Source organism: Bradysia coprophila, unplaced genomic scaffold (genome assembly GCF_014529535.1).
Source record: "Bradysia coprophila strain Holo2 unplaced genomic scaffold, BU_Bcop_v1 contig_232, whole genome shotgun sequence".
Taxonomy (NCBI): domain Eukaryota; kingdom Metazoa; phylum Arthropoda; class Insecta; order Diptera; family Sciaridae; genus Bradysia; species Bradysia coprophila.
In genome coordinates this window covers 8725126-8846162 of record NW_023503493.1, presented here as the reverse complement: position 1 = coordinate 8846162, position 121037 = coordinate 8725126, and the positions used below count along the sequence as shown (strand labels likewise).

The 121037-nt window shown below is 38.2% G+C and overlaps 14 protein-coding genes across 20 annotated transcripts; 7 read left to right on the top strand and 7 right to left on the bottom strand.

Moving 5' to 3' along the window:
• The first annotated feature begins 5464 nt into the window (after positions 1–5464).
• Positions 5465–9968, top strand: LOC119076433. The gene is made up of 11 exons (XM_037183182.1): positions 5465–5571; positions 5637–5756; positions 5845–6059; positions 6131–6314; positions 7016–7123; positions 7192–7313; positions 7500–7659; positions 7724–7766; positions 7898–7969; positions 8033–9584; positions 9654–9968. Exons 1-11 carry the CDS (start codon positions 5515–5517, stop codon positions 9784–9786), a joined length of 2766 nt encoding a protein of 921 aa, XP_037039077.1. The 5' UTR covers positions 5465–5514; the 3' UTR covers positions 9787–9968.
• Positions 9969–18062: 8094 nt separating this feature from the next.
• Positions 18063–24684, top strand: LOC119077203. Its single transcript, XM_037184385.1, has 2 exons — positions 18063–20336; positions 20488–24684. Exons 1-2 carry the CDS (start codon positions 18063–18065, stop codon positions 24682–24684), a joined length of 6471 nt encoding a protein of 2156 aa, XP_037040280.1.
• Positions 24685–26255: 1571 nt separating this feature from the next.
• Positions 26256–26927, bottom strand: LOC119077202 (probable prolyl 4-hydroxylase 8). Its single transcript, XM_037184384.1, has one exon. The coding sequence runs from the start codon at positions 26925–26927 to the stop codon at positions 26256–26258; it is 672 nt and encodes a 223-aa protein (XP_037040279.1).
• Positions 26928–33185: 6258 nt separating this feature from the next.
• On the top strand, positions 33186–35691 carry LOC119076430. The gene is made up of 5 exons (XM_037183177.1): positions 33186–33418; positions 34076–34365; positions 34428–34978; positions 35047–35347; positions 35410–35691. Exons 2-5 carry the CDS (start codon positions 34077–34079, stop codon positions 35454–35456), a joined length of 1188 nt encoding a protein of 395 aa, XP_037039072.1. The 5' UTR covers positions 33186–33418; position 34076; the 3' UTR covers positions 35457–35691.
• A 1818-nt stretch (positions 35692–37509) lies between these two features.
• On the top strand, positions 37510–44820 carry LOC119076428 (transcription initiation factor TFIID subunit 3-like). 4 transcript variants are annotated; one of them, XM_037183175.1, is made up of 8 exons: positions 37511–38202; positions 38277–38519; positions 38585–38708; positions 38770–41265; positions 41335–41495; positions 41617–41912; positions 44011–44111; positions 44349–44820. In XM_037183175.1, the coding sequence occupies exons 1-8, from the start codon at positions 38031–38033 to the stop codon at positions 44482–44484; spliced, it is 3729 nt and encodes a 1242-aa protein (XP_037039070.1). In that variant the 5' UTR covers positions 37511–38030; the 3' UTR covers positions 44485–44820. The 4 variants fall into 4 exon arrangements, with proteins under 4 accessions (XP_037039071.1, XP_037039070.1, XP_037039069.1 ...); XM_037183174.1 differs by lacking the exon at positions 41617–41912 and adding an exon at positions 42416–42798 and having other exon boundaries at positions 37512–38202; positions 38773–41265; XM_037183173.1 differs by lacking the exon at positions 41617–41912 and adding an exon at positions 42416–42798 and having other exon boundaries at positions 37512–38202.
• A 3559-nt stretch (positions 44821–48379) lies between these two features.
• LOC119076432 (peroxynitrite isomerase THAP4-like) lies at positions 48380–61478 on the top strand. 2 transcript variants are annotated; one of them, XM_037183181.1, is made up of 4 exons: positions 48380–48436; positions 60657–60960; positions 61032–61135; positions 61198–61478. In XM_037183181.1, the coding sequence occupies exons 2-4, from the start codon at positions 60690–60692 to the stop codon at positions 61315–61317; spliced, it is 495 nt and encodes a 164-aa protein (XP_037039076.1). In that variant the 5' UTR covers positions 48380–48436; positions 60657–60689; the 3' UTR covers positions 61318–61478. The 2 variants fall into 2 exon arrangements, with proteins under 2 accessions (XP_037039076.1, XP_037039075.1); XM_037183180.1 differs by lacking the exon at positions 48380–48436 and adding an exon at positions 60444–60551 and having other exon boundaries at positions 61198–61477.
• On the top strand, positions 49881–55538 carry LOC119077200 (transcription initiation factor TFIID subunit 3-like). The gene is made up of 8 exons (XM_037184381.1): positions 49881–50067; positions 50142–50384; positions 50450–50546; positions 50608–52881; positions 52949–53109; positions 53887–54161; positions 54895–54995; positions 55229–55538. The coding sequence occupies exons 1-8, from the start codon at positions 49896–49898 to the stop codon at positions 55362–55364; spliced, it is 3459 nt and encodes a 1152-aa protein (XP_037040276.1). The 5' UTR covers positions 49881–49895; the 3' UTR covers positions 55365–55538.
• Positions 61479–61828: 350 nt separating the features above from the next.
• Positions 61829–63653, bottom strand: LOC119076431 (serine--pyruvate aminotransferase, mitochondrial). Its single transcript, XM_037183179.1, has 6 exons — positions 62896–63653; positions 62716–62828; positions 62518–62656; positions 62210–62458; positions 62078–62145; positions 61829–62013 (listed from the first exon to the last, which is right to left on the bottom strand). The coding sequence occupies exons 1-6, from the start codon at positions 63402–63404 to the stop codon at positions 61916–61918; spliced, it is 1176 nt and encodes a 391-aa protein (XP_037039074.1). The 5' UTR covers positions 63405–63653; the 3' UTR covers positions 61829–61915.
• Positions 63654–67503: 3850 nt separating this feature from the next.
• Positions 67504–79649, bottom strand: LOC119076427 (tyrosine-protein phosphatase 69D). Its single transcript, XM_037183172.1, has 10 exons — positions 79345–79649; positions 77336–77444; positions 75173–77266; positions 75072–75100; positions 74741–74981; positions 73777–74674; positions 73554–73706; positions 72879–73477; positions 72677–72812; positions 67504–70373 (listed from the first exon to the last, which is right to left on the bottom strand). Exons 1-10 carry the CDS (start codon positions 79427–79429, stop codon positions 70290–70292), a joined length of 4428 nt encoding a protein of 1475 aa, XP_037039067.1. The 5' UTR covers positions 79430–79649; the 3' UTR covers positions 67504–70289.
• An 858-nt stretch (positions 79650–80507) lies between these two features.
• LOC119076426 (serine protease inhibitor 27A) lies at positions 80508–87785 on the top strand. Its single transcript, XM_037183171.1, has 7 exons — positions 80508–80736; positions 83379–83578; positions 83640–83828; positions 86521–86946; positions 87010–87195; positions 87263–87432; positions 87506–87785. Exons 1-7 carry the CDS (start codon positions 80712–80714, stop codon positions 87630–87632), a joined length of 1323 nt encoding a protein of 440 aa, XP_037039066.1. The 5' UTR covers positions 80508–80711; the 3' UTR covers positions 87633–87785.
• Positions 87786–88220: 435 nt separating this feature from the next.
• On the bottom strand, positions 88221–89506 carry LOC119076425 (UPF0193 protein EVG1 homolog). Its single transcript, XM_037183170.1, has 5 exons — positions 89206–89506; positions 88887–89109; positions 88646–88815; positions 88473–88575; positions 88221–88353 (listed from the first exon to the last, which is right to left on the bottom strand). Exons 1-5 carry the CDS (start codon positions 89306–89308, stop codon positions 88287–88289), a joined length of 666 nt encoding a protein of 221 aa, XP_037039065.1. The 5' UTR covers positions 89309–89506; the 3' UTR covers positions 88221–88286.
• Positions 89507–94784: 5278 nt separating this feature from the next.
• Positions 94785–102833, bottom strand: LOC119076424. Of its 3 annotated transcripts, none has more exons than XM_037183167.1 (4): positions 102014–102833; positions 96851–97100; positions 96635–96779; positions 94785–96571 (listed from the first exon to the last, which is right to left on the bottom strand). In XM_037183167.1, the coding sequence occupies exons 1-4, from the start codon at positions 102042–102044 to the stop codon at positions 94895–94897; spliced, it is 2103 nt and encodes a 700-aa protein (XP_037039062.1). In that variant the 5' UTR covers positions 102045–102833; the 3' UTR covers positions 94785–94894. The 3 variants fall into 3 exon arrangements, with proteins under 3 accessions (XP_037039062.1, XP_037039063.1, XP_037039064.1); XM_037183168.1 differs by having other exon boundaries at positions 102523–102833; XM_037183169.1 differs by lacking the exon at positions 102014–102833 and adding an exon at positions 101080–101096.
• A 2326-nt stretch (positions 102834–105159) lies between these two features.
• LOC119076423 (serine protease inhibitor 77Ba-like) lies at positions 105160–110946 on the bottom strand. Its single transcript, XM_037183165.1, has 7 exons — positions 110444–110946; positions 106690–106948; positions 106435–106631; positions 106097–106373; positions 105823–106018; positions 105442–105747; positions 105160–105377 (listed from the first exon to the last, which is right to left on the bottom strand). The coding sequence occupies exons 2-7, from the start codon at positions 106933–106935 to the stop codon at positions 105241–105243; spliced, it is 1359 nt and encodes a 452-aa protein (XP_037039060.1). The 5' UTR covers positions 106936–106948; positions 110444–110946; the 3' UTR covers positions 105160–105240.
• A 3590-nt stretch (positions 110947–114536) lies between these two features.
• Positions 114537–120830, bottom strand: LOC119076422 (alpha-soluble NSF attachment protein). The gene is made up of 6 exons (XM_037183164.1): positions 120590–120830; positions 120015–120201; positions 119798–119929; positions 119581–119727; positions 119264–119437; positions 114537–118515 (listed from the first exon to the last, which is right to left on the bottom strand). Exons 1-6 carry the CDS (start codon positions 120679–120681, stop codon positions 118366–118368), a joined length of 882 nt encoding a protein of 293 aa, XP_037039059.1. The 5' UTR covers positions 120682–120830; the 3' UTR covers positions 114537–118365.
• Between the last annotated feature and the right edge of the window lie 207 nt (positions 120831–121037).

Here is a 121037-nt window from a genome sequence, read left to right as displayed (position 1 = left end):
CTGCAATTTATTGTATTGAAATGTTTGAATTTTATTTTTATATTCAGTCCCGTACGAAGTATGCATTGGGTAATTTTATATGTTTTCTGTTAGTAGCTTATCAAATTCAGATGTTAACTCCAATTAAGAAATCTATCTGTCCATTAAGGGTTTAGGTGGGAAATCTCATGTTGGGTCTTTAACAATCTGTGTCCTGAATGTTCTTTTTTTGCACATAAATCGAGAAACATACTTTTTAACCGATTTTCATTTTTTTTTCACATACGGTGTGAATAACCTCATTTTCTTCCACTTAAAATGCCATGAGAAAATGGCGTTTTGTCGACGGTCTGTCCTATGATAGTCCTTATTTGACTATCAACTTTGTTTTTGTTTTGAAAAATTGTTTTTTTCTAGCGGACAAAAACGGTTAAACCTCGCTCCGCTCTGGTCGCAAAACTTACTTGTTGTAATTCTCTTCCCACTGTAAACAAATAACTATTTATTATCATTTGAACTGTAAATGACGACTCAAATGCATACGAATGGCACCAGGTCGCTCGAGAAATATGTTTGGCACTAGATGAAGTCGTACGGGAGTGATCACAACAATTTGCTACGATCCCCACTGGTTTATTTGTAAATGAGTTTTTTTTAAATGAATTTAACTATTTCCGACTATTACCATGTCTTGCTTGAGGCCGTTTATTCAAATGAATCAATAAAAAATTATAATTGCTCCAATGTTCTCCACTGATGAGTGCATTGGAAATAATTCGGTTAAAGGGGATCAATATATGATGCAATGAAACAGTTCAAACATTTTCACTAGAAATTAAACAAAATGAAACATTACATATAGTAGGGTGAAATGAAATGATTTTTATGTGGAAGGCTGAAAAGAACAGTTGGGCTTTATTTTGAAGCTCATTATACCGTTCAAAGTTATGCATTTTGGGTATTTTGACATGTTTGCATCAAAGTAGTGATCAAAATAGTAGTAGATACGTTACGCTTCACCTACGGTTGATCTACGACATATAAGATCAAAAAGTATGTACCACCCCACAGCATTGCGCAAAGTGTTGTTTCGCATTGAAACACTTTCATAAAAAATCATTTACTGCTTTGCGCACGTAAAAAATCCACTTTCTAGTATCTAAGGTGCTTCAGCTGCTGTTCCTCTCCATTTTTCTGATTCGTCTCATTTCGTATGCTATTTCTAATTACAAATACGAGAAATCAGAGAAACCAAGAAGAACAAATTAGATACGAAAGTGGGATTTTTCGACGTGTGCAGAACAGTATCAAATTCCAATTCCTCCTTGTTCCAATATACAATAAAATATTGATATTGTACGTGTACAACTTTCAATTGTTTGAATGAATAAATCATTACAAATAGAATGAATTGAGAATTTCAGTTTTTTTTTCAGTTTTTGTAACGAACTGATACACTTGCGGAATTTTGAAAATCGACACATTTTCTGTTTCGTGGTTTACTGGTTTTTTGTGCATTTCGCATGTATTTTTATGTGGAGACATCAGAAACTCAAGTAAAACACAGAAAGAGAAAATGTGTCAGTTTTCAAAATTCCGTGTGTGTGCCAATTAAAAATTATGAAAATTTCCGATGTTTAATTGGATGGTACCATCGTGTACCATTGGGTAATGCGCACTGTCAATACATACGGTTCGCTTAAGTTTTGCTTTTAATTAACATTCAGTAACATCGCATCTCACATTTTCATCCCATAAAATTGTGTGTGCTTAACAAAGTGGCAGGACGTACCATGTATGATGTTTGCCATTATCCCATTTTGTTCTATACGATGTTAATCATCATATTCCCTGCTTTTAAGTTTATTCTTTTCGATTGATTTTTTTGTTAAAATTTTAATTGAATTGAAAGCGATTCATGTGCACTTTCACGTAATTTTGCTAACATCAGAATTATCCGAAAAGGCACTGAGTTGGTATTACATAGTTTAGTAACATTTTGCATCCAAGTTTTTTTTAGCCGAGGTTTTATAATTCTATATACCAAAGTGAATTTGTTTACCAAATTTACTGAAATTTACCATAGATTCCAAGGTTTACCGAAAATTTACCAAACCTATTTTTTGGTAAATTTAAATAAATTCGGTAAATGATATAGTCAATGAAAGAATTGTATTTTCCCTGGTATTTCTTCACATTTACCCATCGTAGTCATTTACCCACAGCCACAAAATCGTAGGAAATCTCAAGAATCAGCACATACAGCGAAAGGCTTATCCTCACTTAGTGCAGATAATTTGGACCTGCAGTTGCCGATGTAGTTGTTTAAGTTGTACCTAATAATCTTTTCGACATTCCTCCATTCTACCTTTGTTCTATTTCATTCCAATAAATATGAAAATATAGCTCAGCTGTGCTATAACACAAACAAATATTTTTTAACTGCATTATGTACATCACAATCCCTTTCATTCAACTTGTCTCATTCTTAATGCTTTAACGTTTATTAGACTGACGTTTCAAAAAGTCCAGAAAATACACCGACGTAATTATGAGATCCAATTCGAATCCAAATAGAATGATTTGAATTCGAATTGGATATCATATGTACGTCGGTCTATTTCCACATCTGTTACCACTACAACATAATAACGATATGTTACACATTTCTTTGTAAGGTATGGTAACATCGATGTCTCGCATGTTGAATGAGTTCAATTGAAATTGTCCGATGAAATAATCCCACGGTTCCACGGCTGTAAATGACCATTACACAACTAGGGATACAAAGTTGAAATGACGAGTTTATGTGTGGTTTCGCCGATCCGACGTCAACAATCACACGGCCATATGACTTTTCATTTTTATTCCGAGAATCACACGAACTACAAAACAAGAAATTTTTATGACCCTGGGGTTATAAAATGTGAAAATCTATTACACCACTGTAGTATGCGTAAGTTTTACATTATGAGTGTGGGTGGATTGGAATAATGGATTTACGCTTCATTCATAAATGTAGTTTTATCAAATCTGTTACTTGGTTACTTCAGTTGATCCAACGCACTTCAAAAACAGACAACAGAACAGAATTTGAATAATAGGCTCCCACGCCACAGTAGTCGAAAGTTCTCATATAAATTTGTTGTTGCATTGGTATAATACCACTGCGTTACCGACAAAACAAGGGTCCACAAATGATAGTTAATAAAATCTGTTCCTTTGCCTGTTCTTGGAGTGCAGTGCGTTGGTTGTTCTAACCTGAGCCCAATTCAAATGTTTATGTTGTTTTATTCGACAGTTTCACTGTTCTTAGAACTGGTTTAAGCAAAAGGAAAATCCATTTTCCTGCTACTATATACGCTACTCTGTTGCGTTGTCGTAAATGGTTGTGTTCCATCAAACCACATTCTGGAAAATACTCCCGCGGTGACATGTATTTGATTTGGTGATATTTCAAAACGGTATGCTAAAAACGATTTTTTTTTATTCGTTTGTAATTTCGTTTTCCTATGTTCCGTTTATTTTGGATGCACCACGTTCTAGAACATCGCTATTGTTCAAGTTTGATTATTTGCGGTTTTTTCTTTTGATTTGTGTGAATACATTTTTGAATGGCATATATCATTTTGATTGTTGCTCAGAAAGCCGTTGGTTATTACGAGGCTTTCGAGTAATAATTGAATACAGATATGCCATCGGAGCAACGCTATGTATATCGGAAAAGCTTGGTTAAGATTTAGATTTTCATTTTACTACCAAAAGGTTCCACAGAGCAGAGGCAGACGGTAAATATACAAAAAAGATCGAAAAACTGGGCTGTAATAGTATTTTACATGCTTTTGTTTTCCCTAGGGTCGAAAGTGGCTTATTACACACCTAGGAAAACAAGAAATTTGGTTTAGGTTTCACACGAAAACTCTACTTTTCAACTTTTTATAAATAACTATTGACAACGGTTAAGACAAACAACAGTTCTTATATCTAGCTTATTTGTGAGGGTGGTCGTTCTACCTAAGCTCTTTTTAAAATATAATTCGTAAGTATATAGTATATAGATACCATCACCTGCACCATTTCCATGATTTAATTTGTTTTCGAGACTCTGTGATTGACTGATGAGAATATATGAGAATATAAATCAGTAAATGTGTCTACCACCTTATCCGAGTTTAGACTGGAAAGTGCTAGTAGGACGGAATCTAGAAGGGCCTTATTCAATGGAAAAATACTTATTTATTTAAATTGGGAAGAAAATACTTTCTTCTTAAGGGGAACACAAAGTTTTCCATCCGTTTTCCATATGTACGAAAATAAAACAAAAGTGACAGTTTGGTGGAGAAAAACTCTATTTACTTCACTGTCAAAAGAAAGGATGAGGAATCAGACATTTTCTCCCCCTAACTGTTATACGACAAAGCGTCAACCATACATCATTTTCTCACTGTCTTTTGAGTGGAGAAAATAAGGCCAATCATACTGCAAAAATAAAATAATTATTTTCATCCGTCCGATGTGAATAAACTTATTATCTACACTCAAATGCGGTGTGAAGATGTCAGTTTGTTGACTGTATATCTAATGACAGTTCGGGTGAGAAAATTTTTATTTACATGCTTTAGGTTTTCCTAGGGTCAAAAGTCGTTTATTACACACCTGGGGAAAATAAGAAAATTGGTTTAGATTACAAAAGCGTGCAAAATCCATTAATACTCGGGATAAAAGTTAAAAGTCTCGTTTTCGTGTGTTTATAGCTTCGCCTCAGATCAACAAACTTTACAGTGTAAAGTTTACACGAAAACTCTACTTTTCAACTTTTTATCCCTTGTTATGTAAGTAACTATTTCTCACAACAAGAGCTTTTCTCCGTACACTGGCGCTTTCTTCTGATTTTGAAAAACAGTGTAGAAAATTGATGTGTTTCTTTCGAGGATATCGGTTATTTACGCCATATGCACGGATGAAATAGTTATTTTCCTAACGCATGCTAAAATGATTTTTTTTAGCGAATGAGAGGTTTCCAGCTGGAGGCGGAGGCGAGTGCTGGAATTAAATTCGCTAAAAAAGCCTTTTACCATATAAGTAAGGAAGAACGTTTTTCCTAAACGAAGCACGAAACATGCGATAGCGATGAAATCGCGATATTTCAACACTACCCTAGTAAAAATCAAAAGTCTCAAAAGTTCGAAAAGCGTATTCTCATGGCCTCAATTCTATTGTCTTGTGAGACCATGAGAATACGTTTTTCGAACTTTTGAGACTTTCATTTTTACCCGGGTAGTTAGGAAAAAGAGATTTATTGCACTTAAGTGAAACGACTAATCCAGGGATCAGTAAACGAGACTACCAATAATATAACCTGGTGTTGAATCATCATTTCATATGCGTAACGACAGAGATCATTGAACGCACTTTTTATTATGTTGTGTCGTTGTCGTACCTAATGCAATTTATGCCAACCCTAGCGTTCGTGTTCAAACGGTTCATACAGTTACCGTTTAATTGTTTGTGCGTGCAGTCGATGTGTAAACAACCATGGAAGTTGCAAAACTTACTGACGATTTAGACAAACTATTGTCGAAGGAAGCGATCGTAAGTAATTTGATCGACAGAATTACACTCACACATCATTGTAACAATTGATTATAATTCGGTAGCGTGATTCCGACGTTTTCGATTTCGTAAAATCGCTTGTTGTTCTGAGCAAAGAAGTGAAAAGTGAAGAAGGCTTTCGTACGTTTGGTCCGATTGTCAAGCAATGGATGAGAGCATATAAGGTTCGATTAGAATGTTTTTGTGTTGCTATCCTCGAATCATCTAGCTGCATTCACAGTCATTGTTTCAATGTTTACGATCATGTTTCAGCCAATTTTCAGTGACAAAAAAATGGACGACTCCGCTAAGATGTACATTCGAAAATCGAGCAAAGTACTGACATACGTTTTCTTGAGCCTCATGCAAGCTTTCGACAAATACGAATCCACTCACAGTTTGGAATTCTATTGTCAATGGAAGCACATAATGTCCCAAATGAATCCGCAGAAACTTGCTAACTATGTTTGCCTTTACGGTCAACAATTGTAAGTAAAAGTTGTAAATTATCTGATACCAATTGAAGCTAAAGAAATAACAAATTTCGGTTCTAATGCAGCAAGGGTTTGATCGAAAATCTGCGAACAGCAACAAATCGTTGCGATCAATTGTCGATTTTGGTAGTTTTGTTACTGTATACTGAACAGCTATCGTCCGATCAACTGAACGAATTAAAAGAGAATTTCAATAGTTACATATTGGAGAAGCTGGCCGCTTTAAACAACCATCCCGACGTATTAATGGTGAGTGGAGTATACTTTTCGAATTAAAGCGCGAGAGTTAGTGGAATTAAGTTAAATTAATGCGGAAATCTTATTCAAACTTTCTGATAATATTAATGCGGAGATTACGTGTCGCGCCAAAACAACGTATCGCATTTGGGTCTTTGTTTTTAAAGAGCTTTCGAAAGCTTTAAGCTTCCGTTGTATTCCACTGAAATATTCCACTGTTTTAATGCAATCCAAAAGAAATTCAAAGCTTTCGAAAGCCCTTAAAAGTGTTTTTACACATGCAATGTGATCCGTCATTTTGCGTTAACACGGCCAATTAACATGCCGTAAGTAATTAAATGAACGTTTCGCACAACCAAGTGAGTCATGTCATGGCAGCCAGATTTTTAAATGTCGACAAGAGGATTTTAACCGAATGTTAAATGTAAATGTTTGTGGATCGGGTGGAACAAGCTTCAACACTCTGTGACTGTGTTATAACGAGTGCACATTCATACAAATGCCAATGATCAAATTATGACAAATTATGAAAATGTAAAAATCACTTTATCACACAGGTGATATCGAGGAATTTACGTCATTAGTGGCAGTAAGATATAGTACATTAGGATCAGCGAAAAAATTTGTTTATGGCGGATTTCATCCTTGTGTGTGGACATCTTCATTTTTCCAAATTCATTTCAAACTGACTTACCAAAATCTATTAATTGCAGAATCAACATTCCTTCTTACACGACATTGATGCAATGGGCCATTGTATCATATCATTGAAGCCAACGAAAATAATTTGTGACGAAATTTCGTTGAATCTTAACACTTCGGTAGGGGGAAAACAGCAAGACAATATTAACGTTCGTTGTTTAAGCACAAAAATATTTCTTTTTTATAGATTCAAGCTCTCTGGATTGATTTCAACATGAGAGAAAACAGCATCGTATTAGTTGCTGTGTCGCCAATAGAAAATGTTTTGACTTTTTTGGCTACAGTGACGCGTCCAAAGTTGACAGAACGGTAGGTTACTACAGGAAATAGAACTAGGTTAAAGGGACCATCCATAAATTCCGTTCTCTTTAAAGAGGAACGTACGATGAGAGTGAGAAATGCGTAGGATAAGACCTTTACAGGAAAAGTGCAAAAAATGCGAACGGAATTTATGAATGGTCCGTAGGGCCGAACTGTAAAAAAAAACATTTTCAGGCTTTCGGAGGAACATGAACTGAAAATACGTGGATCATGGAGTGTCATGAATGGACCCGGTGTCACCTTTCTGAGACAGACTACGATGATCGTTTATCTTCCCATTCACGATCGAAATGCCGTCTGGAAGACTAAAGTGAAAAGCATATTCCGTTTTGTGGTAAAATCCAAAAGCTTTTTCCCATGAAAATGAGACCGTTTTCTGACATAAAATTTACTTCCAGTCTGGCACACCGATTTACAACAGTCAATCGATATCGTCACAAGGTAATTACTCTCTGGTTATTCAAAATTAAGTGTTCGCTTTGTAGGTCATACATGGTGTGTACCCATGTTCGACTGTTCAGTGAAATGATTTACGTTCGAATAGCACCAAAAATTCGTTTTCTTTTTCTCAGAATCAATGGCGATTGACCGACGATTATTGCAATTCGAAGCTGGCGGTGTTCAAGGAGCTGATGGTGTTCAAGGTATATGAGTCGATATTTTGGATTTCCATTTTGCCTTACAGATGATTTTCGAACATTTTTTAGATCGACACTATGTAATGTCGCAAAACAATGAATCATTCACTTCATTTTCCATGTCTGGTTCGCAATTCCGACCAAAGTCAATCGCTCCAATTGCTCGCAAGCAATTAGATGCTGATGAAATCAGTTTTTTTGGAGACGATCGAGCCAATGTTCCAGCCACGAAGGATTCAGTTGATATTGCAGTCAGCGAGAAATCACCAACTGATCGTGGTACACTTGCTGATCTATCATTCGAACAGGAAGCATTCATCGATCCTAGTCATGAGCCACCTTACGATCCACTCAACGATACACGTCATGATCCACTCGACCATCCAATAGATGAGCCGCTCGAAGACCACCTCAGTGACCATAGTTCAGGGATTTCTTTCGGTGATGACATGTCAGTTTTGGAAGACGGTCAATCTGAAATTGGAATGAGCGGTCCATCGGAAAGTGGAAGTTTAAGCAGTTGTCATGAAAGCTTCCCCTCCGTAGATTCGTCTCTTTCTGAGATAGATAAACAAGTGAAAAGATTCATTGCGGGAACGCAAGATCAATCGGGACAACAGACGTCACAGCCACGAATACAGCACCCCGATGAAAATGTTTCAATTGCGAAGATAACAGATTCGGTTCGCGATATAATTGGATCCATTGCTGCAACATCGATAGATGAATCCAATGGAGAACAAACTAAGTCACCAAAGAACAGTCCATCTCCATACAAGAGAAATTCGTTTAAAAGTCTTCCAACACAGTCAGCATCCTTTTTGTCACCGGTAGAAACAGAAGATGCAAAGAACGGTGATATTCAGTTCCAAAACGGGTCAGTACATGCCTCTCTGTCAAACTTCGATTCCCTGAAAGAAATGCTCCGCAATGAAAAAACGAACGAACCACTTGGAGGTGACTCCTACATGGCAGATGGCAATAATCGTAGAGATGAACCGGTCAATCTACAACCGAACCCATACCTGATACCGAATGAAGCAGACACAGAATTAGTATTCGACGATGAAGGAATGGTTTCCGACAGACGTGGATGCGTATTCGTTAATAGTGACGAAATCGAAGAAGCCCTGTACGTCTACATGGAAAACAATGGATTGGAATATTTGAAAAGCGAAGCCTTCAAAGCTGCTGATGCCGTGCGACGTCAGAGAACGGAAAGAGAATTTCGAGCGATTCACAAAATGATCGACAATAAATTCGAAGAAGATGCGTACTCACCGAATGGATCGCTTACGGACCCCTTGCGTGGCACTGCCAAACGTAAATTGTGGAACAGTTTAAATGATGAATCGACTTCAATGTGTTCAAGTCAAAGCGATGCTTTCGAACAACCGACGAAGAGACGTAAGAGTTCGGAAGAGTCGTTTGGTAATGAACCGAACGCTGGTGTTACGAAAGTTGCGACGGACGAGGAACCAAACGTTGATAATCAAAAATTGCAAGGTGTTTCGTGTGCACTGACTCAACTGAATGGTTTGATTGGCCATTTGAAAGATTTCTTCGAGACTCGCGAAACTTGTGAATTTCATCGAGTGAAATTGTTGCATTTGATTACAGAGTAAGATGAACACTCGACGTCCAATGATTTTTGATTTAATTTACTTGTTCCTTCAATCTATTTCCTCAGGTTGCAAGCCAACAACATTGCGGCATTGAGGAGCAAAGAGAAATTTTCGGATACAGTAACTAACGTTCGAACCATGTGCAGACAGGCTAGAGAGTGTGCTGCCATGATCGTTAATAAAACGTACAAGCAATGAACAATGAGCATCGACAGGGATGAGACTTAATTTTTTGTAATTTTCCGTTTCGGTTTTTGGATAATTCTTTTGTTTTTCCATTTTATTGCCGTTTTTTCGATTTTATTTTAAATTTTGCTCTTTGTTATCATGTGAAAATTACGGAGAAAATAATAAATCGAACGTTGTGAAAACGTTAGACACATAAAATTTGAAATTTTTGATGATTTGAACTTTGAAATTTAGAGACAAATTATAGCAGACGTTAGTGGAATTTAGACATTCACTTGCCTCAGCTGTTTTTCAGTTGGTCCACTCAATATTTTTTCTGTGATGTTCATTGGAATTTTTCGCTCAAATATTCGAATATTTTAACGCAGACCACGGTCCACCAATTCGATGAAAATATTGGTAAATTGATTTGTTTTCAACGCTCAATCAACTAACACCGTTCGTTGTTTACCATATACTATCCACACTGTGGAAAAATCGTATAAAACTATAAGAGTGGATGAGTGGAACAGCTGAAAAACACGTTTAAATTTCACTGATGCCCCCTGTATCTGGCTTCATAAACACAATAACGGATTTGGGACAATGCGCATGCGTTAAGTACTATTGAACTATCCATTCCACTCAACAAAAAGTACTCCGTGAGAGAGCAGTGAGAGAGCAAGCTGTCAAATAAACAAAGAAAAAACTGAAAAAATGCAATTTTGTCTCTCACACGGAGTACTTTTTTGGTAAGAGAAATTTTCGCCTGCGACGCCCCCTTTTTAAATAAGTAATTTTTAAGAAACTTTAATTTTGTATTATTTGTAGAAATCAAATTTTTTCAAAATTCTTCGGTTTCTACGAATTTCTACAAATTCTGAAATTTTAGAAATTGTAGAAAATTTTAGAAAAAGTTTTCTAGAATAGGCACTGGTCTGAACAGTGTAACGAACACACATCAAACGAAGTTCAACAAGTCCAATATTTCCGCTAAGCTTTCTAACATTACAAATTACAGTAAATGAATCCTATGGCAGTGGAATGCTGATAAAACTCTCCGGGGAGACCATTAAATAACAGTTAGAAAAACATCAGGATGATTTTATATTCAGACTAGCCGCAGATTGAGGCTCAGTTGCTTGTATTATGACTGCTGAGTGCAGCGAGGAAGTTGAAAACGTCAAAAGTGATCAACTCAGAGTTGTTGTTGGGCAGCACCACGGGTGTGACATCTCTTTGTTAAAACATAAAGTACATTCTTCGAGAGAATCTTTCCCCTGAAGTTAGCTAACAGTGGAATAGTCAAAATGTCATTCATAATTGTGTGCGTGTGACGCGTGTGACAATCAATCACAACAAAAATTTTGTTTTACTTATAATCGTTCGATCGGAAAATAATATTCCGCAAGCCAGTTGTTTGTGTTTAATTAATTATAATAATTATACGAAAACGAGACTGCTTCCCGAATGGTATGGTTAGAACAAATTTAGATAAAACGGATCAGCTATTGGGTTCGAAGTTCTGAGGTATTTTTCATTTACTGAAACTGTTTACATTTGAACCGCAGATCGAATGGTTTTTTCTGTTATAGTTGACCAATTGATTCATCCTAAGAACATTTTGCTATAAAAGACTACACACTCAATGTCCATCATTTATTTCGGTCGTCGCTGTCGACTAGAGAAGATCAATTCAGATGTTAAATGTGGACCGATCCGATAGTTTGTTTGCATTTAGTCATTCGATAAAATAAGAGACTGTGGTCTTCAATTCATTTTTTTTATTTATAATCTCTTCACGTTAAGAACAAATCTCAATAACAGCTGTAAAACATGTTTGCCGCTTAAGAATCATTGTTCAATAAATTTTTTTTTGCGTACTTTCCAATTCCTTTCTTTTTGATTCGGTGTTCGAAGGCCAGCTTCTGAATTAAATTTGGGTTTTCGGGTAAAGTAGTAATTTTGCCACACAGAAATTGGTTGATATTGGTACAAAATGATAGAATGGTACGATCGACAGCAAGATTTTTTACTTTTCGCTCGATAGCATCGATGTGGTCTGCACAACCGATGACATTTATGTTGGCTGACTCAACGCTGAGAAGAAGCTTTTGTTTCACGGAATCTTCCGAGCAAATTTCAGCGATTGTCTTGTTGATAGTGCTCAGAAGATTTTCAATACTGTTGAGTGTTGTTTTCGGATCCATCAAATTAAAGTTTTCGGTACAGTCGTTGCAGTGGCTTGTCTTAAACAGATTTTGGAAGACCCAATTGGCATCATTAGAAATAATTTCTGTTTGATTCAGTTCCACATTTGGTTGACGCAATTCAAAATTACGATTGGTTGCTACACCATCGTCAGGTTCATCATCAGAATGAAAGATCGACTGGCTATCATCATCGTCGGTTTCCGGGTCGAAAACAATCATCGAATCGTACTCAAGTGAACTCAAATTATCACAACCACGACTTGTCAGCTTAGCTTCAGGGTAGGATGCTTCGTTTTGATTATTTGACTGTTGTTGGCATACAGATATGAACTCGTGTATGTTCGTGAGCATTGAAGTTGAGTTATCAGGCTGGCAGTTCGCTCTTAAAGAATTCGTTCCGGTTATATTATTTATCAGCATTGTCGCGTAGCCAGTTCGATACTGGCTGGCTGTCGTTTTGTTGCTTTGATTGCAAGACTTGACGCATCCAAAAAAATTTTCGAGTCCGTCTTGAGTAGTGTCCCTTAAGGAAAGAAATATTTGTCAATTTTCATCACTTGCTGTTAAAAACAGAAAAATCATAAATCTGTTTGTTGAAAAAATAATAAAATTCCATTTATAAGAAGGCTGTTCGGTCGATCGCAGTTGAACGTCGTCGAGCGCCGTCGACTGCTGTCGAGCGCCGTCGACTGCGGTCGAGCGCCGTCGACTGCGGTCGAGCGCCGTCGACTGCTGTCGAGCGCCGTCGACTGCTGTCGAGCGCCGTCGACTGCTGTCGAGCGCCGTCGACTGCTGTCGAGCGCCGTCGACTGCTGTCGAGCGCCGTCGACTGCTGTCGAGCGCCGTCGACTGCTGTCGAGCGCCGTCGACTGCTGTCGAGCGCCGTCGACTGCTGTCGAGCGCCGTCGACTGCTGTCGAGCGCCGTCGACTGTTGTCGAGCGCCGTCGACTGCTGTCGAGCGCCGTCGACTGCTGTCGAGCGCCGTCGACTGCTGTCGAGCGCCGTCAACTGTTGTCAAACGCGGTCAAAAACAATTCGACCCAAAAATTCAGGTAATGTTATAAAGGCAAACCTGACCGATTTGACCTGAACCTGAAAATCGAATTATGGAATCAGCTCAATACAGGCTAAATCTGAAATAGGTAAGGTCAGGTCAGTACAAATTTGAAATGAAAATCAGGTCAGATGGGTCACATCAAATTCAGGTCAAACCAGCTTTTAGATTTTCAGGTCAGGTCAAAAGCCGACATATTCCGAGCCTTTGTCGAATCGCGCGTGCAAATAATGTTTTTTTCCCGGTATCCAAATTCCATCTCCCGATTTTCCTCGGTATCCACTAAAATTCGACCAAGTCTCCCGGTAATAATATAGTAATTTTCCTGTAAAAATGTTGGGATTTCCTGGTTATTTTCAACATAGAGGTAAAGAGGTAAATCCTCTTTAAGATTCGTGAACACATATGAGATCATTTCATGATAATTTTTCCCGATTTCAGATCCTTCCCATATTTCTGGTAATTTTCCGATTTCTGGTCATTTCCTAAATTCTGGACATTTCCTGAATTCTGGTCATTTCCAGATTTCTGGTCATTTCCCGATTTCTGATCCCGATTTTTTTTTCTATTTCTTCCCGCTGGATTGGGTAGATTTCCCGGTATACGGTTTTTCGGCAAAAAAAATCCCGGTGTCCTAGATACCAAGGATACACATTATTTGCACACTCGAGTCGAATTGTTTTAAATTGAACTGAAACCTATTGTCGATATTTGTAATTGCTGAGGAGATTACAACATGGATTATCACATGAATTATACCTTATGTTAACTTTCTCGATTTTCGCGTTAAAACATGTTGTTGCCACCGCCTGATAGCCTCGCAGTGTGGATTCGAATTTCTTCAGGACGGATGATCGGTTATTCCTAGCGCCAGTAATCTTATCGACGTAGAACATATTTTCCAGCATCACCAAGGCGTACTCCCAATATTCGAAATGTAGTGACTTCGCCGTAACAGCACTTTTGAGTGAATCTGCTGGGTGACTGTCTGAGCCATTAACACTGTCAAACAGGTCGTTCATGAAGAAGAGCAAACGTGCTGTACTGGTGCAATGTTCCGGCATTGTTGCTTGTTCTATGCATCGAAGCATTTCCGATCCACACGCGTTGCTAAAAACTTGCGTTGCAACCGCCACTTTCATCTTTAACTTGTTTGGTTTTAAATGTTCGGGAGTAAGTTTTGTCAACACGCGATGTGGAGATTCGAAGTCGATTCTGTACAATTCGCTGATATCATTCCAAGTGGCGATCTGTAACGACCCGTCATATTCTTCGAAGCCAGGTTGCCATCTTTCTGTTATAAAGTGTGCCAAGTTTTTGGTCTGCAAATTATTTCTGATCACTTTTATGAGATGGGGTGGATCGAAGGTGTGCGTGATTTGATGTCCGTTAATTTTGTATTGTAGAACGTCTCCCGTTTGTTTTTTTTGGAGAGCATTCGGGTACACCAATGCGTTGACTGCATACGCGTTCGTGCTGCATGTGTCGCAAACCGACAAAATTGGAACCAGACCTTTTGAAAAAATGATAGTCGTGGTCAGGAACAGACATTGTGCAGTGCACTTGAAAGATATCGGTAATTCAGAGATTCTTTTGAAAATGAAGCTACCAAAATCGGACGAATTTTACAGCGGACTTACTTCGATGTGCCTGGATAGATATTAGTCTCTAGAAGATAAAGCCATCGTCAGAAACATTTTTTGAAACTTGTGTGGGTATTAGCCACTGGCTAGTGAGAGGCAATCAAAAACCGAAGACATGCATTTTTCTTATAGAGTTATCCCTAGATTCCAGATACACGAGATCAAAAAATATTCTTTCTTCACCATATGTGGCTACTTACTTACGATTTCGATATCAGAGAGAACACAAACATGTAAAAAGAGAAAATTAAAAAATTGCATGTTTTTAGGCACCAAAACTTCGTAGCTGGAAATTGCGTCCGATTTTGGTAGGTAAGTTTTCAAAACAGTCCCTCATTGCAATTTCAAAACAGCGTAAACAGCTTCAGAAGATTCAATTTTGCTAGGTGGTTATGTTACCGTTGCTGTCTTTAGATTATGAACATCATCTATAAATTTACCTGTGATTAAGACTCTTTGAACCATCAGTTTGATGAGTTCAACCAATACGAACGATTTCAATCCGCCCGTATAAAAATATCCAACTGACTGCTTATAAGGTACTTCAATTCCTCGTACCATGAATGTCAGGGCATGCGTTGCAAAGGTTGGTTCTTTCGGTTTTAGAATTTCAGCGAAGCCTTCTATTATGTCCTGAGATTGGCAGTAGTCCAAATGTTCACTTAACGCAACTTCATCCCATCCAAACGTACATAATTTTTTGTTTTCAGGCCAGTCTTTAACGACCACTTTGATTGCCTCTAGAACTTTTTCATCGACACCGGCTTTGAATACGAGCTGTGCACTGTACCGGCCTATTGTTCTTTTCGTTGGTAAACAACACCACTTTTCGTTGAACCGATAGGCTTTCGGCCCTTGTTTATACATTGCCAGGCAGAGGCTTTTCTGTTTCGGTGTATATCGTCTGGCGTGCTTAGAACGTTCACAGTTCTTCAACTGCATGGTAACGAACTCCAACAATTGTTCATTGAATTTGGTCCTCAAGTAATCGAGGACTTTTGAGTCGTTCAACTTATTGGCTTTGACTTTCTGCTGAAGCTCCTTTGCTCGTCTCTTGTAATAACCTAACGTATTCGATTGACGCGATACATTCTGGAATAAGAAACAAAAGATCTGCGTAACATAGTGAATTGGTCCAGCACACCGACATTTATGTTTTCAGGGATTTTAATTTTCAATTTCCGATTTTAAGGAAAAACGTTTTGTCAAGAAGTTTAATCTCGAGTTGAACTCTTTACTCAAGAGAACACACTTTCCCAAAATTTTTATTCTTTATACTCTCGAATTCTATTTTCTAGCTACTTCTTTCAGTCTGTCAGAGAGTTTATTACACAATCAAAATAATCATCACCCATTTCTTCCTCATTTTCAAGCTAGGCTTGAATATGAGATTTGTCATTACGAATTTCAATAAGTTTTCTAACAGCTAATTCCATGGTGCAGAACTTACATTTTCTCTCTTCAGAATGTTACGTATGTGAAACTTACAGTAGTTCAAGGAAACGTAGTAAAAGCTCAAAGAAACACAGTAGAAGTTCAAAGAAACGCAACGCTTTTCCTTGAAATATCTGCATGCAGCTATGTCGTTACATCAAGTCACCCTTAGGGCATCAGGTAAAATTTGTAAGTCATTCAGAAATGCTTTGATCTGTTCCTTGTAGTTACTCGATTCAATTGCCAGAAACACAACGAAAACATATAGGACGAACACATTTATTAGACAAAAAACAAACAACACAGAACATGTAAATGACGTCCAATATATCCCACAAACCGTGCATAATGATAGTTTGGAGCGCGCTTTACGACCACTTCTTTTGTCCGAGCGAACAGCAATATCTTCCTCGGAACTAATGGCTTCCACATCAACATCACTGTCGTGTTCCGTCCCATCAACAACTTCATCATTCGACTGATTACCCTAGGATATTAAAACACTTTTAGTTGATCAGATATGAGGCAATGAGGCATGAGCTTTAGGCTTTGGGAAACGTACGTCTGTTGCAGATTGTAACGAGTGTTTCGACATTTGGAGCTGAAACTAAATAGAGATCATATAAGTCATCTGAAAATAGGGAGACTCGTTGGTAACTTACACCGTCATCGTCCGGCAAAAAGAGGCTCGGCATAGCATCATGCTTGACTACAATTTGCCCTTTTCCATTTATTTGAAGATCCGATTCCTTGAAGTGCTTTCTACATATTTTGTAGAACGAACCCGATAGTTTGTTTTCATTGAGGCGTTCGATTAAATGATGGGACTTTGTAGCAGTGACCCATTTTCGCGCTGCCAATTGGTTCTTCGGGAAGCTGTGTAAACCGTTTTTTGCGATAGTTTCGCATCCCCGCACGCTACACTCGAGAACCATTCTTGAAAATTCGAAAATACCAGATCTTTTCAGTTGAAATTTAGCGAAATGATTTTAATATCAAAAGTACCTGTTGATGTCGTTGCAAACACGTTTAAAGAATTCAAAATTATAAACTGATATCGAATGACAGTTGTTCGCATTGAAGTTGGCTCTGTGTTTTCACAATACGCTTATATGTGTATGTGTATATAGAATCAATCGAAATGAAAAGACAATGGGCTGACAGACCCGTGGGCAGCACTGATTTATCTGACAGTTGGGCTAAGTGTTGACACATGCGACGGAAGAGGACATTTTGGTTTTATTCATTATTCTAAGTTGATTGAAAACGGATTCAATTGGAAGTAAAACGAATCCAATTTGATAGTTTTAAGTTTCATATTAATTGCGGTTGAATTTCATTTAATTTTTTCGTAACGAAGTTTATTGTGTGTCCAGCAATTGAATTTTCTGGGGGATGTGCCAAGAAGGTAAATAGTTCAGTTTGGTTGCGCGATGTTTTTTCTCTGTGCCTTATCGTGCACCGGTATCGGTTGAACTTTAATTATTTGGTTGTTCGATTTAGGCATCACGTTCCTGTGAATTAAATTGGATTTTTTGTCACAGCGAGGGAAAAGTGGTCGGCAAGAATCCGAATTGTAAGAATTTCCTTTAGATCATGAATTTGCAATTTGCTAATGTTAAGGTTAGGTTACAGGCTGCGCACACACAAATACAAGCTTCGAAATAGCGAACCGTAGATCTAGGAGAGAGGGTTACTAAGTGTAAGAAATCATGTTATCAATTTGTATCAACTTCGGTCTTACATTGAAAATTGTTTATTTTTTAGAAATTTTGAAGTAGTGCATAACCGAGTAATAAACGGTTCAATCGCAATCCATCGCTGGTTTTATTGATTGGATCTCAACCTCGTAACCGTCTGTCAAAATACAAATCCTATCTCCGATCCTCAACAAGCTTCAAAATTTACTTATCTTTTGGAAGTAAATCGCAACGACCTCAGCAAGCAAGTTACTGGAAACAATGTCGACGAAAAAGGGCGCCGTTCCAAAGAAATTGTCGAAGTCCAACAGTGCGTCGTTATCGACAAATAAACCGAGCTCACCGCATATGTGTAAGACATGTCGTGTTAGCGACAGGCAAGACAAAGTTTGTTGCGACTTATGTCGATCGTGGCAACATCTCAAGTGTGCTGATGTTACTGCCGAAGTTAAGAAACGTCATTGGGCTTGTGTCGCATGCACATCTAAGAAAAAGGTACAACCACCCAAGGCTACGCAAAGTGAAATCGAAAATCCGGTATCCGAAGTCGTTGTGATAGACGACAGTATGCGATCACAAAGCGTTCAGGAAAAAATCGATACGGCTAAGACTGGTGAACAAGTTATTATTGATCCTGTGAATGACGGCCAACCAGTGAAAGACATGAAAGAGACGCCGAATGTCGAGGAAAAAATCATCGCGCCTTCCAAATCCTCGAAAGCAAATTCGATTTCATCAGTGGTGAGTCGACGAACTGCACTAGCGTTACAACGACTGGAAGAGGAGAAGCTGTTACGCGAGCAAAGAGAAAGCGATTATTTGAACCAAAAGTATTCTTTGCTGGAAGATGACATTGGAGATGAGGCAAGTGTGCCTGATTCTGAATTGGAACGAGAGAAAGCCAATCGAGTGCAGCAATGGTCTGAAAAATTGCCGACGGTAAAGACATCTGAAGCTGAACAGACTCCAATTGAAAACGTTTTCTCCAATATGGAGTTGCTAGATAAGGATCAGTCATCACCATTGTCGAAGACACGGTCTGAACATCAAAAATCTCATGTCGGCATTAAAAGGCCGAAAGTTTCTAAGACGTCCCTACCAGCTTGGTTACTCGCACCGTCGAATTTACAGTCCAACTTCCAAAGAAATTTTTCGAATTTTCCGTGGTCAACGTCGAGCTTCCGTCAAATTGCAACCGATACAACAAAACAGAATGTTTCGAACAACATACTACCTGGAATTTCAACACCTGTAAGCAATCCATTGACTGGCCATGCAGTAGGCCCGAATAATCCAGCAGGAACGTCATCACAAATTACTACTGTAACAGTGACTTCAGACAACCAACAGTTTTATTTCGGCTTACGACCATCAACAGCAACCAATGCTATAAGTCCGAATCCGATGGGACAAACGACAGTTACGGCGTCAACTGCATTCAGCTCTGGCAACATTCAATTTCCACCAATTCCAAATTCAGCTGGAAACCATCAACCTCATCAGTCGAGTGGACATTCGTCATCAGATGGACAAGGAATGAATAATAGTCAAGGAGCTGGCGTAACTACCAATTATGACCACGGATCGTCAAGTACATACAGTGTTACCAACCCGATAACGAGCAGTCGAGTGTCTTCACAAGGAGTAAATGTTAACGATAATGTACCACCTCGACCTCATACCACTCCATTCTTATTTGGACCAACAAGTTTTCAAAATCAATCGATTCCAGTCAATACTGGCGTAAATCAAACCAGTGGTATCGGAAATGCTACTCCAACTGGGACTGTGGCAGCTACTGCAGCTAACAATACGATTCCAACACAAGGTCCTCGGTTAACTACAGAACAAATAGCCACAAGACATGTCATTAAGAAGTTACCGACATTTTATGGTGAAGCAAAACATTGGCAAGCGTTTATCAGCGCATATGAATACTCCACTGCTGCGTGTGGGTTCAGCCTTGTGGAAAACTTAGGTAGATTACAAGAGAGTTTACAAGGTGACGCCAGAGAAGCAGTTGGAGGCAGTCTGTTTCATCCGGATTCCGTGCCAAGAGCCATTAGCACGCTTAAATTGATATATGGTCGTCCAGAAGCAATAATCGAGAGCTTGATCGAAGAAGTCAACAAGGAATCTTCACCAAGGGACAACGACCTATTTTCACTGATAAAGTTTGCCATTTCGGTACAAAATTTAAGTGCATCGATTAGAGAGACTGGAGCTTTCGAACACCTTCAAAATCCGACGTTAATGAATGCCATAACAGACAAGCTAACTACTCAAGTGCAGATGAATTGGGCTTATTACAAGCATGCAGTCGGGGTAGTTGATCTATCTACTCTTGGAGATTGGTTATACAATTTGGCAAGTGTCGTTAGTGGAGTAGTACGAAAACCTGCTACTAAAAGTGGAAAAAAGGAGAAAAGCAATAATGGCAAGTCGACGCATTATCTGAACACTCAAGTCGAAAAGAATTCAAAATCTCAAGACACGAAGGAAGCCGGCAAGAAATATAAATGTCCGGCGTGCAAGGCAGAATCCTGTTCGAAGATTTCTACTTGTTCTAAATTCAAAAGTTTGTCTCGAGCGGAGAGATGGTCATTTTTTGAAGGACAACAAATTGTGTTCAAAATGTTTGGGTGGCCACTCATTTTACCGATGTCGATCGAATTTGAATTGCAAGGCGGATGGATGCACCAAAAAACACCACACGCTGCTACACGATTACGGAAAAGCTGCTGAAGCTCCAAAAAACGAAAGTAAATCACCGACAGCTGGAGCAAATCCAGCATCCGCAAGTTCAGCTCCGACGTCTGTATGTAACTCACAGAGATCTATCAACAATCGTACAGACATATTTCGAATAGTCCCAGTTGTGCTCAGTCACAAGGATAAGATCATCCGTGATTTTGCTTATCTGGACGAAGGATCCAACTTGACTTTAATGGAAGATGAGCTAGCAAATGAGCTTGAGTTGGTTGGTACACCACAAACCGTTTGTATTGATTGGGCGTTTGGACAGTCACATGAGTCAGAAGAATCAAGAATCGTATCGATGAAGGTATCAGGATTCTATCATCAAGCACCAAATTATAAGTTGAGCAATGTTCGCACCGTCAAGGATCTACATCTACCATCGCAATCTATAACTTCAGCTTGGCTTGAGCGATATCCACATTTCAAGAACGTACCCATTACCACTTATGAAACGGTAAAACCACGAATGTTGATAGGATTGCAATACTCAAGACTCACGGTGTCATTAGAAACGATTGAAGGCGCTTGGGATGAACCGATAGTTTGTCGAACTCGTCTTGGCTGGGTAGTACAAGGCCCTACATACCATGGTGACCCACAGCATCACACGAAGTTTAGTTTGAATTTATGTCAATGTCAATCGAAAGATCATCAGCTCCACAAATTGGTGAAGGAGTACTTCTCTATTGAAAATTTTGGAGTGAAGATGGACAACAAATTTCTCGAGTCGAGAGAAGTACAGCGGGCCAGAGACATTTTGGAAAAGACTACGGTGAAGAAAAACGGTCGATACGAGTCAGGCTTATTATGGAAATATGACCAGGTTGATATGCCGAACAGTTACGATATGGCCTTGAAACGCCTGCAATGTCTCGAATCAAAAATGATGAAGAACCCACAGCTGGCGGAAAATTTGTGTAATCAGATCAGCGGATTTCTTGAGAAGGGCTACATCAGAAAGTTGTCGGACGATGAACTTCAAATCAAACCGGATCGAGAATGGTACCTTCCCATATTTCCCGTTTTTAACCCGAAAAAACCGGAAAAAGTAAGAATCGTTTGGGATGCCGCAGCGAAGGTGAAAAATGTTTCGCTTAACTCATTGCTGCTAACAGGGCCAGACCTGTTAGTCCCACTTGTGGACATACTTCGAAGATTCCGGGAAAGATTAGTGGCAGTTCTTGGTGACATAGGCGAGATGTATCATCAGATCCAGATTATCGAGCAAGATCAAGGTGTACAACGTTTTCTATGGCGAAACGGAGATAGCACAAAAAAGCCCGAAGTATACGTAATGTTAGTGTCTACCTTTGGAGCTGCTTGCGCACCGTGTACAGCGCAGTTTGTAAAAAACAAAAATGCAAACGAATATCAGCAACAGTTTCCAGCAGCAGTGGCTGTTATCACTCAAAACACTTACGTAGATGATCTTCTAGATTGCTGTCACAGCGTTGAGGACGCTATAAAGTTAGCAAAGGACGTAAAACACATAAATCTACAGGGCGGATTTGAAACAAAAAATTTTCTATCCAATTCGAAGGAGGTGCTGAAAAGTATCGGCGAACGTAACGTTCAATCATCAAACAAGAATTTGAATATCAACACCGATTTGACTCTTGGAACTGAGAGAGTCCTTGGAATGTTTTGGAACGCGGATACCGACAGCTTTACGTATTCGTTAAAGTATACTAAAGTCAACCAAAATATTCTTAATGGTTCGCACTGTCCGACGAAGCGGGAACTTCTACGTGTGTTAATGTCAATTTTTGACCCACTTGGATTGCTTGCCAATTTTTTGATTTATCCAAAGCTGCTACTACAGGAGACATGGCGAAGCAACATCGAATGGGATGAACAAATTCCCGAAAGTCTTCAAACGAAATGGGTGAAATGGATTTCAGTGCTACCGGAGGTAGAAAACCTTCGAATTCCACGTCTTTATTCACCGAAACTGTCACCCGGAACCGCAAGTTCGATTCAATTACATGTTTTCGTGGATGGCAGTGCCGAAGCATTTTCAACTGCCGCGTATTTACGTATTCAAGATGATGATGGGATCGACTGTAGCTTAGTGGGTGCGAAAACGAAAGTTGCACCGAACAAACCGATGACAATCCCAAGACTGGAGTTACAAGCGGGGGTGCTCGGTACGCGCTTGGCCAGAAGCATAAAGCAAAGTCAACGGCTGCAAATCGAAAAGGTGATTTATTGGTCAGATTCCAAAACAGTAATGGGATGGATTTATTCGGATACTCGACGTTATCATCAGTTTGTGGCATTTCGGATTGGGGAAATTCTTGAAACAACTGACAAAGCAGAATGGCGATGGGTTCCGACGGAGCACAATGTAGCCGACGAGGCCACGAAATCAAAGGAAATTCAAAAATTGAATTCACAATCTCGATGGTTTAAAGGTCCAGATTTTTTGTACGATGAAGAAAGTACTTGGTTCACAGAAGATAATCAAGAAGATCATCATACACGGGAAGAATTGAGACTCAGTATCGTCATGGCCTGCCGACAGGGACAGGAGCGTTGCATTATCGATGTTAAAAGATTTTCCCAATGGAAGAGATTGGTTAACGCAATGGCCTACATATATCGATTCATTCATAACCTCAAGTCAGTAGAAAGACGATCGGGACCGTTGCTGCAAGAAGAAATCGTTTGCGCCGAAAATCAGTTGTATCGAATCGCTCAACAAGATTATTATTTGGACGAAATAGCGCTACTGGAAAAAAATGCAAAACTCCCACCAAAGGACCAAAAGTATTTTGAAAAGTCAAGCCCATTATACAAGTCTTCGCCGTATTTGGACGACCACGGAGTTCTGAGGGTCAGGGGAAGACTGGATGCTGCTAAATGTTTAAATTTGGAAACGAAACGTCCCATAATATTGCCGAGACGTCACTACATCACCAAACTTATTTGTGCCCACTTTCATCGACGATATCTGCATTTGAATCACGAAACGGCAATTAATGAAATCAGACAAAAGTACGATATCAAGGCTCTTCGAGTTGTGATGAAAGAAATTCGATTTTCGTGTCAGAAGTGCAAAAATGACTCTGCAGTACCGATGATTCCAGAGATGGCCGAGTTACCTTTCGCCAGACTTGCAGCCTTCGAACGTCCATTCACATACGTTGGCATAGACTATTTCGGTCCATATTCAGTCAAAATAACAAGAAACATCAGTGCATCGAGATGGGGTGTAATATACTCATGCCTCACAGCTCGAGCTATTCATCTAGAAGTAGCTCACTCATTGAATACAAGTTCCTGTATAATGGCTTTTGAACGTTTCTGCACCGATCGCGGACATCCCCGTGAAGTGTTCAGCGATAATGGATTAAATTTCCATGGAATGGAGAACGAATTGAAGGAAGAATTTAAAAAGCTAAACCAAGATGAGATTCAGCAAATGTTCACAACCTCTGAAATGAAATGGTCATTTAATCCACCGGAATCGCCACATATGGGTGGCGCATGGGAGAGGCTCATTCAAACCGTAAAAAAATCGTTCAAGAAAATCGTGACGACTAGAAAACCAACCGATGAAACGCTGCCTACGTTGTTTGCTCAGGTCGAGAACATCGTCAATTCGAGGCCGCTCACATATATTCCACTCGATTCTGCAGATGATGAAGCATTGACTCCAAACCACTTCTTGTTCGGCTCGTCAAATGGCCGAAAACCTATCGTCAGAACATCACCGAAAGATCTCGGAAAAGAAGACTGGAAAAATATCGAGGAACAAACCAACCAGTTTTGGAGACGATTCGTATTGGAATATATGCCAACTCTAACTAAGCGCACCAAGTGGTACAAAAATTCGAAACCAATTCAAGTCGGTGATGTCGTTCTCATTATTGATGAGAAAAATCCAAGAAATACGTGGCCTAAGGGGATCGTCGAACGGACTATTCGTGGAAGAGGTGGCAAATGTCGACAAGCCATAGTGCGAGCGGTACTGGAGTCAAAGAATGGCCCTGTACACAGAGAATACCGACGATCGGTTCACAAATTGGCTGTTCTGGATGTTAAAGTGCCTGCCAGTGAAGAAGTTAACCGACAACCAGAGGAGTCGATTAACGGAGGGGAGCCTGTTGGGCAGCACTGATTTATCTGACAGTTGGGCTAAGTGTTGACACATGCGACGGAAGAGGACATTTTGGTTTTATTCATTATTCTAAGTTGATTGAAAACGGATTCAATTGGAAGTAAAACGAATCCAATTTGATAGTTTTAAGTTTCATATTAATTGCGGTTGAATTTCATTTAATTTTTTCGTAACGAAGTTTATTGTGTGTCCAGCAATTGAATTTTCTGGGGGATGTGCCAAGAAGGTAAATAGTTCAGTTTGGTTGCGCGATGTTTTTTCTCTGTGCCTCATCGTGCACCGGTATCGGTTGAACTTTAATTATTTGGTTGTTCGATTTAGGCATCACGTTCCTGTGAATTAAATTGGATTTTTTGTCACAGCGAGGGAAAAGTGGTCGGCAAGAATCCGAATTGTAAGAATTTCCTTTAGATCATGAATTTGCAATTTGCTAATGTTAAGGTTAGGTTACAGGCTGCGCACACACAAATACAAGCTTCGAAATAGCGAACCGTAGATCTAGGAGAGAGGGTTACTAAGTGTAAGAAATCATGTTATCAATTTGTATCAACTTCGGTCTTACATTGAAAATTGTTTATTTTTTAGAAATTTTGAAGTAGTGCATAACCGAGTAATAAACGGTTCAATCGCAATCCATCGCTGGTTTTATTGATTGGATCTCAACCTCGTAACCGTCTGTCAAAATACAAATCCTATCTCCGATCCTCAACAGTTGTCTTATGCTGAAAACAAACGAGGCATTCAAAACATGTTTTGGTCCTTGTTTTCATGGCGAAATTGACGCAACTGTCAAATAAAGTTAGAAATTTCTCTATCGAAAATTACGATTGCTGCATTTGTCAATGAAAACTAGGACCAAAACACGTTTTCAATGTCTCGTTTGTTTTCAGCATTAACCTGTTCTTTCAGAACCTTGGAAATCGAAGCTATACATACTTATAAAATGAAACATCAGATGTCACTACAGCTACGGTGGGGCTGAACTACTTCTTTTTAAAATTTGTGAACTACTTGGCTTTTGGAAATCATAAAAGGGATACGCTGTCAATATAGTGAGGTAATGCCATATATAACCAAATCAGATGTGCGGTGGCACGAAAGTTCGATACAAACGCCATCTCATCCACCTTTTTGTATTTCACAAAAATATTTTCGCTATCTCACAACAGATGGCCCGACTTTCTATTCCATTTTTTGCTTTCAACGAAGGGATGAGTTGGCGTTTGTATCGAACTTTCGTGCCACCGCACATCTGATTCGGTTATATATGGCATTACCTCCTCACTATATTTACCTTGTACCTACAAATGCTCAGAATTTCGGTTGAGACTCAATATCGTTTTAGAAATTTTGTGAATTTTGGTAGAGATAGTTGATAATAGATGGCGTGACATCTCGCCGGGTAGCAACGCCATCTGTTATGATCTCTCTGTATCGCCTATATTTTACGGTTGTCAAACAATAATCAAAATTCCGAATTTCATTCCAATTTATTCAATCCACAACATAACCAACCTTACAAATTTAATCAACAATACAGACTATTTGCCTATCCCTTTCGACGCATTCCACTAATTCGTCATCGTATAAAGAACGTCCGTGCGTATCGTGTACTTTCTGCCACCCTTCACCAACGAACCTTCATGCAAAATGTTATGCTCGAACACCAATATCATTCCAGTTTTCGGCACAACCGGAACGGATTTGGTAGCGCGGTCACCACGACGCGGCAGAAACGTCGTTTCACCACCTTCGAAATTTTCATTCAAGTAAATTTGCAAAGTAATGAGCGTCCTGGCTGAATTGTCCGGACGACCATACGAAGCATCAGAGTGCGGCTGAAATTGATCGCCTTCATCATATCGTAAGAATCGCAATCGCTCATTGATTTCCAGCAAACTTTCGTCCGCAAATGTAGCAGGAAGATGAGACGAAATGCGTTGCAACAGACAGGCCACAAATTCAGTATCGTCTATCATAACTCGTGATCCGTCTCTGTAGCCTTTCATCAGGACCTGTCGACCACCACCGATATGAACCAATGCCTCTGAATAACCCGCTGCTTCGGATGTTTTGATCAAATTTTCACATTCTTCGGGTGTGAAGACGTTGTGCAATAGATAAGCCAATTTTCCCGGCTCCGAAATATGCGTAAGGTCGAGCTCTTCTTTGGTTATTTGCGACGAATCGAATGTTGGATTTAGTATTGATGTTAGCGAAACTGGTGGTACTATGGCGTTCATTTCTTTTAAATCACTTTTCGTGCAATTCCTTCCAAAGATTGACAAATCACTGTACACTTTCACGCTGTCTGTGCAGTCGATGATAAGCTGTATTGTAATGTGACGCAATTCTTTTTATACTCCAAGCACTCAGGCTAAATACAATGACTAATGCCGTAAACATTGTTTCAAGTTTTTTGTTTATAAACAACATCACATCAAACACGTCACTTGATAATGACATAAGAATTCTCCAAAACTTCGGCACCAGTGGCACACCAGTATATATCTGTCAACATCGTTCACTTTGCTTCTCGATGCGATTCATGCGATTTGAATCATTTTATCTGAAAAAATTTTACAACACCTTACAAAACCGTCAAAACCGTCTTTCAGAACACTAACGGACCCTTCAGAAAAAATCTCCAACATCCGTAGTTGCTCGGAATAGAATGTCTTATCACGTTTTTCCTCCATACTGGATTGTTCGAGATGAACGCCACTTCAAAATACTACGAGGACTACGAGTCACTACGGTCACTACCCAAGTTTAGCGTTGGTAACATTGGTAACGTTGCATTGTGGCGGTACACAGACTTTGATGTGTTCAAGGCAAGGCTGTATACTTTGGGGAGGTCACGCACAAGGCTGTATACTTTGGGGAGGTCACGCAGACCGCCAATTTATTAGATACGCGGGAACACACCACTTCTGATGATTTTACATGTAAAAAATTTCACCCCCAAAGTATACAGCCTTGGTCACGCAGACCGCCATTTTATTACATACGCGGGAACACACCACTTCTGATGACTTTACATATACAAAAAATTCACCACATCATCAAGACGACGAGAATCATCAGAGTAGGTGAATTTTTGTATGAAATCGGCCATTTTATCATCAACTGTGGTGTGTAACCCGCGTATCTGTATCTGCGTCACCTTCCCAAAGTATACAGCCTTGGATGTGTTAAGATTCAGGGCGAGTCTTTCAAATAGAATCAATTCTACAATATAATACAACTTTTATCCATACTGTTCAGAAAAGAGATCTTTACAGACGTATTGAGCCAGAATTCTGAAGACATTTCAAAAAAGTAACTGGCCAGTGCAGTGATAGCGTATTATGGCGTATATTTTTGTTATTTTTTAGTAGGGAGCTTCAGGAATGGACCATGAAAACACCCCTTAGATCATTATTTTAATATTTTCGTAATTTATGATAATTCCTTCAACTTGAAGTGGACTGTAGAATCTCCAGTGAACTTCAAGTTGAAAGAGTAGATCATTGTCAAATAGCGGTTTTTTCACAGACACTTGTAAAAGTTTGTGTAAAATAAACGTCATTTCATCCAGCTAACCTAAAAAAATTAAAAATTTCATATGAATTTTTCAAACTTTGATGAAATTTGACATCTCAAATGACATTGACAAATGATCTATTGTGATAAATTACGAAAATAAAGTGTTATGATGAAAGAGAAGAAGATATTTTGACAAGTACCCCAAGGCAAGTTATAATAACTAGTTTTCGGTTTTCTCGCTCTGATCATAACACTCTATACAGAGAAATGTTAAGTTGGTACACATGCGGCGAGATAGAAGGAACATGTGAATGTCATCTGGTACCTATAGGAGAGAATGTGTGGGAATAGATGAAATAGATTGGTAAATTGTTATCGTCCTTACCGCAAAAATCAGCGATGGCACTGCCTTCGAGTCGGTCTTTTGAGATACGAAATTCAAAAATCAAAATCATTTGTTAGCAAATTAAATTTTCGATCACATTGTCCATGAAAATGTTGTTCGATGAAGTGATAGAAGTGACCGACTTGCTGACTACGTCAATCATTGGTAGTCCTGTGAAATAGTGCTCAAATCCACAATCTATTTCATACGGATTATCTACCATTTTCTCCCAGGTACCAGGTGTCATTCACGTGTTCCTTCTATCTCGCCGCATGAATACCAACTTAACATTTCTCTGCGAAAATATTAAAGGAATTGTCGAAAATTTGGTAGAAGGATGTCTATGGAAGTACCAACCGACAAAATGCAGTACGAAAACATGCAAATAAACACATTTTATTTTTCTTATAATTCGCTAATACGTCATGTGAATTTTGTAATTATGATTTTCGTTAGAAGCAAAACCTCCTTAGAATTTTCGGCTAATTCACGCCGTAAGTGCGGTACAAATTCAAAATGGAAAGTGCGGAGGTCTTTCTAACGTAGCGTTATTTTCATACAAGGAAGCGTTGAAATGTATTTTTCGGTTCACTTTTTCATCGAATCGTTCAATTAAAATTCATATTTAAGGCACCCTTACGGCGTGAATACGTTTATATAGAGACAAATATTTTCTGCACACTATAAACAAGTTGCGTCGTATAAATTGGTTCTGTTTTATTCACAAACGGCATCAACGCGGAAGAGGAATCACCGATATAATTAAATTTCTTCTTTTTTTCATGCATCAGAGCCTAATAATTGGGAATAAATTCCCAAAAAATCGAAATTTTCTTTTCTTAGCAATTTATAATTAAATGCTCGTAAAACATCAAGAAACGATCAAAAACGTTTAAAGACTATGAATAGAATAATCTTTTTAGACCCGTACGAAGTACTGTGGTCTTATAGGTTTACGCATACGTTTGTAACACGTCGAATTGGACTCCCTGAGTAAGGGGAAACCTATTGTGGTTGTCTAGAGATGCCAAATCCGCGAAAAAAACATAGCTAACGCCGACCCGTACGAAACACCTATTCGTATCAAAAGCCTTTAATGTGAAACTCTTCATTTCTCTTACTTCATTTTCTTCTCTGCTGAAAAACTGTTCTTCCTTTTAAATCACTTACATTATCCACTCTTTGCATTGTTATCATATACAATTAAATAGCCGGAGGCAATATAGACAGCCCCGTACGAAGTCAAATTTCATAAATTCCTATTTAAACAGCTATATACCGCTATATTTACCTATATTTCACTGTAAATAAACATTTCGCAGAGGAATATGCTATTATATAGCTCTATATGCCTGTATATAGCTCAATATAGCTGTATATAGGTATATATAGATGTCCATATTTGGAATCCCTGAAACCCCTCACACTTAACACATTATTTCCATGTTAACAGAAACTCTCTAAGCATCATTTTTCGCACTTTATATCGTTTTACTAAAATCCAATATGGCCGCCGGCAGCCATTTTGTTAGGAGACCGGAAATAGTACCGACGCTTTACATTCGTTAATACCTTTCAAACAAAAAAAAATTCATGAAATTCGGTCAAAATTTATTCGAGATATTGTCAAAATACACCACGTTCACTGTACTTCCGAGTAGCCAGATAAGAGCTCACTCCAAGAGACCTAGCTCACGCTCCGGAGAACATAATTTCATAAAAATTTTTAGTCTGTCTGTCCGTCTGTCTGTCTGCACGATAACTTGAGTAAAACGCATCCGATTTTGAAAGTTCTTTTTTTTCCCGTTTGGTAATGTCAAAAGACAGGCTAAGTTCGAAGATGAGTGATTTTGGATCGACCCCTCCCAGCTGTGGCCCAATAAGTGCTTTACGGTTTTTCGAAGATATCTCCGGACATTTAAACGTTAAACTTGTAAGTGATACGTCAAACTAGGTCCCACCTTTTTGGGCGGGTCGGGTCCCTTGACTGATAATTTTCCCAAAATAATGTTGTCTTTTGCTGGTTGGTAATGTTGGTAAACTTCATAGTCAATCAGATTAGACTTTTATAGATATCTTAATTTATTTTCATTGATTTTTTCATCTGGTTAAGAATGGACAATTTCTGTAGTCCAAGCAAATGACAATATTTTGACCTTAAACAATTTGTTTGAAGTTTGAACCATCACATCATACTTAGGATCTAAAAAATCTCAAATTACTCATAAATTTATTTCTTTTGTAATAAGCAAAATATCACGACTCGCTGTCTAATTTTGCAATAAATAACCACAACTCGTGTGAATTACAACCCTCGCTTCGCTCGGGCTGCAAACTTCACACTCGTCTGAGTTGTCTAATGTTCGATTTGCTTTGGCCGCAAACTTGTCGCTCGTCCGAGCTGTCTAACAATACGATACCGCAACTAGTGTGAATTACGACCCTCTCTTCGCTCGGGCCGCTAACATCACACTCGTCAGAGTTGTCTAATATTACATTTGCTCTGATCGCAAACTTGCTCGTCCGAGCTGTCTAATGTGACAATAAGATACCGCGACTCGTGTGAATTACGACCCTCGCTTCGCTCGGGCCGCAAACATCACACTCGTCAGAGTTGTTTAATATTAGGTTTGTTCTGATCCCAAACTTGCTCGTCCGAGTTGTCTAATGTGACAATAAGATACCGCGACTCGTGTGAATTACGACCCTCGCTTCGATCGGGCCGCAAACATCACACTCGTCGGAGTTGTCTAATGTTAGATTTGCTTGACTTTTTTCATTTTTCATTTTGGGTGCCGCTTGTTAATTATCAAATATAAAATTTCAATTGTCAATTATCAAATACCAATTATCGAATATCATTTATAATGTTCATTTAATACATTGCATTTCTACTTTCTGGGACAACTTCCGAAGCGGTGATCCCATATATCTCATCGTCGAACTTTACCTTACAAATGTCAAATGTATAATTTTAAGAACCTAAATTGTTCACTATTTTCTGCCAGTCAAGGAAATAACACATTAGATTATCAATTATCAACAGTGAAGGGAATTATCAATTATATCAATTATCAGTGGTGTATTATCAATTATCAACAGAGTAAAATCCTGTTTTTCTGGAATAATTTCCAGGGCTTTATCCCGGCATGGCTCATCTTCGAACTTAACCTCAGGAATTTCATTCCTCGTCGATTAAAAAAAAAATCATCAAAATCGGTTATGAATTACTCAAGTTATCGTGATGACAAAGAAAAATAGGTTACAAACAATTACGTTTTTGATAACATTTCATACATTGTGTGGTAACAAACATTTTAGGGTATTTTCTGGCGTAAGACCCTTGACTTTCAGTCAAGGGAATAAAAGGTATTTACAATACCGATCGACAAAAAAAAGTTTATGGAAATCGGATGACCGACTCGTGAGTTAGACCCCTTGGTGTGGAACAGGCACAGGGCGGCAAGCAGTTTTTGCTTGTAGGTCGGCCACATTTGAACATATTTCGTCTGTTTTAGCTTTATTAGATAGGTATTGACCGTACCAATCAGGGAAAATTTTTTTTATGAAATTATGTTCTCCGGAGCGTGAACTAGGTCTCTTGGAGTGAGCTCTTATCTGGCTACTCGGAAGTACAATGAACGTGGTGTATTTTGACAATATCTCGAATAAATTTTGACCGAATTTCATGAATTTTTTTTTGTTTGAAAGGTATTAACGAATGTAAAGCGTCGGTACTATTTCCGGTCTCCTAACAAAATGGCTGCCGGCGGCCATATTGGATTTTAGTAAAACGATATAAAGTGCGAAAAATGATACTTAGAGAGTTTCTGTTAACATGGAAATAATGTGTTAAGTGTGAGGGGTTTCAGGGATTCCATATACGGACATCTATATATACCTATATACAGCTATATTGAGCTATATACAGACATATAGAGCTATATAATAGCATATATTTATCTGTGAAATGTTTATTTATAGTGAAATATAGTTAAATATAGCGGTATATAGCTGTTTAAATATAGCTGTTTAAATAGGAATTTATGAAATTTGTCTTCGTACGGGGCTGTCTATATTGCCTCCGGCAATTTAGTTGTATATGATAACAAGGCAAAGAGTGGATAATGTAAGTGATTTTAAAGGGAGAATAGTTTTTCAGCAGAGAAGAAAATGAAGTAAGAGAAATGAAGAGTTTCACATTAAAGGCTTTTGATACGAATAGGTGTTTCGTACGGATCGGCGTTAGCTATGTTTTTTAGGAATTTTTGGGCTAAACTAAAAAAGACCGTACTTGGTAACTGCCTAGATCTCAGCTTTCCAAGGAACTGTAGTTCGGTAAATTTTTTCATGTGAAACATTCAACACACAAAACTTCTTTTCAGGCCTTGATGAGAGATTTCTATTTTCACTTAAAATTATAATTATTACAAATCGACAAAAAACTAGGAAATTGAGTAATTTCTCCATACATAATGGGAATTCCACCACAAACTGCAAGTTTTACATCGACTTATGTATGAAAATCTCAAACTCCCTAATATATATTGCTCGCGCATACTCCTTAGATGTGTGTCACATCCTGAGTAGTGTAGCAAAACCAAATTTTACAACCATAAACAAAATAGTAAAATTTGTAAATAGCAAAACCACCGTGAAGATGTGTTACATTCTAACGAAAACACACCATTGAAAAAGGCTGATAAATATGACTGATGAAACAAAATCAAAAACCACGTCGTTGTAGTCATATTAACATATGAACATTAAATACAAATCACAGCTTGTAGTGCCAGTCTAGAAACGAATAACTATAATCAGGTAAATACATTTGATTTATACCGAAACATATGATTAACCCAAACCACCATCGTCCAAAGAAAGGGAAAATTGAAACTCCATTTCTATGGAAATCATTTTTAGAGTAAAACTCCATAAATGAGAAGATCGTTTTCTTCTGGAGGATTCGTTTTACTAAAACGACAGCAAATCTCAGTGGATATAATGAGTTTATCAACCTCGAAAAATCAATAACGATTTCTTGAACAGTTTGCAATATGCACGCACACAGTGTCTTCCTACTATGAGGTTTCCCTATGTTTTGTCTGATTTTTTTAAACTTAATCTGAAGAAGCAAACACGTTGTATGTAATATAGTATTAGACAGTATCACATGGCGTGTCTTTGTACTTCATAAGTACTAACTCTCAAGTATATTTGGGACATACTGAAGCTGCTGAAGAAAATTTCGAGCACAAACCTAACTCGCAGCAAGTATAGGGCCACATTATCTTAAATGCTTCTGAAATTATATGGTCAATTTCATGACCTCAGTCATGGACCTGTTCTGTGATGAGCGAAATTTTGTTTTGAAATAGCTCCGAATGTTGGACTCCTCTTAGAGCAACCTTCATGGAACTTTATCTCATCTACTATAGTGAACCGAATTAAAAAAAAATCGAAATTTTTGTGTTGCAGGATGCCTGTGCTTGGATATAGGAGATATAGTGGTGGCGTGGCACTAATTGGTGCTACTCCCAATCTATCACAGTTAACGGCTGAAATTAGTGCAAAATTAGTAAAAGTCCAAATATCGTCATCGTACGATAGTATCTTTGGACGGCTTTGTCTAAGTTCATACCGAAACAGTTATGATGGCATTAAGATCTGTTTGCAATTACAATTAAAACTAACGAAAGAAGGAAAGAATGAGCGCAACGAAATCGACATGTTTGAGCATTTTCCCATCGAGACAATGTTAACGTCCTGTAAGTTCAGTTTGTCCTAATGCACACACATTTTATTAATCGTCAATTTTACGAACCCTAAGCTGGTGAATTCAGAGGACATCAAAAACTAGATTTCATATTAAACTTTCCAAAAGACCGAATTTTTCCTCACCCATTTTACTGCTCATCTGGAAGTCTTTCGTACAAACTGGTTGCACTAATGTCACAAGATGATAAGATCACCTGGGAAACAATTGCCAGTAAATTTTTGTTGGACTTCAAGGGACATTATAATTTAAGTAGCATGGAAGTACAACCGTCGGTTGATTGTAAAGAATTTCTGGATGGAAAAATTACGTCGATCTTTACGCTTAGTAAGCCCGTTTTGCTTGTTGGACGTGATACGGTATTAAATGCTACGTTGCAACTCGAAGGATTATTTGAATACCAAGTGGATGTAACCGTAACATTACTACGAAAGAAACAAATCGGCGAGATTGTCGATACTGAGATCATTTCACAGCAAAGACAACAGACCACGGTCCATGAACATAGTGTCGTCTTGGAGTGGAAGTTGGATGTTCCACTTACTGCAACAGTTACTTATGCGAATGAACTTAGTCCCATGTATTCGGTGAGATATTTTTTGAAGGTTAGTGGACAGGAACGTTTGCAACAAAGTAGCACGTTGACTTATCCTTTACATTTCTAATCTTCCAGTACAAAGCTTCATTTAAACAACTGACTGGCTGTCATGGAAGCACATTTGGTGATGGTGATAGTATTGTGGAAGTGAAAGTAGCAACCGCATTCGATAACAGTTCTGATCCAAGTAAAATTAGCGAACACCTCAAACGATTAACACTGGAGAGTAGATGCTCGTCTGCAACATCGATACTTACTTTACCACCGGCATACTCAGATCTTTCATCGAGTACGTCTGCAGCGTCGATACCTACTTTACCTCCGGCATACTCTGACCTTTCGTCTTGTATGGGATCGATATTGTCTTTGGAAACCCGTAAGTTACGCCGTTTTGATTCAATTTGATCAATATTGCTGATGAAAAATGTAACTAATTAGAGCCTCCCGACTATGATGAACTGGACGAAGCCGAGACACCGGTTTAGGAGTAATAAGCGTAAATAGAATGAACCTTATCAGCGACCATTTAACGATACCTGTGTCATTTTAATGCACTAAAAATTCTTCATAAATCAAACCAAAAATCAGAAATACGTGTTCAACACCACAACAAGGACCAAGCGATGGCTGGCTTTGCTGTGATGCCTTATTACGAAACATTTTACAAATATCTTTGTACTTATCTTCTTGCGAATAAATGTTTTTTCTATGATAAAATAATAACCATCGACATTACGCGTGGACATTACCTTGGAGTGTTTTTTTTTTTAACGAGTTAAGTATAGTTTCCACTTAAAAAGAGCACTCCGTTTAGCCTCCGTCTACATGACAGTTGTAAAATAGAACAAAGGAACTGTCACGTAAACGGAGTAAAAAATTGAAATAAATTCAATTTCCACTCCGTTTGCGTGACAGTTCTTTTGTTCTATTTTACAACTGTCATGTAGACGGAGGCTAAACGGAGTGCTCTTTTTAAGTGGAAACTATACTTTATACTCGACACTCGAGAGTTGGCAAGATGGCATTTTGACGTTTTATCATCTACCCTTGTGGCCTGTACACGGCAAAACCTATTCGTGCAATATTTAGTAATCCTGACTCGTATGTCAAACTGTTACTTCATTGGTTTTTTTATAAGAGCGAGTAATCTATCCCGCAGCAGAAGCAGAAACTGATGAAATTCAATAGATCGTTGTCGTGTGCATTTGTGTCGACTGGGAAGTGCATTCGATTTGTTAAATGTCAATATTTCATCCAGCTAACCTAAAAAAATATAAAAATTTCCAGATAGATGACGATTGTGACATACAAGGGATATGTCGAAAGACAGCTGGTTTTTTGATAGAGAATTCAATACAATTTCTCTCGACAAAAAAAATCGACATATTCCTTCTATCCGTCGAAACGACCCAGTCGTCATATTAGCAACTCTCTGCATGTTGTAGAAAGACTAGGCTAAAAGAATTGTGTTGGTTATTCAGTGTTACCAACACAGGATCTCTTGCCCCACGAATATTCAACTTTTTCGCATATATCACTTCTTCATTTCATATATGACTTTTTTGAAATTTAATAACATTACAGTATTATCGGAAATATTACAATAAGGATACGATAAAACTGTAATATTATTCAAAATTAATTGTTTCAAGACAAGTTTTGTGTACAGTTCACGTTTTCAATTTAGGTTATGACAAAAATTTTCAAATGTCAATAATGACAACGTCAAAAATGTCAATGTCAAAACTGTCACTTCACGACAAAAAGTTTCGATGTGGTTTGACTCTTGTGCTTAGTTTCCTCTTACCAAAAAAGTACTCCGTGTGAGAGACAAAATTTTTTTTTTTCAATTTTTCCTTTGTTTATTTGACAGCTCGCTCTCTTACGGCTCTCTCACGGAGTACTTTTTGTTGAGTGGAGTGGACACTTTAGTAGAGAGAAAATGTATTGAATTCTCTCCCAAAAAAACCACCTCCTTCCATCCGTCGAAAAGACGTCACAGTCGTCATATTAGTATCCTTTCGCATTACAATTTCGACATGCAACTAACTCAAAATCAGTGTTCAACACAGATTCTGTTGTGAGCACAGAACCGATTAAAGTTACGTTGACTCGAACATGATGTAAATTAATGAATTAATGAAAGTCAATTTGGTTCTATTCAAATCAACTCCGACGCAAATTTTTGTGCTCTGTCTTTGTTTCTCAACCAGTTCAAAAATACAAACGATATATAATATAAAAGACATAGAAATGATAACAGGTGGCACTGCGCTGATCCCACGGGTTGAATGACATTATTAATGTTCATGCATCCAATACGTCCAATGGTGTAATAATTTCACGTAGTATTTCGACATATTCACTTGGCTGTTGTCTTTCAAAAAATTCAAAACCAAATGAAAAAAGTACAGTCCTGTATATGGATATATGTCAGCACTGAACTTTTAAGTGAACGCAACAACTGTCATAAATTATGTCTACAAAAAAAGTGAACAGAACCGCATGTTCGGAGAGAGAGGCCGGAGAGAACCGAGAGGACACCATTTTACATTTCTGGGATAAAATTGGAAAATCCAGATCATACGGACTGTTCTGTTCGTATCAACGATTTTTTTAAAAATAAAATCAGATTTTACTAAATTTAATTGGAGAACTAGATGCGTTTAACGAACGAGTATTATCCCAAATGGGTTGGTAATTTACGTGGTTACAGCCAATGTCTACACTGAAATTCAACTTGACCAAATAAAAAATCAAAATATGCGTACCACTGCCAGTTCTGCAGCAACGTACCCTGAAAATTGTTAATAATTAGGATAATTAGTCGTCAATGGGATAGAATATACACTATTGGTCGCTTTGTGATTCAGTGTTAATTGTGATCTCGTGAGTTTATCGAAATAGAGTTTTGTTATCGGAATCCTCTAATAAATTTGCTAATTGTTTTTTTTTTTAATTGTACGTTTGTTTTGAAGTGCGGAAACATCGGTTTTCCTTTTTTCGAAATTAAATTTTGTTTTCTTTTTAATCGAAAAATTTGAAAAAGTGCAACGAAAATGTCCGATTACAACGCGTACACACAGCAAATACTGAAGGTGACCGTGGCCCAATTATGCCAAACAATTGGCTGGAATTCGATTTCCAATACGCCCTTGGAGCTAATGAGCGACATATTGAATAAATACATCAAAGAGATAGCCACCCAGACGCATCGTTACTCGGAGTTGTGTAAGAATATTTGCTTAGAATGTAAACCTAACCCATTGTAGCACTCGATTCAAAACAAAAATAAATTATTTCAGATGGACGAACCGAACCCAATCTGGACGATGTTGCGCTGGCCTTCAAGGACATGAACGTCAACATTGCCGATTTGGAAGAGTATGTCAACAACGTGGATCCAGTACCGTGTGCCATTGATGTACCGAAATATCCGGCACAGAAAGAGAACCATTTGAATTTTCTCAAACCGGGCAGTAAAGAGGTGGTCACTCGACCTGTTCATATCCATGAGTATTTGCCGCCGATGCATGCCGAACGAGAAGGTTGTACATTTTTGTCGCCATTCTAGTTCTCTGTGTAACATTCGTCTTTTCCAATTCATTTTAAGATGAGGAAAAGCCGCCCGAAGTATTGGACACAAGCGCCGAACAAACCGTTGAGGTCGTTTCCATGCCGGGTGATGACAATGAATTCTCGCGAAAAAACGATTCGTTCGATCAGAAACCAATCAGGTAAGTCACTTGCATACATTGAATGTTTTACTGGACCTTATTACAATTCAATTTCACTTAGCAGACCAACGGAAGCGGAGACCCGTTACACCAGAGAAATAACGAGCGTTATGATGACTACATCTGGATTCATATCAGAGGCTCGGATGGGAAAGCTTCCAGATGCCAAGGCACCGATAATACATGTAGCAGATGTGGAAAAACCTCCAGCGAAAGAACCACCGTCGGCAGCTGTCGGCTCTTTGTTGTCGAATTCAGTGAACGGTGTTAAGGCCGAAAAGGTGAAGGGCGAAAAAATCAAATCGGAAAAGATAAAGAAGAAGAAGACATTGCCAGCGGCCGTACTGCAGGAGAAGAAACGCAAAAAGGAAAAATCGTTGAAAGACGGACTGCATGGACATCAATTGTCACCGATGGGTCCACCGCCAGCAAAGCAAATGCCTGCAAACGTCGCCCCAATTTACCTGCCAAATGATACGCCAATGTCCGTAGTGGCCGAACAGCAGAAAATCGGTAAGAAAGCGTTTCTGCCGAAGATACCGAGAAAGCACAAGGTCAAAGATCCGAACAAACCAGCCAAATCCGTTCTTGATGGAAAAGTGAAAAAGCCCAAAAAGCCACCAAAGAACAAGCACTTGGTCCACGCTTTAGACGAACTGTTCAAAGTGAATCAGCCAACGTTTCTGTCAGCTATACATCCCACTCTACCAATGGATACAAAACACGAACGAACTGATGCATCCATCGATCTCATCGACCAATCAAACGTACTACCAAATCCAGCATCAATGCAGCCAATGCCGGATCAATTACCACCATTCCATCCAAATGCGGCCCAGCCATCGTCGAACTTTATGTTCGAAGGAAAATTGTCCACCGAACCGGACAAACGTAAGCTGAACATTATCAAGCGAATCTCGTCCAAAAACAAAGAGGATGCAGTCAAGCAAGGCCTACCACTACCACCACACATAAATCTGCCGGAAACATCAATATTTCCCGTGGATGATACCGGCATGATGGCGTCACCAACATCATCAATGCATTCACCGACATTGCCCGGTCACCTGCAAGTGCCCGCAAAGAAAACACCGAAGAAATCGCCAACCATGTCCGCAAAAAAACTGATGAAACAGTTTGGTCATGACATGCCATTGAACATGACACTGCCAAAACCCGGCGAAAATATGGATTTCCCGATGGGACTGACACCGAAACAGCTAAAGGCAGCTGCCAAGAAGCAAATGAAAGCACTGAAAGAACCGAAGGAGAAAAAAGTTCGTGTGAAAAAGGAGAAGCTGAAGGCAAAGGACAAGAAATTAAAAGACCAATCATGGCCAATGGCTGCCACCGACTTATCAATGAGTGGACCGTCGCCGATCATTCCACCACCACAGGCAATGCCGCCACGGAAAACCGATCCCATACCGCCAATACTACAAAACTTATACGACCAACACATTACGCAACAGTTTGCCAATCACTTGCGTGGCAATTTGGGTAACATGGCCAATCTGCGTGGAGCAGAGTTTATGCAAAACTTTCCCATGTATCCGTGGTCGGGACCTGGTCTCATTCCTGGCAATCCATTGTTCCCGAATTTTCCATTGCAACCGCGACAACGATTACCATTTCCGTTGCCCAATTTTGAGATGTTCGGCTCGTTTCCTCGCTTAAAACGACCGCACATTGAAAAAGCCGAGCCCGAACCGATGGCCATGCCAATCAACTACGAAATGGCGCAATGCAATGTGGCTCCATTAGTGCCTGCCTCATTGAAATTGGAAGATCTTTCATCGCCTCCGCAAGCAGCGACAAATAGTTATTTGCCATCGTCCAAGTCGTCTCTCCCCTCGTCAACATCCATTTCACTTGTGCCAAGCAGCCACACCAAATCGAAACCGCTAACACCAGAACCGAAGATTGATAATCAAACCATCGATTTAACGGACGATCCATACGATGACCAGGCATCGCCAATTCCGAAACGCATGGAATCACCACTGAGAATAGCATCACCACACACAGACCATCAAATGGGCTACATTCCGCCGCACAAACAACGACGGTTATCTTCATCGCCACGGCATCCGTCTAGCTCATTGAACATGGACGATACACAGTCGATGACCGATAGCAATGTTGAAGATGCAGATAATGGGAACAGTTCTGCTCGAGAAAAATCATCGAAAGGCGAGAAGCGAAAGGACAAAGAGCACAAAAAGGATAAGAAGGACAAAGAAGGCAAAATCAAGAAGAAGAAAGACAAAAAGGACAAAACGAAGAGCAAAGAGAAAAGTGAAAAACGAAAAGACAAGGAGGACAAGCACAAGGACAAGGAATTGAAATTGAAGACGAAAAAGGATAAGAAGGAGAAGCGAAAGGAAAAGGAACTGGCTCGTGTTCTTTGTGGCATGGCAAACACACCACCAATGCACGATCTGGGTGTATCGTCGCCCGGATCGGGTAGAGATTCAGATAGTTCGATTGTGCCGAAACTTACACTAAAACTGGGAACATCACCGAGACCTGACACACCCGATTCGCATCGAAAAATGTAAGTTATCAATCTCATAGAAATGACCACACGTTTAACTCACACAAAAAAAAATGTTTCCTTTTGCAGCACAATCAAACCGATTCGTCGGGAGCATACATCGGAAATGGACATAGATGACAATTCATCGGTGCAACAGGACTCGGATCGAAGTCGTGAAGCATCACCGGAATTGGCACGGTTCAGCGCTCTAGTCACACGTCCACCGAAGCAAAAAACGCCCGTTCAGAGTAAGTAGAATTGTTTGACTTTTGAAATCATTCGGAACACCTCCGTCGCATTTCAAAAGGGAAAAAGTTTTTTTTTTCGTTTTGGTTGAAACATGAAAAATATATCGCCTTGTTCGATCAGATGACTCACGTCCCTATACCCCAACATATCCACGTACTAAGCGTGATAGTTTCGCTTACGAATCCGACGAGGAGTCAGCCATTATTCTCAAGGAAGATCTTAGCGTAATGCCATCACAGCATCTTCCTTCGCCGGTGTACTTGTCACGACCGAAAACACCACAGTTACAACAATCACCTGTACCTATGCCACCGCATACGTTCGTAACGGTTGTTGCTCCGACTGTCCAATTTCCAACTGATACAGTCGTGACACCATCGACCACTCAAACACAAAATCGTCAATCGTCGTACATTGTGAGTACATGCTAAGAAAATCAAAATCAAAACTTAACAATCGGAGAAGCGCATTTGTTCATTCGAAATTAATTCCTGAGACGTCACCAAGAAAAGTAAAACATTTTTTGTGGCCATGTTTATGTTCCATTAACAAGTCAAGTCTTGCTTGTGGTGTTAGAGTATCCTCTCCAATATTGATCATCCACCCAATATCACATCGTTGCCAATGGATAGCCATTCAATCATCTAATACCTTTTCGTTCACAAAATACATTTATCTGTGTCCCGACTAATCACAACCAGCAAAAAATATTTATTCATTATGCATCATACCCTCGTATATTACGATAAACTCTGCTGTAATTGTTGTCAGGGGAGGGGAACAGTTTTCCGTTAGATTTTGATCGAAACATGTCCGAAAAAGAGTTCGAATCGTTGAATGTGTACGTCATCTGATTAGAGTGAAGCGGTCAAATCTCTCTAGCCCTCCTTCTAAAACAGACAAAAAACCAATTTTTTAGAAAAAAAAGATGAAGAAAAGTCAGACCTACATACTGCTGATCATCACACTGAATCGCCTGGAACATTACCCACGGATCCAGTCAAACAACCAATCACCACACCACAGCCAGCACCGACTCGTGGACGACCCAAAGGCAGTACAAATGCGGCAATTGCAGCAGCAGCTGCAGCTGCAGCAGCAGCAGCCATAGCTGCAGCCGGATCCAATGCTCAGATACAGCCGACAAATGCAACACCATTGGAAGCAGCCTGTTCATCGTTGAAACATCAACGTAAAATGAATCCACCGAAAATGAAAGACGAGAAATCGTCATCGAAAAGCTGTTCATCAAAGAGTTCTAAATCGCCAAACGACAAAATTGGCCCAGCGTTGAACGTTCGGGTAAGGAGAGAGAGTTGACTTTAGAGAAAAGAAAAGAAAAAGAAAACGCTGCCGGAGGAAATTATTCTTTTTACTGGTTTTCCTTTTCATATTTTAGTTCTGAGTGTTATTCATACGTAGTTTGCTCGTCTACTTCTTCATTTCAGTTAATTCCAAGGACATTTGACTTTAGTTTCTTTAGTTCATTCATGACTTCCATCAGACTATCGATTTAGCTTGTAATTCATTTCCTGTAGCAGTAGTTTGCATGCTTTTATTGTCGTAATTCGCTTACAACACCTAACCGCTTACATTTACAGTATCTCCTTCGAAACTGGTTTAGGATTGAGTTATTTCTTAGAAAATTGATTCCGTAGATCCAATGTCATTTAAGTAAAGGTTACACCTTAATGCTTTTACTTTAGCTGGTTGTTTTGATGGGTTCATTATATCTCTATGTGTAAACGAACATAGATGATGACACCAGAGCAAACGACAACCTGGAATCGTAACTCATTAGTGTAGCCTTCATGTTGATTCCATTTGTATTACTAAGTACCAACTGTAGTTAACGGTGATGGACATTTTGTACGCCAGAGTTGAAAATACCAGAAATAAGAAGTGTTGTATGTTTCTCAAAAATTCCTTTCACACGCTGATGTTGTTACTATCAACCCTTTCAACACATAACAAAAAATTCTTTCAATTTAACTCCCATCCATGCTGAGAATTCTAATCAGTGTTTCTACCTTCCCTTCCAAATGAACTAAATTTTTGGATCTTACTCATTTTTGACTACATGGATGGATGGATGGAGTGAGATTTATTTCACTTATCGGAACTATTTTTGGCCAAGACATTCTTCATATCGACTTTTCAGCGTGAAGCCATGATGTAAAATGTGGGAGGCGAAAAGAAGGATGTGGCCAAACATAAGTCGCTGGGTCTTACGATTCTTTGATGAGAATATTTTTTAGAAAGTTCCCTGCTACAATCCAATAAAAGTTTACACGACGAGAGATAAAAAGTTTGAAAAATTCGCTTCCATGGCGAAGGCCGACTGCAATAAACGTGACTCGGAAAAATGTAAATAATCGCCATCACTCCATTTTATTTACATTCAATCCCATCCTTATCACACTGTAGTAAAGCTTAAATTAACATTAATCTCCGTCTCCGCGGCGTCAAACCAATCTAACGCAAACATTTTAACAATTTTTTTGAATTTCACAGGACTCCGACGGAAACCAGGTGTGGATATGTCCTGCCTGTGGCCGCGTAGATGATGGAACACCAATGATCGGCTGCGATGGGTGTGATGCGTGGTACCATTGGTAAGTAGAGATAGAGCTATACGAAATAATCAGTCAATGAAAATGCACTCAGCAAACGCTACGTCGAACAGTGATCGAGTCAATTTTTCCGATATCAAATAATATTGCCACAAGAATTGGCTAGCGCATCATTCGCAACGATTCACTGTTCCGTGTAACATTTGGTGTGAGGCTGCTAATAATTTCAAAAACAAAATTCCCAAGTGACAAAACTGACAATCATTTTATCGCATGTAGGGTTTGCGTCGGTATTCAAGTTCCTCCAGATGCAAATGAAGATTGGTACTGTCGCGTGTGCATCGCAAAGAAACAGGAGTGGCAAGGCGGTGATAAGAAGAAGAAGCGCAAGAAGAAGGACAAAAAGGACCATTAACATTGGCTTAAAGGCCAACACCATCAGTTGGCCAATGTGATAGGGAAGAACCCCACTGATAGAACCGCCGTCGCATTGGCGTCGAGTGAGTCTACAGTGAAAAGTGAATTATCGAAAAGTGAAATAGGGCAAACAGATCGAGACCGCTCGGTACATGGAAAAGAGATCGTTGTGAGAAAACGTGGACGACCACGTAAAATACCTGCATAGAAACATTGTAAATAATCGAATGTGTACATAGAATCAATTCCATCAAATGTGTATATAATCAACAGATCAATTAACATTTTTGTACATTCAATATAAATGAAGTGAATTCATACGAATAAACTACGCAATACAATTTTGATTTTCATTGGCTTACGCTGACATTCGTCTCACTGAACAAAATCTGGAGGACCCCCTCTGAAGCCGCCATTTTGTGATGAACGTCAGTTTTCATCAGGCAAATCACACAGCTTTTGAAACCACTTAATTCATCATTCGCTACGGAAGACAGTAAGTTGGGCTGACCCTGGACTGATAAAATAAGCAGATTGTTTTCCTAAGTTCTAGTTGTTGAAGAGATCAAACGAATCGGTTTTTCATGAATTTAAGTGGAAAAAGTGTTTCAGTTCTTTGGAGCTATCTCACTGCAAGATGTTCAAGAATTCCACCAATTTATGGAGATTTCGAGAGTTTATTCAAAGTTCCAGCTGCAGAGCTCTGAGATTCAGAAGTATTAGACCAGGAACTGATAAAATAAGCAGATTTTTTTCCTAAGTTCTAGTTGTTTCTGATCTCTTCAAACGAATCGGTTTTTCATGAATTTAAGTGGAAAAAGTGTTTCAGTTCTTTGGAGCTATCTCCCTGCAAGATGTTCAAGAATTCCACCAATTTATGGAGATTTCGAGAGTTTATTCAAAGTTCCAGCTGCAGAGCTCTGAGATTCAGAAGTATTAGTAACAGGCCATTCGAAATTTTCTTGTTAGATACAATAGACACTTTGTCACACCTTCATACAAGAAGTTCTGGAAGGTAGATCATAATTTCCAACTTATCATTTATACGTCATTTGCGCAAATCTAAATATATCTGTGAGCCTTATGTACTTCAAGCATAAGTGGTACGCATAATAGAGTTCTGAAACTGGACAGTGTATCAAACAACTTTTGGTACAGTCAACGTATTGTCTAGCACCGAAGCTGACTTTGACGTCACTCAAATAGAGGACTGAACCGATCAAAGCTGGCCATTCTTTTTCATACAATGGCTATCAAAAATTTTTAAAAAAATTGTCAACAGGTGTGTTTTTGGCCTTCTAATTGAGTGATGTCAAAGTCAGCTTCGGTGCTTGACAGTGCTTTGGTACAGTAAAAAAAATGGAAAATTTTTTCATTCAAAACGTACTCTTTGGCTGTTATTTTGTCCATTTTGTCACTCCACTCAATAAAAAGTACTCCGTGAGAGAGCCGTGAGAGAGTAAGCTGTCAAATAAACAAGGAAAAAATTGAAAAAAATTCAATTTTGTCTCTCACACGGAGTACTTTTTTGGTAAGAGGAAACTAAGCATTACAGTAGGATATTCATTCAAGAGAACAAGAAATATTATTACTTTCTTCGGTATAAAGTCAAGTATAGGTTTCTTCCATCGTACGGTAAAAACGAATTTTGACAGGCCGAAAACAACCGACCGTCATCCACAGAAGCAAACATAACCGCAACTTAAACAAATTTGTTCGTTAAAACTTCAAAGTGGGGTTGTGTTGGCTTCTCTGTGGATGACGATTGACATTTTGAACGGCCTTGGAAGAGACCTATGCAACCAGCCGCTAGTCAATGAAATAAACTTCGAATACATTTATCCACACGTACTGAAATTTTTGGCACATGGCCCAAACATTTTGTTTCAAAATTTCATTTTACCGGCTCGCTGTATGTATGTATAATGTATACCCGCCTTAACTCGGCAGCGTGCGTGTGTATTTGTCAGAATCGAGATAATACTATTGCTCAAATTTGTCTGGATTCCTTCAGAATCGGAATTTGTAGAAATTATAGAAATTTATAGAAATATTGCTTGAGAATTCTAATTTTTTTAAGAATAACTAAAAAAAACCTAAAAATATGATCAGGGCCTCAATTCTGACCAAAGTATATAAACAATGAAGGTAATGCAAATCCGCAGTTACACAAGGATCCAAACTTTCAGGTGAATTTTAGCTCCGTCATGTTACACACGTATTGAATTCGTTTGCGTCAAGTTGCATCTAGTGGTGAATCTGGAACGATTTAGCGGCGTTATGTTGCACACATATAAAATTCGTTTGCGTCAAGTTGTATTTAGTGGTGAATTGGAAGTATTTAGGGTCGTCATGTTGCACAAGTCTAAGTTAGACAGGTTAGACAACATACGAAAATGAATTCACGTGAAAGTTTGGATGGTTTGGATCCATAATTTCTCTGATCCGTTGAGTGTCTGCATTACCTTCAGTGTTTATATACTTTGATTCTGATCTGATCTGAAATCTGAAAATTGCGAATCTGAACTTTTCAGATCAGATCAAGCTTGAATGTAATCTGATCTGATCTAAAAAATTCAGATTGGCATTTTCAGATTTCAGATCAGATCAGAAGACCTGACATGTTTAACGAAATGTGAAAGAGGTAGGCCTATACCAAAAAAAGCCGACTCGCACGCTTTTCTTTTTCACAACCGTTTCAATTATTTGTTGATTTCACAATAGGACATGTTTTGTTGCAAGGCTGTATACTTTGGGGAGGTCACGCAGATACGCGGGTTACACACCACGTTTCATACGAAAAATTCACCACGCCATACAAATTTAATTTTGGTGAATTTGTTTGTATGGAAAAGTTGTGTTCCCGCGCAGCTAATAAAATGGCGATCTGTGTTACCTCCCCTAAGTATACAGCCTTGGTTTTTTGTTGACAGTTTCTTCACTTGTCAGCAATTTTCCTTAACTGAATATAGCGCTTTGATAGATTTCAGTATAAAACTTCAAGAAACGACCGTGTTAAGCTATGAAAATAAAGATGTCACTTTTGTAGTTTTCAGTATAAACTAGTACTGCGTGCCCTGCTATTGTAATAATTGCAAATCGTAGTTCACTTTATGTTTTATTGATTCGTAGACAAGACATTAAATTCGTTTTATGCAATTCAGTGATGAAGCTGTGTGCTTTGTTATATGAACGTAATTTATCACACTAGTGCGATAATGGATTTGCAAGGGACTTTATCACACTAGTGCATTAAAAGCAACGTGTTTCTGCCGTCGACTTTAAGAATTAGTACGCTGACAGTTCTTATACACTCAGGTGTCAAGTTACGAATATTTGAAGTTACGAGCGCATGATAATCAAGGCCCAGGCACCGATTCTCGTAAATTTAAGAATTTGTAAGTTGACAGTTGTCACCATAAAGCTAAGCTAGAGTAGTCCATACGATTCGTAACTTTTAAGGTGAAAACTGTCATTTTACGAATTCTTGAATTCTCGAGAATCGCCGCCCAGATAAGTTGTAGTAGATTGACTTCAGGATGACGGTCGAAGGTTGTTGATGTACGTTTCCTACTTTATCTGCTAACTGAAAACTAGTGGTCTGAATCATTATAAGAGTTAAGAGCAGAATTAATCTCGTCAAAAATGAATGGAAAACGCGAGTTTTTTTATATTTTGTTTGGACCCAAGTCTCTGCAGAGTACGCGTATTTCGTCGTGCCCGGAGATTACGATAAGATACTTAGGTAATTTATTTGAATTTAGGGATTTCTCACAATAATTTTTTCTTAGACTAACAGGTGTCTATAAGTGTCATCAAATGTTATTTGTTTTAGACTAAACAAAGTAATAAGAACTTGTTATTATACGATCCGAGTGAATTCCGCAGAAAAATCAAAACTGAAACAACTTTTGAGAATCGTTGAACCATTCATTCCTTTTTCATCCAATGTAAGTCTTGATTGTTATGTTCTCGTAGATGTACCAGAAGTTTCAAAGTTTCTCAATGTTTTCAAATTTCTTTTTTTCCGGTACCTTCTCATCTAACACGCAGATTTTTGGTATAATTTCTAAAATTCAAATCAGAATGACCACCGAAATTCCCGAAATCCTTTGTCCAATAGCTTGGATAGTTGGCGTATGGCAAAGTAAAAATGGTGACGGCCCCTATCCAACCATTTCCGATTTTTCCTACAACGACAAAATCGAATTTCGACTTTGCGGCAAACAACCACTGTTCGCCTACACTGCATCGACGCATTCTGAGCGCGGCAATCCCATGCATCTGGAAAGTGGATTCCTACGTGCACATGCCGGTAACGTTCATGGTGGCGCACAATTTTGGTACATTTTACTCTAATGTGTTAGCGACGGTTCGGTGTTATAACGCTTTTGTATTCCTCAATTGAAATCGTTTAAATCGACTATAATTGGATGAATGCACGGTGCTAAAGGGCCACAAGTCTTATGCGTAAGATTTTGCTGAGTTTTTTCATAATATTTTTTTGATGATTTTGTATGACCCCTTTCAGGTTGAGCGAACATTTCGGCTTGTCAATGAGAATACGTTGGAACAAGAACTGAGTATAGCCACATTGAATACACCGGAACCGGATTCTACAAAACATTTGAAAGCATTTTACACTCGTCAACAGCAATTAGTTATTAGTAATTAGATTGAAAGGAAATGAGTGAGAATAGAGATTAGAGACTAAGCGAAATAGACTGCACCATGTCTTAGTTGAGTTGGTGATATAATTTTAGAATTGTGGAGGTATGTTCAGTGCCGCCTTTTCCATATGGGCCAAATGGGAAAATTCCCGTGGCGCCTGAAGTGGAGCAGAAGAAAATGGCGCCCGAGGTCCTTTAAAAATTTAGCTTTACTAAATTGGCGCCTATTTTTCCAAATGGCTATGTTGAACCGACACGTTAACGAATTCAAGAAAAATTAAGAAAAAGAAAACTTGGATTTCACTTTAAACGGCACAACCGACGACACAACATTTTGTAGAAGAAGCACGATGGCACCGAAGCTGACCTTGACATCACTCAATTAGAAGGTCAAAAACACACCTGTTGACTATTGTACCATTCAAAATGGTGTTACTGATTAAGATAGTATGAATGAAAGAGAGAGAGAGAGAGAGAGAACGAAGAGAACCGAGAGGACCCCGAAATTGTTAATTAGTCGTCGATGGGTAAGAATATGCAATGGAAAAAACCACTATCGCTCGCTTTGTGATTCAGTGTTAATTGTGATCTCGTGACGAGCGGAACGCAGTTGTTTATCACAATAGAGTTTTGTTCTCGGTGAACTTGATTTGAAGTGCAGAAACATCGGTTTCCTTTTTTAAATTAAATTCAATTTTGTTTTCTTTTTAATCGAAAAATTTGAAAAAGTCCAGCAAAAATGTCTGATTACAGCGCGTACACCCAGCAAATATTGAAGGTGACTGTGGCCCAATTATGCCAAACAATTGGCTTTAATTCGATTTCCAATACGCCCTTGGAGGCAATGAGCGACATATTGAATAAATACATCAAAGAGATAGCCACCCAGACGCATCGTTACTCGGAGTTGTGTAAGAATATTTGCTTAGAATGTAAACCTAACCCATTGTAGCACTCGATTCAAAACAAAAATAAATTATTTCAGATGGACGAACCGAGCCCAATCTGGACGATGTTGCGTTGGCCTTCAAGGACATGAACGTGAACATTGCCGATTTGGAAGAGTATGTCAACAACGTGGATCCAGTACCGTGTGCCATTGATGTACCGAAATATCCGGCACAGAAAGAGAACCATTTTAATTTTCTCAAGCCGGGCAGTAAAGAGGTGGTCACTCGACCTGTTCATATTCATGAGTATTTGCCGCCGATGCATGCCGAACGAGAAGGTTGTACATTGTTGCCGTAATTCTAGTTCTCTGTGTAACATTCGTCTTTTCCAATTCATTTTAAGATGAGGAAAAGCCGCCCGAAGTATTGGACACAAGCGCAGAACAAACCGTTGAGGTCGTTTCTATGCATGGTGATCAGTTCGATCAGAAACCAATCAGGTAAGTCACTTGCATACATTGAATGTTTTACTGGACCTTATTTCAATTCAATTTCACTTAGCAGACCAACGGAAGCGGATACCCGTTACACCAGAGAAATAACAAGCGTTATGATGACTACATCTGGATTCATATCAGAGGCTCGGATGGGAAAGCTTCCTGATGCCAAAGTGCCGATAATACATGTAGCAGATGTGGAAAAACCTCCAGCGAAAGAACCACCGTCGGCAGCTGTCGGCTCTTTGTTGTCGAATTCAGTGAACGGTGTTAAGGCCGAAAAGGTAAAGGGCGAAAAAATCAAATCGGAAAAGATAAAGAAGAAGAAGACATTGCCAGCGGCCGTACTGCAGGAGAAGAAACGCAAAAAGGAAAAATCGTTGAAAGATGGACTGCATGGACATCAATTGTCACCGATGGGTCCACCGCCAGCAAAGCAAATGCCTGCAATCGTCGCCCCAATTTGCCTTCCAAATGGTACGCCAATGTCCGTAGTGGCCGAACAGCAGAAAATCGGTAAGATAGCGTCTCTGCCGAAAATACCGAGAAAGCACACGGTCAAAGATCCGAACAAACCACACAAGTCCATTCTTGATGGAAAAGTGAAAAAGATTAAAACGGCAACAAAGCACAAGCACTTGGTCCACGCTTTAGACGAACTGTTCAAAGTGAATCAGCCAACGTTTCCGTCAGCTATACATCCCACTCTACCAATGGATACAAAACACGAACGAACTGATGCATCCATCGATCTCATCGACCAATCAAACGTACTACCAAATCCAGAATCAATGCAGCCAATGCCGGATCAATTACCACCATTCCATCCAAATGTGGCCCAGCCATCGTCGAACTTTATGTTTGAAGGAAAATTGTCCACCGAACCGGACAAACGTAAGCTGAACATTATCAAGCGCATCTCGTCCAAAAACAAAGAGGATGCAGTCAAGCAAGGCCTACCACTACCACCGCACATAAATCTGCCGGAATCATCAATATTTCCCGTGGATGATACCGACATGATGGCGTCATCAATGCATTCACCGAAACAGCTAGAGGCAGCTGCCAAAAAGCAAATGAAAGCACTGAAAGAACCGAAAGAGGAAGAAGTTCGTGTGAAAAAGGAGAAGCTGAAGGCAGAGGACAAAAAATTGAAAGAGCAACCATGGCCAATGACTGCAACAGACTTATCAATGGGTGGACCGTCTCCGATCATTCCACCACCACCACAGGCAATGCCACCTCAGAAAACCGATCCCATACCGCCAATGCTATACGATCAAAACGTTACGCAACAGTTTGCTAATCATTCGCGTGGCAATTTGGGTAACATGGCCAATCTGCGTGGAGCAGAGTTTATGCAAAACTTTCCAATGAATTCGTGGTCGGGTCCTGGTTTTATTCCCGGCAATCCATTGTTCCCGAATTTTCCATTGCAAACGCGACAACGGTTACCATTTCCGTTGCCCAATTTTGAGATGTTCGGCTCGTTTCCTCGCAAAAAACGACCGCACATTGAAAAAGCCGTGCCCGAACCGATGGCCATGCCAATCAACTACGAAATGGCGCAATGTAATGTGCCTGCCTCATTGAAATTGGAAGATCTTTCATCGCCTCCGCTAGCAGCGACAAATAGTTATTTGCCATCGACCAAACCGTCTCTAGCCTCGTCAACATCCATTTCACTGGTGCCAAGCAGTCACACCAAATCGAAACCGCTAACACTACAACCGAAGATCGATAATGAAACCATCAATATAGCGGACGATCCATACGATGACCAGGCATCGCCAATTCCGAAACGCATGGAATCACCACTGAGAATAGCATCACCACACACAGACCATCAAATGGGTTACATTCCGCCGCACAAACAACGACGGTTGAACATGGACAATACACAGTCGATGACCGATAGCAATGTTGAGGATGCAGATAATGAAAACAGTTCTGCTCGAGAAAAGTCATCGAAAGGCGAGAAGCGAAAGGACAAAGAGCACAAAAAGGATAAGAAGGACAAAGAAGGCAAAATCAAGAAGAAGAAAGACAAAAAGGACAAAACGAAGAGCAAAGGCAAAAGTGAAAAACGAAAAGACAAGGAGAACAAGCACAAGGACAAGGAATTGAAATTGAAGACGAAAAAGGATAAGAAGGAGAAGCGAAAGGAAAAGGAACTGGCTCGTGTTCTTTGTGGCATGGCAAATACACCACCAATGCGCGATCTGGGTCTATCGTCTGGCGGATCGGGTAGAGATTCAGATAGTTCGATTGTGCCGAAACTTACACTAAAACTGGGAACATCACCGAGACCTGACACACCCGATTCGCATCGAAAAATGTAAGTTATCAATCTCATAGAAATGACCACACGTTTAACTCACAAAAAAAAATGTTTTCTTTTGCAGCACAATCAAACCGATTCGTTGGGAGCATACATCGGAAATGGACATAGATGACAATTCATCGGTGCAACAGGACTCGGATAGAAGTCGTGAAGCATCACCGGAATTGACACGGTTCAGCGCTCTAGTCACACGTACACCGAAGCAAGAAACGCCCGTTCAGAGTAAGTACAATTGTTTGACTTTTGAAATCATTCGGAACACTTCCGTCGCATTTCAAAGGGAAAAAAGTTTTTTCTTTCGTTTTGGTTGAAACATGAAAAATATATCGCCTTGTTCGATCAGATGACTCACGTCCCTATACCCCAACATATCCACGTACTAAGGGTGATAGTTTCGCTTACGAATCCGACGAGGAGTCAGCCAATATTCTCAAGGAAGATCATAGCGTAATGCCATCACAGCATCTTCCTTCGCCGGTGTACTTGTCACGACCGAAAACGCCACAGTTACAACAATCACCTGTACCTATACAGTCGTGACACCATCGACCACTCAAACACAAAATCGTCTATCGTCGTGCATTGTGAGTACAAACATACCAAGAAAATCAAAATTAAAACCAGTCAAGTCTTGCTTGTGGTGTTAGAGTATCCTCTCCAATATTGATCGTCCACCCAATATCACATCGTTGCCAATGGATAGCCGTTCAATCATCTAATACTTTTTCGTTCACAAAGTACATTTATCTGTGTCCCGACTAATCACAACCAACAAAAATATTTAATCATTGCATCATACCAGGGCGTTCCTCGTAAATAAACTCTGCTGTAATTGTTGATCGGGGAACAGTTTTCCGTTAGATTTTGATCGAAAAATGTGCAGAAAAAAGTCCGAATCGTAGAATGTGGAAAACCTCTGTGTAAGTCATCTGAGTAGAGTGAAGCAGTCAAATCTCTCTAGCCCTCCTTCTAAAACAGAAAAAAAAAATTTTTTTTTAGAAAAAAAAGATGAAGAAAAGTCAGACCTACATCCTGCTGATCATCACACTGAATCGCCTGGAACATTACCCACGGATCCAATCACACAACTGCCAGCATCGAAACGTGGACGACCCAAAGGCAGTACAAATGCTGCAATTGCCTGTTCATCGTTGAAACATCAACGTAAAATGAATCCAACAAAAAGGAAAAACGAGAAATCGTCATCGAAAAGCTGTTCATCGAAGAGTTCTAAATCGCCAAACGACAAAATTGGCCCAGCGTTGTACTTTTGGGTAAGGAGAGAGTTGACTTTAGAGAAAAGAAAACGAAAACGCTGCCGGAGGAAATTGTTCTTTTTACTGGTTTTCCTTTCCTTTTCCTGTTTTAGTTCTGAGTGTTATTCATACGTAGTTTGTTCGTCTACTTTTTCATTTCAGTTAATTCCAAGGACATTTGACTTTAGTTTCTTTAGTTCATTCATGACTTCCATCTATCGTCTTAGCTTGTAATTCATTTCCTGTAGCAATAGTTTGCATGCTTTTATCGTCGTAATTCGCTTAAAACACCTAACCGCTTACATTTACAGTTTCTCCTTCGAAACTGGTATAGGATTGAGTTAATTCTTAGAAAATTGATTCCGTAAATCCAATGACATTCAAAGTAGAAGCTACACATTTATGCTTTTACTTTAGCTGGTCGTTTTGATGTGTTCTGCATACCTCTCTGTTTAAACGAAACGAACATAAATGATGAAATCAGAGCAAACAACCAGCTGAAATCGTAACTCAAAAGTGTAACCTTCAAGTTTATTCCAATTGTTTCCATGACGAATGCCGAATGCAATAAACGTGACTTGGAAAGTACAGTTTCGAACACATGTAAATGATCGCCATCACTCCCTTTTATTTACATTCAATCCCATCCTTATCACACTGTAGTAAAGCATAAATTAACATTAATCTCCGTCTCCGCGGCGTCAAACCAATCTAACGCAAACATTTTAACAATTTTTTTTCAATTTCACAGGACTCAGACGGAAACCAGGTGTGGATATGTCCTGCCTGTGGTCGGGTAGATGATGGAACACCAATGATCGGCTGCGATGGATGTGATGCGTGGTTACATTGGTGAGTAGAGATAGATTCATACATACGGAAAAAGCAGCCAATGCAAATGCTACGTCGAACAGTGATCGAGTCAATTTTTCCGATATCGAATAAAATTACCTCAAAAATTGGCTAGGGAGTCAGTTTTATCGCAACGATTCACTGTTCCGTGTAACATTTGGTGTGAGGCTGCTAATAATTTCAAAAACAAAATTCCCAAGTGACAAAACTGACAATTATTTTATCCCATGTAGGGTTTGCGTCGGTATTCAAGTTCCTCCAGATGCAAACGAAGATTGGTACTGTCGCGTGTGCATCGCAAAGAAACAGGAGTGGCAAGGCGGTGATAAGAAGAAGAAGCTTAAGAAGAAGGACAAAATGGACCATTAACATTGGCTTAAAGGCCAACACTGTCGGAAATCGAACAAGGAGTGTTTTCACTCTACGAACTAAATTAATCAAAGTGTTCAATTAAATTAAAATAGATTTAGTTACCCTTGACTTGGGGTATAAATACAAGTAAATTGTAAGAATAAGATCAGAGCAAAATAAACATTCATACGAGCAACATCTCTATAGTGTTTCACGTTCTCAAAATATAGGAATTCGTCGGTTCAACACAGCCACAATTTCTAATAGAACTTTGTCCCAAGCAAAGCCACCAAAATCGAAATTGGACTTCATAAGGAGTTGAAGGTCTCAGTTTCAACAAACACCATCAGTTGGCCAATATTATAGGGAAGAACCTCACTGATAGAACTGCCGACGCATTGGCGTCGAGTGAGTCTACAGTGAAAAGTGAAATAGGACAAACAGATCGAGACCGCTCGGTACATGGAAAAGAGATCGTTGTGAGGAAACGTGGACGTCCACGTAAAATACCTGCACAGAAACATTGTAAATAATCATCGAATGTATAGGTATATAGAATCAATTCCATCAAATGTGTATATAATCAACAGATCAATTAACATTTTAGTACATTCAATATAAATGAAGAGAATTTATATGAATAAACTACGCAATACAATTTTGATTTTCATTGGCTTACGCTGGCATTCGTCTCACTGAAGCCCGCGTTTTACTTTTATGATAAACATCAGTTCAGGTAAATCGCCAAACCACTTCATCACATCACTGCTACTAGCATGAACAATGAATTGACAAGTGTCAAATTTGGAGGCTTTAGTGATACGAGCTACCGCTGAGTTTTGATTGTATTGAACGTTTTAACTCATACAACGAAAGCAAGTCATGTATCTGTACAACAGAAACGGAGTGCCTACAGCCTTCGAATATTTTGTATGTTCATGCTAGAAGCAGGGCTGTGACTTAAAATGTAATTCGCTGCGGAAGACAATAAGCTGCGCCTGCGAATGACGATCGACCCTGGACTGATAAAAAAAACGGATTTTTTCAGAAGTTTTAATAGTTTCTAGTCTCTACAAATGAATCGGGTTTTCATGAATTTAAGTCGAAAAAGTGTTTCCGTTCTTTGGAGTTATCTCACTGTTGCTGTATTTATTCAAGGCCTATTTTCTAGAACTTAAATTTTTGTTTCGATAGTTTCAAGAGTTTGGAATGTTCAAGAATTCCTTAAAAAAACCACCAATTTATAGAGATTTCGAGAGTCCATTTAAAGTTCCAGCTACAGATCATTGAGATTCAGAAGTATTATTACGGGGCCATTCGAATTTTTCTTGATAGATACAATAGACAGTTTGTCACATCTTCCCACAAGAAGTTCTGGAAGGTTATCCAATTATGTCTACGGGCCTTCTGCACTTCAAGCATAAATGGTACGCATAATAGAGTACTGAAACTGGACAGTGTATCAAACAACTTTTGGCACAGTAAAAAAATTGGAAACACTTTTCATTCAAAAAGTACTCTTTGATTGATATTTTTTCCAGTTTCAGTACTCTATTAAACGTACCAGGTATGCTTGAAGTGCGTTGCTGAAACACGAATAATGAACAATGTAGTGCTAGTCCTGCCTGTATTGCTGTGGCGAAAAACCTGACTTTTTTGTTAGATTAAAAAAGCTTCTACAAACCTAGTGCTTTCTACAAACTCTAATGAAAATTAGATTGCACTGAAACGGAAAGCTCGCGATATTCATTCAAGAGAACAAGAAATATTTCACTTTCTTCAGTCTAAAGTCAAGTATACAACCAGCCGCTAGTCGGTGAAATAAAGCCCAATTCAGGTTCGTCCGTTTACTTCATCCGTGTACTTGACAGATGTGTTCAAACAATAGAATGTAGGCGGAGTTTACGTAAACGGATGAACATCTGTTGTAAACGGATGAACATCTGTTGTAAACGGATGAACATCTGTTGTAAACGGATGAATTTTTTTTTAGACTGAAAGCACATTTAACGTTACGAAAATTTGAATTGACAGTTGCTACCTTAAGAGCCCGTACAGAAATTCTATTTTTTCGTCGCTCAGTAAACGCGCTGAGTTAATGAAAGTGAATTTTGACAATTGTCGTTGCAACATACACAAAATTTAATCAATTGATTTTCATTATTTAAACACATAATGACTAACAAATTATTATTATTCATTAACACGAAAATCGAAAACCTTTTTACATCAAAAATGTTAAGTTTCACTGACAAGATAATTCTTCACGGACAAAATCTAACAGACCTCCCACGCCAAAAATGAGCTCCTTAATTCAGGAGTAACGAGGAAATTTCTTAAAAATCAAGAGGATTCAGGAGGTTTTCATAGTCATAAAATAAGGAGATTCGTGACTGTTATCAAAGAAATGAACGCCAATGCACAAAATATTTAAGGCTCAATTGTGAAAAAATCGAATGACTTGTGTTCACTTTATTCGTAGTTGTCTTCGTCCGAGCTTCATGTATCCACAGCCCGTTGCCAAATCGAAACGTGAAAACGTGATTTAATTTGCGAATCTTTGTAAAATATGAGATTGATATGCGATTCTCTCGGGTAATACAGTCTTACATATAGTGTTAGATCTAACCGAGGGGGAAATCAAGGTTCTGAAAGAACAGGTTAAGACACACCTGAGTTGATCACGAAGGCAGTGACACACAAGTTTTGACAAATAGAGACTATTTATTGAACATACTCATAACAGATTGTTTGAAGTGTCAACTTGAAGAAAAAAAAAAGGTTTTTATCAAGTTGACATTTCCAAAGTATATAAACATACTGAAGGTAATGCAAATGCTCAGCGGATCACAAATTATACGGAACCCAAGTTTCGGGTGAATATAAGATTTGTTATGTTGCTTGCGTGATGGTTGGCGTGTTAATGTTGGTAGAAATGTGTTGCTCTGCATACAATTTTTTGTGTTGAGTATAAATGTGCAACCTAACAAAGTGAATTTAACTAGTGGCCAACATTGTAAAAATTATATTCACCCGAAAGTAGGGTTCCGTGAGTTTTTGTGGATTTGCATTACCTTCAGTATGTTTATATACTTTGGACATTTCAAGCAATCTGTAATGAGTATGTTCAATAAATAGCATCTATTTGTCAAAATTTGTGTGTCAGCTGCCCTCGTAGGCAAGGTTCTGAAAGAACAGGTTAAGACACCCACGAGGGCGGATGACACACAAATTTTGACAAATAGATGCTATTTATTGAACATACTCATTACAGATTGTTTGAAATGTCAACTTGATAAAAACCATTTTTTTTCTTCAAGTTGACACTTCAAACAATCTGTTATGAGTATGTTAAATAAATAGTCTCTATTTGTCAAAACTTGTGTGTCACCGCCTTCGTGATCAACTCAGATGTGTCTTAACCTGTTCTTTCAGAACCTTGCTCGTGGGTGTCTTAACATGTTCTTTCAGAACCTTGGGGGAAATCACCCTTTAATTTACACGCGATTTACATGATTTACACGTTAATATAAATCACTTGATTTCACTGCAATTACCTGGTAGTTTCTCTTAATTTGAACGTGTTTTATTTTCTCCTTGTTGGTCTGAACATAATCGACATGATAATTATGAAAAATCCTTGATAAATGTTGAGAAATGCAGTGATTTGCAATAGACATGTTGCATAATCGTGAAATCACATCGAACCATTTTTAAATGAAATTTAATGTTAAAATAAACATAATTTACCACTACACCTTATCAAAATATTCTTTAGGTTTTTTTTTAATTATTGAAGAACATTTATTTCAGAGGAAAGTACGATACATACACTAGCACACTCGCAAAGCTGCGCTTACGTCATTAGTTGTTCGTCTATTAACGTACCAACATAAAAAAACGAAAATATTAACAAATACTTATTCGAATGTAAACAACTACTCGCAAATGAGAATGATGACGTAGACGAGTTAGGAAAATTTAAATTGCTGATTTAAAATACTAATTCACTCAAAAGATGTGTAAGATTGTGTATTTAAGGGTTTTGAAACCCGAATGACAATAATAAAATATTTCCAGAAGACCACGCAAGTTGTCTATTCGTGTAAATCACGTAAATCATGTAAATCGTTTGCAAGTCGTGTGTAAATCAAAAGAGTGATTTCCCCCTCGGATCTAACACTTATAAGCTGAAAGATCACTTCCCACTTAGAAGAATCAATCATGCTACTCTGTATAACTACACATTGAAGAGTCCAGCGGTTGAACTCCTTGCATTTAATAATTCTTTAGCCTTGATAGAACTATTCATATCACAATGATTCTCTGTAGGTCTAGCTCATACAACGTGTTCTACTGTTCTTAATCAATAATTGGTACCTGTTTGGTACAAGTGAGTATAATATAAAGTAATAAGTGAGCGAAGCGAGCGAAAATTTTACATTTAAAACGGTTGTATTCACTAACGTTCTAGTTCCAGCCAATAAATGTGCATAAGCTTGTGTCGATAATGAGGTAATTTTCATATGTTCATTCGTTTTTTTGTCGAAAAAGTAGGAAAATAGGAGAATTTACTAAAAATAGGGAGGATTAAGGAGGGTTCATCAAAAATAAGGAGAATAAGGAAAATAAGGAGAAGTGGGAGGTCTGATCTAAACTTACAATTAACTTTGACAGTATTAACTAAGCGACAAAAGCTAACGTCAGTGAATGAAATACAATTCTTGTACGAGCTCTAAAGCTAACACTAACAGTAGTCCATACGATTTGTAACTTTTAAGGTGACAACTGTCAATTTACGAATTCTTGAATTCTCGAGAATTGGTGCCCAGATAAGTTGTTTTGACTCCAGGATGACATTTCATGAATAAATACAAGAGCAGGGTCAATCTCGTCAAGATGGAATGGAAAACGCGAGTTCTTTTTAATATTTTTTAAGGACCCAAGAATCTGTGGAGTACGCGTTTTTTGCCATGCCCGGAGAGTACGATAAGATACTTAGGTAATTTATATAAATTTGAGTATTTTTAACAAATTTTTTCTTAGACTAAAAGTTGTCTATATGTGTCATCAAATGTTATTCCTCTTAGACTAAGCAAAGTAATAAGAACTTGTTATTACGATCCGAGTGAATTTAGCAGTCAAACATCAAAACAGAAACAATTATTTAGAATCGTTGAACCATTCATTCCTTTTTCATCCAATGTAAGTCTTGGTTGTTATATGTTCTCGTAGATGTACCAGAAGTTTCAAAGTTTCTCAATGTTTTCAAATTTCTTGTTTTCCGGTACTTTCTCATCTAACACGCAGATCGTTGGTATAATTTCAAAAAATAAAGTCACAATGACCAGCGAAATTCCCGAAATCCTTCGTCCAATCGCTTGGATAGCTGGCGTATGGCAAAGTAAAAATGGTGCCGGCCACTATCCAACCATTTCCGATTTTTCCTACAACGACAAAATCGAATTTCGACTTTGCGGCAAACAACCACTATTCGCCTACACTGGATCATCGTCGCATCCCGAGCGCGGCAATCCCATGCATCTAGAAAGTGGATTCCTACGTGCACATGCCGGTACAACAGCGGTATCGTTTATGGTGGCCCACAATTTTGGTAGACTTTACTCTAATGTTTGTACCGTTAGCGACGGTTCGTTGTTATAACGTTTTTGTATTCTTCTATAGGGCTGACCACAGTTGAAGAGGGCTCTTGGGATCGATCGTCGATATCGTTGAAGTCGACTAGCATTGGAAGAATGAACGGGGCTAAGGAACCACAAGTCTTAGGCGTAAGACTTTGCTGAAATTTTTAAAAAATTTCTTTTCGATGATTTTGTATGACCTCTTTCAGGTTGAGCGAACATTTAGGCTTGTCGATGAGAATACGTTGGAACAAGAACTGAGTATGGCCACATCGAATACACCGGATTCTACCAAACATTTGAAAGCAACTTACACTCGTCAACAGTAATTAGTTCTCTGGATTGAAAGGAAATGAGTTGGAATAGAGATTAGAGACTAAGCGAAATAGGCTGCGTTATGTCTTAGTTGAGTTGGTGATATAATTTTAGAATTGTGGAAGTATGTTCAACCGTTTAAAGAATTAAAGAAAAATTAAGAAAAAGAAAACTTGGATTTCACTTTAAGCGGCACAACCGAGGACACAAAATTTTGTAGAAGAAGCACGATGGCTACAGGAGTTCCCCATTCGAAATTAGCCGACGACGCTCTAAAGTAATAGAACTAATCGTACAGTTGATTAAAACAGCAGGTTAGGTAATGAATTGGCGACACTTCCATATTTGTAAACACTGATTGTCGTATACACCAATCACTATATGCCGACTCGACGAATTTTCTCACCTTCGATCTTCGTTTTGCAAATTATCACCAATACCGCTCTCAAGTCATCACTTATCAGAGGCGATAACAGAAGAACTGTTGCGAAATATGCAATGTGAATAAAGCGACGACGTCATTGCTGAGACTTAGAATATATTTTTTTGGCTTTTGATAGTAGTTTTCACGACCGAAATATTAATTGAATCACTGGAGCCGGTGTTGTCCTCTTACAATTTTGATTTGTCAAAGAACGAAGATGTCTGAGTTAACGCCTCTTTGAGCATTTCCAGCAGCCGATCGACCTTCTCTTCCGTTGCATTTGTTCCTTTAAAATAAGAATACAAAAAAGTCATTCGAATCCAGCACTTCATCGAAACAGGAAAACTTACCCATCAATCCAACACGAAAAATAGTTCCGGCTGTCGGTCCCAATCCACCAGAGATCTCAAACAAATGACTGAAACACAAAACGAAGTCGTTGAACTTACTGAATCCGATCGAAATGCACGCACTGAACTCACTTTTTCATTGCATATTCACAGACAGCTCTCCAGTCAACGTTCGCTGGAACTTTGATCGCTGTAACTGTCGGCAGTCGATATTTTTCATCGGTAACCAGCAATTCCAATCCAAGCGCTATCAGACCTGCCTTCAATTTTAAACTGCAGTCGTGATGACGTTTGATGAATTGTGACATTCCTTCCTCACTAAATATAGCCAGAGCTTCACGTAATCCGTAAAGAAGTGTTGGGGAAATGGTGTGGTGATATCTGAAACAATAGTTGGAATTAGCAACTCGACAGGACGGTAGCTCTTGTTCTCGGCATACATTCTTGGCCGTCCGAAACAGTTCCAATAATCTCCAACCAAATTAATGTCCCAGTAATAGACGGCGATCGGAGTTTTTCTGCCCAATACTTTCTGCATTGCATTTGGACTGAACGAGATGGGTGTTATGCCGGGCGGAGCTGAAATTTATTGTTGAATTAGTGTTTTGCGCAATGCTAGACGGTCGGACTCCACTAACCGCTCAAAGTTTTCTGTGAACCTGTGTAGACAACATCAACCATCCATTTGTCCATATAGAAAGGAGTTCCTCCTAGAGACGCTACAGTATCGACAACAAGTAGACAATTGTATCTGGAACGATGAGAATCCAAATTTTATGTTACACCTCGAGAATGGTAGTTTAGTGAATGGTCCATACCTTCTACACAATTCTCCTACTCCTTCCAATGGCTGCAGAACCCCGGTTGACGAATCCCCTTGAACAGCGAAAAATAGCGCTGGTCGATGCTTTACCAAAGCCTCTTCGATTTGACCCAATGTCAACGCGGAACCAGTTTCTGCCGTGACAAATCTACAGTCGGCTCCATATCGCTTGGCCATGTCACTAGCACGATGTCCCCATAAACCCGTAACTCCAAACATGACTCGGTCTCCTGGTTCAATTAAATTACAAAGCGACGCTTCCATTCCACCGTGACCCGATGCCGATATGCACATTGTTACTTCATTTTTGGTTTGGAAGATGTACTGGCAGCCCAATTTCACGTCGTCCATGATTTTCAAAGTTTCCGGATGTAAATGGCCCAGGATCGGCAATGATAACGAATCCAAAACCCGTTGCGGCGAATTCGATGGGCCAGGTCCCATGAGTGTTTTTAATGGGACATGAATTGGTTGGAGAAGTGCAGTTGGTGGTGAAACATCCATTTTCAGCAAAATATTTATTTAAAAGTTGAGCGAAAGACAATTCGACCTTTTCAATGTGAACGTGTGGTTCGGAATGAGAAGCTTTTTGCTGTATGCACAGCGATTAAATGTTCTTGTGGTACACCGAATAGATTAAATAACTTTATTCAGTTTTGTTGCTTTTTACGATGAATAGATTGTATCACAATTATCAGTGCGCTGCTTGTTATCAGACCACAATGTTGCTCTGTCCTCTACTTCGTAACAACTGAATAGGAAAATTTACAATATTGAGTTTGATAGTGTGCTACTAATAAGAGATGTTTGTTTAAACAGCCGATACGAAAATAATTAGAAAATTTTTGATAAGAGTTGCTATTCGGATGTGCGTTACAGCACACATTTACCAAATTTTCGAGTAAGATTGTGTTGCGATCTATCTCAAAAATAGAATTTGAAGAATCATTTTCAATTACGTCACACGATCATCATTTCTTGTATTAAACCGTTGTCTATGGAGTAAACAACATAAACAAACAGTGGAACGAGAAATATAATTTCATCACAAACGCGTAAGGCTCTCGTACTATATTGCAGAGAGTATGTTAAAACTGATGAAGTAAAAGATTTTGATTTCCCTAGGGCCGAAATAGTATTTTTCGTCACAAGTGACGAAAAGTAGAATTTTTCAGGACTAGTCTTAAGTTTGTCCTAACGAGGCGAAGCCGAGTAGGACAAGCTTAAGACGTGTCCTGAAAAAATTGTGCCTTCGTCACGAGTCACGAACTACGTTTTCTGTGCCGTAAGGATCATAATGAGACGAAAAACAAAACAAAAATTTTACAGCCATTTCAGCTTTTTTTAGAAGTCACTTTTCGATCGTATGTGCAGTGACGAAATACGCCGAATTCTGATCTTAAGGCACAGAAATGGCTTATTAGTTTACACTTTCCATTGTAACCCTCACTTCGTATCGTTTAAAATTCCCTTCAATGTTATTATCAAGGAGCAGATACTTGATAAATATCGTTTACAAAGAATTTACAAAAAGAACATTTTTCCAAGGATTTTTTACTCATTCTGGCTTTTCAAAAGTTTTGTTTTTCAATGTTCAAGCACTTTCTTCTTACCAGCGTTGACAACACACACTAGCATCTACTGTCATCGGGAATACGATATTTCTATTGTTTAAATCAGATAAAATCGGTTAAAACCGGTTTTGAGAATAGAAATATAATATCCCCAACTGACACTAGATGCTAGTGTGTGTTGGCCTTTACAATAGTACCACTCTTTTAGTTCCACTTACCTCTCTTAAAAGGGAAAAGTGGATCATACACTCACGGAATTTCGAAAATCGACACATTTTCTGTTTCTGTGTTTTACTTGAGTTTTTGATTTCTTCATATAAAAATACATGCAAAATACACAAAAAATCGAAAGAGAAAATGTGTCGGGTTTCAAAATTCCGCGAGTGTATATGCAGCTTTCCAATAGTTTCACTTTTGTTCCACTTTCCTTCTACTTTTTCTTTTACGTATAAAAGCGGAACTAAGAGAGTGGTACTGTTGTAACGCTGGTTTTCTTCTTCTTTTTATTTGATTTTCTTGAAACTTTGAAATGGTTTTTCATGATTTTGCAGATTTTCTTGATATTTTCTATGAATTTCTTTTTATATTTTGAAGGACTTTCTTCTGACTGTCAAAGGATTTTCGGTAAATGTTCGCGCCTCGGTAATTATTCTAGGAATATTATTAAAGCTCATAGGAGAATTTTGCATGTGTTTTTAATATGAAGATAACTAAAAACTCAAGTAAAACACAGAAAATGTGTCGGTTTTCAAAATGTTCATGTGTGTATACAATAAAATATGGTATTGCCATTTAAAGGGAACATCGAGGCTTGGATAATGCCAATAATATACCTTGAATGAGCCTCCTTCTTTCTTATTCGGACTGAGTATTCCCTCAGATTCTTATAGGATTGTAATTTTTGGCAGTTAGGGTCATTGACATCCTTGATATTGACGGATTAACGGCGAAATAAAAACGCAAATAATTGTTCCAAATCTATGCATTTTAAAAAACATTTATTCAAAAATTGAAATATATCAAAAATGATAAAAACAATTTTGTTTCTGTTTTTGTTGTTGCTGTTTGTTTTTTTTTCATCTCTTCCATTTTTACTTTCTAACTAAATATATTTGATGGTTGACCGAGTATAGGTGCGTACATATACATATCTGTTAGAATGGGGGAAAGTTAAGCCTCCCCATTTTTTAGAATTAGTAAAAAATAAAAGCTCCCGTCAAAATGGGTCGACTGTAAAGTCGCTGGAGTTCACGTACTTTTTTTCGTTTGTTTTGTTTGGTTGTCAGGTTAGGATATTATTATATTAGTGAAGGGGTTACTGGTTTTGTTCCGTACAAAATGCTACAACTTTTACAAAAATGCTTATAAAAATGAGGTTTTTACATAATTCAATTTAGTATCAAATATTAACCATTTTCCTGGGGGTGTTATTTATACCCCCCGCTTTATTTTCTCTTGTGATTTTATTCAATTTACTCTTCCTTTTGCTCCTTCTGCTATTAATTTATTATAGTTATTATTCATGTATAATATAAGTAAGTGTAATGTTTAATGCATTTAATAATAATCATTCATCATCATCATCATGTTTTTTTTATATGTTAATAATAATCCATTAAATTTTAAATAAATTTGTTGTTTTATTATGAATCGTACGTATTTATATAATGCAATGCATATAGAAAAGTGCGTGTCAGGAGAAGGATGGGATGATTTTGGGATGGTTATAAATATATACACAGTAAGTCTTCAATTTGTAACTAACATAATAGCCTAGTATACATGTGACACATTTCGAATTACAAAAGCTAAAATAATGTTCATTTGATCGATGGATTTAATTGTTGAGTTTCCAAAGTAAATAAGAAAATGAGCCCGGACTTGTTCAGTGATTTTTTGTTTCTTTTTTTTGTAAATTCAATAAGCTCGCGTCTCACAAAATTCGGTCACAAAACTTTTGTTTGAGATGCAAAGGATATCAGTTCCTCAGTACTAAGCACGCTCGCGTTTAGTACAGTATTTGGATCACATCGTTCTAAAATTGCACTGCAACGAACCGTCAACCAGTAGAATGACATTTGTATGGCTTATCATTTATCTTTCAGACATTAATAAGTGAGCGATTCGAATGTGGATTGTGGAACTTGTTGCATTCTAATTGAAAACAGCCGATTTCGTTTCGGTGTAAAGAAAGTAGGAAGGTATATGATACACGTTACTACAGGTTGATCAAAAAAGATATATTGACGCTACAATTGCGCTACAGAGTAAAGTACGAAAAATTTCAGACAAAAGATTTTTTAAAGTCAATTCTAATACAAAGCCAATCGACGTTAGATTTACATATCTGTTGCACTACAGGAAAGAGCAATCAAATTTCATCCTAAGTTTGCCTGATTTTCAGCTGGTTCACTCATACACACAAAACTGATTTATGAGTGTTTATATGTAGAGCGTGCATGCGCGTAGTAATGATAGAACCATATCAACATACATAGCTAGTTTTGTTTGTATGAGTGAATCCGATGAAAATCCTGAAGCTTTATTCAACCTGCAGCAAGTATGTATTCACAGCGATCGCTATCGGACATCTGACGACATGTTAACCTTTTCAGTAGAGACACAAAATAGTTCTCTTCGAAAACGGTGTTTCAGTGGTGTTTCCGAGAACAATGTTGTGTTAATGAGAGAAAGACAGACAAACGTTCATGCAAAGCATATTGACCATGATTCCAATGGTGACCTTGGTGCTCATGGATCAACATCGTCACAAATTATATACCGAAAAACCGGCAAGAATAAATTAATTAATAGAAATGTGAACCAGGACTGAAGAATTTTGTGTAATTTTACACGTTAGGTTTAAAAAAAATAAAAACATTTTCTTTTGGCAGTGGCATAGCGAAAATAGCCATGAGCTCATTCAGTGTTGTATAAGTTGGGTCACTCTAACTTCATTGACCCATTTCTATTTTTATTTTCACTTCTGGAATGATCGGAAAACTCCCACTTTTCGGATTTTTTTTATGTTTATCCAGGCCACTTAATTACTTTTAAACTTTTCCTTTGTTTTACTTAAACTAATGTTACGTGTATGTCTATTTAAAAAAATAAAAATAAAACAATCAAACTAACCGATTACAGATGTAAGACTAGATTATACAGAAAGAAAATGAATTATGGTGGCTCATGTTCATGAATTAGTTTAGTGAATAAAATATATTTTGTAATTAATAAGTTGTGGTTTCAAAGATGTCTTATCTACAAACTATCTCATAAATCATAAATTTCGATTTCATTCTCATTTGGCGTGTGTGCGCATAAAGCATTTCGACCGTCAAGTAACAGCGTAAATGATTTATCAATTGTGGGTCTACCGATTCAAACTGATCAACGGCTAAAAAGAATCAATAAAATAAATGAAGCACAACGTGTCACGTATCTGCATGTTCTGGGTGCTAACAACAATTATGTTTGGCTATTTTGACAAATTATTTTTCAACGACGTAAAACATTATCCTAAGCAGAAAATTGTTCTTCGGAACGCCACAAAAATTCATCGATTTTTTTAGAAAGTAATCCACACATCAGAACATACAGCAACCTATAAGGAAATTGGAAACTGTCGAAACATATATCGAGACATTTATATTTATCGCGCCTACAAAGGGCCATACAGTCAAGATTTATGTGGCTGATAAACTGCAGTGGGTGTTACATTATTACTAATTACTGTGACGAAATGTGCGCACTTTAGCGACATACTGTCGAACCAACTTTTGCTTAGAATTTGAATAACGTTCTGCGTTAAAATGGTTGAAATTCAGGCTTCAAAAAAATATGATTCGCTTCGGTTCGACAAAAACTGACAATATTATGACACTGTAGGTTGACTGTTCCCTGTTCCCGGTCGACTTTATTACTGATGAATCCTAAGCCTTTAAAATTACTGAAACGACATCAACTCAATAAACGGGAGTGCAACAACGGGAGAAAATGCCAACTTCACAATGTGCAAGCGACAACTCCTTCATATAGTTATTTGTGACTCTTCAATATGCGGGCTCATGCGAGGAATGTATTTGTTCGATTATTACAGCTAACACTGGGACACACTGGGACTGGATGTTACTAATTATACAAAAATTGTGACTCATCAATCGCATGAGTCGACTTTGTTAATCAGGCTTAATTTTTCCTTTTTTCTTTTTAATTTTATGGCACAGACTGTTGTTACGAAGGAATAAGAAAGTTCTCACAGAACAAACATTTTACACGTTTACATCACATAAGTTCAACGATTCTCTAGACATCAACATTGTATTTTCTTGGGTGAATGGAAGCTTGTGCGGTTGTGAATTTTCTGCCATTTTCTATGAATATTTCTCATTCATACCGTACCGAAGCTACTAAAGTCTTTAGTGGTTCTTCGTTTTTTTTGTTGTTATTATTTCGCAAATAAAAAATCCTAAACTAATCACTAAAAGTTCGAAACAAAAAGTTTATCTAAAGATACGAATAATCCGCAGACTATCATTTAAGCGAAGTGAGTTTCCTATTTTTTTCAATAAATTTTTGGTAAATTTTTATCGTAATAACCTTAGACCAATCATAATAGATCCTCGCAGCAATTTTAAGCTATCATAAGGTCACGATTTGAGGCCTACGTTTTCACACTAGTTATAATACCCAGTAATTTTGACCCCGAAGGGCGAAACATTTTTTTGACAGGTTTGGAGTGCTCGATAAGAAAAATTTTTGAATTTTCGGTTCGTGGGAACGACTGGTTTTTTTTAAATTTTCCGATCAATATCTTCAATTTGACAGAAATTTTGATTGTCTACCATGTGTGACGGCCGAAATAGGCACTAGGCCAAATATCTATTTAGGACCCTTAGGACAAAAAAAAACTCGTAGAACAAATGTTTTTTCACGGTGTGAATAGCTGTTTTTTCTTCGCTCAAGTTTGATCCGAAGATGGCGTTTTGTTGACATTTGGTATGATGACAGTTCAGGTGAGATTTTTTTGAACTATTGTCACTTGAAAAAATTACTCACCCGAACGCTTCCGTTTGTTTGTTTGTTTTTGTTTTGAAAAACGATGAAAGAAGTTGACGTGTTAATTTCGTGGATATGTAACTTTGTATTCACTTCGAGGAGAAATAGTAAGTTTACAAGTAGAGCGAATTACGGTCCTCGCTTCGCTCTGGTCGCAAACATAGCTCTTGAAGGATTTTTTTTATTATCTCCCTTTGGTAAAAGAATGACTATTTAGTATCAGGAAATGCGAGAATATTGCGTAGGCATCAAACTGCGGCCCTATGAAAGACTGAAAGTGACTTGGAGCATTGGTCAATAATTTGTCTAAGGTTAAAAGTAACTTAAAATCTTGTTCAAAATGCAATAAATTATAATTCGAACGAAATTATAACGACAAAGGAACACAATTTTTTAACTTAAAAAAACTCACCATGTCACTTAACATCTATATTGTCGTGAAAACGTATGTTATATAAGGGTAATATTTTACGAAAGAAGTCTACGTTTCCCAATTTATCATTTTTTCTGTTTTATAAAAAGTAATTAGAAAAAAAAAACACTTTTCATTCCACGTCATGTGCCTCGCTCAATGTACAATAAAATATTTTTTTCTTGTTCCGCAGTAATGCATTCGTTGCACCAAAAAAAAATCAATAAAATTTTACATTCAATTACACAGCGAAAATAAAAAACAAATTACAAAATACTTTCCATTCCTATCGGTTCCGATTATAGAAAAAAATAAAAAAAAAAGTTTCTTAAATCGTAAATGTTATTAGCAATCTGATGGCGAGTCTAACGACAATCGATGGAGATCGGCATAATTAACAATAGCCCTATGAAGAAACTCGTACTGAGCCTGGAATAAAATCATTATTTAATTTAAATTATTTAAATTCAATTGTGGTATCGACCGTCAGTTCGGAAATTCGAGTAAAGTTTGTCGTTATGGGTAGGTTGGATCGGTTTGAGTTGTTGTTTAATTTAATTTTTCATAGAACACGTAGGCGGGTCCTTTGTGTCAATCCGCTCGCTTTACATTCTTCGAACTTTTCAGTTATCATACATGATTGGGAATGAAAAGTTGTGGAACACATTCTACTGTTCGAAAATCAACTTTTTCAGTAAATTTTTGGCGAATTTTTTCCGACCGAAATATTTGACATTTTATACGAACAATGCGAACGTTTCAGTTGTGATAACAATATGGAGGTTTCTATTCCTCTAAGTCTCTAAGAGCTTCAAAAGCTTATAGATGAAATTCCTTAGAGACAGACGAGGAAAAATAAGAAGTTACATACCAGTTCTCCTTAATCAATCCACAAGAGAAACTACGGAAAATGTGTTAAAAATATGGCTTAAGACCTTCACTAAAAACAGTTCAAACTTCCACTGAAAAAATTATTTTTGTGAAAAAACTCGATTTTCCCTACATTTTCCATAGTTGGGAATGGTTGTGACTTCGTGTTATGTACAAAGTACATCTTGAGTGACCATGTGTTGACTGTTGTAAATGTACGGTGCGCATGCTTTACAATGAGCCCATATTCGTTTGAGCTTCTGTTCATTTTATGAAGTCAAATAACTAAGGCACTCTACCTACTATGAAGTAGGAGGAAAACAACAATTTTAAGACCAATGATCGCACGGTTCGGGACAATTTTGCGCTGTATGTACATCTAGTTTTGATGTAGCTTATATCATTTTCATTGCCCATCCTGTTTGAATACCAAAAACAAATTGAAAACACTGAAAAATATGGGTGAACTGGGCAGATATTTTACTTGGACTAACGTTTTTGGCCTGCAACACAAAATATCTAAGGGAATGAAATAAGGTGAGTCCAGCTCTAACGCCCTACAGTCAGTTCCGCGGATAGGCGCTGTTGCAAGCCAGCAAAAATTCGATTTTGTCAATTGAGCTATTTTACCCCCATTTTAGACCAAACAAACACTCATATTTCTCAGATGATTTTCAAAAACTTTTCTGTTCTGGATAGCCTACAACATTTCCAAGAATTTAAGCCCACTTTAGCAAAAATCGAAACATTTTCTAGATCAATTTCCGAATTTTCCAGTTCAAAATCAACTCAATTTTTCATAGTCGGTGAACTTTGACGAATCACCAAAAAGACTTTTTCGACAAACTTCGTCTGGATTTTATTTTTTCCTATAGCACTGGACTCAAATTAGTAGAAATTAGTAGTCCAGCTAACAAAAATCCAAAAGAAATTTTTTGGTAAAGGTCGAAATAGGTGGGAAACCAAAAACTCGAAAATTTAGATTTTATGATTTGTCGCAAGCTGTAAACGAATTTAAAAAAAAAATTAAACTCGATTTTTGACATCTAGGGACGATAACCATTTTTTGTAGACTACGCCAGTCTCGATACTTTATCCATCGCACACCCCTAACGCTATAACCTTTCAAGTGTTCACCCCGAAAATGGGAAGCTAAGCGAGATACCTATTTCCTAGAATTGAGACCATTCAAACGAGAAATAACTCGCCCGGATCGCCGAACCATTGTTTTCGAATTGGTTCAAGTTTTAGCGAAGCTTGAGTATACAATCTTTGGCCGTTTAACTGAACCACTGAATGATATAATCGGGGGCTGTACGTCGTTGAATAGGCCGATCCGACAGGCTTAGATATTGTGGTATGTGTTCATTGCATGGCCGTAGTTTAGTACATTTTATTACAACACTACCGGCAAGTCGGTCCAACTATTCACAAAATATCATTGTGCGTAACTCGGATTGTAAAAGCATGACTGTGTGTTAGTAGTGCAAACATCTACACAATCCACTCTGTATAGGCAGCGGATTCAGCGGTATTATCGGATTCAGAAGAAAGGAAGAACGAAATTGAAAATTAAATTTTCATTGATGTTCCGTTGTTCCTTGAGTCAAGGACCTTGACTAATAAATCAAAAAATTCAAAAATTTGAGTGGTTTGGCACAACAGACTCTCCAATAAGAATTTAACTAAACGAAGACAAGAATACTGAACAGCCCAGCCAGAACATTAGGACATTGGGCATCCAGAACGTACGTACAGTGAAACGATTCGATTCGTGTCATAACGAACGAGCAAAAAAACCGCAACTCTAAAACCGATCAATATAACCCCGATTTTCAACATGTTTGCCTTGTTGTACTTACGTATGTGTCTAACAGCATATTCCTTTGCGATCTCAGTTTCCGTGTCGTTGTACAGATGTCAACTTTCTTCTCAGTCCTCAAATGTTGTACTAGTATACACAATGCCACATAGATGGAGCTCCTCTCCGTTCCATAACTAAGCACACGAAAGAATTTTCGATTAATTTTCGGCGAATGCTTCCACTTCACGTTAATCACTCACTTGCAATGAATCGCTATCGGTCCAGGACTTCCATAGTTCTCTTGGTCGTTATGATGGTTCTGCGCCTGATCGACAAGTTCGATCATACCGCGAGCCACTTCTGGTACTTCTCCGTCAACGGTCGGCCACCCGTTGTATTGGAATTGGGTAACTTTGATGGTGTCCTTCATTTTGCAATTCGTCACATTGAATTCCCGTCTCGTGTAGTACGGTCCAATGTCACTCTGCATGTACTTAACCAGAATGTGATCGTATTGTATCTCATCGTCAGCCCAATACCGCGGACATTTCTTCGGCCCATCACCGATTTCCGATATCATGACAATCGTGTTGATTCCCTGTTCGGACACCATACGCCAAAAATCGGGTATCGTCTCCTCCAACGGATCCTGGGTGATGATGAACGATTCGGAATTGTCGTAGCCCTCGATAAACGAGGCGTTGATGTACGTTGAATGGTCGCGTCCCGGAATCGGATTCAGAATGACTCGATTCCGATCGAATGGTATCACAAGTTCACTGCGGTTTTTGCTGCGATTCTCTTCGCCGTTACCGATCGCACACGTTTTGTTTGACTCGTCGGTTATGGATTTGATTTTCTGTTTTTGTTTGGATGGAAAAATTGTATTGAATGGAACTCGGTAAACGTATGGTGGCTGCACTCGGCACACTTACCTCAAATTCAATTTCTAATTTGCATTGCTCTTTACTATCAGTCGGACGAGCTTTGAGATTGTCAACGGCAGCACTTAGTCCTTTAGCTGGAAGCTCAGTGTTACCGTATTGAGCGATGTCAAGTAGTGCTCGATACAAGAAAATGTATTGTTTCTGGAAGAAAACGCAACGAATCAACAACATGTCAGAGGTGAGACCACTATACCCAACCCCTAGCACTTACCAATGATTGAACAAGGAAATTTCTTTGGTGTCGCATATCACAAACGGTGTTAAAAATGGACACCTGACCTTCATCATCCAGTTGTTGCATCAACGAGTCCAATGCCACCAATGTGCCGGTACGACCAACACCAGCACTGCAATGTACCAGAATTGGTCCGCGTTGCAACGAATACACCGAATTGATTTGTCGTATGAATTTAATAATGCCGTGCGGATGTTCGGGCGCCATAAAATCCTTCCATACCAGATAATGGTACTGGGTGATATGCCGTTCTTCGTCTTCACTCGTTTCGTTGTTGTTGCGACGCGTCACTTTCAGATCTCGGATCAAATAATCGGAAAACCGTTGCTCCTCCAAAAATGTCACGGTAATTTCGCCGAATTTCGTCGAGTCGTCGACCTTCTCCGGCCAGTACTTGGAACACTTCGCTTTGTTGTACTCCTCCAAATTGGTTAGCATGACAATGATTTCCAGATGCTGTTCCCAGATCATTCGCCAGAAATCGTTCACCGTACTGTCCATCGGGCCCTGTGCGCAAATGAACTTTTTCCGTTCCTTGTAGCCCAACACAAAATTCGCGTTTATGTAGTCCGAGCCAATCGAACCGTTTCTCTCCGCCAGTCGAACCCGTGTCTGATCGTAGGCTTTGATGTCCGGATATCGATTCTTGAACACATTCTCTTTGGCATCCGAATTTTTAGTTGTGCGATCGTTGAATCGATTCGGCAAAATTTCGTATTCACGCAAGAAGCCGTAGTCGGTGTCCTTGTGCCGGGACACGTACGCTTGTGGCAGTTCCGTCTTACTGATCGGTCCAATGTCAGCCGGTTTCGTTGACGACGAACCAATCAAATGTCGATGATTCGTACCATTTCTTCCACCGCATAGCGCTCGACTGTAGACAGGGAAAATTGTTTGATTGGAAATTTCGGTTCTAAAATGTGGACACAAATCAACCAACCTCAACGAATCCCTTAAGCTGATCACTTCGTCTCCTTGTGCCGCTGTTTTGCTGTATCGATGCCATATGTACAGTGTTGATAGGAGCACCAGGCAGAGTATGATCATTCCGCACAGTACTTGGGTGATGGTGTTTAGAATGGAAGTATCGCCGGACAATGACGATTCTATTGGTCCTCCGGTCATCGTTTCAAAGTAACCGCTGTATGCCGATATGATTTTATCTTCGTCGTCCAGCTTGACTGTTGTGGGTCGAGAAGAAACAAAATTAATTTTTTGGCGCGGGAAAAGTTTGAAATTTTGGGGCTCGAAAAGACCGGCCTGAAACTTACCGATCACTTCAACGAATCCGGTGTAATTCCTGCAAACAAAATCGTCGAATTAACGAAAAATTGTTCAAATAAAAACACAGAGGCAGCACAACAACACTTACGATGATGGATCCAACGGACCGTCAAATATTTCAAATGAATTCGAATTGATCGTAATGGACGACACGGTAGTCGATTTAACATCATCACCCGTTGGAATAGCATTGTCCGTTGGTTGACGCTTTCGACGACGATTTTTCGAATTCAGAATTTTCGACGCCTCAGACGTCAGATTACCGGCCTTATCCAAACGTTCCTTTTGCGTTGACATCGGTGGCGGAACGGGTGTTTCCGTGACATCGTCACTCTGCGCTGGTGTTGGTGTTGTGACACGAATGCGTGTCGAACGAACGTAGTATCCATTGAGTAGTCGCCGGCAGGCACTGTTCGGTTCACGGTTAATCAACGTTTCGTTCACGTTGATCCGATGTCCGTCGCCGAGAATGACTTCCTTTTGAAAATCGTCGTTCGGGAAGATTTCTGCGATGTATGCACCGCCTTGGGAATTATTCGGCGCATGAGCTTCAGCGTGCGTCATGACGTCTAGATCCTCGGGTGCTGGCAGATGTTTGTTATCGGTTCCCATTTTCACCAAATAAATTCTGTAGCCACAAATGGGACCGTTTCGCTCGGAAACCTGTGACAGAAACAGTTTGAACACCCAGTCACCGACCTCGGTTTCGACTTTTCCCCACAATATGCTGTTCACCGTTTCGGGCACTGTCGGCGGCATTAAGCATACTGCCGACGTAGAATCACCAGGTTTCTTGCTTCTGGTCACTCCAGACACTCGCAACGTATAATTGGTGTTCGGTGGGACGTTGTCGTATTCGGCACGTTCGAATTCCACATTCTTAACTTTCGGACCGTACGTTTCATTTCGCATGCCCCGATCGCTTCGGAATGTCGACACACCGTTCAAGATGATCTGATACGACATGATTTTGCCGTTTCGTTTCGCTGGAGGATCCCACGTAGCTGAGACAATCGTCCGACCCGAAATGTTGTAATACAAGCAGGAAATTTTCAAATTCAATGGTTCCGATGACAGGCCGTCCATCGTCGTGCCGGTCACTTCATCCGACCAATTCCCACATTGTTTGGTTAGTTCACTGCACGATCGCACTTTGAATTTGTAATCGGTGGCCGTTGACAGATTGTCAAACATGTACGGCAGATTGCGACTGTTCTGCGGATGAATGGCTTCTTCGATAATTGTCGAATTGTCACCGGCCTCAGCCACAACCAGTTCGTAGTAATGAATGTAATCCAAAATATCCGGTGACGGAGGCGACCATCCAATGGTTATGGTCGAATGGGTGTTGCCCTTGACACTGATTTTCGGTATAAACACCGGATCACTTTCTAGCGTCTTGACCTTGTGCGGATAGACATATCCCGGTCCGGAACCGATGCCATTTTTCGCCGCAATCTTAATCTGGTACGTGGTGTTCGGCTCGAAATTCTCCAGCACATAAGAGACGTTACGACCGTCGATGATGTGATTGTAGTAGGTGAATGTGGACGCACCCTCTTTCATATACTGCACGAAATACTGTTGCACCGGATCGTTGCCATCGTTTATGGTCCAATTCAGAAAGATTTTATTCGCTCCGACCGCTTTCACAAAATCGACGCTAACTTGCGGCACATCCAACACCAATATGGATGACTGGACTTTTTGCACAGCGCCGGTGTACGGTGATTCCATGGAGCATTCATAAGTGCCGTTGTCTTTCTTGAAAACATCGGAAATCTCTAGCGTAGAGTTGACCAGCGTGTCATTCAAAACGACCACCTGCGTACGATTTCCCAACTGATACTGTGGATCGTCGAGCTTAATCCATTTGATGGTATTCTTGAAATTGTCCATCGGATACGCTTCGAATAGGCAGAATAGGAGAACGTAGGTGCTGATTTTGGTTTTTGTTCTAGCCGGACTGTGATTCGTAACGTTCGGTTCGATGATCGACTGTAGGATGAAGTGTTGATCATCGGCATTTGTATCAGTCTTGTGGCATGTATAGTTGCCAGAATCTTTTATGTCAACCGCGGTAATGTTAAGCAGATGTGTCCATTGATTAGTTGCTTGTTCGTCGAAGTCAATTTCGCGACCATTTTCGTCAACTGCAACGTTTCGCCTGTCAGCGAAATATCTGCAAAATAACCATGAGCAAAGAACGTTAAACAATCGTTAGAAATTCGGCGAACGTTCAATCTTCTACCTCTTATTGTTAATTGTAATGTTTTTTCCGTCCTTCGACCACCAGACTTTGTCCGTTAGTGAATTGCATACCAAGGTATAATTTGTTCCAACGACGGCAGTTAATTCATCTGGAAAATGATCGATGAGAATTTGAAAAGTTCGGCGAAATTTCAGTCGGTCAGTGATTTGAGTTAAAATTTATTCGAAAAATGTTAGACGAAAAATGCTCTAAACAAGCCAAATAAGAGGGAGGCCGCACTGGGGGCATATATGGAATTAAAAAGTCTTCGAAAAATAACTGACTGCATTGCCGAACACTTTTCGGAAGTCTAACAACTTTGTGAATGATTTCAAATTAATATTTGTTTCCAAAAAAAACATCGCCTCACATACTAGCGTATATTTCGCTGCCTTCTTAGACACTAGCTCTAAAAAAACTGAATCTAAAGCACCTAAACTACACACAAAAAGCACACACTCTGCCGAGATATAATAGCGCCCGAGACAAGATTTCGTTCCCTTTTTTCAGGTTGTACCGCTGATCCAAATGGTCCATAGAGTGGGTATTGCTGATTGCTGTTGATTCACGACTTGTGACTCTAGTGTGACACACGAACATCCTTAGATTTGTGTCATGTGAGTCACAAGTCGTGAATCAACAACAATCAGCTTTTTGGGATGATAAGACGATGGCATGAAATGAAAAGTATTTCTCTTAAAGAGCGTTTCATGACTGTAGTGACTTACGCGTTAAAGGTCTGAGGATGTTACCAACATCCTCAGATTTGTGTCACATGAGTCACAAGTCGTGAATCAACAACAATCAAGATTGGTGATAGGCTGAGTTAATCGTCTAAACATTTTGTCTTTTGTTATTGAGCACGATCCACGACAATCTAAAGTGACTTTTTTATCAGATCTCTGACCGTAGATAGTTGTCGGTTGTGTGCTAAAATTGTCCGAATAATTTCCTTCAAATATAACACATCAAATTCATTATATCGCTAAGCCCACACAGATCTCTCTGTAAATTCATGGACTAGACTTACAAGGAAAAATGACACTTTCGTCAATGTGGGTTTAACGAAAATCTTCGATAAATTTAAAGTATAATCAACGGAAATCCAACGAATTTGATTTCAACTTTATCTACTGTTTGATATTCAGAGCTTTATCAAGAGTCTGTGAAATTTGTGAATTTGGTCTGTGAAAAACCGAACTCTTGCTAGTTACAGAATTCGAAATCGTCAACAGGTCAGTGTAAGAGTGAGCTATCAATTGATCGAAATGGAGAGTCTCAAATGACAAATCGACTAGGACTTCACTTAATTTCAATACATTTTTGTTCACTATCTGCTTCCCAATCGACATATACGTACGGATCTTCCAACCTTGACTCTTGATTCAAAGGAAGCCGCAAGAATGACCGTTCATTAAAATCTTTTAGAGCCCAAAATTTTGTTTTAAATGTGGCTAGGAACCCCTTCAAGGCGATCAATTAGTGACTAGATTATTCGGTGAACTCAAAACAATTGCTGTAACGGAAACCACATACATTCTGAATGCGTAATTTGCTCTGATATCGAAGCAAATCATATTTTCACAAAATGAAAATGTGAATCACAAGACTGGTTCATAGTCATCTGGTTGCATTCATATCTAATGTTCCATTGCGCATTTCAAATTTATTTTTTTTGTCCCATGAAAATATTCAATTTCAATTTTTGTTATCATCTCGTTGGTTCAAATAATCAGAAATCAGCAAATGGTAAGCTATTCAAACAACAACCAGCAGATATGCAATGAACGACAAAAATGCCTTTCGATTTATTATCGAACCAAAATGCCATTCGCTCGGCGCATACGAATTTCAACCTACGCTTTGTCCGAGTGCAATCACAATCATCTTTCCTCAGACTAATAATCCTAACCTCACACCACAGAACGAAAAAAAAGCTAAAACAATTCCGACCAATTGAAATTATTTCCATCAATTAAACCATAAAACACTGCACCAGTTCGTTATACCTTGCAATTCATTATTGCCGGAAGAAAATGACCAGCACCCGCACAATATCAACAACACTAAAAGGGCTTGGTTGATACCGATCATGGCGATAAATTTTTGTTTGGTCGAAAAATTGCCGCACAAAAATCACATAATTTCCAGCTAAATTCACTATTTCTGCTGTTGTCTTTGCTTCATATCGATCACGGCACTGTTTCAAAATTACACCAAACTGCCGAAATTGTTTTTAAACAAAGATTGCCAAAGTTATTTTATTAAACAAAAAAATTTACAATAATTAACATTCACAATCACACAACAATGACAGTAGAGGAAAAATCGAATTCGTTCGAAATTTTGACACTTCCTCGCACTCCTCTACACTACCAGATGTCAGTGCGAGCAGTGTGTGTGAGGGGTGTTAGGCAAGACGGGCAAGACATGACAGTATTTTCATTATAAATAATTATGTCTTTGGTTGCGATTAAAAATATTCCTAAATCGACTTTCGGAACAGAGTTGAGTCTTGTGTTCCTTATACTCATATTTTTTTTGTTATTCCGAAATATACCGGCCATACTCAATACAAACCTGGGAGACATCTGCAGTAGACTTATGGAAAATTTTAGTTCGAAAATGTTGAACATTTAGGCGCAATTTGTTTAAAATTATCGATCGTCCTATAAAATGTAAAAATTTGACTGATGAAGTACTGATGAGAAAAATGTGACGCCTGTCCGGGACGTTATACATATACAAGTACAATATAGAATATATTTTAAGAATCATTAGGCTAAAGAAAAAAAAAGTATTGGCGCCCTGTTTGCCCTGTTTTGATTCACAAAGCCCTCTTACACTATGGTGAAGCCAGATGCAAATAGAAATTTGCTTTTGGTTCAATCATTTCGTAATTTACCTCAGTATAGGAAAGTGAAATTCATTCCTTTCGGTACATGGAGTACGTAAAATCGTCGGCAAAAGCTCGCAATTAATTAATTTTAGTTCAAACAGGTGAGTTTACTTAAAATAACAAATAAATAATTCGCTATATTTTGGAACACTCCTCTCTGACACAAATTGATAAATTAGGCAACAAAGTGTTCGTATGACTCGCTTCCCCACAGAAAAAGAAATTTTTTGATAAATAACATTTGCATGTAGTTTGTATGTACCCGAGCTTTGTTTACCGATTCCGTCACTGTACACAACAATAATTTTTTTGTGACCTCCACCATCTACAACATTCAAAACATCACAGGCCAGTTATCATCTTACTGTCATTGAATAACCACACACATAATAGCCTATCCATAGTTGGCTCAGTATTTTCGATTGAAAATTTATATTTAAATTAATTACGAGAGAGTGATTAGACAGTGTGATAAGGATGATCTTAGCTTCAATTATTTTGGGTAAGAAATGAAATCGGGAATTTAATTACATTGGTAATGATGAGAGTGAATCGGTATTTCTGGTGGATTCACTTTTCTATTTTATATGGTTATGGCAGAGAGTGCTTAACGGTATTATATGAAGCTTGATGATGTGCAATATTTTGCTAATTTGAGAGAGACATTTAAAAAAAATCAAATTACTGTTTAACATAAATGACAAAAGACAAATTTATAGAACAGACGACAAGTTTCTCGTTTTTTTCCCTTTTTGTTTCGGAATAACTAGAAAAGACAACAAAAATATGTTAATGAAACGAATGTCATAAAAATATTCCGGTTTTCCCCGTCTTATCTGCAGTTAAGCTGTAAGTGTGCAAGCCGCTGTAGAAAGACAATGCTAATGATTTGGTAACATGCCTGTGTGATCTTAAGAATTTTTTTTCTTTGTTCAAAATTTTTAAATTCACGTAACCACACCACAGACTTTCATTTTCGTTGAGATAACAGAGTTAGTGCCTGGAAAATCGTACTAGAAAAATTGCATTCGGTAGCCGGTAGCATAATTTCCTCGGAAAATTCTTTAAAATATTCTGCTAGTTTCGACAAACAAAATCGAAATTGCATAGGGGGCCGAGAACAAACGGCCAAACTTTGTATTGATGAGATCGACAATTATGCTACACGTTGGAAAACAATGAAAAACACAGCATAATGCTTGATATCCACTTACGTCGTCTTGCCTCCATTTAGCTAAACCACGTCTCTTTTTAATTGTTTAAAGAGTAAACGGAGCGTAAACGGAGTATGTAGAAATCAAGGCTAATTATCAATCATCATCGCAAAATTGTTCCTGTGTTTTTGGCCTAAATCTACAAGTGTACAGAAACACAAAGCAGACTTCGAAATGAACTTTTTGATTGATGTTTCCTGAAGTCAGGTTGAAGAGATTAGGCTCAGTGAAAACCGTCTCAATTACCGCCTTTTTCAAACTATACACAAAAGACATTCGTTTGTTGACCTTACACAAGCGGATCAACTAAATTTTAAGAATTATTTACACCTGATTTTTGCTCAGCAAGTCAAATTCAAATATTTGATCGCAACTTTTTTTTTGTGTGGAAAGCAAGCAAACAATGAAATCAATTGCTAGAAATTGAACAACAAATTGAAATGTTGATTGACTTTGCTATTGAGCAAATATAAGATTTTGAGTCTATAGACCCAAATTCATTGAATTTACATTGCCATGCCTTCATTGAAAAAATGGAGCTTCGCACAGATGGGCTACTGTAAATTATATTGATATATCACTGGTTCAGTATACCAAAGCCCGGATTATTGGTTCTCTCAGCAAGTCGTGCTCGTCGTGCTCCTTAAACGCTAGTGGGTACTTGGTACGATTGTAACGGAGCGATGCTACCTAACTTTCTGATTAAAGCTTCTGACGGACTTTTCAGCTCGGCGCGATCTGAAAAGAGACCTATTGTAAGGCCACAATTTCAAGAGCAAGCGATCGAAGACGAAAGTGTTACAAATAGTTATTTGGACATTTGATTTTAGCCAATTTCGCGGGTTGTAGCCCGAACGAAGTGATGGTAAAGCTCGGAATAGGTCAAGATTACCTGAACCAGATTACCAGGTGAGGCCATGTAATTTCAGAAAACAAACCTGTTCAAAACTTCTGGTCAGGTTTCGTGGAAACAAATTTTCAGGTCAACCTGTTACTCTGTTTTGAATGATTTTGTTTTTACTTTATGAAGCATACGCCTGACCTCCCCTTGTACCTTGTACTATACCGGCTCCCTAAGTAACATTAAACCGAACTAATGTCGCAAGAAGTAAGATATACGAAAATTCCCCAGCAGAGATAAAATTGAAATTTTTGTTTTAAAACAATTTCTGGTTTTTGATCATTAACGAAATAGATTATTCATGCACACGTTCCGAGTATATTGCTTTGTGGTTTAATGGGATTCATAACAATAATACAATTGGAGAGACATATTTAACACACGGCGATGCGCTGATGTCGTATTGAAAACCTTGACGGAACTGGTTTTTTTTTCGTTCATTTTAATTTCTATGAACTTATATGCCACTTTGTATGGACAATATTTGTTTATTTACGTTGAATGATGTAAATTTTATCAGTAAAGTGACCGGTATTTCATTATTGGTCACATTAATTGAATGACAACCTGCAACAAATATTAACTTAATATTCAGGGGTAAATGCCGAATAATTTTACCCGTTTACTCGATAACGACTTATTTTTGGTTGGGACAACATGATCTACATTTTTCATCATTTGGTCTAAAGTATGCTACAATCGCTTCACGGTAAAAAATCGATGTGACACGGCCAAAAATAAGTCTACGATTCTTTCAGCAAATACCACGTAAATGCATACGTAAGTACCAGCAAATGTAGGGGAATTGCTGGTGTGGATTGACGGGTAAATGAGCAGAAAATTCAGATCAGGTGCCGGTCAATTGTAAATTCTGTCACGATTTCTGCGGGGTGTTACCTACTCACCATAGCGCTGCTTCTAGCATTGACATAGAAAATATTTGATGATGGAATCTCTACCGAGAGAACATTGTCCAGTTTCAATAAAATTTAACATTTTGATCAAATGTTCCTTTCCTTTCACCACCAGTTTGTTTAACCGCAAACGTTTGTCTGGCCGGCAATGCAGCCAACACGCAAAAGGTTCCACCGGCAACTCCAATTCCACAAATTCCAGTCGACTCAAAACCGACACAACTGCCACCACCAGATGCCGACTATTGGGACAACGACGATTTTGTGCCATTCCAGAGCAATCGTCACGACGAATTCGATTGGAGGCTCACGAAGGTTTTATTAAGAGATTTTGTTGTTCGGTGTAAGATTTTCAATTTTAATTTTAACTCCAAAGGCCCTCATGCTGTCCGATCCATCCAACATGATCTTATCGCCATTTTCTGTTAAATTATTGCTGTCACTTCTGTCGGAAGCTGCCGGTCCCGAAACGAGTACACACAAGGAATTGGCTGCTGTTCTGCCCAGCATTCAAACGATCATTCAGGCGAGAGAATTGTATGGGAAAATATTTGGATCGCTGTTGGTGAGTTTGGTTTACTTTCTGTAAAGATTTGGCTTTCTTGACTGTATGAGTCATTGGAAGATAGAGTTGAAGAGACGCAGTCTGTATGTCAGAAGGTAAACACCTTAAAACTTTGCCGGTTACTGTGACTTGTCGACTTTAATCACCCTGGAAATCAGTAAAGGAGACGAGGAATACCTCCAAATAAATTTCTAAAAATCAAAAATTAAATTTTAGATTTTTTAAATTTTATTTGGAGGCAACCCTCGATTCCTTTACTACTTTTCAGGGTGTCTAAAGTTCCAGCAATGTGTTAAGAACCTCTAGTCGAGAGAGGTTCATAATAAGAGTCAGGACACTAAAATTCTAATTTTCAATTTTGTACCTGCCTGATTCTATGAGAACTTAAATCAATGAAACCAGACGTTACCTGCGAACTGATGTCAAGTTGAGAAGTATGGTCAGGATTCCATTTTAGCACAAAAAGGTTCCTTCCTAATTGTAAAATCCATTAAAGTGATCCATGCTGTCCTCCAATTTCTTTTTGGTACCACACTCGCATTTGTACTATATGTTCAGAGCGATAAGGTTCATTGTGACACTGTAATCGGTACCCTTTCTATTAACACAAAAATAATACGCGCGATAACAATCATTATATCAGTATTACGAATCCATATTTCATTTTCACATTTCGTAATTGTGCCGGTTACCGGTGCAGTATAATAGTTCAACAATTGATAATAACATCAACCGCAGGTAAATGAACGGAAAAATCACCTGGACGTTTTTTTTTTCGTATTCTGCTTGTTGATAATTATTTTTTGTTCGTTTTATGAATGAAATATGAGTTATCATCGGTGTAGACAATATTGTCGTGCGTTTATGTTTCCCAATTAGCTAAAAGCCAAAGTAAATTTTTTTTATTATTTTTCAACCAAACAATAATACGACTTTCACAACAGCGGATGCTCGACATAATTAGCTCCATGTTCATACAATTTGGAAGCATGCATTCAATTCATGTTTAAGTCTTTCCTATTTCAACAAATAAATTCGTTCAGATAGCAAACAGGTGAATAGACCAGTGACCTACACGGCACTTTGAATTCCTCATTTCCATTTGGTTCCAATTTACACCAATTTGGATTTTCCACGATGTGCAACTGCTGAGGTATACACTATGGCTCTTGTAGCCCTTCTGTCCCTTCTAGCACTGAAGGATTCTTTTGAATTTCGACTGGCCGAAATCGGCACTATTTTTTCCGGGACTTTTTTACATATGCCTAGTTAGGCCTTGGTGCCTAGGCCCCAAAACCAGTCTCAGATATTTTTGATCTTCCATACCTGGTTGGTTGTAAGTGGCCAAAAGTCGAAAAATGGGGTTTCGTTGTCCGGATTTCATTTCCGTAAGGTGACGAGGACACGGGCGTGTGTGGGTTCGTTGGAAAGCTGAGGTCAAATACTCCTGGGGCAAATATTAATTTAATAAAATTTGCTGATTATCGGACGAAAATATGACTTCCGGAAAATTTCTCGAAATCAAAGTAACCTCGGTGAACTTTGATGAGTTCTGTGACCTCACTAATGCAATTATTTGATTAAATTATTACTTATTATGAATGTGGAGGACCTCAGCTTTACAGCGATACGCATATTTAGTAGTTTGGCGGAGTGTAACACACATTTTTATCTGTTACGTAGTCACGTTCCAAACTACTAAATATGGGTATCGCTGTAAAGCTGAGGTCCTCCACATTCATAATAAGTAATAATTTAATCAATTAATTGCATTGGTGAGGTCACAGAACTCATCAAAGTTCACCGAGGTTACATCGATTTTCAGAAATTTTCCGGAAGTCATATTTTCATCCGATAATCAGCAAATTTTATGAAGTTAATATTTGCCCCAGGAGTACTTGACCTCAGCTTTCCAACGAACCCACACACGCCCGTGTCCTCGTCACCTTTCGGAAATGAAATCCGGACTACGAAACCCCATTTTTCGACTTTTGGCCACTTACAACCAACCAGGTAAGGAAGATCAAAAATATCTGAGACTGGTTTTGGGGCCTAGGCACCAAGGCCTAACTAGGCATATATAAAAAAGTCGTGGTAAAAATAGCGCCGATTTCGGTCAGTCGAAATTCAAAAGAATCCCTCCACTAGATAATAAAAGTCGCAGAATAATTATTTTTCGTATCATCATCGTCTATTGTCACAATTTGGCATAACTTTCAAGCCTTATGAGGGGCTCAAAGGTCCTTGGGGTTCAAGAAATTCTTTATATTTCTTTACCCTGGAACGTTTTCTCTTCATACCAATTCACCACATTGATGATATACATCTGATATATACGTCTGAATTGAATTACGCTGTAGGGTATACGCGGCAGTAACCGACTCGGGTAAATACTTCTCAGTAAGATTAAATGTCGCTGTCTTAGCCGAAGGAAAACACAAGTCGCCGTTTAATAGTATAAAAATAGTAGATTGTGTCACAAGTGAAAATAGATGAGCTTTTAACAGTATGGCTTTGCGCTTTGCGGGTGTCCAGACTGACATCCCTGTCATGTTATTATGAATTTGACCTTAGAATTGTTTGGTTGCTTAGCAGTTTTCTTAAACTACCGCATGCACAAGTGTCAGTGGAGTCCAATGAGCTTTTGAACAATTCATTTACCGACATCGCTTCCCTCTTCTTTATTTTTCAGGAAAAAAGCCCAAATTATGAACTGAAAATTGGAACCAAAATTTACGTCGACCAGTCCATCAATCCTCGTCAACGGTATGCGGCTATAATGGAATCGTACTACTTTACCAAAGTGGAAAAGATCGACTTCTCCAAAGCTACCGAATCAGCCAAGATTATCAACGATTGGTGTGCGAATATCACCCAGAATCACATCAAAGAGCTGGTCAAGAGTGACGATGTCGAGGAATCGGTGATAATCATGTTGAATGCACTGTACTTTAACGGCTACTGGCGTCGCCCGTTCCCGATCAATGAAACGGTTCAATTACCCTTTTATGTGACACCGACCACACAAGTTAAGACTACATTCATGGCTGTGACCGACACCTTTTACTACATGGAATCACAGCCGCTGAATGCGAAAATCCTCCGTTTGCCGTATAAAGTTAGTTCAACATCTGCGACAGCTGCCATACAGAAATTGTAATTCGCATTTTTGTGATTCAAGGGACGTAAATTCTCGATGACCATCATTCTACCGAATGCCAAAGGTGGATTGGACGAAATGATCCGTCAAATGGAAAGTTCGACTTTGCATCGCGCCCAATGGCTCATGTCTGAACTGGAAGTTCGCGTTGAAATTCCCAAATTTAAATTTGATTTCACATCAAAATTGAACGACGTTTTGCAGGACGTAAGAGATTATGAAGCCACCCACACCATATCCAAAATTTATTCATTTTTCTGCTTCTGATATTTAGATTGGAATCAAATCAATTTTCACCAATGAAGCCTCACTGCCTGCACTAGCTCGTGGTGCAGATGTTGCCGGACGATTACAAGTATCTAAGATTTTGCAAAAGGCTGGCATTTACGCCAACGAACAGGGAAGCACCGTTTATGTGGCCACAGAAGTCTCCATTGTTAATCGGTAAATTGAATTGTCGCAAGACTTTGAAGAAAATGCTAATTTTGTCGTTCGTCCTATTTCATCACCACAACAGATTCGGCGGCGACAATACCCGTGAATTTATCGCCAATCGGCCATTCGTTTTCATAATTGAGGACGAAACGACTGGTACATTGCTGTTTGCCGGAAAAGTGACGAATCCCAGCGCATTCACTGTATAGAATTAGGAAATTCGAAGGAAGAACGGAGCCATTTTGACTTTGCAATTATTTTTTTAAACAGTACGAAAGCACAGACATAAGGGACGACTTTTTGTACCATTTATTGTTCCGACGAAATCCGTTCATGGAAATTAAATCGAGTGTTTTAGTGAACGATGCTGTTTGTTCAATAGATCGTAAAAAACGACCTGCAGATTTTTGATGAATATTTTCAAATGGACACGTTGGTTAACCAACAAGTTCTTATGATGAAGAGTAGGAGTCAAATGTCGATAATAACAAAGCTTTTCCGGGTAAGACGTGCGAAAGCTCTACACTGAAAACTTTTACTTGATATGAACCGATTCAATGGCTTTGTTTACTTGACAGCTCGCTCTCTCACACCTCTCTCACTGAGTACATTTTGTTGAGTGGAATGGGAACTTAAGTATGGCTTCCACTCAACAAAAAGTACTTCGTGAGAGAGTGAGCTGTCAAGTAAACAAAGCAAAAATTGAAAAAATTCAATTTTGTCTCTTACACGGAGTACTGTTTTGGTAAGTGGGAAACAAGCATTAAACGGAAAACCGATTACAAATCAACGAAGCCTTCTCTTGGAATTCATTTTATTGAAAATTTTGGTCGACACAAGACAAACGATCGTAATTTCTGCGTTTATTTGCCAGCTCTCGCACCGTCTCCATTCGAGTTCTTTTTTTCCAGATCCTTGATCATTCGAAGCCTAAGATATTTGGAAAAGAAAATCGATTAGTAGGCAGCAGTGATCAGAACTTCATTTTACATTCAATAATTTCAAAATTGCACTGAGATAGATTTCTCACGTTATATGGTTGAACTAACCTTTCAGCTATTTGGAAGTGAATTATCTGCCGATGTGGCTTCGCTTCACCCAATTCTTCCATTTCAGCTAGCCAATCCGCTCGTTCGTAGATTTCTTGCATCACTAAATTACAAAAAATAAAAACATTTCGTCAAACCGTTAGAATTATAAAGTGAAGTCCACAGCGGCTCACATGTCTTCATCGGATCATATTCGATGTGCGAATGTCTCGGCTTAAACTTCTGCGAATTTTTTACTTTAACCGAATCCAATTCGGGATGATGTTTCAATCCGCTCATCAGTTCTTGCAATCGAAGTTTTTGAATGTGCGATGGTTCGCGGAGATGTTTAACTGGAACGAATCTGGGAAGAAAGTAAAAATTTGAATAATTATTGATCACAAGCACCACCTAAATATCCTCACGACGACTCACTTCTCTTGCTGAAAAGCTCCACTCGCTTTGATTTCATTCAAAGTTCGTTTCCGCGCACTATTCGCTCTCATTATAATCTGCGAAGCCAATTGATTCTCGTATTGCTGCTGGGCGGTCAGTTTCGGTGGACAAAATTTTGGTAGCGGTAAGGGATCACCGTTTCGGAGATAATACTTCAATTTATCGCGTTGGAATATTGTCATCTTCTGTTCGTCCATAAGAACTGAAACGTCGGAAGATTGTTTTTTTTTTTTCAAAAGTCTTCTGTTTTTACTACCAACTCTAGCAAGTCGAATTGAAAAACTGTCGTCAAACTTACGTTTTATTAAGTCGTGCGTATCTTTGCTGTAACTGACTTTGGCCGGATGAAACATTCCGCCCTGCGGTACTCTATCGCTAGGCCAATCAATTTTCTTGTTCATTGTACGGTATATTCGAGCAGACTAATTTTTCGCAATGGGTAAGTGAAATGTGTCTCTTCTATAGCTGGGGTGGTGATACAATATCGTGAGGCGGATTTTATATTTTAAGTGAATAAATAACGGCGCAGCAAAACGTTCAAAAAAAAGTGATGTGTAGAATCGCATAAAAACAATCAAAAGGTAAACAAAAATGAAATGAACTTTTCGGTCGTAGGTAACTATAGAAACTTGTTGTGTGCGGTAGCTAAGTATAAGGGAAATGTATTGCATGGTATGACTAGGAACTTGTATATGATGGGATGGGGTTAGTTAAGTGTAAATTTGGAAAGTAACCAGATAAATATATCGTTTAGGTATTTATGTAGTTGGTTATGTAGCTGGGGGAATAGTTATTTGTTTACGATGGGAAGACAATAGAAAATTCCAACGAAACGTTGTGTTTTTCTCTGGAAAAAAATAGGAAATTCCAATGACAGCGAATTTTTTCTCATCTGCGAGGTGGGATATCCAGTTTATCCAACGAAACAAAATAATCAATTTGTTAAACAGCTTTCATAAACAAAAACAAAGGTGATAGTTGCTGGGAGAAAATATTTGTTTTATCACCACCAGAATCAAGAGGATAGAAAATGGCCATTTTCTTACCTGAACTGTCATGAGACAAATCGTCAACAAATTGTTATTTGTTCAACGAGCGAAGAAAAGTTGGAAATTGCAGTTTGCGAGCCACAAGTCACCACTTAAACTACAATTTCAAAGGTTTTTCGAGGTTGTGTTTTATACAATAAAGGCTTCCGAAGTTTCAGCGGAGGATAGAAAATGTCTATTTTCCCGCATGCGTTGTCAAATTGTCATTTTCTCATGGTCTTTTGGGTGGAGAAAGTAGGGATAATCACACCGCACACATGAAAACTATATACCATATAAGTAGAGTCTTTGTTACCTGTCCGTATGCATTCACCTTTTAAAATTGATATTGCATGACAGGATGGTATTACTCCCAAAATATTATATTTGTGATATAAGTTAGGTATGCCGTGGAAGCGGCGGAATTGAAAGAAAATGATATTATGGAAATTAGTCGTACGGAGCATTTTCTTTTTAACTGCAGACCTCAAAAAATATGCGATGAAAATCGAGTGGAATGTGACGACGCTTTTGATTGCTAAATACAAAGATTGGTTCTCTCTGAAGACTGTTTTTATCTCGATATTAATTTGCGTTGATTTGGTTCGTCTAGAATAAGTAGCTGTATATATTGTTGCTCGTCTGTAAAGTGCACTTTACAGCAGAGAGATCTATTAATTAAGTTAAGAGTGTTATGACGAAGAAACAACCACTGAAATGTTATAAAAAATGTCGCTACTTCGTCACAACGTTCTTAGCTTAAAAGCTCCAACCCACTTTTTATTTCAGAAAATGTCTTCTTAGGAATGGAACCGTATAGAAACATTCATAGACGTGACTGCAGTTTTGTTTGTATGAGTGAATCAGCTGAAGCAAATTTCGGCTGACATTTGATTGCCCTTTACTGTAATTATTCTTGTTGAAATAAAACATGAACTGATCTCTGTAAGTGGAAATTGTTCCGTTTATTTATCGATTTTTTACATTAAAAATGTATAACGTATGACACTAACTGCACCATTTTCGTATGACGAAGTGAATTTAATTTAATTTGTTTCGAATGCATCTAACATCCTAAATCTGTCTTCCTTATCTCACAACCTTGTTTGACTGCAAGTCGCACAATTTCTCCAATGATAGGAAATTCTACCGCAATTGGATTGGCAATAGAATTAGCCAGTGTATCACAGACACCAGGTGCACTTAAACCGTGTTTCAGTGCTTCAATAATTTGATTAACAATATCCTCAATATTTAAATCAAACAGAAGTGAAAAGATAACCAAAATATTATTTCCAACATCGGCTATCTGGTTGGCGAATTGTAGTACAAAGTCCCTATCTGCTTCATCATAACCACACGGGTGTACCACTTTACCATAAAAATTGTCGTAAAATACCATCGATGTTAGGCAATTGCCGAAGACAATTAAAAGTTACTATAACAGAAAATCGTTGTTGCCGAAAACTATAAACATTAACGAACTATATGAAAAAGGGCATCTATTTCTTTAATTAAATTAATAAAAATTTGATATTATTTAAAAAAAAAACCTTGGAACGAGCCGAACAATTCGTATGATCTGGAATTTCCAATTGTATCACAGAAATCGGTTAAATTTGCATTCAAAATGTTTGTCGATTTATTTGACTGGGTTTGCGTTGGGTAATCAAAATTCCAGATCATAAGAATTGTTCGGCTCGTTCCAAGGTTTTTTTTACAATAACAATCAGATTTTAATTAAATTAATTGGAGAACTAGACGCAAATGCGACTTTAATTCGCCACCCACCGGTTCAAAAAATATTTCGGTACATGTTGTGGTATTGTCGGTAATGAGCTGAAACGATAAGCTTTGCTCAGACAGTTATTGCAATTGTTAATTAAAACGGCTGAGTATCTAATTCATGACATTTTACAATGTGTACAGTTCGTCAGCCTGAATAAAAGTAAATTATGAAACTTTCGGTAGGATGTATACATTATTTGCAATGTGCAATTTGATCACTCATTCGCGACAAATTTCAAGCACTATTTTCTGAACGATAAAGTCAGACTTTCACATCAGATGAAATTACTGTGAGAATGGATGGATTTCTATTCAAAAATTCGTAAAAATCTTCTTAATTGTTTGAACAACATCCATTTGAACAAATTTTGCATATCCATATCTAAATTATAGAATTTTAACGCCATATATTACCTATATTTCATCTCATGGGTAGGCCAGGCCCCTTGACTGTTGAATTTATCAAAAAACGTTGAAACATTCTTTTATTTTAATTTTTGAAAGTCCATTCAAGCTGTAAGTGCGCCTAAAATTCAAAATGGAACATACCTTTCGGTTCAATTTTTACTCATTCGTTCACTTAAAATTCAAATTCAGAGGTGCACTTACGGCGTGCATTCTCTAAAGTAAGGCCATAAAATAGAGTGGATAGGAAGTGGACAAACATCTAAAAATAATTGTCATTTTTAACATTCTTGTAACAACCAATTGAGCGTTATCCGTTTTTTTAACAATTAAGGGAACTAGACAAGAATTTTCTAGAATGAGAGTGATTCTTTGTTTCTTTACCTTCGTCCTTTACCAATTAGAAAGTCCAGCTCAAACGCATTAGATGGCGTCACAGTGAATTGCCTAAAAATTTAGTAAGAATTTGGGGAGGTCACATATAGATGACTTAGTCGACCAGTCCGAGAGTCCCATTTTCATAGTGTGTCACGGTCTAATTGTCTAATTAAAAGTGTAACGCAAAGTAATTTTTAGACCCGTACGAAGTACTGGGGTCTTATAGGTTTACGCATACGTTTGTAACACGTCGAATTGGACTCCCTGAGTAAGGGGAAACCTATTGTGGTTGTCTAGAGATGCCAAATCCGCGAAAAAAAAATGTCCGTCTGTCCGTCTGTCTGTCTGCACGATAACTTGAGTAAAACGCATCCGATTTTGAAAATTCTTTTTTTTCCCGTTTGGTAATGTCAAAAGACAGGCTAAGTTCGAAGATGAGTGATTTTGGATCGCCCCCCTCGAGCTGTGGCCCAATAAGTGCTTTACGGTTTTTCGAAGATATCTCCGGACATTTAAACGTTAAACTTGTAAGTGATACGTCAAATAAAAGGTATTTACAATACCGATCGACAAAAAAAAAGTTTATGGAAATCGGATGACCGACTCGAGAGTTAGACCCCTTGGTGTGGAACAGGCACAGGGCGGCAAGCAGTTTTTGCTTGTAGGTCGGCCACATTTGAACATATTTCGTCTGTTTTAGCTTTATTAGATAGGTATTGACCGTACCAATCAGGGAAAAAAAATTTATGAAATTATGTTCTCCGGAGCGTGAGCTAGGTCTCTTGGAGTGAGCTCTTATCTGGCTACTCGGAAGTACAGTGAACGTGGTGTATTTTGACAATATCTCGAGTAAATTTTGACCGAATTTCATGAATTTTTGTTTGTTTGAAAGGTATTAACGAATGTAAAGCGTCGGTACTATTTCCGGTCTCCTAACAAAATGGCTGCCGGCGGCCATATTGGATTTTAGTAAAATAGAAATATCTTGGGAAAAATGATACTTAGAGAGTTTCTGTTAACATGGAAATAATTTGTTATGTGTGTGGGGTTTCAGGGATTCCATATACGGACATATACCTATATACAGCTATATTGAGCTATATACAGGCATATAGAGCTATATAATAGCATATATTTATCTGTGAAATGTTTATTTATAGTGAAATATAGTTAAATAAAGCGGTATATAGCTGTTTAAATAGGAATTTATGAAATTTGTCTTCGTACGGGGCTGTCTATATTGCCTCCGGCAATTTAATTGTATATGATAACAAGGCAAAGAGTGGATAATGTAAGTGATTTTAAAGGGAGAATAGTTTTTCAGCAGAGAAGAAAATGAAGTAAGAGAAATGAAGAGTTTCACATTAAAGGCTTTTGATACGAATAGGTGTTTCGTACGGGTCGGCGTTAGCTATGTTTTTGCTTAATTACTATTGGTAATGATCTCCTGATCATTTTTGTCCTAAAGAAATAGAAAAGTCGGCAGGTGGTTTTTGAGATAAATTGAAAGTTTATGCCATTTTAACAGATCTGGATCAAACATCTTTCCTATTTTTGTTTGTGTGTCGGGTAGCTCATGTCACTAGCTTTCCAATGATACCACGCATGTCATTCTACTGACAATATAGGCATGCTTTTTATCAACTTTACTTTAAACATCATTAGGTCACAACAACATTTTTTTGGACTCTTCGGAGAAAAAATTACTTTGCATTACACTTTTAATTAGACTTTGTTCAACCTTCAGCTTATTTTAGTCAACGTTGTCGACAACAAATGAAATCGCCATTCTTTTGTTGCAGCGTAATTGCTGCAGTATTTCAGTTCAGAAATGTTATTTCTACTTTCACAAGTGTAAAAAAATCTCGTCCAAAAGAGTGCTCGGGTACCCTTTCGAAAAAAAAATCTTCAAGACCGAATTTCGTTTACATCCGCTATTACGTTCTCCACAATTTGAGCCAGTTAAAACAAAAGTTTTCATGTCGCATTTGCATCAACGGTTTTTCCATTTTCGCTTCCAGCTAATTATCAGACATTATGCTTTCTTCGAGTCTTTCGTTTTTGTTGCAAAACATTTCCGTTTATGAATAATACACCAGAGTCATATGCAATTCTAATGGATTTCATTATGTAACTGAACCATCAGATAATGAGCAACGAAGAACATTGAAAGTAAAATAATTAATTTGTTGCATACAGTGAGAAACATTCCGCTATATTACTTCATCGGATGGTTAATGATCTGCAGCTAAAATCGGAAGACGAAAAAAACAAGTCGTCACAGTCATCCCATCTTTATTATTAAGACGAATCAATCCTACTAAATTAGCACCATACAAAAAATAATAAATTAATTTCACTCGAGCTGTCTGCTTGTTAGCCCACTCCTTACGGCACAGTAACTTTCAAAAATCTACTTGGATCACCAACTTTCGGATCGAATCGCACTACCACCTTGTCTGGATCCTCTCCAACTTCTAAAAAGGAATTCCAATCGGCCAGAAAATAAAACCCATTGCGTCGTGGCGGAGGCAATGGTTCCTCGGTAACTGGATCCAAGCTACCGAATGAATCCTCTAAACCATTACGCCTTGGCTCTTCGGTGGACGTTGTTGTTGTGGTGGAAGTTTTAGCCACTTCTGTCGTCTCCGCTTCCGGTTCAGCGGTTGTTGCAACTGATGTTAAATTCAAGAAGTCGCCTTTTCCATTATACTCTTCGGTTGTAGCTTGTAGGTCCAAAGTAAATCGAAATGGATTCGGACTATCGGTCGTCTCGTCAGACTGTCGCTTGACTTCGTTTTTCCTGTCGTCGAATTCCGTATTATCGATGGGATTGGGACCCATCTGAGCTAATAACGATTCACTAAGATTGAAATTGTTCAAGTTTAACGATTCGATTTCTTCGTCCGTCAAGGTAGCATTCAGTTTATCAAGTTTCTTTATTGTTTCCAGCAGCTGCTGTAATTTACCAAAATCTTCGTCGGTAAGGGCTTGGTTGTTTGCCATTCTCATTGTGACATCTTCAGGTTGTCTTCTTTTGTTAGCATTGTCGATATATGTTTCATCGTCGATGTGTTCGCTACTTCTTCGAATGCTGTTGTCGGCCATTGATAAGTCATACTTCAACAATCCCCTGTCGTAAGATTTTTCGCGATTTGTCTTCACGTTTGTTATACCAATGTTCTCCAGCACAGATATCAAATCAGGTGCTAGGAAATCGACGCTAACCTCTGGCATTTTTTCCATTTTCACATACGTAGGTCTCTCCGTTGCACTGAGCATTTCCAATGGATATTGCGTATTCGCGTCCTCCTCCATGTGCAATGACTTCTTGCCTCTAACATTGCCATCGAACAATCCAAACGATTTCAGAAATTCCTCCATATCCCCATCAACCGGCGATTCTTCAGGAATAGGTAACGGCTTGAACGATTGATAGTCGTATGGTGTCAGTTCTGGTCCAGGGTTCATGCGATACTTCGGTGAAGGTAACGGCTGGAATTCATTGACGTATGTTGGCTCGTCTCGAATCAGACTGGATGCTATCGGTTCAAATTCTTCTTGGATCGTTTCGACCGCTCCAACATGTTTTGGTGGTTCTTCATTAGTGAGAAGACCGAATGATTTTAACAATTCTTTCAGCTCTTCCGTCATTTCGGGCTTGGGAGTTGTGGTGGGAACTAGTTCTTGTGTTAAGCCTATGGTTGCTAGCAAGTCCTTAACGTTTTCTCTGATTATTGGCTGAGTTTTGAATGGAGCTGGTGGTCGGTCAGCTGTGTATGTTGGTAGCTTAGATGCCGCGCTTGGAATGGATGTGGTTGTAGTACTAGTTGTTGTGGTTGTTGTAGTAGCAACTGGTCTTTGGATGAGTGGTGACTTTGGATGGAAAGTTGTTGGTCGCGGGGTGCTGGGTCGACGAATTACCAATGTGGGCTTGTACGTGGTTGCATTTTTTCCGGATGATTTAGGATCAACATCTTCAGGCTGAACCACAATGGTTTGCAGTTTCTGCGTTTTGGCACCGTCGTTAACCACTCGGGTGACTGGTGGTCGCGTGTACAGTTCCTTAAATTTTAATTTAACGTAAATTTCGCTACAGAGGTCAAGATTACTCATTTTCACTTTTACCTGCAAATCGGAATTATTGTTTGTGTTGTATGGAAGCACCAACATCAATGCCCTCATATGTTTGGCTCGATCGCGGTCACCTTGTCGCAAACTCTTTTCGTATTCTTCTTTCGTCACATTTTCGAACAATTCTTCGATTTCACCTCTGTAATTCAACATGAACGTCGGTTTCGTTTGGTTTCTTTAAATTGTTACAAAAAACACAGTCAATTATACCTCGTTAATCGTGGTAATGTTGGATCAGTCTCAAGTAGTTTTTGAACTTCCTTTATCGTTGTGGCCACATCTGACATAGCTCGTTTCACATGTTCCTGCTCAAGATCGTTTATATCGTTCGGTGATACAAACGTTTGTGGATTGTAGATGCGCGGATGCGCTGCCGGTGTCCCACTAGTGATCAGTATCACCATTGGAAGGATTGTGATTAATATTAAATGTTTGCGGAACATTTTGCTTGATGAATGTACTGGAAAATAGATGAAAGAATTTTGAATTTTTTTTACGGTAAAAGTTTACGGGGCCCATTCTCGTTAGATTACAGAACAGGCGATTTAAGTGGGTCATTGATTATAGTTATCCTGTTTCATAAATTCAAAACGGATTGGGCCGTAACTTGACTATGACCCGAACCTGAATTAGAACTTCAGGTTCTGAGCCTGAAATGCCGTTTGTAACACGTCGAATTGGAAGGAGACAGTAAGGGCAAAGCATTTGGTTATGTTCATAGACTACGAATCCGCAATAAAAAAAATGTCCGTCCGTCCGTCCGTCCATCCGTCCGTCTGTGACCCCCCTAGAGTGAGTAAATCACAACCTTTTTTCAAAATTCTTTTTTCCCCGATTGGTATCGACAAAAGTAAGGTCAAGTTCGAAAATGGACATGGTAGGGTCGGCCCTTCCAGAGCTAGGGCCCTATAGGTGTTTTTCAGTCTTTCGACGATATCTACCGAAATACGCACGCAATGGCTGCTTGTGATATATCAAATGAAAGGTATTGACGAGTAGAACAAAGTTGCTGAACATTGTTTTTGGGTAAGATGCAACGTGGGCTTGTTGGGAGGGCTCAAAGGTCGGTACTCGGCCCTAAGTGTTTTTTTGCACATAAATCGAGTAAATCTCATCCGATATTTTTTATCAGGGTGGCACGATCAGCCCGCAGTGTCCAGTAATTGCACCAACCACTCTCCTTATGCATTTCCGGTCCATGCTGAGCAAATCTTTAGCCCATCTAGCGTTCGGCCTCGGGAAGAATCGCTTCGTGTGAGCGCCTCCCTCGTACGCATTCCAGCGCTCCAAGTGTTTACCCTCCACCCATTTCGATCTCGCTTTTGCGCATATCGAATCGGGTATTGGTAGGTACGGTTCAAGCCCGTCTACGAGAGCAGCAGAGCCTGCTTTGGCAAGCTCATCCGCCTTCTCGTTTCCATCCACGCCAGAGTGTGCGGGGACCCAAACCAAGCAAATCCGGTTATTTTGACCCACCGAGTTTAGGTAGTCTTTACATTCTTTGATTAGCTTGGAGATCGTTACGGGTGACGATATTGCTTTTATCATCCCCTCGTTATCGATACAGACCGTTACGTCCTCTCCTTGCGTTCCCAAAGGCAGAGCTTCTTGAACTCCTTTGAGCACTGCGAAGACTTCCGCCTGGGGGACGCTGGCAAACTTACCCAGGTGGAACCAGCTGCCTTCTTCGCTTTCTGGTCTGAAAACGCCGGCTCCGGTCCCTACCGAGGTTTTAGATCCGTCGGTAAATATGACTTTACCTTCCCTATGCAGATCTGTGGGCCAGCCGTTTAGCCAGTCCTGTCTGCCTGGGAACCTAACATCAAAGTTCCTGGTAAAGTCAACTACCGGCGTCAGCCTGTCCCTAGGCATGCTAAACACAGGATTCGCAATCACGTTCCTGATTTTTCCATGCCCCTGCAGGAAATTTGGCGTCCACCAGCCATTTTGCGCTAGCTACGCGGCCCTAAGTGTTTTTTGCACATAAATCGAGTAAATCTCATCCGATTTTGCTAGATTTTGTTTTATTTGAGAGATAATTGAATACCCAATGGAAAGTTGGCAAAAAATTTTGGGTTTCTAAAAGAATGTCGTAAATTGTTGGTTTTATTTGAGAGGTACTTCGTACGGGCTTTCGTAATTGCGCTCTGCGCAATTTTAAAAATGAACACTTTCAGTAAATTTGACCATGCCCAACTTGACTTGCATTTTGGTAACAGACGCATTAGACGGTTGTAGACGTATTAGGGTTCCGGGCTTATTAGGGCTACGGACGTATTATGGTTGCGGACGAAATAGGATTACGGGTTGTACGGGGCTAAGTCGCAGCAAACGCTCCGACTGTTCTGATGCCTTGTTTAGATGAGATCAGCTTGCGTTCGGTAGCCCGAAATTCTTCCACCAAGTCCAGGTCAAACCCGAAATTGAAATTTCAGGTTAAGTTTAGATCAGATCAAATCATTTCAGGTTCACATCAGGCTCAGGTGGAACCTGAAATCTTATATTGAGGTTCAGGTCAATAACAGATTTTGAGTCAACCCAAACCTGTTCCGAACATAATATGAAAATGAGTGCTGTTCTAAATACTTTCCCTAATCTCCCTCGATCGGTACATAGATTAAGAGATAGTACCGCTAGAAGTGGGCACACATCCAAAAATAATTGGCAACAGTGGTAAGAGAAACGACGTATGTAAAGTGTTGCTTCGGCTTATATAATTTCGTCACTCGCCGTCGCCTCGTACTTCAACCAACCCACAATAAATTAGCAAGCAAATGACGTAATTTATATATCCGATCGATACGATTCGTGTCAATTTCGCAAATAGCTCAAGAATGCGCTTGCATTTTTCTTATGAAATAGACTTTGTAATGGAAGTAATCAACTTTTTAGTCATCATCACAAGCATGTTGTTCGTTGAACTGTGAATTATTTGTACTTCCATTCATTGTTAATCAGAATTACGTGCGTGCCACAAAATAATTACCATTTTACTGTTGATATATGTTCAGCAATACAAAATAAACTGGTAGAAACTTTCATATATAGCAAACAATATTTAATTCAAAAATTGGTTGAATAACGAGATTACGATGTTGAGTTGATATATATTGGGAAGTGTAAAATCAATAAGCTCGTGTATAGTACCCGATGCCATAGATTGAATTTGATGTGATAGATTTTCGGTGTATAGAACACTTTTACTGACATGCTAAACGATAAAAATTCATTCAAATCAAAAACGTCCACGAGTTAAACAAACAGAAAGTTTACGAAAATGACTGCATCGTTCAAATAAACACATCACGACCGATAATGTCCTACCTAATTGAAACGATTGTGTGTAACGTGAACCATCTCTTCAGATGTCATTCATCATATATGCTGTCTACATAAAGACAAGCGATTACTATTACACCATTGAGTCAATAGATTGGTCTTTCTCATATGGGTCAATATAGATTGGTTAGGCTAGGCATATTATTTCAAGGTCTAAATAGCCATAATTGATGGTTAGATGACGACAAATAAACCACTTGATTATACATACACGCTTGGCTCTAATGTGACCTACGATAAAAAAAGCGAAAGAATTCAATCAACTTTGAATGTATAACAATAATATTCTCGAAATGAATATAAATTATCGTGGTTTTATTTATACTGAAGTTAAACTAGTTTAATGGCCAAATCGAAAGATGAAAAACGCACGAGGCAAAAATATTTAAATTAATTATCGAATTGGTATTTTAGCCAAGTCTGATGTTTTGGTGATATGTATTCATCAGTCTCCGTATGGTAACAAAAAACTGGGTCATCGCTGATTAGAGGATATCTCAATTTTGATGGTTTAATTGATTTGTCAAGATATTAGCAAAGTTCTTGACACTGAAGACTTGGTTTAGGATTTCAAGAAAAAAAAACGTGTGGAGGACGTAGCAGACCGTGCGTATTACCAAATCTCAAATCATCTTTCCGAAAAAATTAGCAAAATAAGAGCCGAGTAGCGGCCTGAGTACATGGGCCCAAATTTACATCTTTTTTAATAACATTCTGGTCGGCATTCATTTATCTTCCGAATAAAACAAAAATTAATAAATCGGATGAAATTTACTCGAAAACACTCAGGGCTGTTCCTCCACTTTTAACTTCCCATCTACTGAATCTACTGAAACAAATTTCATATGTTATCGACAGCAACAACAGAACAAGAGTGATATGTTTCAGTGGATTCGGACTTTATAAAAATGTTTGTTGAAACAATTGAAGTAAAAGATTTTTTATCAATCTGTCGAAAATACTTAGCTCAAAAGAAGTAACAGACACAGTAGCACTAACTGATGGTATTTATTTTGAAACAGCAAGTAAATAAAAGGGACAAACAATTCGTCTTTCTGGAAATTTCATTGGTGTAAAAGTAAACATAAATAGAGGATTACCATTAAATTGACGCTTTTGTTGTGCAACAAACGATTAGAAACTTGTGTGTACAATGACTTTCGGATCAATGAATGTGTGTTCAGCGTTCATGCGATTTCAATTCACGATGTACGCAATTTCCAATAAAAACTTTTCTCCATTAACTTCAAGAACAGAAATTAACTTATCGGTTGACAATTTTGCTGTGTGCAATTTTGTCTTTTCTCGATCATTCATACCTTATATTATAAATGTCCTTCAAATTTTCTGCTTTATTTTACGTTTTTTTCTTCTTCTAAATTAACTTCTTATGTGACCTCGCCACGAAAATCAATCTACAGGTGTCTATAACACCCAGGAAAAAAATCTAACATTTCCGTCATTAATTTAATGAAATTAGTTGCAGAAAATTACGATATGTGAAAAATTAGATGTTTCATGCTTGCGGCCAGAAAGTCCGTCATTACGGGCCTGTCCCGAAAACGATCAAGAGCATTTTTCTGGCCGCATGCATGTAAAATACCGTTTTACTTCGGATTTTTTTTTTTGAGTTTTTTTATGATTCGCTAAACTTTTTCGTGAGCAAATCAGTATAGTGTTCGATAGAGTGTATGAGTGTATCGAGTACTACTGTCGCCATGGCCTGATGAGAAATGGTATTTTTGAACTTTTTGAATGTTAATGCAAAACGTCGAAAGACGTATTTCACAGATCGAAACAGTGGTCGAAACGTCTTATCATTCAATTTTTTGGAATTTTCAAAATAAAATTCACAAAAATAAGCCCTGTGATAAAGCCCTCAACTCTGACTCGAAATACAAACTTTCCACCTGTCGCGTCGTAACAACAAATCCATCCCAACAAGACAGTACTATTGATATAACTACTGTTGACTGGACATTCCGGTTAAAATTAGTTAGTCGTATGGTAGTACAGTAGACAGCCGTTACTTACATAAATTATATCGAAATACATTCACGTACATCCATTGAATTACTTGTGCGCCTTTGATCTTCAAATTTCTACTGCAATCATAATTTTTAACGATCCAATTTACAAAACACAAAATTACTGTCTCTGGTCAACAATCTCAAGGTAAATAATATCACAATGGAACTCTTCGCGTCTTTGTTTTGTTTTTTATAGGAAAAGTACTATCACTTCGATGGACAAAATTATACTTAAGCGTTGGTCATTTCATTTGAATCATAAAAATTTTACTTGACTTTTTTTTCGACCGAAGAATCTCTTCGAATCATATATTCAATAATTTCGCGATGTATATAATAAATGTCCGGTTGTACTTTCTCCGGTGGTGCGTATGACGATTGCTTAATTTTTATCGACGATTAATCATACAAGTAATGACGTACCGAACACACATTCGGATTGTATCAAGTACAAGTATATAATTCGAATAATGATCCGGTATTACAATCACTACACTTTAACCAGTCTTTTACCTTAAATGACAACAAAACTGTTAAGGTTTTGATAAATATGTTGGTTAAAAACCATGGAGAACTCCGCTGTTAATGAACTGAGGTAAATTTCGATTTCTCGCGTATAATCAAAGATTGTGTGTTAATAATGTTGTCGCTTTGATGGTAATACATTCACTGCACAACTGCAAAGCACACACAAGTTCGATATGTGACCACTCTTCAGACTTTGATTTTTTTTTTTCTTTTTTTTTATTATTTTCTGTTCACCTCGAACATTCAACTTTTTACATGTCTGTCGTCATTAGTTTGTGATTTGATATGTTGTTTATTTTGAATAAATATTTTTTATGGCGGAGAGTATATTAATACATCAAAGAATTACCTAACTATCATCTGCACATCACAGTAGTGTGTTGTGGTATTGTTGATGATTGTAGGTAATAGAGAGAGGAGAGAGACGACATCAGTGGTTTAAAGAGCGTAATTTCTTCTTAAGAGAAATATTAAATCAGTGGGACAAATATATGTATTTCTTGAGCTACACCAGAGTGTTAAACGATCTGACCATACATTGTTCCGTTCCATCAGAAATAAGTTCACGCGAAAGTTAGCAAATTCGACGCTTGAAAAACGGCTTGTCATCTGTTATCGTCAACGGTGACAAAAATAAGCGATCCATTCTGCGAAGTATTGATTTATCAGTCAAAAAACCCTTAAAGGGTAGATGTGACGCAAGTCCTTTATCTTACTTTCAAAATAAATGATATCGCTGAGGGTGACGCATTGTGCGCCGTACGCAAAAGTTTCTTCAACAAAAGAATGTCCCAAAAAATTTGTGAAAGAAAAATTTACAAAAATAAATTTGCGTCACAAGTGGCAGATGATTCTACTATCTTTTGTTCTTTGAGTACATTTTTTAATCACTTTCCTAACAATAGGTTCCTCAACATCTGCCACTTGTGACGTAAATTTATTTTTGTAAAATTTTCTTTCACAAATTTTTGGGACAATTTTTTGTTGAAGAAACTTTTGCGTACGACAAACATCAATATTTCGAAGTTCAATATCTCAGTCAATTTTGAAGCTGCACTAACGTGTAATACCTCGTTGAACTCGTATGGATTTCTAGATTCCAGTCATCTAAGTGTGAGGTCATTGGTGTTAAGGGGGAGAAGTCAAAAAGTTGCTGTAAATATGCTCCGCCGTCCCCAAATTTTTTTAAAAACATTTTTGGTAGTGGATTTGCGTCACGCCCACTTACTAACGTGTGGACATGATATAAAAAAGCTGTTATTTTTTAACTAATGAAGTAATAGACTTTGTGTCATTCGACTCTACAATTATGTATTGTCTAGCAGTGCCAATACCCTCTCTAGCAACCTAACTACATTCACTAAGGTTGTAAAAGTACAACGTTGCCATTGGTGGCTACGGTGATATTTTGACAGCGTCAAAACCGTCAAAACGAAGTTTGTTTGTTAGAGTGAGTAATGCCTATTTGTAGGAACTATCTTAGAGAATTGCTAGAATTTTCAAGAATTTCCGCAGTTTTCAGGAATTTAGATTTTCAAGAATCAATTGTACGAATACGAATACGTGGGCCGGATGCGGTTATATGTTTTCGTATTTTGTTGCAAGCTCCACAATGTACCCTAAAACACTTCGCTTGTCAAAACAACAAAGGTTTTAATTTGATAACCATGCAAACACGAAGTCCCATCCGTAGTTCAATCCATTAGTTGGTACCCAAATTTGTTAAACGAACAGATAGAAGTCAAATGACTGTCATGACCTCCAGACCAGAGAAATGATAAGCGCGGCCACTCATGGCTGGGATAGAACACGCCTGAGCCATATTTTTTTCAACAATTTTTTCTCTCATTTCGACTCTCAATTTCATTTATTTTTTTGACGTATTGGTTGGATTTTTATATGGAGTTTTTCTCCCATCGGTTACATGTAATCAATCTGTCATCGTCAGGCGTGTTCTATCCCAGCCATTAGTGGCCGTACTTATCATTTCTCTGCTCCAGACACAACGTTTGAGATAAAAATATCCAGTCTCCTCAAAAATGTTGACATCGAAAATTTTACGGCACCGTCCCCACTAATTTGGAAGTCATTATACATAGCATATGGAGTTCGCTCACCCAATTCATTTTTTTAAACAATCTAATTCTTTGTTCGAAAAAATGAATTGAGTGAACTCTTTGTTGAATGAATGGTTTTCGAATTGGAACTCATTTTTAAGGCATAGACTCTGTCGGTACCTTTAATTTAACGCCTGAAGCTCATGGGAGTTCTAGTCTTGCAATCTACAGTTTGTCATCATTTCAAAGTACTTTCAGTACTTGAGTACTCTTACAATTAAACATCAATCAAAGATCGAACGACTACTGTGAGACATTGTGGTATACATTTTATGAGATTCGACAGTCCTCTAGCAAAAGAAACATAATTTCGTTTCACATAGTTGTCCCCACAATACCTCTCGAAATATTACTCCGTTTTGCTTGAAGAAATTGCAATTTTTCAGCGATGATACCGATTACCACGCCTATACCTATGCAGCAAAGACTTCCTTCCTTACTCATTATACTCATATGATTGCTGGCTTCTTGCAGTTAAATTCAATTCAAGAGCGTTGTCGATTGATTCAAAAGACAATTCGGTTTAATTTGTCAATTTGAAATGGTTTTTAATACAAAAATAGAATTATTTCACAGAAAAATCGATTTAAAATTTGTCTTGGGTTGGATTCTTAACTTGACCGCTAAACAGCAACAATTTCGATCGCTTTTCTACGATCAAAAAGGCGAATGGCCGATTTGCGTAGAATCTTGACGGGGAATTTTTGTTGACAAACGTTCCACCTGAGAAACAATTTGTTTTTTCAAATTTAATTCTTGAAACCAAATACATCCGTAATAATTTTACCAGTAACGGCCGCCGCAACAGTTCCCTCTTCAGTCACTTCAACTTTGGCCTTATGTATGATTCTCGACAAATACGGCGCATATTTAGCTATGCCCGTGAGATTCGCCGTGTTTGCATCGAATATATCAACCAATCCCATCTGTTCCAGCACCATATTCAACGTAAAATCGGAGGTAATTCGGATTCTCGGCATAAAGACTTCAACTTCGTCGTCTTCGTATTTGGCTTGCGCTGCTTCAATATCTGCCATAATTTTTGCAATGCCAACGTTTGCAATGTTTTCAATTACAGCCGACAGTCTCAAACCTATGTACCCAGAGCGGATTCAATGACCATTTCATCTTTCTCATACAAAAACTGAAATTTCTGTCCGAACATTACCTTTTCGTGGCAGCAGAACGTACATGCTCAAACGATCCTCATTTCCATATGGAAGTTCGAGGACATGTGCCTGAAGTGCCGCATGTGCGGCATACCCAAAAGCGCCCTTTTGCGACATCATATTCACAGTTCCCAAATTGTTTCCATTCTCATCGTAAAATGGCTCTTCTCTGGTGTCCTGCTTATCAAACGGGAACTATAAACCAAGCGGAACGGGAAGCACAAATTTCTGTTAGCAACGACATCAACAAGTCGGTTAGGAGTAATGTGATACCTTCCATTCACCCTTGAAAAATATGGCCGATACGAGGACCATCTGCAGGTCGTGTAAATCTTCTGGCTGTACAATTTTCGTGATTTTTCCGTGTGTCTTCTCATTAATGTAGTCATTGATTTCGTAATAGGCATCATCAGTTTTGTGAAAATCAACGGGGACTACGTCTGCCTCGTACACTCGCGTTAATTTGTCTTCATAGTCAAGTTCTACGGGACGATTTTTATCGGTAAACATCACTTGCTCCACAGCCAATTCAATAGTCGTTGTGTTCACTCTAAATCACGGAATAATTGAAAGTTGGACCGATCCGTGCGCCCTCTGTAATGTATACTCACTTAAGGGAATTTTGTATGTGCCGATAGCCTTCTCGAATGTAAGTCAAATCGTTCGGTAGACCCATCACATTTTGTAACTGTGCGTATGTATTCCCTAACGCCCCCTCAGCCGTCAGGATCAGCAATGACCACACAGAAAATGGCGAAATAATGAAATCTCGTCCTTCGGGCAGTTCGTCCAATGCTATGGCTAATCTCTAAAATCGTCAAAAGTTATCAAATCCACAAACATTGTCTGCATTGCTAGTCTTATACCTTGTAAAGTTCCAACGAAAACCTTTCGGTCCCATTGGATATTTGCATTGTAGCTTGTAATATGAACTGTTGTGCCGCCGTTAGGGAATCATTGGGTTGTTGTGGCGGCTGTGGTTGTGGTTGTTCAGGTGGAACAAATTTCGAGCTGTCGTTCGGTAATGCGTTTTGAGCCATATTTTGTTCGAAATTTTGTGCTGTTACTGTTGCTAATATCAGTCCTAACAGAAATGTCCCGTATCGTAACATGATGGGAGGTTTTCTGTAAAACAAGGAATAAAACCAATTAATGTAGGCGACGGGAAAAATCTAAGAAACCAGTAGTCAGTGAGTCCGAGTTGAAAGTAAACGATAAAAGCGTGCGACAGGTATCATGCCTGCACGTTAGTAAGCGGGCGTGACGCAAGTCCACTACCAAAAATGTTTTTATTTTTTTTTGAGGACGGCGGAGCATATTTACAGCAACTTTTTGAGTTCTGCCCCTTAACTCCAACGACCCAAAAGACGATATTTAGAATCTAGGCATCAATACGAGTTCAACGAGCTGTCACACGTTACTGCAGCTTCAAAAGTGGCCGAGATATTGAATTTCGAAATATTGAAGTCTGTATGAAAATAAGCAAAATCTCGAATTTTCATATAATAAAAATCGCCTATGGAAAGCTGGATCCAGCAACTACTAAACGTTTCTATAGATTTTCCTGAAATTTTGGTTATAGGCTAATAATGGCCCAAAAATAAGAATGGAATTTTCAAAAGTTGGGAAAAACCCATATCTTGGGAGCTGGAGCTCCCCAAATTCTCCATACAAATGCCATATAAAAGCCAATTTGTATGTGTGTGTGTGTGTGTGTGTGTGTTGTACATTTTGGTGCATGAAATGGATGGTCATGTGTGTTGTTTTAAGATGTTTCTTGTTGGAAATTGTATGGTATGGTTGGGCAGCTGGAAAAATTTAGTCACTTTCAGTTTTTAGACTTATCTAAGGAACTGTGGCAGATGGAAGGTTGGTTTCTTCGGCAGTCTTAGAGTTTTTAGAGTAGAATAGGGCAGTTTGTACAAAAAGTGGAAAATTTTGATCACTATCAGTTTTTATACTTATCTCGGGAACTGTGGCAGATGGAAGGTTGGTTTCTTCAGCAAAGTCTCAGAGTTTTGGGAGTAGAATTGGACGGTATTGAAGAAAAATGTCGCGAAGTTGGAATTTTCTGTTTCAATTAGTTCTTAGAGCTATCTCTGTTGGCCCGGCAGATGGAGAATTGATTCGGCTTTCTTTCGTGTAAATTCTATCAGCACATTTTTTAACAATTTTTAACAATAGTTTCCTCATCATCTGCCACTTGTGACACAAATTTCTTTTTGTAAAACTTTCTTTCAAAAACTTTTTGGGTCAATTTTTTGTGGATAAGACTTTTGCGTACGACGCACAATGCGTCACCCACAGCGATATCAGTTATTTTGTAAGGAAGATAAAGGACTGTATCACATTTACCCTTTAAGGGTTTTTTGACTGATTTATATATACGGTCCTTGAAACATACGCTAAAATATCATGATTGTTCATAAATTGCCTGATTTATTCTTTAATTATAATTCCGGTTAAAATTATGAATTAATCATATCGTCAACAATCTTCCTTTGTCTTTATTACAATGAAATGTTGAAGAAGTGGGAGACGGAATATCGTGTGACATTTTCTATACTTCAAATTTGGATCAATTTACTCGATATTATTTACCCAAATTCGACATTATGTTGAAGCTGACATAACGGGAGAAGGTAACTCAATCTGTTACGGACAGCTATCATCTGTAATCGATAAGGAATTCAGGAATCGCCAATCTCTGACTAATGTGGTTTCATATGGAAAAACAAATGCTTAAAAAATGAGTGAAAAGCATCCAAATCTCCTAAAAAATACTGAGATCAAATGAAGTAATAGATTCAATATCGGGTCGGGCTTCTATACTCCCACATGAGAAATAAAAATTGAGAACCAAGCACGCACGTGTCGCATTAATAGTCTTTCACAAATGGCAAGCATATGAGCAGTTTTATTATTGGATATAATTACTTCATTTGATCTGAGTATTTTCAGTGTACGTGCTGAAACAATGTAAATTGACAATGACAGTAGTGTAAGAATTGGTCGTTGAGTATTGAATCAAAAGAAATAATCGTAACAACCACAGCTCCTGAACACTGAATTGACGAGTGTCAAATTTTGAGGCTTTTGTGATAAGATTTAACGCTTCGGATAGTTTGTATTGTATGTTTTAACTCATACAATGAAAACAAGTCATCCATTCTTACAAAAGAAACGCAGCGCCTTCTGTAATTTCATCAGCTCTCGAATATTTTCTATGTTCATGCTAGGACCAGTTCTGTGTAACAACAGATTCATCGTTCAGATTCTTTGAAAATCGCTTGCTGAAATGTCATTACAAATTATGTGAAAAGCCTTGGACTTTATCTGAACGCTACGTTTATAAGTCTCAATTATAAGACAAACAATTTCAAATAAATGTTGTTGACTGTATAACTGATTGATCTCCCAATTTTATCACACGTTTGGGATCCCCCGATGAATTAGGTTTTTTTTTGCGCAGTAAAAGCGTTGATGAACGGACATGCGTCACTTCCTCTTAAAACAGATTTATTTGTTTTGTGGATTATGCATAGCATAGCAAGGCATACCACACGTACAATTAGTTTCGTATACTGAACTTATAGGATTTTTTAAAATGTTGTCGTAGTCTTAGCCAGGTATTATTCGTCATAGAAGCATCAGAGATGACAACGCAAATGGAAAACCCGAGGGAAACCTGATTCACTTTTTATGGTAAAGATTGAATCCAGTTCGTGTGTGAAAGATGCATAATAAACAAGAAGCTGTGACGCACGTAGCACCTTATATAGATAGATCGAACTGGTACTGACTAATTGAAAATTGTCCAATGTTCAATAATGTCACAATAAAATCAACAACAAAGAACCGTCGTGAACGATAAATTCGATATGTGCCAAACATTTATGTGTAGGTACAAAATCGTTGAAATAATTTAAATTCAGAAAACATTCGGCGATATCGCACACAAGAGGTCAACTTGTAACATGCATACACAACTCACATAATTATACTCGATGTTATGACGAATTTTTTTTTGTCGTGTTGTTTTGCTTTGTCGAGAGTCTAGCAAAAATTTTAAAAATGTGTAGCACGGGGCATCACGATCAAGTATTTTAAAATGACAATATTTATTCTCACAAAATTACGATTCGGTTGAACACACATTCACCATCAGGTATTATGGAGTGTTAAAATATGCTTCGTAATTTGTGGAAATGTAAATATTTTAGCAAACGAAAAAATTTTTCTATTGAAAAGTGTTCACGCACGAAGGTAAGAAAATTGAAAAGTCGATAGTAAGAACAGCAGATAGATTTTTCAAGTGTAAAGTTAAATTATGCATCGAGGCTAGCCCGTATAGCGAAAAAATTGGAATTTTTTTAGTACCAAGGTCAACATGATCATCAGATTTTTATTATTTTTTTTATTTAAACATTCAACGAGAGAAATAACTTCGTTTTTGTACATAATATTCAAAATGTCCAGCTAATGAGCGAAGAGGAGTGATACTCAGGTTGACGATACGAAGTGGGATATTGACACTAAACTGCGAATGTTTACATTGCAATTATTATTAGTGAGTAAATTTTGGAATTGTCAAACTATCTGCGCAAATGTTGACTTACTTTATATTTTGCGCGATCACGATTAATAATACTGGATTCAACACACGGTAATGTCGACTAACCAATTTCGATTCCTCGTTTACATTCGGAGTGCAACACTTTTGTTGTGCTTTTTATGTAAACATAATTGCGCTAAGATAAATGTTTCTAAGTCTTTACAATCACAGCACCAAATTACAAATTCAATTAATTTTAATGACCGGAATTTTCGTTATAAATACACACACAATATGATTAAGACCATCACATCTTCACATTTAACACGGAAAACTTGTTAAAATGTTTGTTTCACTTAAACGAGACTGTCAACTGCACGAAAGTTAATTAGAAACTAATTGATTCCTGGTGTTTAGTTCAAAATAATATGATCTATAGGAGTGGTAATAGCGGTGTGGTATATATAGTAATATGTAAATACCGAAAACTTGTTCGATTAAATAAACAACGACGAAATGTTGCTAGCCAATGGTCGGTTGCGAGTGAAGCACGTTGACGAACTGAAATGTTCTTTTGATTCAAAGGAAAAAAGCATCGTTCAATTTTGTTGTAAACGGCAGTGACGGCAATCAACGTAACGACAAGTAAAGCGTGTATATAACACACTCGAAGAATATTAGCAACAGCGATGATGATTCGTTTTATTAGTTCCGATTATTGTTTTCGTTTGGAATTATTTCGCTCATTAAAATGAGAAAATTTGATGCTTTAGGGTTCGTATGAAGTACTTAAGCCAGACGCAGAGAAAGAGCTTTAGTTCGTGAAGGAGCACATCGCTGCATGAACACTGAGTTGACAAGTGTCAAATTTTGAGACTTTAGTGATAAGAACTACCACTTTGGATTGATTGTATTGGATGTTTCAACTGATACAACGAAAACAATTCGTCTATCTTTACGAAAGAAACGCAGTGTGGACTGTGATTTCATCAGACTCCGAATATTTTCTATGTTCATGCTAGATGCAGTGCAGTGGAATGAGTCAAATTTTCTACCGGCTACTGACTACTATCGTTTCAGTCATCACATATTCCTTATACAATCATCATTCGATCTCGATCATTGGTTATTGCAGTCGTCATCAAGTCCTGAAACTAAGCTGGACCATGTTACCAAACTCGTTAAACTGTTCTCACTTTCGATGGTCATTCGTAGAGCGATGTTACCATTACAGAACTTGTAGTGTTAAAGGAGATAAGAAACAAAAATTCTTTTCTGGGTGTCGTTGCAAAGGGTTTGAAAACTCAAGTCCTCAGTACCGATTAAGGCTGATGAAAAAAGTAGCTTTCAACATAGTCATAAAGACTACAATGCATGCACACGCACAGGATTGTCATGCAATAATTAATGAAGTGGACACAACTAATTATGAGATAATCTCTTCATCCACTGTCATTATGAATATGAAGGTTTTCATACTCAATCACAGTTTTATGTTGGTTCAGTGGTCAAGCGATACCCATTAACACAAGTTCTGCTTGTCTCCATGATACTACCACAAATATTAATAATTTTTCTGTCGACAAAGGCCTGGTGCCAGCAACATCACGATGCTCGACTTCTAATCAATCGGCTAAATGACTTCTATCGTTTCGATCATCACATATTTCTTATGCAATCGTCATGGGATCTCGACCATTGGTTTTTGCAGTCCTCATCAAGTTCTGGAACTAAGATGAACAACGTTACATCTCAGACTGTTTTCACTTTTGATGACCTGCGGGAGAGCGATGTTCTTACCATTAGAGATCATGCAGTGTTAAATGCGAAAGGCAGCGAAAATTCATTTCTGGTTGTCATTGTCGAGGATTTAATAACTAAAAGTGTTTCGCAATTGGTAGATCGAGTTAAAGACATCCGAATGCTTCAACATAACGTGAAAATTGGCGTGTTTTTCACTCGCAGTGTCACCTCTGTAGACATGGTAGAGAATTTATTTCGTTTGTGTTGGGGTGCTGGTATTGTGAATATTTTTGGCGCAGTTTACTTAAGTGTTGATGACGATGAACCGTCATTCAACGTATTCATATACGATCCTTTCAGAACATTTCCCTTAACTAATGTGACTAGAAACCGATCTCCTCGCGACTACTTTCCCGACAAAATGCCTAATTACCGCATGCATCCACTTCAATCAGTGCAGATTAATGATCTTAACAGGACTTACATTGAAATGGAATTCCTGGCCACTGTTCGGAGTTGCTTCAATGCCTCGTTGAGGGAGGTATCTATGAGTTACGTGGAATTTCTTAGAAAGGGATTATTTATAGACGGAGATATAACGAACAATGAAGAAAGCGCGTATTCAGTAGAATCATTATATCCATACCGACAGACGACTTTGCTATTGTTAGTTCCGCATAGCCAGCTTTATCACGATTTCATCGCATATCTGCAAAACGGAACAGGAACGTGGACGCTCCTTTTGGTGTTTGCATTCATTATGATTGTGGCGTCATCACTTCTACTTATTGCTTCTGGTTGTTTCCATAAGAATAAAATCTTTCTTTTCCAGTCCGTTGCCGACGTCGTCAATCTCTTGATAAACGATAATGCTGCCATCAGATATCAACATCTTTATCGCGCAGACGTCCTCATCATTGTACCTTTAACCTTCGCAGGTCTTATTGTGATGAACGGCATTCTGTCCATCTTCCAAAGCTACCTTACGTCGCCAATATTCCAACCGCAAATCAACTCAATTGAAGATCTGTACAAGTCCTCAGTTCCGATTGTGACTAATGAAATTGATTGGAAAGATAAATTGGTTGAATTGTTGGAAGATATGTCGAACGTTGGTGGATGGATTGACAGGGTTCACGGAATGAGCTTGGATCATTTAACAAACGTTTGCAATACATTTAACAATTCGATAGCGTTTTTTAAGGACAGGGAGCAAGGACTAGTGCTTTTAGAAGCACAAAGGCGACTCTCCTTGAAGGCATACCATTTAATGGGAGAGTCAACTTTACATAGATATTTTATATCATATCGAGTCAGACCGAATTTTCCATATATTGAGTCAGTAAACGACATAATTCATCGATTGAACGCAGCAGGATTAATCGATAAGTGGCTCAAAGAACATAATGAACATTCGCTGCAAATGATATTGAAAATAAATGTGAAGCATCAAGCTACAGTCACGGAAGGTTCGGACATGGATGCTTTTGCTGTACCGACTGCGGTTTGGTGCGGTTGGATTGCTAGTGTAATTATTTTTCTTTGCGAACTAATTTGCAACAAAATCTGGTCACAAGGAAAAGTCACTTTGCTCAAACTCGGACGGTTTCCCCGTAGAACTATTCTCGAGAGGTAGCGTAGATCATCTTGAAATGCCATCAATGTTAAGGAATGCCATCAACTTTAAACTTTAAATTTTTGATATTGACAAAAAAGGAATTGAAATGAATGATATAACCACGACAGAGTAAAGTTAACCAGGCAGTAGCGCTGATTTGACAAGGGACCTAAATAATCTAGTAGCCCAATAATTTTTGCGAACAAAATTTTTCATTTTATGTCAGTGTTCATTTGAGTTCATTTTCATACAGTGTATTAGGTCCCTTATTTGACGTTTCGAAAATGAACCGCTCCTGCCTGGTTTATTTTACTCTGCCGTGATATAACCAATGTCACGAGAAGGGGCGGTTCACTTCATTATGCACCATTTCTCAGTCCAAAGCTCTGGATGCCAACAAAAGAAAGAGTTCAAGGAAAAGGAAGAGTTGCAATCATCCCATTGATACGCATTGAAGTGAGGCTATTGCCAATTTGCTTATTTTTTTGTAATGCTTAATTTTATTAATCAACCGTAATTACATATTAATGTACCTTGTCATTGTTTTGGAATGGTATAATTGCATACAGACACGAAAGCAAAATTTATCCATCAGTTAGCTTCATTTTCTTTTTCGTTTTTTGTTGTTGTTGTTGTTGTTGACGTCATCTTATTCTTTAAGTTAAATAATTTCTTAATAAATTGATTTTTATTAAATTACTTCTTTTACTGTAGTTTACTTCAATTTTATCTAAGCTAAAGTTTTTAGTTTAAAATTCTTTTAATTTTTTTTATATTTTAATTTGAAAATTTTAATTTTTTTCTGATGATTTTTCATTTGATGAAAATTCTAGTTCGGTTAAATTTTTACGAGACTTTTTTTAATTTTAGTTTTACTTTCAATAAATATTCCAATAAAAGAATTCATTTTGTCTTACATGGTAAACGCCTAATGGCTTAATTTTATTACACATTTTTGTCTTCTTTTTAGTTTTATTTTAAAATCACTGACCACAACTAAAATCTTTTTTGTAATTCATCGATTATATAATTAGAAATGTTTATTATATGTTATGCATGTTTGGTTTTATGAATATATTACAATAAAATATTGATAGTGCCACACTCTAGTCTCGATTCTGTCGTCATGTTTTCTGCTAATTAAACTTGTTATATGTTATCATGCTAGTTTTGCGATCAAGTCCAAATTGAAAGCAATAAAACTTGTGGTTTTAACTGTGATAATGGCTGTTTGGTCTGACCATTAATACCTGAATATCGTATCCGATTCTTCAAAAACTATGGACCATCTGACTACTTCTCTGAAGATGAGATGAGAGTTTAGTTATCTTACTAAAAATAGTTATGGTGTCAGAAAAAATGAAGTTGTAAGAACGTACGATTGGGAGGAATAGTTGCTAGAACGTCCCCACTGAATCTATTAAATAGGAAATTCTCAAAGTGTTAAAATGAACAACCTCTCCTCAAAATTCAATATAATTTGAAAAGTGAACATGCTCTTGATGTGGACAAATTGAGAATTTCATTTTGACCGTACAATGCATTTATCAACCTTACTATTAATCAGGGACTATTTTTGGGGAAGCGGTTTCCCATGTTTTCTTGAATTTTTGGGAAAATTTAGAAAACTGAAATTTAGAAATTTAGAACTGTGAGAAAATTTAAGTAAATTTATTTTCCAACAAATGTTGTCTGCTATTATTAGTATCAATCAAGGTAGAAGTTGCAGCTTGGAAAGCCATTTATTTTTTAAAGAAGAAAAACTAGCGAAAAATCGTTGAGGCTGCGTTATATTAGGTTTTACTATGGAAAGTAAGTGAATGCATTTCGACAAGCCCTCATTTCGCGGTGAATATCTAGTAGCGGTGAAGTTAGTTATACATTCAGCAAACTTTCGTTTTTTTTTCTGAATATGAAAGTAGTAGGGTAGGAGGAATGGTGAAAATTTTCTTTCGAAGCTTCAATCAACATATGAAAACGAAATTAGTCTGCAGCATGAAAAACTCCATAAAAATGTATGGCCAACTCCGTACTGCAGAACGATAAATAATTGATAGTTTCCACAGATTCCTCTCTCAAATACAGTCTCACCGAGCGACCGTTTCATTTAAATTTGATATTAGGATTTTTCAGGCGATACTCAATGCACTGATAAACTCTTATCCGCTGGTTGGCCCGATCCTAATTCATTTTCATTTCGAACTTTCTATCAAAACCAGCACTAAAATGCGAGCACTTTGCGACACCTTATCTAGCACTCATTTATAAATCCGACTAGAAAACTATTTATACTCTCTCTCTCTCTCTCTCTCTTCAATCCCACAATGTTTCTTCAATCAACTTCCGTGCAATTCCCATCATTTCGTTTTTTTTTTTTTTTAATAAAATAAATTTTCACAATGAATATGGATGCGTTGCATTTAAACTGACAAACTTTGAGTTTCCACGTAAAAATATTTTATCAAAATTTAGATTCCGATTACAACGACTGGATGACAATTTTCTTTTAATGTGGGTTAAGATAATTCTCAGTTTTAAGTGTTACTACAGTAGCTTAAGTATATTAAGTGCGCGTGTAATAAGAGTAAAATATCTGAAGATTTTCTGTCTATTTTTAATGAATTTTAAATAATTTTAGAAAATTATCTAAGTTATGGTTTTGTAGGCGTATTATGCATGCTATAGTACATTCTATTATAAATAAATAAAAAAGATAACGAAACAGATGGCCAAGATGGTCACCAAAGATATTTTGCAAACATGAACTATGGAACAAGCAAATTCATTAGTCGTCATTTTTCAGCTTTCACCTTTACCTAATAGTAGTGATAAGTTGGTATGCCTGTGGTAACCAACTTATCATTTCTCTGCTTTACCTCGAAATTCATTCGATATGACTTTTTATATACCACCATATTAGCGACAACGGTGACAAAGTAAACGATGAGCTCTGGCTAGTAGTTTATATTATGATACTGGGGAATATTGCCAGCGTATACACTCGTATATTACACAAAATACGAGTGCAACGATACAATACTATTATTGTATTGGCGGAAACGACCAACTTATCGACATATTAATGGAGGCTTATGAACTCTTGGTAATTAATAATAACGTCATATCAATGGAATAATTGATAGAAATAATGTTCGGTATAATACTCCGAAAAACAGTGTCGATATATACACCGCAATGCAATAAAATTCATTAATTCATAAGTCTATATTTTGAGCAAAAGAAGTAACAGATTTCATGGTTATATTCCTACCTCCTGTCCTTCAAAATTAGGATGATCCAGGCCCGCACAGGCCTAATGGGAATTTGGGCGATATCCGAAGGGTTTTTTTTTACAAATTTTATCTATACCACTATCGAGGGACTTTTTCAAGCCCTGGCGAATATCAAACTATATTTCTGACTTTTCTGATTTTTTTTTTTTAAAAGACCAGGGTGATTGCAGACGGACGTAATAGTCAGATGTCAATTAATTTTTAAAGAATTGATGTTACGTCTGTTAAAGTCAGCCGACAAGGAGAGAGTCCCTTATAGACCTGCGAAGTGCTGAATAACCGTAAATTCGGTCTTTCAGAGAGCAAAACCTTTCGTCTTCAGATAAATGCTTTATTGTATAGGCGGCTCGATTAAAAAGCCACACAACGCCAAGTTAACAAAACTACAACTCATTCGCAGTGAATTGTGAAAGACAAATGAACAAATGAAAGTGTTTTGTATGAAAGAATTATCTTTTTCAAGTATGCGTTGAGAAATTTCAGTGTTTGTCCATGTCCACTCAAGTACATCGAGAAAATAGCACTATAAGAATTGACAATTCAGTGAACAAAATGCTTATTTTGCCATCTCTCTTCTTTTGTGGGAAAAGAGAGCGGGAAGAAAACCAACATTTTCTCTGCTGAAGTGTCGATTCGTTTTTTTTGATTTGTCAATAGTTGTTTTTATGACTTTTTCATGGACAAAATCAAATTTAACGCAAAACGCACACATAAAAAAGTTTTTTTTTTTCACCTCGGGAAAAAATAGCGAATCCCAACAGCGAATTGTTAGAATTCTTCAATTTTGTCCGCTTGGTAATCAAATAAATATTTTTGCCTCATCTCAAGCATTCAGTTGGATTCACAAAACAAATTGCTGTTAAAGGCGAAGGACCGTAGAATTAAAATAAAATGAAAGAACAGAAAATTCATGTTGGTTATAACGTGTCGGAACCATATGTAGTAGCATTTATTATAGAATTTGTTTTTCTGATTTTTTTTTCTTTTTTTTCCACTAAATCACATTATCATCATAGTAAATTACTCTAAATCATTAACGAACTATTGATCTCAGTTAGAAATTTGCTTTTTCACCACAACATTTAGATTGACCAATTCCATTTCCTTTTTATTTCCATAAATTAACGGAATTTCCATTCAAATCAAATTTAACCCAACAAAAATTGAAGCGAAATGGATCAAGATGCAATTAAAAAAAAAACACGAATTTATCGCCACACTCACGTTCCTCGAACTCGAATAAATCGCAAAACAAAAACAAAGAAGAGAAAAATTAAACACAAAATATAACAAACTGCGACACTACGCCCGTACTGTCAATGCTTTGCGCGGCTTATCGTAGGTCTGGATTGTCGTTGGCCTGTTTTTTAATTCGCAACAAAATCGTCGTGTACCATTGATCCAGTCGAGAGATGCTGTCGTAGTCCTTAACGGTATCGGTGAATCCTTCGATGTTTTGCTCTTCTAGATGTTCGCACAGATCCTAAAGGGGTTTCAATGAAAATTGAGTTTAGAATTGGAGACAATTTGTCTGAGGAAGGTGCGGGAAAACAGGAAAAGTAGGAAAATATGCAGTTTTGCTTGCTTTCTCGCGAGTAGCTACTGCTGTATGTACAAACCTGATTTTCTTGAAAGTTGAATATTTTCTTTAGTCTCGTCAATACCTTTTATTTGACATATCGCTGTTATCGATATTGTTTTGTATTGCCTGTTTTCCACTAGTTTTTCAAGCATCTCTGGATGTTTTCGCCCAAAAATCGTGTGCGATATGTCAAACGAAACAAAATGTTCAAATTTTAAGAAAGTCAAGTCTTGTACATGAAACAGCAGCTATTCATGAGGAAACAAGTAAAACTACATTTTTTCCTACTCTTCCATGTTTTCCCGCACCTCGCTGTTCGATATCATTGCTTTGGGGAGAGGATGGGATGTGTAACAGAGTAGACGTGGCTTAATGTACTCTAGCGGAAATATATTTTCCCGTTCACGATAATCCAAGCATATATTGGAAAGAGCCGCGTGAAATTAAACCATTGGTGCCAGGAGGTCAATCAATCTTCTTTAGAGAGAGGGACACATGGGGAGAATTCCTTGCTTCAACCGAACAGAAAGGATAGTTCACTGTATGTTCAACGAACGATGAATGCTGTTGTCTTGGGTTCCTGTGAGGTGCAGGATCGGAACCAGTTTCTGACCCAAAATAAGAAAATTTGCCCAAAACAATCACTCACCTTAACCAACTTGTATTCTCGGGAGTCTTGAAATGCCGGATATTGTTGAGAGTACTTTTCTAACGCATGCTGAGCGTTCAACAAGTCAACGCTCAAGTGACACAATGATGCACGGAAAAAGTATTCTTTGGCGCTGTACTTAAGCAGAGAACTGTCTAGACACGAACTGGCGACCTAGAAAATATTAAAATTGCTTGAAGGCCTGACGAATCGACAGGAAGACAGAAAATTCGCCAGCGTTTCACACCATCTCGGTAGATATTCTGACCGAGAAATTGTGATCAACTAACGATTCCGAGTACATGATGCAGACGTACCTGTTCGTAGATTTGGATAGCTTTGTCATAGTCTTCCAATTGGGCTGCATACTGGGCCACTTTGATCATACACTTATTTGCCGAACTGGTGGACTCTTCGCCTCGGAAATAGTCGGCAGCGCTTTCGTAATGTTGAACGGCGCGTTGCTGAAAGCGGAAAGACAAATCGACGGGTCAGTATTCACGTGTACCACATATTGTACGTATAATGGCTTACCAGGTCGTTGCCTTCACCTTCATACAATTCAGCGATAGCTTGATGGTGTTTAGCAGCTATTGAAAAGCGGCCCATCTCTGTATAGATTTCAATGGCTTTCATTAAGCAGGCAATTGCCTCATTCGGGTCGATCTGTGGGATTTTTTTTTGTTTTGGTCAAATATAGTTAGCACTTTGTATCGGCCGTTCATAAGTGATTTCTCAGTTTGGTAAGTACCTTTTTGAAGCAATTGGACGCGTCCACATAACTTGTGGCCGATTCGTGCGCATTACCACCTTTCGAATGTAGACTGGCCGCCTCTTGGAATGCACGACCAGCCTGTCCCCAATTCTTGGCCATTTTAAACATATTCGCCGCTCGTTTATAACAATCCAGAGCCTCGTCAAGGCGATTATTACCACCACTGTAACGATTGAATAAGAAATTGAAATTCAAAAAGTCGAATGACAAATTTGTTTCGATAAAACTCATACAATCACACTATACAATTGTCGTAGAAAAACATATGATTCATTCAACCAAACGTCGGTGGAAAAATCAATAAAATCTTAAACAATAGCAGCAAAGTGAAGAGTCTTCGTTCGACGTAAAATCGACAAGAGACTTTTCCATTTCTCTGTTGCGATCTTCGTCGCAATATTTGAATCAATAAACGATTATCGTATCAAAACATGCACTCTTCACACCGAATCTTGTGTATCGATTGATATCACAGACAAGAGAAGGCGAAAAAAAAAACAATAAAATTCGAATCGCAGTGGAAAAAAATGTTTATGAAAATCCATACACACCCAAACAGTTGTCCGAAGAATCCCTTCTGTGTGGTCAACTTTTTCTCGGCTTCGGCCATCAAGGCCATTGCTTTTTGTTCGTTGTCACCCATTTTAATTAGTCGCAATGGTTTGAATAAATTTTGGAAATTTTTTCTTTTCACAAATTTTCTTCCCCAAGTCGAAACTTCACTTCACTTTTGTGTTCGTACACTACGTACACTAGACGACTTTTCTCTCACTCTCTCTCTTTCTATCGTCTGACAGTTTTGATGACGTTTCATCCGATTCATTGATGATAGCGTTTGATGATGGCAAGTAAAGAATAGATCACAAAAGGAATTTGCGAGTGGGTTCCATTTAAAAATGATTTTAGGCGCTCTCTCTGAGTTTTCTAATAATTCGAGATTTGATGTTCTCATGTAGGAGTCTATTAACGAGTCTATTAAGTGATTATTTTCTTTCACTT

Coding starts and splice junctions, on each gene's coding strand:
- LOC119076433 (XM_037183182.1), top strand. CDS start 5,515: ATGGAAGTTGCAAAACTTACTGACGATTTAGACAAACTATTGTCGAAG. Junction 7,124..7,191: donor CGTTGAATCTTAACACTTCG/GTAGGGGGAAAA, acceptor TCTTTTTTATAG/ATTCAAGCTCTCTGGATTGA. Junction 7,660..7,723: donor AAAGCATATTCCGTTTTGTG/GTAAAATCCAAA, acceptor ATTTACTTCCAG/TCTGGCACACCGATTTACAA.
- LOC119077203 (XM_037184385.1), top strand. CDS start 18,063: ATGTCGACGAAAAAGGGCGCCGTTCCAAAGAAATTGTCGAAGTCCAAC. Junction 20,337..20,487: donor ATAAATGTCCGGCGTGCAAG/GCAGAATCCTGT, acceptor TTGAATTGCAAG/GCGGATGGATGCACCAAAAA.
- LOC119077202 (XM_037184384.1), bottom strand. CDS start 26,927: ATGAACGCCATAGTACCACCAGTTTCGCTAACATCAATACTAAATCCA.
- LOC119076430 (XM_037183177.1), top strand. CDS start 34,077: ATGCCTGTGCTTGGATATAGGAGATATAGTGGTGGCGTGGCACTAATT. Junction 34,366..34,427: donor CGAGACAATGTTAACGTCCT/GTAAGTTCAGTT, acceptor ACGAACCCTAAG/CTGGTGAATTCAGAGGACAT. Junction 34,979..35,046: donor CGGTGAGATATTTTTTGAAG/GTTAGTGGACAG, acceptor CTAATCTTCCAG/TACAAAGCTTCATTTAAACA.
- LOC119076428 (XM_037183173.1), top strand. CDS start 38,031: ATGTCCGATTACAACGCGTACACACAGCAAATACTGAAGGTGACCGTG. Junction 38,520..38,584: donor GATGCATGCCGAACGAGAAG/GTTGTACATTTT, acceptor ATTCATTTTAAG/ATGAGGAAAAGCCGCCCGAA. Junction 44,112..44,348: donor TGTGATGCGTGGTACCATTG/GTAAGTAGAGAT, acceptor TATCGCATGTAG/GGTTTGCGTCGGTATTCAAG.
- LOC119077200 (XM_037184381.1), top strand. CDS start 49,896: ATGTCTGATTACAGCGCGTACACCCAGCAAATATTGAAGGTGACTGTG. Junction 50,068..50,141: donor GCATCGTTACTCGGAGTTGT/GTAAGAATATTT, acceptor AAATTATTTCAG/ATGGACGAACCGAGCCCAAT. Junction 54,162..54,894: donor GCCCAGCGTTGTACTTTTGG/GTAAGGAGAGAG, acceptor TCAATTTCACAG/GACTCAGACGGAAACCAGGT.
- LOC119076432 (XM_037183181.1), top strand. CDS start 60,690: ATGACCAGCGAAATTCCCGAAATCCTTCGTCCAATCGCTTGGATAGCT. Junction 60,961..61,031: donor TATGGTGGCCCACAATTTTG/GTAGACTTTACT, acceptor ATTCTTCTATAG/GGCTGACCACAGTTGAAGAG. Junction 61,136..61,197: donor AGGAACCACAAGTCTTAGGC/GTAAGACTTTGC, acceptor GACCTCTTTCAG/GTTGAGCGAACATTTAGGCT.
- LOC119076431 (XM_037183179.1), bottom strand. CDS start 63,404: ATGGATGTTTCACCACCAACTGCACTTCTCCAACCAATTCATGTCCCA. Junction 62,829..62,895: donor GTAGGAGAATTGTGTAGAAG/GTATGGACCATT, acceptor TCATCGTTCCAG/ATACAATTGTCTACTTGTTG. Junction 62,014..62,077: donor TTTTCGTGTTGGATTGATGG/GTAAGTTTTCCT, acceptor CTTATTTTAAAG/GAACAAATGCAACGGAAGAG.
- LOC119076427 (XM_037183172.1), bottom strand. CDS start 79,429: ATGATCGGTATCAACCAAGCCCTTTTAGTGTTGTTGATATTGTGCGGG. Junction 74,675..74,740: donor AGCTTAAGGGATTCGTTGAG/GTTGGTTGATTT, acceptor CCCTGTCTACAG/TCGAGCGCTATGCGGTGGAA. Junction 73,707..73,776: donor ATTTCCTTGTTCAATCATTG/GTAAGTGCTAGG, acceptor GTTTTCTTCCAG/AAACAATACATTTTCTTGTA.
- LOC119076426 (XM_037183171.1), top strand. CDS start 80,712: ATGATCTTAGCTTCAATTATTTTGG. Junction 87,196..87,262: donor TGAACGACGTTTTGCAGGAC/GTAAGAGATTAT, acceptor TCTGATATTTAG/ATTGGAATCAAATCAATTTT. Junction 87,433..87,505: donor GAAGTCTCCATTGTTAATCG/GTAAATTGAATT, acceptor TCACCACAACAG/ATTCGGCGGCGACAATACCC.
- LOC119076425 (XM_037183170.1), bottom strand. CDS start 89,308: ATGAACAAGAAAATTGATTGGCCTAGCGATAGAGTACCGCAGGGCGGA. Junction 88,816..88,886: donor GGAGCTTTTCAGCAAGAGAA/GTGAGTCGTCGT, acceptor CTTTCTTCCCAG/ATTCGTTCCAGTTAAACATC. Junction 88,576..88,645: donor ATATGATCCGATGAAGACAT/GTGAGCCGCTGT, acceptor TTTGTAATTTAG/TGATGCAAGAAATCTACGAA.
- LOC119076424 (XM_037183167.1), bottom strand. CDS start 102,044: ATGTACGTGAATGTATTTCGATATAATTTAT. Junction 97,101..102,013: donor TGTATTTCGATATAATTTAT/GTAAGTAACGGC, acceptor TCTATTTTCCAG/TACATTCATCAAGCAAAATG. Junction 96,780..96,850: donor ACATTACCACGATTAACGAG/GTATAATTGACT, acceptor GTTGAATTACAG/AGGTGAAATCGAAGAATTGT.
- LOC119076423 (XM_037183165.1), bottom strand. CDS start 106,935: ATGTTACGATACGGGACATTTCTGTTAGGACTGATATTAGCAACAGTA. Junction 106,019..106,096: donor TTTTCAAGGGTGAATGGAAG/GTATCACATTAC, acceptor CTTGGTTTATAG/TTCCCGTTTGATAAGCAGGA. Junction 105,748..105,822: donor CGTTCTGCTGCCACGAAAAG/GTAATGTTCGGA, acceptor CTGGGTACATAG/GTTTGAGACTGTCGGCTGTA.
- LOC119076422 (XM_037183164.1), bottom strand. CDS start 120,681: ATGGGTGACAACGAACAAAAAGCAATGGCCTTGATGGCCGAAGCCGAG. Junction 119,728..119,797: donor AAGGTGAAGGCAACGACCTG/GTAAGCCATTAT, acceptor TTCCGCTTTCAG/CAACGCGCCGTTCAACATTA. Junction 118,516..119,263: donor GAGAATACAAGTTGGTTAAG/GTGAGTGATTGT, acceptor AAACCCCTTTAG/GATCTGTGCGAACATCTAGA.